We start from the raw sequence: 144,179 nt of genomic DNA on the forward strand, positions 1-144,179 counted from the left end.
GAAGGTCCATTGTAGCACTGTGGCCATGTTTTTACCATGAAGTAAGCCAAAAAGACATGCATTGCACCTGAGCAAGAAAACTCTTATATCACTCTGTAATATAAGGGTTTCAGTTTTCACTACATGGTTCCAAATATGTGTATATCTTGATTCCCATATACATATATTATTTTGATATATTCTTTAGTCATGTATTTTTATTTAATGATTCTATCTCCTTCCCAATTTTATGAAATATCTGCACTTCTAAATGTCAAAATTAAAACGACTAATTTTAAATTATTTTTCACATAGAAATGTACATTGTGAGAAAGTTCCAAAGGTTCAGTACATGCATATATGCTTGAGGGTCAGACCCCAGATCCCTATCATCCACATAAATGCCATGTAACATGGCAGCCCAATTGTAATACCAGTCAGTACTGAAGAGACTGAGGCAGGATATTCCCAGAGGAAGTTGGCTGGGTAGATCAGTTGAATCCATGAAATTTGGGTTTAGTGAGACAATGTGCTTTGATACATTTCCCTAGTTCTGGTTTCTATTGCTGTGAAAAAGCACAATGACAACAGAACCAGTTGGGAAGGATTTTTTTTTTTTTTGGCTTATAGTTCACTATTACTGTTCATCACTGAAGGAACAGGATGAGAACTCAAAACAGGGGAGGATTCTGGAAGCAGGAGTCGATGCAGACACAATGGAGGGGAACTGCTTACTGGATTACTTCCTCTGACTTAGTCAACCTACCTTTTCTTAGAGCCCAGGACCAGTAGCCCAGGGATGGGACCAGCCACCATGGACTGGGAACTCCCACATTGATCACTAAATGAGAAAACGCTTTTCAGCTAGACCTCAAGGAGACATTTCCTCAGCTAAGGCTTTGGTGACTCTTGCTGGGCAAATTGACACACAAAACCTCTCAGTAATTATTGAAAGACTTGATTGTGGAAGACAGTCGAAACAGCCACACACGTGTAAACATATATACACACATGTATGTATGCCACAACACATACATACACACACACACACACACACACACACACACACACACACACACACACACACACACGCACACAGAAAAGAAAAGTATAAGACAGCTGGGGATGTATCTTTGTGATAAAGTATTTAATATTCCCAAGCCCTGAGTTACACTATTAGCCCTGAAAAAATAAAATGGCCTCTACGAAGAGATTAAAATGGTAATTATCTATGGCTAGAATGGGGAATGGGTGTAACCACACCAGCGTCTCCAACAAGCTAGGTTTATCCACTCATCCAAATATGTCAGTTACAGAAAAGAGTTACAAAGAAAGACAAAAGGAGGGAATTTATTCAGTGTGTTCCTATTGATAAAATGGTCCAGGTAATAGACTCTACAGACTAATGCCCAGCTTCTGGGACTTTATTTTTAAAAAAAAAAACGTATTTATGTGCAAGGTGAAAGAAGCATGTATAATTAATCATTCCTGGGGTAGATGGGTTATAACTAATTCTTGTATCAGTTCTTCTGGAGTGGACTATTTTCTATTGGAAGAGCGGCGCAAAAGTTGATTTGTAGTGATGGGAAGATGGTGAGCTGGATATGGGAAGAACTGGAAATGGGTGGTAAACGAACATGATCAAAATAAATTGAATGAAATTCTCGAAGAACTTATAAAAATATTATTTAAAAATATTTTGGAATGCATGAAAAAGTTCCTAATTTTCTGACAACCTAAAGACTAAGAAAGATATCAAATAGCATTTAGTCCTATGGCAGCAGAGATTTCCTGTATTTGCTGACCAGAATCTGTGAAGTTGCCAATGCATTCAAAATGTATCCTCATTCATGGCTTTCTTACTTTTGTTATTATAAAAAGTTCATAAAATTACCTCTTCATTGGAAAACTGAATTGGAAGAAACCTAAATCTTTATTCTCAGGCTATGGTAACTTACAACTGGCTTCAGAATAAACTATCTCTTGCCATTTTAAAAAAAAAAAAAAAGAAATGTACATGTAACTAGCCAGACACGAATATTATATATGGTCATTTTTTACATTGATCTTTGGAGTTGACAGGCCTATCAATGTTATTGTACAGGAAAAATAGATACTTTCTATGTCAGCATCCAATATGTGTCCCTGGCTTTTATTCTAAGTGTGAGAATTTGAGTGTTTTCAACTTTTTTGTCTTTACAATTTGTGATGTACATGTGATAAGCATTTTTTGTTGTTGTTCTTTTACTTTCATTTATTTGCCATCCTTCAAATTTTCTAAACTGTGTTTACTATCCTTTGGATAATAAACTATATGACAATTGAATGCAGTATTTTCTGAGTCTTAGAATAATGGTGGAATTAGTGGATTGAGCAGAAGACCTTACACATATCATTATGAATTCATTGCCATGTGTGCAATTTTTTGTGTAATAACACTGTAACGTTTTGTTTTATTTTTCCTAAAAGTTACATGTAATGTCGATTTTGATACAATGATAAATAATCAGAAAACAGCTAGAAATTACATGGCTTCATTGAAGATGCATATGATTGTTCTGCATTGGGTCCACTATTATCCTAGTCATGTGTGATAACCTAGCGTATTATATTGCAAAAGTTCCTGTCAATGAAATATGTCTGTATTTTGCAAAAATTAGAGTGAAAACTTCAGACATGTTTTTCAGTAACCTACCAGTAATAGCCCACAAAGGGCTAAATGTTGATAAATTACAGCATTTACGCTGCTCACAAAATTGTCAAGTTGACCATGATATTTTGTAGTCCTGTTAGTTGTAGTTTTGACCTAAATAAAACAGGTTGATTAGAAGTAGAAATAATAACTACATTAATAATTTAGGGACATTTTATGATATCTAAATAGTGTAAAATATTGTGAAAAGGCTTTATTTTTAGAAAAACAATGAAGGTGCATATTTTCATCATATTGTGAGGTTTTATATACAGAACACTCTTCAGAGATTTATTTTTGAATGTATGTGTTGATTACAAATAAACAGATGAGACACTGATATGTGTATATTTTTATGCACAATGTAATCCATTCATATTTTCTTTATTGAACATCTGCTTTTTGTTTTGATAGCATAAGATGAATCTGCAACTGATCTGTTAGTTGCAATTAAACACAGTTCAGCTTAGTGCATGTTTTGGGTCATGGCCTTGATGGTTGACCCCTTGCACAATCGTTCTCTGAGCTCTAGATTCAAAACTAAGGTAACAGGGAGCCGTGGTTTTAGTGCAATCTCTGGGATATTGTTGGGTCTAGGCTGACAGTAAATATTACTAATCATGGCCAATGTACCCAATAGAAAAGGTTGGTTGTCTGGAGTCCTGAAACAGTCATTCCCTTGGTAGTCACTCTCACCCAGCCTAGAAGCAGGCTCTTAAATGAAAGTTCCTGGCCTCAGGAAGGAACACCAGTTGTATTCCAGCATACAGTTTCCCAATAACTACACAGAGACTGGTAATTAATTATAAATGCTCAGCCAGTATCCTATACATGTTAATGACTAACTCTTAAATTTTAAACAATCATTCCCATGAATCCTTTGCCACATGGATTAGTGTCTCTTCTCAGTAAAGGAAGTTCATCTCACTCTATGCATTCTCTTTATAATTCTGAGACTCCCCCAACTTCCCAGAAACATCTCAGTCTGGTTCTCCTTTCTAACTCTATCTTGCTTTGCAATAAGCCATTCGGTTTCTGTATTTAATTGCAGAGAGTGATATATATTCACACAGTGTAAAGCAATATTCCACACCTTGTTCTTGACATTTAATTTCTTTTTTACACCCCATTTTATTCCTTTTTCATATGCTGATGGGGACATAATTTCATCCTTGTTATCAGTTTGACCAGATTTCTGATTAAACTTTATTCATGAGAATAATTGGAAAATAATATTTTACTTGTAAGTTTAGCCTTAAATATTTCTATTTATTCTTTAAATATTTCACATCATTACAATGGATACAGCCTGAATGCTCATTCCCTCAACTGAAGAAAAAAAGGAAAATGGATGTTGAACTTGCACAGGCCATGCTTAATTTCATACCACATGATTATACCTGGTCAACAACTCCCTTAGTATATGGGATAAAGGGCAGATTTCCCCATGTGCTTCAGAAAGCATATCAATGCTGTAAATTTTCTATGCAAAATTGAGAGATTATAAAGAAAATTGCATCCTGTTTGATAAGTACTCTAAAGTGGATAGTTTCCTGTGAACTTGGATTTGTCACTGAATCAAATGCAAGTATTTTGAGCTGAGTAAGATGCTGGTCTGAGTTTTATTGAGGTAACAGTGGTTAAAATATATACATGAAATTACAGCATGCACTTAGAACCAAATATATAGCTATATCTATAAATGACATTTATATTTTGCAAATTTCATATTAAACACTTTTTTTAATAGTCCAATGATGTCCCCTTTGCTTAGTCATGTTACCCCACAAATGTGATGACATGAAGTAATTTGAGCAACACAATTTCAAAAAGTAAAACACTGTGACAGTAATTATTTCCATGAGATAAAGAAAACCTGGGAAAGGGAACTGTTCCAGCACTCAATATACAATCTGTCTATTGCTAGCAATTTCTCAAAAGTGAAATCACAGTTAAATAACATGAATTTATATGTAAGATTGTTTTTGCTTTATGTATGTTTTATCTAGTATCTTAACACTACACATAGATTAACACAGGTAATTTCATCATATATTTATTTTGTTTCACATATCTGTCCTGTAGTTCTATATTTTCAATCCAAAATTCTTATTTAGTCAGAAATGGGATATAAAGTTATTTCCTCTTTGTTGCTGTTATGGCACACAATGTGTATTAAATGTGGTGTGATAGAACATGGACTTGTCCATTTCCTGAGATTTCCAGGCAGTATTCAGAAAATAGAATTTAAAGCTTGAGGACCTCAGAAGACCATATCATGGCTTGGAATGAAGTAGAACACAGTGATCTATCGAGTGGTTAGCAGTGAGGTCTTTGAGTTTTATTTATTAAGCTATTTTTCTTTCATGATTATACTGTGTAAAACCAGGTAGACTTCAGTCACCAACATGAACATTTGAAAATTTGTATACTAAGAATGTTTTCTATCATTGTTCTAAAAAATAACTCTTAAATATTTCTTTATAATTCAGATACCATTTAACACCCTATCCTGAGTATATTTGGAAGAAGGCTTAAAATGACTATTTCTTTCTTCATCCTAAGCAGCCTTTTTTAGAACTCTCTAATAGTTATACAGGTGTGGTAGTATAAATCAGTCACATAAAAATACCACACATGGAAACTGTACACAAGGGGATCAGAAAGAGTTTGCAGAAATCTGCACTTGGCAGCACAGTATAACAATCAGAAATTTTGGAAAGAAATGGAGGCTTTCTAATACATAGATATCATTTAGACACCAGCAGCCAATTACCTTCCCAGCCCACTAATTAAACTCTGGATACTTTTGCCTACTGTTAATTAGAGCCATAGTCCAGGGTAAATTACATTTTATCCTGTCTTCTCATTTCAATTTCCCCTCCTTTTTTTAAAACACACAGGGATGAGTGAGTTTGAGAACAATGAGTCAGCAGCTCTGATGGACATCTCCAAGACCTGGCTGCAGACATTTGTTTGCTATTCCTAGGTTTGAGATCTCTCCTTATTGATTTGTAAAGCATTTCTAAATGCATGCACTCCTCTAGTAGGAGGCAATCAGATGAAATAAAAATGACCACACTCAAGGCTTTTATTGTCAGGCTCCTGCTAAAGTCCAGCTCTTAGATATTGTCTGTTTTAGGGCATGTAGCTCATGAGAATAAGGAGATTTCTTCTTTCTCTAGTAGTGTGCATATTGATGTTCAGGCCTATTTTATTTAGTCAGTCAACACAGGTTGAAAGTAGGGAAATTCAAAGGAGATAATAAGAATTAAGAAGGTAGTAAAAACAGTTGGTTGTATATTATGACTGTCTGTGTTGTCTCTGAGTAATATTCTGCATATTGCATTTTGCTTTTTGGTTTACAATGTGCACAGCGTGGTAGATGTCCCATCACCAAACTCATTGATTGGAAGTAGGAGCAAGATACTTATTTCCAGAATATCATATTAAAAGTGACACATATTATATTAACATGTACTTCCAGGACATGAAACATAGGTAATGACAATAAGAACCCTGCATTTTTACTGGCCAGCTTGCATAGCCTGCTAAACAAATGCCATGTATGTGAGAAACACTATGTGATTTGGCAATTGCTAATAAACATGTGCATACAACTAGAGTATTTGAGCAATTTGTATCTTGAATTCCTATTATCTGAGTATTTATGCATTATGTGTTTTGATATTAACACAGCATGAGGGTTATGGGCTTCTCTAAAGACAAGCTTTCTCTAGCTCAATCAAAGTATAATGTAGGTGTGGTTTTAGTGGGGTGACATTTCCACACAGGATAGTATACCTGATGGACAAATGTAAATTATTCATTTATTTTTCTTTCTTCTCTGGTTCCTATTATTTTCTTTATATTGTTCTGTTCTTTTTTTTTTGGTCATCTGATTTTTTTCATTTGTAATTAATTTTTTAAGTTTTCTTTTCTGTTCTGTTCTTTTATGCTGTTGGTTTTCTTCTTTTTCCCAGTTGATTCCCATTCTCCAATTTCCTGATCTTATCCTATACTTCTCTGTAATGTTCCAATGCATGTACCTTTCTACTTTTTTTTCTCCTGACTCATATACTTTCTTAAACAATTTATTCTTCCTAAGACAAAAATTCCTATTCAATAAAAGAGTACCTCTCAAACACACACTGGACACATTTTATTGATGGATGCAGATGATATTATATACCTTTTGAAAATAATTAAAATAATCAGATTTCTGTGTTCTTTTCTTGGTTGGTTTTGTATTATGGTGCTGTTTTTATACTGTCTCTACCACCTCAGACTCTGAATTTATATGTCTAAGAGTAAAGTTGAGATTGGGAAACAGTGGTTTTTTTTTAATCATCAACCCCCTCTGAAAATTTTATCCTTCTTTGATTTCCTCAGTGCAGTATGAAGCACTGGGTATGAATCTGATGAAAAAATGAAATATAAGAACACATTACACCAAAGACAATTCTGCTCTCTAGAAAGATCTTTCTTGCACATTGCTGTCTTTTTTCCCAACTTTTGCCTGAAGTAAGATCTCTCATGTCGATTAAGTGCATCACACATATGTGGATATACCAGTATGTCATGTGTTTATCTCAAATCATTCTAGTCTCAGGATATTTTCCATTAGAAAGGTTGGAGTTTTCCTTCCAAATCATAGTCTTAAGAACAATACTCCCACTTCCTTGATTTCTCTTTATTTTGGAAAGAATGAGAACAAAATATCTGAAGTTTGCTCACTATCTTATATTTTATGGTATGTATCTAATAAGATCAAAGAATTTTTCTTGCTACATTTTAAAAGAATACCATGATCTTTAGCCTTAATTTATATCAACTATAGTCCCTCCCAGAGAATCTTCTCTGATGAAGCAGAAAGATTTCTGCCATATGATGACATAAATGTATAGGATCATCATTAATAGATTCTTTCTGTCATAATGGAAGGTCTACAATATTCTTAAAATCATTAGGAAATATCGAATGTGTTACTATGTGCATATGTTTATTGAAGAACTAATAAGACATTACTGGCACCTGAGTGAGAAAACCCTTGTATGCCATCACAATATAAAGGGTTCAGTGTTCTCAATTTCTCTCCATTAAAATGTGATGCATTTTAATTAATTTCAAATACTTATGTAAGTTTATGTAGGAGTATATATTTTCTTTTCTAAGGCATACATACATATATATGCATTAGTGCACTTTCTTGACATATCTCAGAGTTTCATGCATGATAATTTTATTTTTTCTTGAATATTACTGTTTCCTCCTTCAATACAATAGCTATAACACTAAATATCAAAATTAAAAACAAAAACTTGTTTTACTTGTTTTATTGTGAATATGTAAATATAACATAGCCCATTTTTTTGTACAAATTGTGGTGATTATGTGGAACCAATTTAACATTGTCATTTAGAAATTGAAAAGTGTATAAAAGATATGGTTCAGTGGAAATAGATCCTTTCTACCTTAGCATCCAAAATATGTACTTGACTTTTCTCATAAGTGTCAGAATTGAGATTCCCATCTGATTTGATTTCCAATTTTATATTTCATTGAACTAACCTTCATTTTCTCTGTATTTGCTTTTATTTTCTTTTTGTTTCCTTCAAAATTTCTAAACTTTCTGTTTTCTGATTCCTTTTCCTTCTTAGAACATAGTGTCTTTACAACATGTGTGCTTTTCCTTTGATAATAAACTGTATATGATCATTGCCTGCAATTAATCTTAGAATAAGGTAGGTTGTGTGTATTGATTAGGTGGCCTTGAATGAAACAGTGTTAAGTGCTTGTCCATTTGACTAGTTATAGAATTGTGAAATAATGCTATTAACTTGTGTTATTTTTCTCTGACACAACAAAAGTTGCTTGCAGAACAAAGTTAGAAATTATATGAGTTCTCAGAAGTTGCTGATGATGGTTCTATTTTTGGTCCACTATCTTCCTAGCAATATGGGCTGATCTAGGCTATTCTCTCACAATGTTTGTCTTCTGATCAATGATATATGCTTGCATTTCCGAAAAAAGTAGTTATGAAAAATTTCAAATTTGTCTGTGAATTCAAACAGTACTACCCCACAAAGCTCTAACTGTTGGTAAGTTATAACATTAGACGAAGTCAGTAAAATCTCCAAATCCAGCTGGGTGTTTTTTAGAGTTCTTAGATACAATTTGGAAAGAATAAAGCTGAATTTTTATAGGTAGAAATATCAGCTATACTAATAATTTACAATTTGTCTTCAATGTCCTAATAGTTATTAGACTTGAAAAATGAACCTGTTTTTAAAGCAACCATTATAGCACATATTTTAACAAATTCTGAGGCACTATGTATTGCAGATTGCAAAACATTTCTCTTCTTGTATGTGTTTGTGGGTTATAAAAGAACAGATGAGACACTGGAATGTATATATTTTTAAACACACTGTCTCCTGCCTATTTTTGTTTTTCCTAACTGTATCTTGCTCATTTCTGCATCTGTTTCATTTTTCCCATTTTTATTTAAATTAGTAGCAATATTGTTTTACATGTTAATCCCATTTCCCTTGCCATCTCTTCCTCCTCTGTCTGCAAAAATAACCTACCTATACCATACCCTTAATGATCGCCAGGGAAGGTGAACCCTTTCATGGGTGTGTTCATATGCCATCATATTCTTTGACATAAGGCCTGAGCCCTCCCCTGTGTGTTGAAGCTGAGGGAGAGTCCCTCTATGTGGAATGGGCTCTGGAAGGGCATTCCTATCCTAGGGTTAAGTCCTGATCTAATAGAAGAGGCTCCATAGATTTCCCAAGCCTCCTAACTGAAAGCCATGCTCCTGGGATCTGGATCAGTTCAATTCTGCTTTCCCCTCTATCAGTCTGGGTTCCAAGAGCTCCCAATTGTTCAGGTCATCTGTTTCTGGGGGTTTCACCAGCCTGGTCTTGTCCACTTTGCTCATCACTCCTCTTTCTCTGCAACTGGATTCGAGTTAAGTTCAGAGATTAGCTGTTGGTACCTGCTTCTACTTCCATCAGCTGCTGGATGAAGACTATAGGATGGCATACTAGTTAGTGATCAATGTCATTAACAGGGTGGGCATTTAATGTAGCCTCTCCGATGTTTCTTAGATTGTTAGTTGGTGTCATACTGGAAGATCTCTGGACATTTCCCTAGTGCATAATTTCTCTTCAAACCTATAACAGATCACTCTATTGTAGTATGTCTTATCTCTCTGTCCTCTATTCATCCAGGACTCAACTTTCCTGCAAGCTCATAACCTCCTCACCCCTCCTCTTTTCCCCTTCTCATTCTCCTAGCTCCCTCTCCCCTCCCCCAAGCTCCCAATTTGCTCAGGAGATTTTGTCCTCCCCCTTCTCTGGCTGACCTTGTATATCTCTTTTAGAGTCCTATATGTTATCTAGCTTCTCTGTTAGTGTGGATTGAAAGTTGGTAATCCTTTGCTCTATGTGTAAAATACATATTTGAGTGAGTGAATACCATGTTTTTTTTTTCTTTTTTTGTGACCTCACTCAAAATGGTGTCTTCTACTTCCATGCATTTGCCTGCGAATTTCAAGATTCTGTTGTTCTTTCTGTTGAGTAGTACTACATTGTGAAATGTACCACATTTTCTCTATCCATTCTTCTGTTGAGGGACATCTAGGTGGCTTCAAGGTTCTGGATATTACAAATAATGCTGCTATGAACAGAGTTGAATAGATGTTCTTGTGAAATGAAGCAGATATTTGGGGTATATGCCTAAGAGTGGAATTGCTAGATTTTCTCATAGAGTAATTCCCATTTTCCTGGGGAATTGCCATACTGATTTCCAAAGTTTCTGCATGCGTTGCCACTCCCACCAACAACTGAGGAGTGTTCCACTTTCTCCACATCCTCTCCAGCAAAAAACTCTCACTGTTGTTTTTCATTTAGCCATTCTGACAAGAGTAACTTGGTATTACAGGGTTGTTTTGATTTGTGTTTCCCTGATGGCTAAGGATGTTGAACACATTCTTATGTGTCTTTCAGCTATTTTAGATTCCTCTATAAATAATTCTCTATTTAGTTCAGTAGCCCAATTTTAATTGGATTATTTGGTGTTTTAGAAACTAGCATCTTGACTTCTTTGTAAATTTAAAGATCTGTCCTAAGTCAGATGAGGGATTGGTTAATATCTTTTCCCATTCTGTGGGCTGCAGTTTTATCTTGTGTCCTTTGCCTTACAAAAGGTTCAAAGTTTCAGGAGGTCCCACTTATTAATTGTGTATCTCAGTGTCTGTCCTACTGGTAATGTTCAGGAAACAGTCTCCTGTACCAATTCATTCAAAAGTTATTCTCACTTTCTCTTCTAAGAGGTTCAGTGTAGCTGGTTTTATGTTGAGGTTTGATCCATTCGGACTTACATCTACAGCCATACCATTCTGAACATTCCCAGATCTCATCTGTTTCATTTTTTATTGCATGAAATATATTTTCCTATGTTCTCTATGTTGTAGTGAAATACAACTTAGCTTAGTACATGTGGTGGAGCATGGCAGTGGTAGTTCAAACCTTCCCCTTTGGTTCCCTGGGGGCTCTCTTTTTGGCTGAGGTATCAGGAAGCCATGATTATAGCAACAGAACCAGAAAATCATTGGAGCCATGCTGTGGCTGAATAGCTATTGATGGCCCCTTTTCTTAATCAAGCTGGTCCTACTATTTGGTGTCATGAAGATATCAGAGCAACACAATTTCAACGAGTAAAATCTAGTGACTATGATTAGTTCCATGAGATAAAGAATACTTGATAAAGAGAAATAATGCAGTGTCTATTATTTTCTCTCTTGAAATTACTCAAAAGAAAAATAACAGTTTAGAAAAACAAAGTTTATCAAACATTGTCTTTTGCTTTATGTATGATTTACCTGGTACCTTAAAATAATTCATTGGTTAACACAGGAAATTGCATCATATATATATTATATATATATATATATATATATATATATATAATTTCATAGTTGCATTCTGTAGTTCCATTGTTTTAATCCAAATTTCATACAGAGTTGATTACAGAATATACATGCATTTCCTCTTTTCTCCTCTAACTGTAATTTATGTGTTGGTGGGAGAGAAGAATAGCCTGACATCCATCCACATACAGTACTTAGAATATAAAATTTAGCCAGGCGTTGGTGGCGCACCCCTTTAATCCCAGCACTCAGGAGGCAGAAGCAGGAAGATCTCTGTGAGTTTGAGGCCAGCCTGATCTCCAGAGCCAGTGCTGCACAGAGAAACCCTGTCTTGAAAAACCAAACTATATATATATATATATATATATATATATATATATATATATATATTGGACTAACACAGAGGGCCACATCCTTTCTAGAGAGGAATAAGGATATAATGACATACAGAGAGTTTAGCAATATAGTGTTTGAGTTATCGTGATGATGCAAGTTTTCATTTATGGATGTGCAGTAGACAACCAAGTAGATGGCTCAGAGGTTGGTTTGGAAATTTGTAAATCAAGGCAATGTTCTAAGAGTACTTAATTTTCAAAACTAGGCATACTGGTATCATACAGTCTGTGACCATGAAAAAAAAAACATGGTACCATTGGCACAGGAATTTCCAACAGCATAACTAAATGAATAATTATTAAACAATATTTAGTACTCAAAATTCCCAGTATGAATATGTAAGCATATTTTCACTAAGGAATTTCCATCAACAAAAAAAATGTGCAAGATTTTGTACTATATCCAGGCCTCAAATGACCATAGGTGTAGGAACAGAAATATGAAGACAAAAAATTCTTGCAGTGGCATTTGATTTACTGAGGTAATGAGGAGGATATTTGTAATTTTTATTCACAATTGTTTACCAAGTGGGGAATACTCATTTTTCCAGTAGTTGGAAGCATGCTGAAGCACATAAAACTACATTTAATTAATTCTGTCGTTATCAAAGATATCAAAAGAGCATAAATTTCAGATGTAAAATTGATGTGGAATGTTGTTGAAGAATTCTATTACTGACTAATATGCGGATTCCTCAAAAGAACATGTTCATCTAATAATATTAATGAATTTTTATGAATATGAAATAAATGTAAGCAACAAAAACATGATGGAAACTTGTAAATCAATCTGAGATAAGTGACTAGGTTTTAGAGTAGATAAAAATTATTATTGAGAGATATTTATATTTATAATTCATTCAAAAACTAGTGAAGATTAATTTATTTCTCATTTTATGAAAGCAACTATAGAGACTATGATCCAGTTAGGTCAATTTAGTAGATGGTTTGAAAAAAGGATTTTTCTTAATCTGGAGAGATAGCATTATAATTCTTGGGAATAAAGATTTATTTCTAAATTTTGATTATGCAATAAATTGTATTGCATAATTGATATAGTATATATTATACATATAAGTCAAGTACCTAAAATCATATATAGAAAATTAGAAAAATAGGTCACTGAGAATATTCAGCCAGATGCACTAGGCAGCTCGGTGTCACTATCATTAAAATTCTGAATGGATTGGAGACTGGATTCTGAATTGTTTCAATCTTGTCACAAGGAGCTAGATATCTGTTCAGCCACCATCAGTCAATGTTGGGTACTGCTAAATCGAGGCAGAGGCATGGGTAAATGATATTTCATCCTGTCTTCCTAATTCTATTCCACTGTTTCTTTAACACAAACATGGGATGGGCAAGACAGATTTTCAGCAGCAAAGATGGAGATCTCAAAAAAATCGTTGCAATTTGTTTCAATGTCTGAGATCGCGATATCACTCATGATTTGTTCCTAGTGCATGTCCAAATGCATGTCCTCCTCCAATAAGAGGCATTCACATCTAATAAAAATGTCATAATTGCAGGATTTCCCAGTCAGGCTCCTGGCTAATGTCCAGCTAAGAGCTGGAATTTAGCCAAAGGGTGACTGTAAACAACCCCAGAGAAGTGAAACTGTTCTGGAGACCTGACTGAGACAGTGGCTACTAAAACATAGGATTGGGCAGGGGATCAATGGGCTTTTCCAAATCCTGCCATGAGTAATGGATCCTGTTTGCTGTAGCTGTAGCTGCAGCTTCAGCCTTAATATCTGTGATTACTGGCTTAGTCGTGGATTCTACAATTTGTGCAAGAATATTTACTTTAATAAATACTTGGCAAAAACTGGGCTCATATTGAACCAATGTGCCCTTGGAGAATACATTATAAATGGCTATGATTGGTAGAATTCTTACTCAGCCATCTTGTGCATTTCAGGTACCAGATTCCACATTTAAGTGCTTCTTTGGAATCTGACATGAGATGAAATCACACTAGAAATGAGCAGCAATTGGCAGCACAAAATCATAATCAGCCAACAGAAGGCAGAGATAAGCGTTTCATCTAGATAGCCTGGATATCAGCAGAAGCAGGTGGTTATATGTTCATGCCTACTTAACCAAGGATGTTTTTGGGTTTGGTTTATGGTATTTATGGCCAAAATTATTTTTATTTGCTGTAACCTGCTTTCTATTTCATGGTATCTGCAGCAGCACACATTATGTAGGAAGGAAGAAATGAATCAGGAGCTCCTCCTTCCTCCCCTGACTCAGTCCTCCTGTTTTCCTCCCCCCTTAATTTCCCCCTCTCCCTTTCCCACCTCCAACCTCTAGCCCCCCATGCTCCCAATTTGCTCTCCTTCCTCGAGGGACCATGCAATCTTCTCTTGGGGTCCTCTTTGTTTCCTAGCTCCTCTAGCAGTGTGGATTGTAGGCTGGTAATCCTTTGCTCTATGTCTAAAATCCATAAATGAGTGAGTACATACCATATTTGTCTTTTTGTGACTGGGTTACCTCACTCAGGATGGTTTCATCTAGTTCCATCCATTCTCCTGCAAATTTCAATATTCCATTGTTTTTTTCCCCCACTGAGTACTCCATTGTGTAAATGTACCACATTTTCTCTATCCATTCTTCAGTTGAGGGGCAGCTAGGTTGCTTTCAGGTCTGTCTATTAGATATAATGCTGTGATGAACATAGGTGAACATATGTCCTTATTGTATGAATGAGCATTCTTTGGGTATATGCCTAAGAGAGGAGTTGCTGGATCTTGAGGTAGACTGATTCCCATTATCCTGAGAAACCACCATACTGATTTCCAAAGTGGCTGTACAAGTTTGCACTCCCACCAGCAAAGGAGGAGTGTTGAATTTTGGATAATTCTTACTGTTTTTCCTAATATTATAGATGCTTTCCTTTTTTTCAACCTTTTTTATATGAATTAGGAACAGGATTGTTTTACAAGACAATCCCATCTCCCTTCTCCCACCCGACCTCCCCTACCCCCCCACCAAAACCTTATCTGTCACATATCTTTTCTGCTTCCCCTGGATGGGGAGGCCTTCCATAGGGTGTCATCAGAGTCTTTCGTATTTTTTGGGATAGGGCCTAGGCCCAACCCCGTGTGTCTTGGCTCACAGAGTATTCCTCTATATGGAATGTGTTCCCAAAGTCCACACCTATGCTAGGGATAAATACTGGGCTTCTACAGGAGGTTCCATAAATTCCTGAGGTTTCCTCACAGAACCCCATGTTCCTTGGGTTTGGATCAGTCCCATGCTGGTATTCCAGCTATCAGACTGGGGAGCAAGAGTTCCCAGATGTTCAGGTCAGCTGTTTCTGTGTGTTTCACCAGCCTGGTCTGGACCTCTGTGCTCTTCACTGGTCCTTCTCTGCATCTGGGTTCCAGTTCAGTTCGGTGATTAGTTATGGGTGTCTGCTTCTACTTCCACCAGCTGCTGGATGAAGGCATATAAATCAGTCACCAATCTCATAATCAGGGGAGGGCATTTAAGGTAGCCTCTCCTCCGTTGCTGAGATAGTTAGCTGGTGTCATCTTTGTAGATCTCCAGACATTTCCCTAGTGCCTGATTTCTCTGTAAACCAAAAATGTCTCCCTCTATTATGATATCTCCATTTTTGTTATCATATATTCTTCCCCTGACTCATACTTTCTGTTCCCTCATGTCCTCTCCATCCCTCTTCTTCTCCCCTTCTCATTCTCCTAGCTCCCACCCCCCTCTTCCTGTGCTCCTAATTTGCTCTACAGTTGCTATCTTTTGTCTGTTCTCTTTAGCATTATTTCAGTATATGTTGAACTTTCCTTTTTCTCTTAATGTCTGTTGGATCACATTCATCTCTTGTTAGACTCTGTAACTTCTTCATATCCACCTCTCATTTAACTGAATATCTTTAACTTTGACCAACATTCTTTGTAAAGACTTATAAAGCTGTTACTTCACTGAAGGTTTTTTGTCTGTTTGTTTAGTTGGCTGGTTGATTGTTTTATCAGAAAGCTTTACCAGGTCTTTTGTTTGTTTGTTTGTTCTTTTTTTGTTTTGTTGAGATAAAGTGTTACTTTACAGCTCAGGATGGCCTCAGACTCATTCAATTCTCCTGCCTTAAATTCCAGAGGCTGTGACTACAGGCATGAACCACATTCCACATGCTTCCTTTGGGATGGGGAATAAAAATCTTCTATTTTTCTCATTATTATAATTCTTTCTTTTATATCATTAATCACTTCAAATGTACTTCTCCACTGGTGATACTGTGTTGAGCACTTCAAAGTGCTTCTTTGTCCCTTCTTACTTCAGCTTCTTCTTCTTCTTCTTCTTCTTCTTCTTCTTCTTCTTCTTCTTCTTCTTCTTCTTCTTCTTCTTATTATTATTATTATTATTATTATTATTAATTCAAGTTAGGGAAGAGGCTTGTTTCACATGTAAGTCCCCTCTCCCTCTCCCTCCCCTCACCCCATTACTTCTCCCCCACCTCCAATCTACCCCCCACCCCAACCACCCACCTCTCCCTAGGCAGGGTACAGCCCCCAACAGGGGCTCCACCAAGTCATCCAAATCTTCCTGTGCTGGGCCTAGGCCCCTCCCCATGAGTCCAGAGACAGAGTGCATCCCTTCAACTGGGATGGGTTTACAAAGTCCCCCACACACACCAGGGCAAAATGCCAGTCCATCTCCTGAGGCTCCCAGGAGTGCAGGGGCCTCCCCATTGGCATCCATGATCAGGGGGCTGGATCAGTCCCGTACCGGCCTCCCAAAGAGCATCTGAGGTCGATATGCTTTCCCTTTTTCAGGCCAACTGTTTCTGTGGGTTTCTCCAACCTGGTACAGACCCCCTTCGTTCTTCATTCCTCCCTCTCTTCAACTAGGTTCCAGATTTCAGCTCAGTGTATTTCTGTGGATGTCTGTCTCTGCTTCCATCAGCCACTGGATGAGGACTCTGGTCTCTGATGGGTCGGCGGAAAGGGAGGGAAGCTCTGGCTAACTTTTAAGACACTAACATACAGATTAACCTTGAGTTACTTCACCGGTATCCCATCCCAGGTCAGCTTATAAATAGCACAAAAGAATTTTTATGATGACATAAGTATACAGGAATATCAAAAGTATGTTCATATCCTCATAATTCAACTTCCACATCTACATGGGAACATCTCTGAATACCAAAAATGTCCATGTATGGATGCCTTTATGCAAAACTAAACCAAATAGACCATTACTGGCACCTGATTGAGAAAATTATTTTCCTTCACAGTTTAAATGGTCAAATTTATTCTATATCTCTCCATATAAACTAATTGCCACATAACTGTTTGCATTTAAAAAAGTAATGAGGAGTATATTTCTACTTTTTTTCAGAATTGCTTGCAATGTGTAACCCTCCTGTTCAGGTAAATGGATGCATTTTAATGTACATACAACTATATTAAAAGAAATTCAGTGCTTATCAAGACAACAACCACAAAAAATAAGCAACATACATAAAAGTGATAATTGAAGTTCGAGAGAAATTCTATTATTGGGAAATGTGTGGATTCTTCAAAACAACATGGTCATTGATTATTTTTAATAAACATATTTGAAAATGACAAAAAATGAGGAAAAAGAGCATATGTAACTGATCAATATCGTAATAGACTTAACAATACAGAAATCTATTGATGAGCGTTAATGATAATTAAAATCTTCTTTCTAAAATAGCTAAATATTAATTCATTTCGTTTTTATGAAGGCAATGTAAGAGACTGTGTTCCAGTTAAATCAATTGGGCAGATGGATATAAAAAAAAAACTATGCTTCAAATTAAGCAGATTTTATTTATGTCTCATATGTAATTATGTACACATATGGGACATATAGCACTATAATTTACTGACATAAAATATAATTATAAATTATGAATATGCAAGATGTATATAATTTATATAAAATATACTACGTATATAATTCAAGTACAAAAAAACATATATATTAATTGAGATAAAGAAATCACAAAGAGGATGCATGCAGACACAGCAGGCAAACCAGTGTCTCAATCATGAAAAACGAAACAGGACAGTAGACTGTATGGCATATAGTTTCACTATCGGCAAAAGCAGGGAGGAATTTGCTCAGGCACCCTTAGGCAGTGCTCTCTCAGATCAAATAGTGGCAGAAGCATGGCTAAAATATATTTCATCCTGTCTTCCACATTCAATTCCCCTGATTCTTTCACACAAAATGGGGCGAGGGAGAGACAGATGAATCAGTAGCCCTGATGGATACCGCCAAGAACTGCAGTCATTTGTTTCCATGTCTGGGTTTGTGTTCTCTCTCCTGATTCGTCCCTAATGCATATTTACCTGCATGTACTCCTCCAATAGGATGCATTCACATCTTATAAAAATGACCATAATGGAGGATTTTTTCCAGCCAGGCTCCTGGCTAAAATCCTGCTCTGGCTGGATTTAGGCCAAGCTTGGTTGAAAACAACCCCATAGAATGTAGGCTGTCCCAGAGATCTCCAGGAGACAGGGGCAATTATAACCTAGGAGAGGGTAAGTGAATGGTGATATTTCCCACAATCCTGCCATGAGTAACTGGTGCTGTTTGAAGGGGAAGAAAATGTACCCCTGTCGCAGAAGCCGCGGCTTCAGTTTTAATATCTGTGATTACTGGCTCAGTCGTGGGACATGCATTATGAGCAAAGAAGATTTAATTTAGCTCAATAATTGGCAAACGAATGGTTTTGCTGATTAAACATGCACATGGAGGACACAATGTAAATGGTGACATTAGTGAGAATAATTACTCAGCCATCTGCGACTCTAGTGAATTTGAAACATGAAATTCCACATATAAGTGCATCTGTGGAATCTGACATGACATCAAAAATCACTTCAAGCCAGGGCAGTTGGCAGCACAGAATCATAATCAGCCATCAGAAAGCTGAAATGGAGAATTTCATCTAGATTTCCTGGTATAGGCCCATGATGAATATAAATATTCATCCCTACTTACCCCAGGATGCCTTTCTCTTTTGTTTGTTATTACATACATGAACAAGGATGAGTTTCATATTTTCTGGAATTCAATTTCTTTTCGTGGTTTCTCCGGCAACACATGTTTAGTTAGGAAGGAGAAATGAATCAGCACCTCAGATAGGAATCTCCAAGCTTTTCTGAGGACTTGCTTTCCATTGGTTGAAATGAGATCACTCTTCTTATTGGTTCCCTATACCCAGAAAAATTTGAATTCACACAGAACTTCACTGAGAGGCAAGGAGAGAATATATGTCAGAATTGCAGGTACTTTCCAGTCAGTCTCTGGCTTGTGTTCTGAAATTCAATTGCTCTTAGGCATAAAAATACCACTCTCTGTTTTCCCAGACAGAGGCAACTAACATTTCCCGATATATATGCAGGAGACACTACCCATGAAATTAGGACATTAAGGGATTGTTTTATTCCTTGTAGTACAGATTCGATTAACCTGATCTTGTCACCTGGAGAAGAAGTACTTTCCTGCTTATTGAATTTATTTTCTTTAAAATTGTAAAAACTGTTGTGGGACTTGAAATGCTGCTACAGTACATACAGTAAAAATACTTCACTTAATAATGTAGGATCTGACCTTCCCTAGGAGAGCCCTGCTGTTTCTGCTCCCATGGGATATCTATGTAGGATTGATGATTACATTAAATCTTTGAGTGCTTAAAAGTATAAGAAGTAACATCTGTAAAGTTGCATGTGAAGGACATAAACATATCTGTATACCTTGCATGAACAAAGATTGTGTTTGAAGTGAACTGCACACAAGCAGTATCCTCTAGCAGAGAAGCACACAAACAAATCTCCCAAGGTCAATGTCAAGCTCATTGTTCTCTTCTATAAGAGAGTCAGCCTCTCTTATAGGATTCATTCACCCAGGATTCATCTTGACATTATCTATAAAGCCTTGTCTTAACTCCCTGCACTCCATTATTCTCTACCAAAGAGCTATTTTGTCCTGGGATTGTCAAGTCCTGGGATGTATTCCTCTTAGTATATGTATAGCCAGATTGTACAAACCCAATCCTTGATCCCACAGATGTTTAGAACTGAAAGGAAAATGATCATGATAGCAGACACTAGGTGATTAAAACTTTTTATTGGAAATTCAAAGGGTCTTCTCATCCCTTTAATCTGCTTTATCCCTAAAATAGTAAAACCATTGTAAAACATATATTAATATGTTTTGTTACATAATTCTGAATATAAAACTGATTATAGAATTTCCTTTTATTTCCTCATTTTATGTGTTTTATACTGATGCAAATGTTAACACATTTCTAGAAAAGATACTTCTTACACCACCATGACAAGCAAGAATATAATACAGATAATTGCATAAGCAGAATAAGTAAAATTCACCTCAATGTGAGGAATTAAAATTGGTGTGCTGTACAGTTTCTTGGTTAAAAACAAACATGTTAAATTTATGGCACATTGATGGGATATCTTCTGAAAAGAAGACAGAGTCACCACATAAATCAAAGGATTGCTTGTAATTATGATATCCAAAAAGGATAAAGCATTTATTATAAAATATATTTGACATTGACATTTTCATTTTTTCACTTTTAGAATTTAAGGCCAAGTGTTGTTTACACTAATGATTATTCTCCATCAGAAACATGTAAAACATTCCCAGCACTATGATAGCTAATTAGGAAAGATAGAGCTTAGACCAGATGATTGCCTTGTCTAGATCAGGCAATCAAAATATTACGATATAAACATTGAGAACAGGGTTGCTCCAACATTCCTGTATATAAAACAGAAAATTTTTGTTCAACAAAAGAAATGTTTATGCAGAAATTTCTGTTTGCCCAATAGTGAGATGATTCAGTCACAAATAACAACACTGAGGCTTATGTTTATTATAAAAACTTTGGCCCCAGGCTCCAGCTTCATTTTGACTAACTCTGTCTTAGTTATTAAGCAATTTCTATTTATGTGTTAATCTCCATGATGTGTTGGATTCCAGGAGAATAGCTGGGCATCCTATGTTCCAAGGGATTGCACTCTGATTGTTCTGCAATACACTCTCTGTGTTTCTCTCTCAAAATTCTCCTAGTCTGTTGGCCCCATCTATATTTCCTGCCTGGATACATCCTGCAATCTCCTTGCCTGAGACTGCATTATTCATTAACAAAAAGAGAATCACATAATCACAGGAGAATATCCCCATCACATCCTCCTTTTGGTCTATACACAATTGAATATTTTAATTTTAACATAATAAGGAATTGTGTGTGTATGTATGTTTGTGTGTGCGTATGTGTTTATGTTTGAGTGTGTGTGTGTGTGTGTGTGTGTGTGTGTGTGTGTGTGTGTGTGTGTGTTTGTATCTATTGGTATTTCTGAGCCTAAATTTTTATGTGTAAATTATCTTTAAAAATAAATAAGGAAAATCATAGCCATAATTATCTATATTCAACTCCATCAACAACTCCAGAGGGATAATATATAAACTCTTGAATTGACAGCAACATCTTGATTCCCAGACCACAACTCAATTTACATCTGCAACTTGGGGAATCCCTCTTTAGCATATAATTCCAGAATATCTGTCATAATTTTGATGTAGCAGTGATTTGAGGGAACATCCTGTCCATTGGCCAGAACAACAATCAGTTTTTTTTTGTAACCTTCTTATCCAGATTGGACAACATGCTGTCAAGCAGTCCAGGCAAGAACAGTTTCTTGTCCAAATGGCTACATTTTCATTTTGAAATCAAAATTCAGAATGAGCCTCTTCGATGTCCATCTTCCTCTCTGATGTAACTGGTGTTGCCAAGAACAGTTGTGTCTCACTGGGATGAAAAAACCTAATAAACAATTCTTAGAGAGGAAAGAGAACTATTAACTACAATTCACATTGACTAAAGTCCACACAGTATACTTCAACGAGACTAACATAAATTCTATGTATTTTGCACTAAATGGAGATCAACAATTATAATGAAATCTCTCAGATTAGATCAAAGTCAGAACATTTAGATAAATATTATGTATTTTTTCCATTTTTAAATTTAAAATAGTTACCATTTATAATAAATGTTAATCCCAGTTCACACTCCCTCCTCTCCTCCTACTAAACTACTACATGTGCCATACCATTTCTGGGCCACTGTGACAGTGAGGCCTTTTATGGGGGAATCTTCAGAATCTGTCATATAATTTAGGAAAGGGCCTCAGCCCTCCCTTGTGTGTCTAGACTGAGAGAGTATCCCTCTATGCTGAAAGGGATACCAAATACTTTCCAATGCTAGGGAAAATGCTGATATGCAAAAAGTGGCTCCATAGATCATTGAAACCTCCAGACTGTAACCCATGTTCGTAGGGTACACATTTGTCCTATGTTGCTTTCCCAGCCATCAGTATGGTTACTGTGATCTCCCTATGTTTTAGGTCAGCTTTTTCTTTGGGTTTCACCAGCCTGGTCTTGACAACTTTGTTCACCACTCCTCCCCCTCTGCAATTGTATTCCAGAGTTCAGTTCAGTGTTCAGCTGTGGGTGTCTGCTCCTTTCATCAGATGCTGGCTAAAGGCCCTTATCTTAGAGTTGAAGTGATTCAGTAAGTTCAAGGAGAACCACTCAATAGAGGTATTAGTATCTAAGATTAGATGTTCCTGTTCTGTGAGAAGGCCTGTGACATTGTGGTATTAGTCCTTACACTTCTGACTGACTGAAAATTTCATGTACTAACAAAGCAGAGAGTACTATCCCAGGTTCACAGGTCTCTTGAGTGATAATAAAATTTAGCAAAGGATATTGACTTGTTATCTTTGTGTTTCACAGCTTTTAATTTGCTTTCTCGGTTTGCTTTGCCAATGCATTTTGATTTATAGAAACACTGTTCTCATGATTTTTTTTGTACTTTTCAACCCATTCCAAATGATTTCATCAGGCAGTGAATGAGCTTCATTGGCAATCAATTGGTAATTAATAATGACAGAAAGATATTATATACATCCTTTGAAAATAAAAAAAACACATCCAATTTCTATGTATTTTAGTAATTTGTTTTGTGTGCTTTGCATTGGGACTGGCCTTAATTTGTGTGTCATATCATAGACTCTGAGATTCCAGGTATGATAGAAGAAACAGGAAAACTTCTGTAGTGTTGAATCATCAAACTCTCCTGAATCTGCTGGAATTATTTTACAAAATTGTCAATACATATGTATGTGGATTCTGTAGGGTTTTTATGCAAACCTGAAACAGCAGAACATATTATGTTACAGCCTACTAGGCTCTTTAGAATGACATTGTCTACACATGATTTTGTTATTTCTAAACAACTCTGAAGGAACACATCTTATGAGGGTCTAGTGATGCACTGACAGTAGGTATATGACTACATCTTTAACACTCAGTATATTTCTGTATGACTCTGAGAGAATGAATCATATTTATTTTGTTTAACTCTCATCATTCTCGTCTCAGTATCATGTCCATTAATTCAGCATGTGGTATTATATTTTTACTTAATTTCTTTTTTTTTTTGGGGGGGGCAGTTTTCAGACAGGGTTTCTCTTTGCAGCTTCCGAGCCTATCCAGTCACTTGCTCCAGATAACAGGCTGGCCTAGAACTCACAGTCATCTGCATGCTTCTGCTTCTAAAGTGCTGGGATTAAAGGCATGTGCCTCCAATTCCCAGCTAGCATGTGGTATTCCTTCTAGCTCATGATCATACTCATAAACCTTGTATTGAATTCTCAACTGATTATTGACCACTATGACAAAAATACATCTGAAGATTGCTAACTACATTCTTTTGTTGAATATTTATCTCATAAAGTGAAGAATTTTGTTTCTGCTATCTTTATTCCATAAGTATCCATATCAAACTACAGTCATATCACCTATGGTCTATCCCAGTATTGACCTAAATTTCACTGGAAAGATTTTGTTCTTTGTTGAAATTAGTATTTTGTAATATCAGAAATATGCTTTTCTGTAATATTGAAATCTGTAAGCATATTTTCTAATTTCTCTTTGCAGTTCTCGTGTGACACTATTACATGCCGATGGCATAGAAGCAAAGTAATAATATATTACTAACACCCTGTAGAAAATTCTGATATTCTATCATAGTACAAATGGTTCTGTTTGCACACTATATATCCAAATACACTATAATGCATTTCAATAAGTTACAAACTATATTTTATTATATGTATGAATTTATGTTGAATTTGTTATTCATATATATATATACATATATATATATATATGTATATATATATATATATGTTAGTACATATATATATACATATATATATATATGTTAGTACATACATATTAATTACCTAGTGTAAAATTTCTCATGAGTTTTATATTTTAATTATTCATACTATGTTCTATTTCCCCATTCAATACAATATGTGCAACATAGTTATTTTAATCATTTTACTTCATTGTGCATATGCAAATGTACCCATAATTAACCCACAGTGTGTAAAGAATGTGGTGATTTGGTGTAGCCAATTGAACTTTCAAAAATTAAAGGCCTAGGTAAGATATGGTCCAGGAGAAATGGATACATTCCATCTTAGCAACCAATGATGTCCTAGGTTTTTTGCTAAGTGTGCAAATTTGAGTGAGTTTCCAATCTTTGTTGCAATGATAAATTGTGATGTCATTGTGTTTAACCTTTTCTGGTTGTGTCTTTCTATGCAGTACATTAGAAAGTCTATGGGCAGATATGGGTCTATTTCATGAAAACTCTTGTGTTGTTAAAACATCTCAAGTTATATAATTTTCTAATCTCTTTTGTGTTTTAAGAACACACATCTATCTGAATTTTATCTCTGAAAAAATTGAAATAATATCTGACATTACTGCAAATTTAATAGATTATTATTGGTGTCTAACTACTAAAATACATTTCCTTATATCCTACAGATTTTGAACCAGTAGCTTTCAAAGAGTAGCACTTATGTTAGGTTGCTAAATAAACTGCATAGGTACATTAAATTAAGCAGGGATAGAAACATATAAAAACTATATTGCAACTAAAAGAAACTTAAATTTATATTAATAAACAAAGTCCATACTATTGTAATACATTTGAGACTAGTAGTTTGTTATTAATTTAAATGGCAACTCAATAAGATAACTATATCAATCTATCCCTAGCCTGAGTGCTATTAAGTGGAGACACTGAGCAATGTATCCACACAAATTACCTTGAGACAAATGCTGAAATATTTCAGGTAGTGCAATAAGAATCAGTCCATGAAGGATTGTGTCATATGAACCATTAGGTATATATGGGCATCATCATAGAAGGTCCCCTTAGAGAACACAGAGATGCTACCTGGATGGCTGAGAGAATGATGTTCCATGTAAGCAATATATTACCTGGATCACTTGGGTTGATAGTACAGACTAAACAGAGATTTAAGAAAAAATAGATTGGTAATGGAGCTGAGACTGGCACAGAGATTTCAAGGTTTTGTTGAGTCTTTACTTGGGGCCATATAGTTATACAATTGGAAAACATTTGACAGATATAATTGACTAACTTTAATGCAAAGAATGTCTGCAAAGTTAAAATGCAATGTTGGTGATGCAATAGAAAGGACAAGAAAAGAAGAGGTTAAACTGTGTTACTAGAAAGAAAGGTGGCAATATTTGAGTGGGGCTTTAGTCCCTGTGGGACAAAATATTGAAAGAAAAGGAAATTTTGTGTTAATGATATTGTGATAATTTTTAAGGTCTATCACGATGTTCATAGAGGACATCAATAATGCAGCAGGATAGTTGAAGACAGCTGATGCATGGTAGGCCTCATTCATTGGCAAATATTCATTGCTATTTTTTTCACTATGCTGTCCATTAATAAGATGAATTACCTATTCCATTATATGAAACAACCAGGAAACCAAAAGCTGAAGCTTCCTAAAAGCAGCACCTGTATGGAAAAGGTAGATTTTCTCAAGGAGAGGCCTAAAATCATCCATAGTGTGGCATGGGTGTCTTTAAAGTAGTAAAATTAGTAGTGCATACATGTTTCTTCAAGATAGACATAATTATTGCATAGGTTTAGGCATTTTAAAGGACTCAGTGTTAGAAAACTGAAAATTTATAAAATAGAGTGAAATTAGGCTGAGGATAATAAGGCTGATGTCGAAACATGTTAAAGAGACATGGACAACAGGAAACAGTTGGGTTTTGCCCATACAACCCAGCCAATTCATTCTGCTTTTCATTTCTATAAACTACTTATATGTGTAAGAAACAAATGGTGCAAACACATCATGCTCCAGAATACCTGGCCTGTATTTTAATTATTTTATCATTAGTTGTTCATGGTCTGGCTCTTTCTCAATCAGGTAACAATGAACCTCACAGTACTTCACCCTGTTAAGCATCCCTGCAGCCTTAATGTTAATTATAGTATAATGGCTCTGTAATTTAACCAATTGTTTTCCCTAAATGTTACATAATGCTTTTTCTTTATAGATGGATAGCTTATTACTAAACTGGGGAGTGTGTTCTTATACCACTTCTGACACCAGAGATAGTTGCTTGTAAAGTGGAGTCAGAAATAGTTTGATAACTAGGAGTTTATTGAGGAAAAGGTAGTATATATTAAAGAGATCCCCTGAAACTATGCTTGCTAACTGACTTATTTAGTATTACTATTGCTGCTATTAAATGTCATGATGACAAGAAATTTAGAGAGGAATTGACTTTTGTGGTTTAAAACTCCTAAGCTCTGTAAATCATCAAAGAAAGTCAGGGCAGGAATTTGAACACAGCAGCAACCCTTGGCGGGAGTGGATTCAAAGCCATGGAGACAAGTTGCTTTCTATTTATCTGTTCATTATCTGCTCAGCCTGAATTCCTATAACATGCAGGAAAATAATCCCATTTGTTGGGCTCTCACACATCAAACATAACTTAAGAAAATGATATAAAACTCCTCTGCATACTCTTTCAATCTCTGAATGCTTATTTCTAATTGAGGTTTCCTCACATCAGATAACTTCACCTTGTGTGGAGTTTAAAGAAAAACATACAGCACACTATTATAATTTAGTGGTCTATAACATGTGCATGGGTAAAGTTTTCCTTTCTTGGTTTTCATCTTTTCCTCTCATGTTCTAATTAATTATAAAAATATTCAGTGTGTTTCAAGAGCCTGCATCCAAGAGAGATTCGGAGAGATATGCCACAATACTCCTTAAACTGCTGGAGATGGTGAATTATCAGACTTTTATGAAACATTCTCTGAATCTCTAGGGCACTTGAGAATTAATGTGTAATCAAATATGAGGACTTAAAAAACACGAACAGAGTCAATAAAATTATATATATTATGAATTATTTTCTAAAATAAATCATTAATATTTTATTTCATTATTTATAAGACTATGTGAAATAATCTATTTTAAAAGGGTATATTTAGAACAGAGAAGGAAAGCATCATTTTATTCTTAATTTCAATCAGCTGTTTGAGTAGCACTCTAATAGATGTAAATATATAATATAATGTTATGATTCAAGGACATAAAAATGCCACTCTTAGAAACTGACCAAAACAGATTTTAAAAAGTCAGCATCCAAATGCCCTAGGAAGCCCAGACTCACAATCAGGAAATACTTGACAGTGATGCAAGCTTTCTATGTGATAGCTAAAATATAGATAAAAGCAGATGAACATTTAATTATTAGACAGTTTTTTCTACTGATAAATGAAGCAGAGACAAGGGTACATTACACTTTATTATATGTTCCCATTGACATTACCCTCCTTCTTTCCCAATGCACAGCAGAGGGAGACATAGATGAATCTACATCTCTGATGATGGACTCCAATATAAATTCAGGATTTTCTTTTCATTGTTGGAATTGAAAGCAATGTTAGAGATTATGATATAGTTAGGTCTATATGGCAGAAGGTGTGAAAAAAGGATTTTTCTTAATCTGAGCATAGTTTCTATACAGACTGATATATATATATATATATATATATATATATATATATATATATATTGTGTGTGTGTGTGTGTGTGTGTGTGTGTGTGTGTGTGTGTGTGTATAAATTATGCACATGGAGAGATAGCATTATAATTCATGACAATAAATATTTATTCCTAAGTTTCGATTATGCAATAAAAGATATTGCACAATTGATATAATATACATTATATATATTATTTAAGTACATAAAACATATATAGAAAATTAGAAAATTTGATCACTGTGAATATGCAGCGCTACGCAATAGGCATCCTGGTGTTACTATCATTAAATACTGGAAAGACTGGATACTGTATTCTGGATTGTTGCAATCTTGTCAAAAGGAGCTAGATATCTGTTCAGCCACCATTACTCAATGATGGCTACTGCTAAATAGATGCAGAGGCATAGGTAAATGATATTTCATCCTGTCTTCCTAATTCTATTACACTGTTTCTTTAACACAAACATGGAGGGGGGGAGATAGATAATTAGCAGCTAAGATGGAGATCTTAAAAACTTGTTGCCATTTGTTTCAATGTTTGAGTTTGAGAGCTCACTTATGATTTTTTCCTAGTGCATCTCTAAATGTATGCCCTCCTCCAATAAGAGGCATTCACATCTAATAAAAATGTCATAACTGGAGGATATTCCCAGTCGGACTCCTGGCTAATGTGCAGCTAAGAGATGGATTCTAGCCAAAGCCTGAGTGTCAACAGTCTAGAGATGGGAAACTCTTCTGGAGACTTGACTGAGACAGTGGATATTAAACCCCAGAAAAGGGTAGGTAAACAGTGGGCTTTTCCAAAATCCTTCTGTGAGTAACTGCTCTTGTTTGCTGTTGCTGTAGCCACAGATTCAGCCATAATATCTGTGATTGCTGGCTTATTTTGGATCCTGCAGTTTGTGCAAGTAAATTTACTCTTAATCAGTACTTGGCAGAAACTGTACTCATATTGGTCCAATGGGCCATTGGAGAATACAGTATAAATTTCTATGACTGGTAGAATTCTTTGTTAGCCATCTGAGACTATGCATTTCAAGTACGAGATTCCACATATAAGTGCTTCTTTGGAATCTGACATGACATCAAGCACAATTCTAGCAAGAAGCAATTGGCAGCACAGAATCATAATCAGCCATCAGAAGGCAGAGATAAGAATTTATTTTCTCTTTTTTTTTGAGACAGGGTAAATTATGTAGCTTTGCCACCTATCCTGGCACTCTCTGTGGGGACCAGGCTGGCCTCAAACTCACACAGATCTGCCTGCTTCTGCATCCAGAGTGCTGGAATTAAAGGCGTGCACCACTATAGACCTGCAAGATAAAGATATTTTCTAGATAGCCTTGAAATAATCACAAGCAAGTAAATATATGATCATGCCTACTTATAGGAGATGTTTTTCTGTTTTTTATTGTATTTATGACCTAAAATATTATTTTATTTGTACTCACCTGCTTTCTATTTCGTGGCATCTACAGCAGCACACATTGTTTAAGAAGGTAGAAATGAGTCAGGAGCTCCGATGGAGATCTCCAAGCTTTCCTGAGGATTTGCTTTCCATTGGTGGAAATGAGATTACCCTCCCTATTGGTGCAGTCCCCAAGCAAAATTTGAATGCACACAGACCTTCAGAGATAGGCAGGAGAGCTAATATCTTGTCAGAATTGTTGGTTATTACAAGGCAGGCTCTAGCTATATTCCAAAACTCAATTGCTCCTTGGCAATACAAAAAGCCACTGTCTATATTCCCAGACAAAGGCAACTATCTGTTCCATGTGTATGCACAATAGGCAACACATACAAATTAGTAAATTCAAGGATGATTAGATTCCTTATTCTATATCTGTGATTAACTTGATCCGGTTACCTCTACAGTAAGGAGATTCCTCCTTATTGAACTACTCATTTTCTTGAAAACTGAGAAATCTGTTTGTTGCACTTAAAATTCGGCAGTACCTGCATTAAAAATACTTCACTTGAAGATTAGGTATCTGACATAGACTAGGGAAGTTCTGCTGCTTCTTCTACCCTAGGTGTGCCAATGTGGGACTTGTTATTACATTGTAGTTTTATTCATGAATTCTTTTTGTGACTGAAATTAAAAGCAGTAATATCTGCAGAAGTGCATGTGAATGATATAGATAGATCTGAACCACTTGCACAAACAATGGTTGTCTTGAATAGAACAGCATACAGGCAGAATCACCTAGCAGGAAAGGGTACACACAAACCTCCACAACATATTGTCACTCTAACTGTTCTCTGACAGGCTATACATAGCCTTTGTCAGGATTCAAATTAACAGTGTCTGCAAAACTTTGTCATAAATCCCTGCTCTCCACTACCATCTGCAATACAACAGTCTTTGTTATGGTAGGGTCAAGTCATTGGATATAGTCTGTATGGTACACTTGTGACCAGGAATACCAATTCCAGATTCTTCAGCCCTCATATCAATAGTTTTAAAAGAAAAGTGTTCAAGATAGCAGACAGTAGGTGATTCACATTTGAAATTTAAAGGGACTTCTCATCACTTTAATCTGTTCCATCACTCAAATATTTAAACCAATGTAAAGCACATATTAATACTTTCATTGTATAATGGTAAATATAAAACTGAATATAGTATTTAACTTTATTTCATCATGTATATTTTTATATTTTATCCTGAGTTAAAACATTAATATATTTCTGTAACAGGTAGTACTCAAACCACCATGATTTGGTAGATTATAATACAGACAATTCTATAAGTAGAATAAGGGAAAATCACCTCAAATTGAGGAATGAATTTAAGTCTGCACTACAGTTTTTGTGTTAAAAGCAAATATGTTAACGTCTTCATCCATTAATGTGATATCATCTGAAATGTGCTCTCAGTCAATATGTAATCCCAAATGTTAGCTTGTGTTGTGTGATATCCTAACAAATAGTAAAGAATTTGCAATTAAATATATTCTACTTGACATTTTCAATATTTTCAGTTTTATAATCCATTGCCAAATAGGGTTTACACTTATGATTTTTCTCCATTAGATATTTTTATTATTTCAAATTAGGAACAAGCTGCTTTCCTAACTTGTCAATCCCTTCCCCTCTCCTTCCATTCCAGCCCTACCCCACCCCCTGCCTGCCATTACATCTTACTTCTGCTCCTCAGAGACAGAAGGGCCTTCCCTGGGGGCTCTCCAAATTCCACTACATCATCCTGGGCCTGGCCTAGGCCATGCCCCAGGTGTACAGGATAAGAGAGCATCCTGTATTATGAAACCTATTTAAAAAGCAGAGCTTACTTGCATCTCGACATTTGTCTTGTCTAAAATATGAAACCAAAGTATGTGAAACTAAAATTTGTGTTAGCATCTGGTTAAGAATTTTTCACTTTGTGTGTGTCTGGTGTGGTAGAAATCACAGATTACTTGTTTATCCCAAATACATGGTCTATACTGATTGACCTAATTACTTTACAATAATAAAATTAGATTTGTATAGAGGTAGATTAGATTTGTCATGGAAACTGTATGGAGTGTCTGGAATAGGGATGTGAAACAATGTATACATATAGGAATATTTCTGAATTGAAATACTTCTATCTTTCATCACTGTTTTACAAAATGTAAGATGGATCTTGATACAAATGAAGTACTTCTGAGAGTTAGTGTAAATATTAAGTAGTAATTTATGTTTATATACAATAAATCCTGGACGTATAACTTGTTACTTCATACAATGCGTATAGAAGTCATGATATATGTGTTATTCTAATTTTCATATTATTTTCTAGTACAGTTTACTACTAAATTGAATTTACCTGTTTTTGAGATACCTGCAAGCATACATGTAACAAAATTTGTTCTTTCTATCTTGTTAGTCTCCCGGTTAAGTCTTCTGATTGTTAATTTAAAGCCACTTTCAGAAGAGTTGTACAATTTGGCTGCATTCAATTGTATCTGACGAAAATTTGTTCAAATTATTAACAAAATAATTTGTTATAACTTACGGAAACATCCTTACTAAGTATAAATAGTATTATAATATACTATTGTCCATTTTGCTTGAGACTTGTCTATTTCCTGATTATTCCAGATCAGGTACTTATTTTCCCCAGTAAAACTCTGATGTGTTGTCTATGATTATAGTTTTCCACACACAGAGAGGAACACCCAGAGACACACTTCCTTATATTACAGTGTCCTTGAGAGCAAACAGCCTATTCATTTTTGAGAATATATCCTCTCATTATTATTACTGGTGTCATAACTTTTTCTAAGATTTATTTTTAGAGTTTAATACACTAAAACAAATTGTAGTAGGCAAAATATATGAGGTACAAAATGTTAATATCGGATCATATTTTCTCTGTTATTGTACAAGGAGGCACACGTGTTTAAATATATTAAACATTCCTTTTAAAATATTGGCCATAACAATATTAAATTATGTCGATACAATAGGAGTAGGTAGGAGTATAGATTTTACAGACAACAAACCCCAATAATAATTTTAATGAGTTTCATTTATTTATGTATATTCATCTGAAACTATTTCTTATACATAAGAGTTTAGATACACAAAATTAATAATGAAAGAGTATACATAATAATTTAACCACAAGAACTGTACCATCATTTCAGCGCTAAGAGTGGTTACAAAGAATCTATTTCCCATTGTCTGTTGTAGTGGAGAATAGTTGCCACACCAATTTGAGGGCTGACAACTGTGAGGCTGTCCATGCCCACATTGGGGGGCTTACACAAATGATGCTGAAAAATATAGTTGGACATTTTAAGAGTGATGTAGCAAGGCTGTAAATATGAGTGACACATGTTTGGGGCTCTCTCTCACCCACCTTGCAGTACATGACTGGCTCTGTCTTGTGAGCACATTCAAAATGAACAATGTGTTTTTCAAACTAATTTTGACAACATTAAGATCTGCTTTAATTGTATTCCACGTGTGTGTGTGTGTGTGTGTGTGTGTGTGTGTGTGTGTGTGTGTGTGTGTGTGAGTGTTTCTAATATAAAACACACCAAGTGGTTTCAGGATGCCAAACACCTGAATAGAAATTTGCATATTGCTGTTAGTCACTGACTCTTGTGGTCAGCACAGTTTTTTTTTTCTTTTTTGATGTTTTTTTATTTAAATTCTGTAATTACTACTTATATGTAAATGTCCATCCCCCAATACCTGGCCCTCCCTTCCTCCCATGTTCCACACCAGGCTCCACAAACCATTCCCCAATACTCCCTAGGGAAAGGGAGGCAATTACCAGGGACCTTCAGACTCTGTCATGTTATTTGCTGAAGGGCATAGGCCTTCCTTGCTTTAACTGGTGTGTAGTAGTACCTCTCTACAAGGAATGGACTCCCAGAGTCCCTTTGTGCTCTAGGGTTGAAGACTGCCTCCACTGCTGGAGTTCCCATAGACGGTCTTGGCCTCCTAGCTGACACCCATATTTAGAGGGATTGATTCCTACAGTGAAATTTTGCAGCACCATCTGGGCTCCTTTGCTCATTGCTCCTCCCTCTTCAAAACTGGATTCCAGGAGTATGGTTCAGTGCTTACGTGTGGGTGCATGTATCTGCTTTGAAAAGCTACTGGATGGAGCTCTAGGATTTGTATCCAAGGTAGAAGTCTATCTCATTATAGGGGAAGGTCATCAATGGCATCTGCTCTACCACTGCTTGCATTCTAAGTAGAGTCATCCCTGTGAATCCCCTAAAATTTTCCTTATTCCAGACCTTTCTCCATAGCTGTACTGTCTTCCTATATCAAAACATCTCCTTGATTGCCCTCCTCTACTACTCCATTGTCTCAGAGCTCTTTTTGCCTCTGCCCTCCCCTTATTCCCTTCCCACCTCCAAAGTACACATTGGTGATCATGTGAACTTGAGAATAGGGATTCTGAGCCATCTCTGCATACAAAACAGAGAAAATCACTTGTCACTCCACAAACAGAATGGTGTATGCAGAAGTTTCTCTCTAGCACAAACCAAGACCATTCACTCACAAGAAAACACACAGAAGCTTATGTTAAGTATAAACATTTTGGCGTAAGTCTCATGCCTCTTTGTGCCAAGCGGTCTCATAGATGATAACCCATTTTATTAATGTGTGTAGTTCCATGTGGTCTTTGCTTACAATTGAATACCTGAGCCTCCTGACTACCTAGTAGTAGCATGGTGTTTGTATTGAGGTTCACTCTCTGTGTTTCTCTTCCAAATTTCTCCTAGTCTGCTGGACCAAATAGCATTTTCTGCCTGTCCACATACTGCCTGTTCATTGCTTTAAACAGCGTTGCACATTAACCAATAAAAGAAACACTTATTCACTGCATATTGAAGGACATCCCCATTACCCTCTATTATCTGTCTAATTAAAATTGAAAGTTTTTTATTTTCTTTTTTCTCCATGTTTTTATTTAAATGAGATACATAATTGTTTAACATGTCAACACCAGATCCCTCTCCATCACCTCCTGCCTGCCCCTCACAAAAAACAACCTAAAATAGGGGTCTCCAGGGTCTCTCATACACTCAGGGATAGGGCATAAGCCCACCCTCTTGTGTCTAGGCTAAGGGAGTATCCCTCTATGTGAAAAGGGCTCTGAAAGTCCATTCCTGTGCTAGGGAAAAATACTGAACTTCTACAAGTGGCCCTATAGATTTCCCAAGGCCCCTACCCTGATACCCACATTCATGGCGCCTGTATGAGTTCCATGCTGCTTTCTCAGTGATGAATCTGGGGGCCAAGAGATCTCCATGGTTCAGGACAGCTGTTTCTGTGGGTTTCACCAGTCTGGTTTTCACCCCATTGCTCATCACACTTCCCTTTCTGCAACTATATTCCAGAAGTTCAGTTGAGTGTTTAGCTGTTATTGTCTGCTTCTGCTTCCATCAGCTACTGGATGAAGGCTCTGGGATGGAATATGAATTAGTCATCAATCTCATTATCAGGGAAGGGCATTTAACATAGCCTCTCTACTTTTGCATAGATTGTTAGTTGGTTTCATCCTTGTAGATCTCTGAACATTTCCTCTGCACCAGCTTTCTCTTTAAACCTGCAATGACTCCCTCTATGATGGTATCTCTTATCTCTTATCTTGCTCTCAACTCTTGTTCTGCCAAATCAACCTTCATTCTTCCTCAGTAGTTAGAATTTAATAACAACACAAATTGTTGAATCTCTACAAACTCATGGAAATTGAACAACATGTAATTGTACCATTCTTGGGTCAAGGAAGTAATACAGAAGGAAATTAAAGATTTCCTAGAATTCAATGAAAATGAAGACACACCATTTCCCAGAAAATTTCATAGCAATAATTGTCCACATGAGTTAATTGGGGAATAGTCACAACATAAAATTAAAAGCACAACTGTAAGCTCTACAACAAAAAGAAGCAAACACATCCTGGAGCAGTGGACTCCAGTAAATTATCAAATTGAGTGTGGAAATTAATAAAGTAGCAAAAAAGAAGACAATACAGACACTCAATGTAACCTTTTGATTCTTCATTACCTGTCTTTTTTTATAGAAACTGCCTTCACAAGAGATATCCTTTTCCTTTGGATATTAAAATGCATATGATCATAGTAGGCAATGTTTTCTGAGTCTAAAAATATTTACGCATTGTATGGATTGATCTGGTCCCCTTTGAAGAAAGATTTCCATTTCTTGGCCTTTCAACATTTGTGGAATAGTGTAATAATGCTTCTATACTGCACAATATGCAAAGGATGATAATTTTGGTAAACAATTCATGACAGATATAAGGGATGTATTAATAATATACTCCCTTAAAAGACACACTCTAAAAAAAAAAAGTTTTGCTTTACACAATTCCCACATAGCCACCCGGGAATTTGTGAAGTTCAAGTGTCAGATTCCACAAATAAGTTCATTTGTTAATTTGACACTGTATATCAGAGAAAGTATCAGCAAGCTGCCAATGTCAGCACAGAATCATATTAAACAATTAGAAGGCAGGAAGGCTTCCATGTAGATATCTGGGATGTATGCAAAATAATCCAATGAAAGATCCCTAATTGCCAGGGATTTTTTTTATCTTTTAATTACTTTATTCAGTAGCAAGGATAAATTACAATTTCCTTTTATTCCTTTCATGTCATTGTTTCTCAGTCAGCACATATTTAGTTGAGAGTGAGAATTTTGTCAGCAGCTATGAATGAGATCTCCAAGATTACCTAAAGTTTTGCTTTCCATTGGAGGACTGAGATCACTATCCTAATTTATTCAGATTAAGAGTAGAGTTTGAATGCACACAGAACTTCAGAGAGAGTTTACAAGTTGTCAGAATTGCAGTTTCTTACCAGACATATTCTGCCTACCATTCAGTTCTCATTAACTCCTAAGTATGAGAAAAACCCAACTGTGCATTACTCCAGACACTGGAAACTGTTGTGTGATTCCTTGAATTACAGCTTGAGGCACCTGATGCTGTTCCTGTGCAGCAAGGAGATTCCTATTTCTTGAACTATTGATTGCCTGTAAGCATGTGACATCCCTGTCTCAGACTGGTGCTGCAGTATTTGGTAGAAAAAAATTTTCTTGAGATAGAATTATATAACTAAAATCTATAAGAGCCTTGCTCTTTCCTCCCCCTTGGGGGTCCCATTGTAGGAATGACCATGAGATCATAGTTATGTTCATGATACATCTGATTGTGTGAAATTATAGGCAGTGACACTTATAGACACTATCCTGTCACCTAAAGTTTCAATTGGTAATACAATGTAGCACAGGAAATTCTCTTATTATCACCTTGTTCATATTAAGTTCTCATATGTTCAACTTTGCATTCTGCATTTGTATTGTCACTGGATTTTGGCATATAAAATATGTTTCATGATTTGATCTTACATGTCAGAAAATTACAATGTTTAGGATCATGTAGGGCATGTGTTTTGTCAGAAATCAGTGGTTTATTGATGATGGCTGAGAGACATTAAACACCATACTTCTTTGTTCTTACTTCGGGAGTTTATGTATGCTTCAAACTGTGAAACATGAGGTTTTCCTCCTATCTCAGACTCTGAGTAATTATGTCTGAAAGGAAAGTTGAGGCTGGAAATGATTGGTTCTTTGGAATCATTAATCACCTCTTAAAGTGATGTAATCCTTTGGTCATTTTTCTCAATACAAGTATGTCATATTCCATATATTTATGATGAAGACATGAAACATCAGAATATAATACACCATGGACATGCAGGTTTTCTAGAAAAACCTTAGTACACATTTCTGTTTTATTTTTCCACTTGTTCCTGAAATACAAACATTTGTGTGGATCAATGTGTCACTAGTATTCAGTTTATTTCTGTATACTTCTGACAGAATGAAATAATTTCCTTTGTATATCAGTCATCCTTTTGGTGTCTGGTTCCTGGCTATTAAAGCAGCATGTGGATTTCCTTCCAAATCATGATCTTGAAAGAAAACATCATAATTATGGATTTTCTCAGTTTTTGACACAGAGACAAAGTTATATTTAAAAATCACTTAATATATTTATTTTTAGGGCATGTAGCTCATGGGAGTGAGAGATTATTTTCTGGCAAAATTTTAAGACACTAACATACAGATTAACCTTGATTTACATCACCTGTATTCCATCTCAGGGCAGCTTACAAATAGCACAAAAGAAGTTTTTATGATATATATATATATATATATATATATGCATATATATATATGAATATCAAAGGTATGTTCTTATACACATAATTCAAGTTCCACATCTACATGAGAATATGTATGTATACCAAAATTGTCCATGTATGGATGCCTTTAGGTAAGAACTAAACCAAATAGACCAATTCTGGCACATGATTGAAAAAAACTATTTTCCTTCACAAATTAAATGGCTAAATTTATTCCATAACTCTCCATATAAATTAAATGCAATACAAGTGGGAACAAATCTAAGAAATCCAAAAAATAATTAGAGTGGCTTTTCATCTAATAAAGTAATAATGAGGAGTATATTTGGACTTTTTTCAGAATTGCTTGCAGTGTGGAACCTTCATGTTCCAGTAAATGGATGCATTTTAATGTACATACATCTATATTAAAAATTTCAGTACTTATCAAAGACAACAAAAACAAAAATAAGCAACACATGTAAAAGTTAAAATTAAAGTTAGAGAGAAATTTTATTAATGGCAAATGTTTGGATTCTTCAAAGGACATGGTCATCAATTAATAGTAATGAACATATTTGAAAATGACAAAAAACATTTTGAAAATGTGCATATGTAACTGATCAATATCCTATTAAAGTTTACAATACAGAAATTTATTCTTGTGTGTTAATGATATTTAAAATCTTCTTTCTAAAATAGGCAAACATTAATTTATTTCTTTTTTGTGAAGGCAATGTAAGAGACTTGTTCCAATTAAATCAATGGGGCTGATGGATTGAAAAACAATTTTGCTTCAAATAAAGCAGATTTTATTTATTCTCATATGTAATTATGTACACATATGGGACATATAGCAATACAATTTAATGGCATAAAATATATTTATAAATTATGATCATGCAAGATTGTGTATGATATAATTTATATAAAATATATTACACATATAATTCAGTACAAATATATATTATATATATATATATATATATATACAGAGAGAGAGAGAGAGAGAGAGAGAGAGAGAGAGAGAGAGGATGCATCACAAAGAGGATGCATGCAGACACACCAGGCAAACCAGTGTCTCAATCATGAAAAACCTGACAGGAACGTAGACTATATGGCATATAGTTTCACTATCGGCAAAAGCAGGGAGGAATTTGCTCAGGGACCATTAGGCAGTGCTGTCTACTATGAGACAGCGTCAGAAGCTTGGCTAAATTATATTTCATCCTGTCTTCCCCCTTCAATTCCCCTGATTCTTTCGCACAAAATGGGGGAGGGAGAGACAGATGAATCAGAAGCTCTGATGCATAGCGCCAATAACTGCAGTCATTTGTTTCCATGTCTGGGTTTGTGTTCTCTCTCCTGATTCGTCCCTAATGTATGTCTACCTGCGTGTACTCCTCCAATAGGATGAATTCTCATCTTATAAAAATGACACAAGTGGAGGATTTTTCCAGCCAGGCTCCTGGCTAAAATCCAGCTTTGGCTGGATTTAGGCCAAGCTTGGTTGAAAACAACCCCAGAGAATGTAGTCTGTCCCAGAGATCTCCAGGAGACAGGGGAAATTAAAACCTAGGATAGGGTAGGTGATTGGTGATATTTCCCCCCATGAGTAACTGGTGCTTTTTGCTGGGAAGAAAATGTACCCCTGTCGCTGAAGCCACGGCTACAGTTTTAATATCTGTGATTACTGGCTCAGTCGTGGAACATGCATTATGTGCAAGGAAGCTTTACTTTAGCTCAATAATTGGCGAACACATGCTTTTGCTGATTAAACATGCCCATGGAGGACACAATGTAAATGGCTACATTAGTGAGAATAATTACATAGCCATCTGAGACTCTGTGAATTTGAAATGTGAGATTCCACATATAAGAGCATCTGTGGAATCTAACATGGCAACAAAAATCACTTCAAGCAGCTGCAGTTGGCAGCACAGAATGATAATCAGCCATCAGAAGACTAAGATGGAGGATTTCATTTAGATTTCCTTGATATAGGCCCACACTCAATATAAATATTCATCCCTACTTACCCCAGAATGCCTTTCTCTTTTGTTTGTTATTGCATACATGAACAAGGATGAGTTTCATATTTTCTGTAATCCAATTTCTTTTCGTGGTTTCTCCGGCAACACATGCTTAGATAGGAAGGAGAAATGAGTCAGCACCTCTGAAGGGGATCTCCAAGCTTTTCTGAGGACTTGCTTTCCATTGGTTGAAATGAGATCACTCTTCCTATTGGTTCTCGATACCCAGCAAAATTTGAATGCACACAGACCTTCACTGAGTGGCATGGCGAGAATATATGTCAGAATTGCAGATACATTACAGTCAGTCTCTGGCTTGTGTTCTGAAATTAAATTGCTCTTAGGTATAAAAATCCCACTCTCTGTTTTCCCCAACAAAGGCAACAAACAGTTCCTGATATATATGCAGGAGACACTACCCATAAAATTAGGACATTTAGGGATTGTTTTATTCCTTGTAGTACAGATTTTATTAACCTAATTATGTCACCTGGAGAAGAAGTAGTTTCCTGCTTATGGAATTTATTTTTCTTAATAATTGTGAAAACTGTTTGAGGGACTTGAAATGCTGCAGTACATACAGTAAAAATACTTCACTTAAAGATGCATGATCTGACATAGACTAGGAGAGCCCTGCTCTTTCCTCTAACATGGGATATCTATGTAGGAATGATAATTACATTGTAGTTTTATTCCTGAAATCTTTGAGTGATTAAAAGTACAAGAAGTAACATCTGTAAAGGTACATGTGAAGGATATAAACATATCTGTACACCTTGCATGAACAAAGATTTTGTTTGAAGTGAACTGTACACAACCCGATCTGTCTAGCACAGAAGCATACACACAAATCTCCCACAGTCACAGTCAAGCTCACTGTTCTCTTATAGGTAAGAGTAAGCCTCTGTACAGGATTCATCTTGACAATATCTACAAAAACTTGACTTAACTCTCTTCATTCCATTATTCTCTACAAAAGAGCAATTTTGTCCTGAGATTGTCAATTCATGGGATATATTCCTCAAAATAAATGTATAGCCAGATTGCACAAAACTGATCCTTGATCCCACAGATGTTTAGAACTGAAGGGAAAATGATCAAGATAGCAGACACTAGGTGATTAAAACTTATTATTGGAAATTTAAAGGGTCTTCTCATCCCTTTAATCTGCTATATCCCTAAAATACTGAAACCAGTGTAAAACATATATTAATATTTTGTTCCATAATTCTGAATGTAAAACTGATTATAGATTTTGCTTTTATTTCCTCATATTTATGTGTTTTATACTGATGTAAATTGTAAGCCCATTTCTAGAAAATATACTTCTTACACCACCATGACAAGGAAGAATATAATACAGATAATTGCATAGGCAGAATAAGGAAAATTCACCTCAATGTGAGAAATTAAAATTGGTGAGCTGTACAGTTTCTTGGTTAAAAACAAACATGTTAAAATTATGGCACATTAATGGGATATCTTCTGAAAAGAGGACAGAGTCACCACATAAAATCTAGGATGGCTTGTAATGTGTGGTATCCTAAGAAGAATAAAGCATTTATTATAAAATATATTTGACATTGACATTTTCAATTTTTCACTTTTAGAATTTATAACCCAGTGTTATTTACACTAATGATTGCTCTCCATCAGAAACATGTAAAATATTTCCAGCAATATGATAGCTAATTAAGAAAGACTTAGCTTACTTGCAACCAGATGATTGCCTTGTCTATATCATGCAGTCAAAATATTGTGATGTGAACATTGAGAACAGGGTTGCTCAAACATTCCTGTATATAAAACAGAAAAAGCAGTTATTGTTTAACAAAAAGAAATGTTTATGCAGAAATTTCTGTTTGCCCAATAGTGAGATAACTCAGTCTCAAATAAAAACACAGAGGCTTATGTTTATTATAAATTGTTGGGTTTTACAATTTTTCCAGCAGCTGGGAATCTGTGGGAGTGTAAGGCCTCCAATAATGATCGTCAAAGACTGTCATATCATTTTGAGCAGTGCCTAGACTATACCCAATTTGTGTAGGCTGACAGATTATCCCTCTATGTGTAATGGACTCCCAAAATCCACTAGTGAACTAAGGATAAACACTACCCACTACCATAGTCCCCATTGATTGCCCACACTCAAAACTGGCATCCACATTCAATGTCCTTATTGCAACAGTCTTTATTACAATGGCTCTTTGATTTAGTGAGGTAAACATGGAGGATAATTGGGACTATTTTTTAGTCATGTTTGTCATATGGGAATAATCATATTCCAATAGACATTTCTATATTCCTGGACATAAAAGTGACTTAAATGAACTCAGTTCTTATTAAACACAGAATAGGTATATAAGTTTCACAATTAAAAGCCATATAGGAAATTGGAGTGCATTTAATTATGGGTAATACTATGGAATCTTAATTATAAAATATTATATAATAACAGTAATATATTTTTTGAAAATAAATGATATCTTAGAAAGAAAAGCATGAAGGACATTTGCAAACACAATCAAGAAATCACATATAAGGCTTTACTACAGAGAGATAATTTGTTGAGGATTTAAATATATTTAACATGATGGTTTTCTAAAATAACGTATGCTTAATTTATTTATTTTGTAGACTATGTGAGATAGTATATTCCATTTGGGCCTATTTGGAAGAGCACTTGGAAAAACTTTTCCTAATTTAATCCAAGAAATTTTTAGAGGGTTCAGTAATAGGTAGAATTATAACATGCATAATAATTCAACTGTGTAATGTATAATTATATATTTAAATCATAAAATCATATATAATTATAAAATTTATGTATAATATGATAAAACATATAGAAACAAATTAAAATTATATTTCAACAACATTAAAAATAGGACATAGCATTAAACACAAAAAGATAACAAAGTGTCAGCTTCCTGATACAGAGTCACAATCAGAATAATACAGGAGAAATAAAATGTTTCTTCTTGTAAACTAGAATCTTGGAAAGAATGCTGAAACATGCACAGCTCACAAATTACCCTTACCAACTGTTTTCTACTGTCAATCAAGATATATCAGAAGGTATTTTATTAATTCCCATGTTGCACTTCCATTTTCTTGCTTCTTTAAAAACACACAGGGAGGATAGGGAGTCCTGTGAGTCAGTAGCACAGATGGAGCTCTCCATTCAACTACAGTCATTTGGTTTCCATTCCTGGGTATGAGACCTCTCACATCATTGGTTCCTAATGCATGACTAAGAAAAACAGATATATCAGGAACAATACCTCACAGCCTCCTGGGAAGCTGTGAGTTCAAGTGTTACATTCCACAAGTAAATGCATTTGCAGTGTCAAGCATAAAATATTAGAGAATCAATTTGCAAGCAGAAAATGGCATCCCAGCATCAAATTCCGCCCTAGAAGAAAGAAAGTGAAGTTTTCAGGTAGATAGCAAGGATATAGGCTAATGTACCTGGATAAAGATCACTCCCTAGTTACCTTGCACATTTTTTGATTTGTATACAGGACATTATATAATTTACATTTTTTCCCTTCATTTAGGTAAAATTTTCTTCTTTCTGCAGCATCACATGTGTAGTTGTGTGGGGAAAATGAATCAGTAGCTCTGAATGAGTTCTCAAAGATTACCCCAGGATTTTCTTTCTATTGGTGGAATTGATATTACTCTATGTATTGGTTCTTTTTCCATTGGTGGTATGGTGCTTTTTCCAATCAAAGGGTGAATACATAACACAATTTAAATCAAATGGAAGTGGAGATAATGCAATCATCAGTAGAAAATGATCTTACTAACAAGACTCTGGCTTATTCCAAAATTCAAATTCTCTGTCATATAACATAAACACAATTTCACAATGACCAAGACAGATCTGACAGTTCCAGATATACAGGAGACAGAACCCACAGAAAAGAGCAAAGTCAGAGATTGTTTGATTCCCATTATTACAGATCTGTCTCACCACATCCTGAAATCCATGTATCAATTGCCTTTTTCTGGAAGCGCTGCTTCTCTTTAAAGATGTGACATCATTTACTTTTGTATCACATGTGAAAAATCTATTCATTTTCATCATTTTATTTAAATTGGAAACAGGTTGTTTTACATGTTAAACCCAGTCCCTCACCTTCTCCACCTCCCCTGATGCCATTAACACCACGCCTACCCCACACCCTTTCTGGTACCCAGGGAGTATAACACCTTGCATGGGAGATCTTCACAATCTGTCCTATCCTTTGGGATAGGGCCTAGGCCCTCCCTTGTGTGTCTAGACTGAGAGAGTGTCCCTCTATGCTGAAAGGGATACCAAATCCTTTCCTATGCTAGGGAGAAGTGCTGATCTACTAAAATTGGCTCCATAGATTGCTGAAGCCTCCAGACTGCCACCCATGTTTGTAGGGTCCAAATCTGTCCTCTGTAGCTTTCCCCACTATCATTATGGTTACCATGATCTCCCTCTTTTTCAGGTCAGCTTTTTCTTTGGGTTTCACCAGTCTGGTCTTAACACCTTTGTCCATCACTCATCCCTCTCTGCAATTGGGTTCCAGAGTTCATTTCAGTTTTTAGCTGCGGGTGTCTGCTTCTTTCATCAGATGCTGTGTAACGTGTAACTGCCCTTTTCTGAGAGTTGAAGTGATTCAGTAAGTTCAAGGAGAACCATTCAATGGAGGTATTAGTATCTAAAATTAGAGGTTCCTGTATTGTGTTGAAGGCTTATGGCATTGTAGTATTTGTCCTTACACTTCTGACTGACTGAAAATTTCATGTATGAACAACAGCAGAGAGTACTATCCCAGGCTCACAGGTCTCTTGAGTGATAATAAAGATTAGCAAAGGATATTGGCTTGTTATCTGTGTGTTTCACAAGTTCTACTTTGATTTCCTGGTTTGTTTGCCAGTGCATTTTGTTTCATAGAAACACTTTTTTCATGATTTTTTTCATACTTGCCAACCCATTCCCAATGATGATATCAGGAAGTGCATGAGCTATGTTGGTTATCAATTGGTAATTAATAATGACAGAGAGATATGATACAAATCCTTTGAAAATAAAAAAACACATCCAATTTCTATGTACTTTAGTATTTTGTTTTGTGTACTTTGCATTGGGACTGGTCTTAATTTGTGTTTCATACCCTAGACTCTGAGATTCTAGCTGTGATAGCAGAAACAGGAAAACATCTGTATTGTGGAATCATCAAATTGTCCTGAATCTGCTGGAATTATTTTGCAAAATTGTCGATACATATGTATGTGGATTCTGTAGGGTTTTTATGCAAATCTGAAACAGCAGATCATACTATGTTACAGCCTACTAGGCTCTGTAGAATGACATTCTCTATACATAATATTGTTATTTCTAAACAACTCTGAAGGAACACATCTTATGAGGGTCTAGTGATACACTGACAGTAGGTATATGACTACATCCTTAAGACTCAGTATATTTCTATATGACTCTGAGAGAATAAAACATTTATATTGTGTATCATTCTAGTCAGTATCATGTCCATTAATTCAGCATGCGGTATTACATTTTTTCTTTATTTCTTTTTTGGGGGGGTGTTCAGACAAGGATTTTTCTGTGCAGCTTCTGAACCTATCCAGGCACTTGCCTTGGATATCAGGCTGGTCTAGAACTCACAGACATCTGCATGCCTCTGTCTCCCAAGTGCTAGGATTTAAGGCATGTGCCTCCAATACCCAGCTAGCATATGGTATTACTTCTAGCTCATAATCTTACTCATAAATCTTATATTTAATTCTCTACTGATCATTGAGCACTATGACAAAAATACATCTGAATATTGCTAACTACATTCTCCTTTTGTATGTTTATCTCATAAAGTAAAGAATTTGTTTCTAACTTTATTCCATAAATATCCACATCAAACTATTGTCATATCAACTGTGGGCTATCCCAGTGTTTGTCCTAAATATCTCTGGATGGATTTTGTTCTTTGTTGAAAATAGTATTTAGTAATATCAAAAATATTCTTTTCTGTCATATTGAAATTTTAAAGCATATTTTCTAATTTCTCTCTGGAATTCTAGTGTGACAACTTTTGTATGTCTATGGCATAGAAGCAAAGGAATTAATATATTACTCACACCCTGAAGAAAATTCTGATATTCTATCATATACAAATGGTTCTGTTTTCACACTATATCTCCAAATACACTATAATACATTTCAATAAGTTACAAATTTATATTATTATATGTATGAATTTATGTTGATTTTGTTATTCATATATATATATATATGTTAGTACATACATATTTAATTACCTAGTTTAAAATTTCTCATGAGTTTTGTATTTTTATTTTTTATACTATGTTCTGTTTCCCCATTCAATATAATATGTGCAATATAGTTATTTTAATCATTTTACTTCATTGTGCATATACAAATGCACCCATAATTCACCCACACTATGTTAAGAATTTGGTGATTAGGTGTAGCCATTTTTAAGATTGAACTTTCAGAAATTAAAGGCCTATGTAAGATATTGTTCTGGAGAATTGGGTACATTCCATCTTAGCACCCAATGATGCCCTAGGTTTTTGTGCTAAGTGTGAGAATTTGAGTGAGTTTCCCATCTTTGTTGCAATGATAAATTTTGATGTCATTGTGTTTAACTTTTTCTTGTTGTGTCTTTCTATGTAGTATATTAGTATGTCTAGGGGCAGATATGGGCCTCTTTCATGAAAACGCTTGTGTTGTTAAAACAACTTGTTATATAATTTTCCAATCTCTCTTGTGTTTTAAGAACCCATATCTATCTTAATTTTATCTCTGAAAATTTGAAATAATACCTGACATTAATGCAAATTTAATGGATTGTTATAGGTGTCTAACTACTTAACTACAGTTCCTCATATCCTACAGATTTTGAACCAGTAGCTTTCAAAGAGTAGCACTTATGTTAGATTGTTGAATAAATTACATAGGCACAATAACTTAAGCAGGGATAGAAACCTTTGTAAACTATATTGCAACTAAAAGAAACTTAAATTTATATCAATAAACAAAAGTCCATACTATTGTAATACATTTGAGACTAGTAGTTTGTTATTAATTTAAATGTCTAATCAATAACTATATTCCTATCCCTAGCCTGACTTCTATTAACCAGAGAATCTGAGCAATGTGTCCAAACAAATTACCTTGAGACAAATGCTGAAATATTTCAGGTAGTTCAATAAGAATCAGTCCATGAAGGATTGTTTCATATGAGCCAAAATAGATAATTGGGCATCATCAGAGAAGGTCACCTTAGAGAACACAGAGATGTTACCTGGATGGCTAAGAGAATGATGTTCCAGGTAAGCAATATATTACCTGAATCACTTGGTTTGATATTATATGTTAAGTAGAGATTTAAGAAAGAAGTGGATTGTAAATGGAGCTGAGACTGACACAGAGATTTCAAGATTTTGTTGAGACTTTACTTGGAGCCATATAGTTAAACAATTGGGAACCTTTTTTTTTCAATTTTTTTTTTTTGAATTAGACACAGGATTATTTTACATGACAATCCCAGTTCACTTCTCCCACTAGTACTCCCCTACCCCCCCAACTCAGACCTTATCTGTCATATATCTTTTCTGCTCCACCTGGATGGGGAGGCCTTCCATATCCTTTGGGAGAGTGCCAAGGCCCACCCCTCTGTGTCTTGCCTCAGGGGGTATTCCTCTATATAGAATGTGCTCCCAACATCCACACCTATGCTAGGGATAAATACTGGGCTTCTACAGTAAGTCCCATAGATTTCTGAGGTTTCCTCAGAGAAACCCATGTTCCTGGGTTCTGGATCAGTCCCATGGTGGTATTCAAGCTATCAGAGTGGGAAACAAGTGTTCCCAGATGTTCAGGTCAGCTGTTTATGTGGATTTCACCAGCCTAGTCCTGATCTCTGTGCTCTTCACTGGTCCTTCTCTGCATCTGGGTTCCAGTTCAGTTCCTTTATTAGTTATGGGTGTCTGCTTCTACTTCCACCAGCTGCTGGATGAAGGCTATAGGATGGCATATATGTCAGTGATCAATCTCATAATCAGGGGAGGGCATTTAAGGTAGCCTCTCCTCTGTTGCTGAGATAGTTAGCTGCTGTCATCTTTGTAGATCTCCAGACAATTCCATATTGCCTGATTTCTCTGTACATCAAAAATGTCTCCCTCTATTCGCAAATATTCATTGCTATTTGTTCACTATGCTGTCCATTTATAAGATGAATTACCTATCCCATTATATGAAACCACCAGGAGACCAAAACTTAAAGTTTCTTATAAGTAGCACCTGTATGGAAAAAGGTAGATTTTCTCAACGAGAGGCCTAAAATCATCCATTGTGCTGGGTGTGTTTATTTAATGTAGGAAAAATAGTAGTGCCTACATGTTTCTTCCAGATAAACAGATTTATTACATAGGTGTAGGCATTTTCAAGGACTCAGTGTTAGAAAAATGAAACTGTATAAAATAGACTTAATTGACGCTGAGGATAATAAGCCTGATGTGGAAACATGTTGAAGAGCCAATGACAACAGGAACCAGACCTCTAAATTCAGTCATTGGTGGCAGAAAAAAAAAGGTACATTAAACTGATATATGTCATGGAATGGTCATACTCAGGGAAAGTAAAATGTGGGTTTTGCACATACATCCTAGTCAATACAATCTGATTTTATTTCTATAAAATATTTATAAGTGCAAATAAGAGACAAATGGTGCAAATACATCAGAAGTAGCCATGCTCCAGAATAACTGGCCTGTATTCAACTAATTTCTAATTAGTTGTTCATGGTCTGTCCCTTTCTCAATCAGGTGACAATGAACCTCACAATACTTCACCACATTAAACATTCTGCAGCCCTAATGTTAATTAAGAGATAATGGCTCTATAATTTGACACATTGCTTTTATAAGTGTTACATAATGCTTTTTGTCTATAGATAGATAGCTTATTACTAAATTGGAGGTGTGGGTTCATATATCATTTCTGAGACCAGAGATAGTTGATTACAAATTGGAGTCAGCAATAGGTTGATAACAAGTAGTTTATTGGGGAAAATGTAGTATATATTAATGTGATCCCCTGACACTATGCTTTCTATCTGACTTATTTAGTATTACTATTGCTGTTATTAAATGTCATGATGATTAGCAATTTGGAGAGGAATTGACTATTGAGGTTTATAACTCTTAAGCACTGAAACTCATCAAAGAAAGTCAGCATAGGAATTTGAACACAACAGGAACCCTTGGAAGGAGTGGATTCAAAGCCATGGAGAAGAGTTGCTTACTATTGATCTGCTCATTACCTGCACAGACTGAATTCCTATAACATGCAGGAAAATAATCCCATTTTTAGGGGTCTAACACATCAAACATGACTAAAGAAAATGATATAAAATCTCCTCTACATCCTCTTTCAATCTCTGAATTATAATTTCTTAATTGAGGTTTCCTCGCATCAGATAACTTCACCTTGTGCGGAGTTGAAAGAAAAGCAATCAGGACACTATTTTAATTTAGTGGTTTATAAGATGTACATGGGTAAATTTTTCCATTCTTAGTTTTCATCTTTTTCCTCTCATGTTCTACTTACTTATAAAAATATTCAATGTGTTTCAACAGCCTGCATCCACAGAGAGATACTGACAGAAATGCCACAATGCTCCTTAATCTGCTGGAGATAGAGAACTGTCAGATATTTATGAAACAATCTCTAAGTCTCTTGAGAAATAAGGTGCAATAAAATATGAGGGCTTAATAAACACAAGCAGAGTTAATGAAAAATATATATTATGAATTATTTTCTAAAATAAATCATTAATATTTTATTTCATTTTTAAAAGACTATGTGAAATAATCTATTTTTATTGGGTATAATTATAACAGATATTGAAAACATCAATCCATTCTTAATTTTAATCAGCTGTTTCAATAGCACTCTAATAGATTTAAATATATTATATTATATTATGATTCAAGGACATAAAAATGACACTCTTAGAAAATAACAAAAGCAGATCAAAAAAAGTCAGCAGCCAGATTCCAAAGGTAGCCTAGAGTCACAATCAAAAAATACCTGAGAGTGATGCAGGCTTTCTAAGTGATAGATAATACATAGATAATAGCAGCCGGGCTACTGATAAATGAAGCACAGACAAGGGTACATTACACTTTATTCTATGTTACCATTAACATTACCCTGCTTCTTTCCCATTGCACAGAGGAGGGAGAGAGATATGAATCTACATCTCTGATGAAGATCTCCATTATAACTTCAGGATTTGTTTTTCACTGTAGGAATTGAGGTCACACTCCTTATTGGTTCATATTCTAAGAACAATTTGACTGAACACACTCCTTCAGGGAGAGAGAACACAATTGTCAACAACACAGTTTCATACCAGACAGACTCTTGCTACATTCCTAGTCTCAGTTGGTTCTGCATGTAATAAAATCCCAAGTGTATATTGGCCCAGTGAAACAGACTTTCTTCCTGACACATACAGGACACAGAACTCATTGAAATTGTAGAATTCAGGGATTCTTTGATTCCCTGGATTACAGCTCTGAGTCATCTTATCCTTTCACCTTTGCAGCAAATGTCATCATATTTCTGACACTACTGCTTCTCTTTAAATTTGTGACATTAATGTATCAGACTTGATTGCTGCAGATTCTGTATGAAAAATAATTCTGTCTATAGTATATTACAGAGACTAGGGGAGTCCTGCACTTCCCTCTCCTCTGGAAGATCTATTGGGGGGAATGACTATAACATTTTTAGTTTTATTCCTGAAACCTTTGAATGACAGATTTTTGAGAAGTAAGATTTCATACACTACACTAGCTGGTGCCCAAGGCTCCCCACAGACAATAAAATGTGGTATAGGAAATTAAATTGTTATCATCCTGTTCCCAATATTTTCTAACAGGTTCAAGAGTAAATTCATGATTTTCATTGTCACTGCATTTTGGCATCCAGAAAGAGTTTTACTTGATTTTTTCTTACTTGTCAGATTATTCCTAACTATGACATCAGGCATGCCATTAACTTTGTTGTAAATCAATTTTTATTGATGATGGTAGAGAGATATTAATTACTTGCTTTGAAAATATTTAACACACCAGACTTCTTAGTAATTGGGTATGTTGTTTTGTATGCCTTGAACTGGTTCTAATCTTACTTGTGTCTCCTACATCAGATTTGAAATCCTATGTCTAATAGTAATTTTGAGATTGGAAAACATTGGTAATTTGGAATAATCAATCCTCTCAATATGTTGGAATCTTTCTGCCATTTTAACAATGACAATGTAGGTGATTTTAGATAGTGTTTTGATGAAGCCATGAAAGAGAAGTACATATCACATTCACACCACTTAGGGGTTATAAACTTAATAGTGATATCTTGAATATCATTGTCTTATTTACCAACTACTTCCTATAGAAACATATCTCATGAGGATGAGTTGATGCACAGATATGTAGGAATATCATTATGTCATTAGAACTCAGTTTATTTTTGTATGATTTTTCTAAAATGAAATAACTTTCTTTTGTATACCTGTCATCATTCAAGTTATCATGTTCCTGTCCATTAAAGTAGCTTGGGGTTTCCCTTCAAATTCCTGCTCTTAATCATTTTCCTCATAATTACTTAATTTGTCCTGTGACTTTTTGTCCACAATGACAGAAATATATCTGAAGATTGCTCACTGTTGTTGCTTGCTGTCTAAGTAGCTCATAAAAATGAGGATTTATTCCTGCTAATTTTAATCTAAAAATGGAGATTAATCTTCAGTCAATCCCAGTGAAGCATCTAAATGGCAACAGAAAGATTTCTCTTCTATGATAACATAAGTTTTTAAAACTTCAAAAATGGGTGATTTGTGTCATATTTGGATTATGTAATCATATTTTTGGTATTGTAAGTGAATGTCCATTGTAGCACTCTATAAATGCTTTTCACATGAAATAAGCCAAAAGATATGCATTTTACCTGAGCAAGAAAACTCTTATCTCACTCTTCAATATAAGGGTTTCTGTTTTCACTATATGTCTCCAAATATATTTGGATGCATTTGAAGTATTTACAAATATTTATGTTTATGGATTTGTATATTTTGAGTCACTTATCAGTATATAATTTTGATCTTATTCATTAGTCATATATTTTGATTTAATGTTTCTTTATCCTCAATAATTTTATGAAATATATGTACTTCTAAATGTCAAAATTAAAATTACAAATTTTAAATTATTTTTCACATAGAAAAGTACATGGGGAGATAGCTCCAAGGGAGGAGTCCATGCTGGATATTCTTGAGGGTCAGACATGGGATCCCTATCATCCACATAAATGTCATGTAAACATGGCAGGTCAAGTATAATACCAGTCAGTACTCAAGAGACTGAGGCAGGAGATTCCCAGAGGAAGTTGGCTTGTTAGGTCAGTAGAAACTATGAAATTTGGGTTTAGTGAGAAATTGTGATATAATGCCTTAGTTTGGGATACTATTGTTGTGAAAAAAAAAAACACAATGACAACAGAACTAGCTGGGAAGGAAAGGGTTTATTTGGCTAACACTTCAGCACTACTGTTCATCACTGAAGGAACTCAGGACAGGAAATCAAAATAGGGGAAGATTCTGGAAGCAGGAGTTGATGCAGAGGCCATGGAGGGGAACTGCTTACTAGATTACTTCCTCTGGCTTATTAAACCTACCTTTTCTTAGAGCCCAGGACCAGTACCAAAGGGATGGATCCACCCCTATGTACTGGGCCCGCCCATATTGATCACTAAATAATTTGGGATATATGAACAAATCCCTAATATTCCAAAAACCAAAAGGCTAAGAATGCTATCAAATCGCATTTGAGTCTTATGGCAGCTCAGATTTCTTATATTTGCAGAGATCAGTGTCTGAGATGTTGCCAATATATTCAAAATGTGTCCTTATTCATGGATTCATTAGTTTTGTTATTAGAAAAAGTTCATAAAATTGCTACTTCTTCTTAACACTTAAGTGGAAAAAAAAACTAAATCTGTATTCTCAGAATATGGTCACTTTTTATTGGCTTCTGAATAAACTATCTCTTGCCACAGAAAAATAAATGTACATGTAACTAACCAAACATCACGATTAAACATAGTCATTCTTTACATTGATCTTTGTAATTGAAAGGCCTATCAATATTATTGTACAGGAGATATGGATACTTTCTATTTCAGCATCCAGTATGTGTCCCTGACTTTTCTGCTAAGTGTGAGAATTTGAGAGATTTCAACTTATTTGGCTTTACAACTTGTGATGTACATGTGTTAAGCTTTTTTGTTTGTTCTTTTGCTCTCATTTTTTGATGTCCTTCAAATTTTCTAAACTGTGTTTACTATCCTTTGGATAATAAACTATATGACAATTGCATGCAATATTTTCTGAGTCTAAGAATAATGGTGAAATTAGTGGATTCAAAAGATGGGATTGTATAAGTCATTGTGAATACATTGCCCTGTGAGCAATTGTGTATTTGAGTAATAAAGCTGAAGAGTTTTGTTTTATTTTTCATGAAAGTTACATGTAATATTGTATTTGATACAAGGATAAATAGTCAGGAAACAGCTAGAAATTATATGGCTTCACTGAAGATGCAGATGATTGTTCTTCTTTGGGTCCACTATTTTCCAAGTCGTGTGTGATAACATAGCCTATTACATTGGAAAAGTTTGACTTCCTGTCAATGATATATGTCTGTATTACTGAAAAAAAATACAGTGAAAACTTCAGACATGTTTTTCAGTATGCTATAAGTAATAGCTCACAAAGGGCTAATTTTTGATAAATTGTAGCATTTGAATCAGCTCCTAAAGTTGTCAAGTTCACCATGATGTTTTGTAGTCCTGTTAGTTGCAGGTTTGACATATCTATTTTATAGTTGCATATTGTACTTCCATTGTTTTTATCAAATATCATACTTTGCCGGTTACAGAATATACATGCATTTCCTCTTTTCTCCTCTAACTGTATTGTATGTGTAGGTAGGACAGAAGAATAGCCTGATGTTCACATACATTACTTAGAATATAAAACTTAAATTGGATGAACACCGATGGCCACATTATATCTAGAGAGGAATAAGGATACAATGACATACAGTTTACCAATGTATTATTTGAGTTATCTTGATGATCCAATTTTTCTCTTATGGATGTGTTGTAGACAGCCAGGTAGTTGTCTCAGACAGCAAGAGGTTTGTTTGGAAATTAGAAAATCAAGGCAGTGATCAGAGTACTTTTTTTTTCAAAACTAGGCATCCAGGTATCATACAGTTCCTGACCATGAAAATATGTGTTACCATTGGCACAGGAATTTCCAACAATATAAATAAATGCATACTTATTAAACAATATTTACGCTCAAAAGTCTCAGTATGTATATATAAGCATTTTTTCACTCAGAAATTTCCAACAATAGAAAAAATGTGCAAGATTTTGTACTATAGCCAGGCCTCAAATGCCCATTGTGGTAGGAACAGAAATATGAAACCAGACAATTCTTACAGTGGCATTTCCTTTACTGAAGTAATGAGGAGGATATTTGTAATTTTTATTCATAATTGTTTGCCACATGGAACTACTGATTTTCCAGTAGTTTGAAGCATACTGAAGCACATAAAACTACTTTTAATTAATTGAGTTGTAATCAAATATATCAAAAGAGCATAAGCTTCATATAAGAAAGTGATGTGGGAAGTTGGAGAGGAATTCAATTACTGGCTAATATGTGGATTCTTCAAAAGTAGAGGTTCATTTAATATTATTAATGAATATTTTATGAATATAAGTTGAATATAAGAAACAAAAACATTAAGGAAATTTGCAAATCTAACTGAGATAAATGATTGGGCTTTACCAAAGACAAAAAGATTCTTGAGAGTTATTTATATTTATAATACTTTCTGAAATTAGCGAAGATTAATTTAATTTTTATGAAGGCAATGATAGAAATTATGATCTAGTTAGGTCAATATGGCAGAAGGTTTGAAAAAAGGATTTTTCTTAATCTGACATGACATCAAATATCACTTCAAGCCAGAGCAGTTGGCAGCACAGAATCATAATCAGCCATCAGAAGACTGAGATGGAGGATTTCTTCTAGATTTCCTAGATATAGGCCCACGATGAATATAACTATTCATCCTTACTTTCCCCAGGATGCATTTCTCTTTTGTTTGTTATTGCATACATGAACAAGGATGAGATTCATATATTCTGTAATCCAAATTCTATTTCGTGGTTTTTTCCGGCAACACATGCTTAGTTAGGATGGAGAAATGAGTCAGCACCTCTGAAGGGGATCTCCAAGCTTCTGAGGACTTGCTTTCCATTGGTTGAAATGAGATCACTCTTCCTATTGGTTCCTGATACCCAGAAAAATTTGAATGCACACAGACCTTTACTGAGAGGCAAGGAGAGAATATATATCAGAATTGCAGGTACTTACCAGTCAGTCTCTAGCTTTTGTTCTGAAATTCAAATGATCTTAGGCATAAAAATCCCACTCTCTGTTTTCCCAGACAAAGGCAACAGTTCCTGATATATATGCAGGAGACACTACCCATACAATTTGGACATTAAGGCATTGTTTTATTCCTTGTAGTACAGATTTGATTAACCTAATCTTGACACCTGGAGAACAAAGATTCTCCTGCTTATTGAATTTTATTCTTTAAAATTGTGAAAACTATTTGTGGGACTTGAAATGCTGTAGTACTTACAGTAAAATACTTCACATAAAGATATAGGATCTGACATGGACTAGGGGAACCCTTCTGTTTCCTTATCCATGGGATATCTATGTAGGAATGATGATTACATTGTTGTTTTATTCGTGAAATCTTTGAGTGATTGAAAATACAAGTAGTAACATCTGTAAAGGCAAATGTGAAGGACATAAACATATCTGCACTCCATTCATGAACAATGATTGTGTCTCAGGTGAACAGCATACAAGCAGAATCATCTAACAGAGAAGCATATGCACAAATCTCCCACAATCACTGACAAGCTCACTGTTCTCTTATAGGCTAGATTCAGCCTCTGTGCAGGATTCATCTTTACAATATCTACAAAACATTGGCTAACACTCTGCACTCCATTACTCTCTAGCAAAGACCAAAGGATGGCTTGTAATGTTTGATATCCTAAGAAGAATAAAGCATTTATTATAATATGTATTTAATATTGACATTTTCATTTTTTCAATTTTAGAATTTTTGGCCCAGTGTTATTTACACTAATGATTGTTCTCCATCAGAAAGATGTAAAATATTTCCAGCATTATGATAGCTAATTAGGAAAGACAGAGCTTACTTGCAACCAGACGATTGCCTTGTCTATATCATGCAATTAAAATATTACGATGTGAACACTGAGAACATGGTCGCTCAAACGTTCCTGTATATAAAACAGAAAAAGCAGTTATTGTTCAACAAAAATAAATGTTTATGCAGAAATTTATGTTTACCCAATAGTGAGATGGTTCAGTGTCAAATGAAAACACAGAGGCTTATGCTTATTATAAATTGTTTTGGCCCCAGGCTCCAGCTTCATTTTGACTAACTCAGTCTCAGTTATTAAACGATTTCTACTGGTGTGTTAATCCCCATGTGGTCTTGCCTTACAGGCGAATACCTGGGCATCCTTTTTACAAGGGGTTACACTCTGATTATTCTGAAACTTGCTCTCTGTTTTTCTCTCCCAAAATTCTTCTAGTCTGTTGGCCCCATCTATATTTCCTGCCTGGATACTTCCTGCAATCTTCTTGCCTGAGACTGCATTCATTAACCAAAGGGAATCATCTATCGATATTTCTGAGCCAAAATTTTTATATGTAAACTAACTTTAAAAATAAATAAGGAAAATCATAGACATAATTATCTATATTCAACTCCATCAACAACTCCAGTAGGATAATATATAAACTCTTGAATTGATAGCAACATCTTGATTCCCAGACCACAACTCAATTTACCTCTGCAATATTGGGGAATCCCTTTTTAGCATATAGGTCCAGAATATCTGTCAGAATTTTGATGAATTAAGGATTTGAGGGAACATCCTGTCCATTGGCCAGAAAAACAATGAATTTTATTATAACCTTCTTATCCAGATTGGACAGAATGCTGTCAAGCAGTCCAGGCAAGAACAGTTTCTTGTCCAAATGGCTACTTCTTCCATTTTGAAATCAAAATCTAGAATGAGCCTCTTTGATGTCCATCTTCCTCTCTGATGTAACTGATGTTGCCAAGAGCAGTTGTGTCTCATTGGGATGAAAAACCTAATAAACAATTCTTGGAGAGGAAACAGAACTATTAACTACAATTCACATTAACTAATGTTTACACAGTATGCTTCACCTAGACTAATGTAAATTCTCTGTGTTTTGGACTAAATGGTGATCAACAATTATAATTAATTCTCTCAGTTTAGATCAAAGTCAAAACATTTAGATAAAAATTATGTATTTTTCCATTTTTAATTTAAAATAGAAACAAGATTGTTTTAAATGATAATCCCAGTTCCCACTCCCTCCCCTCATCTCATACCCAAACTAACCCACCTATACCATACAATTTCTGGGCCCCTGTGACAGTGAGGCCAACTATGGGGGAATCTTCAGAATCTGTCATATAATTTGGGATAGGGCCTCATCTCTCCCAAATGTGTCTAGGCTCAGGGAGTATTCCTCTATTTCAAAAGGACTCCCAAAGTCCATTACTATGCTAGGGATATGTACTGATCTACTATAATAAGCCCCATAGTTTTCCAAGGCCTCCTCACTGACACCCACATTCATGTGATCTGGATTAGTTCCATTCTGGCTTTCTAGTGATCAGTCTGAGGGACAAGAGCTCCACCTTGTTAAAGTCAGCTGTTTCTATGGGTTTTACCAATGTGGTCTTGACTCCTATGGTCATCCCTCCACCTTCTCTGCAAACTGGATTACAATTGAGTTCAGTGTTTAGCTGTTGTTATCTTCTTCTACTTCCATCAACTGCTACATGAAGGCTCTGGGATGTTATATAAGTTAGAAGTCAATCTTGTTGTCTGGAAGGGCAGTAAAGGTAGCCTCTCTATTAACTGCTTTAATGGTCAGTTGGTATCATACCTGTAGATCTCTGGATATTTCCCTAGTGTCTGATTTTTCAATAAACATATAATGGCTCTCTCTTTGTTGGTTTCTCTTATTCTCTTCCCCTTTATTCCTCTCCCACCATAACTTTCCTGATTATTTATATCCTCCTCACCCTTCCTATTCTACCCTTCTCATTCTCCTAGCTCATGAGATCTTGTCCACTACAGAAGTTAGGCTACAAGAAGGACTCTATGGTCCTTCTTACATGGTCCCCTGTAGAAGGGGAAAAATTAGTCATTTTAATGCTAAATGCAGCTACATAATTTTATATTTATACTTTTTCTGGTAAAGACATGGCTATAAACTCTAACATGAAAACTTAAAAAAATAAACATTTGTTTTTATGGAAATATCCACTAATAAATACTTGTTTGTATTTTTTAAGACAACAAAAAGTAAATATTCACTAAAGTTCCCTGCTCTATTATAAATATGCCAATCAGAACTACTTTCCAGCAGCAAATATGGGAAAAACAAGACTGAAAGAAAGGATACATTTTGCTGGCTGTCCTTCACATGGAGCAATGGAACAACAAGGAGGACACATAGCACTATTGAACTTAAGATATAAGGTTTGTAGATGACAATCCTAGGATACTTGGTGAATCAATGTAAAAAAATAAAAACTTATTACTCTACAATGTTTTAAGAACTCTGGCTATCCAGGACAACATATGGTTTTGGTATGCTGCTTGAATGATTTGTTTGTTAACATTCCAACAAGCGAACATTTTGATTTTTATTTAATCTCAGTATTCCCTGTATCTTCTAGAACTAGTCTCCAGTACTCTGCTGCACTATTGAGGATTTCCTTTTTTTAATTTTATCACCCCAATTTTCTCATCCTTGAGGTCAAGTTTCAATGTACCTTTCTTTTCAATATTGGCAAGAGACATTTAATGTCAAGATTTTTAGACCTTGAGGCAACTTTGGCATATTTCTAAGTAAAATACTGAACTGCCCTCAGGTTTTACAAGTTTTTCCAGCAGCTGGGAATCTGTGGGAGTGTAAGGCCTCCCATGATGATCGTCAAAGACTGTCATATCATTTTGAGCAGTGCCTAGACTATACCCAATTTGTGTAGGCTGACAGATTATCCCTCTATGTGTAATGGACTCCCAAAATCCACTAGTGAACTAAGGATAAACACTACCCACTACCATAGTCCCCATTGATTGCCCACACTCAAAACTGGCATCCACATTCAATGTCCTTATTGCAACAGTCTTTATTACAATGGCTCTTTGATTTAATGAGGTAAACATGGAGGATAATTGGGACTATTTTTTAGTCATGTTTGTCATATGGGAATAATCATATTCCAATAGACAGTTCTATATTCCTGGACATAAAAGTGACTTAAATGAACTCAGTTCTTATTAAACACAGAATAAGTATATAAGTTTCACAATTAAAAGTCATATAGGAAATTGGAGTGGATTTAATTATGGGTAATTCTATGGATTCTTCAATATAAAATATTATCTAATAATAGCAATATATTTTGTGAAAATAAATAATACCTTAGAAAGAAAAGCATGAAGGACATTTTCAAACATAACCAAGAAATCACATATAAGGCTTTACTACAGAGAGATAATTTGTTGAGAATTTAAATATATTTAACATGACGGTTTTCTAAAATAACGTATGCTTAATTTATTTAATTTGTAGACTATGTTAGATAATATATTCCACTTGGGCCTATTTGGAAGAGCGCTTGGAAAAACTTTTCCTTCTTCAAACCATCAAGTTTTATAGGGTTCAGTAATAGGTAGAATTATAACATGTATTATAATTCAACTATGCAATGCATAATTATATATTTAAATCATATAATGATACATAATTATAAAATTTATGTATAATTTGATAAAACATGTAGAAACAAATTAAAATTATATTTCAACAACATGAAATAAAGGACATAGCATTGTACACAATAGATCACAAAGTGGTCAGCTTCCTGAGACAGAGAGCAGACCCGAGTCACAATCAGAATAATACAGGAGAAATAAAATATTTCTTCTTGTAAGGTAGAATCTAGGAAAGAATGTTGGAAACATGCACAGCTCACAACATACCATTAATGAGTGTTTTCTACTGACAATCAAGATATATCAGAGGGTATTTTACTTAATTTCCATGTGGCACTTCCCATTACTTTTCTTCTTTAAAAACGCACAGGGAGTAGAGGGAGTCATGTGAGTCAGTAGCACAGATGGAGCTCTCCAATCAACTACAGTCATTTGATTTCCATTCCTGGGTATGAGAACTCTCACATCATTGGTTCCTAATGCATCACTAAGAAAAAACAGATGTATCAGGGACAAATACCACACAGTTCAATTGTCACATTCCACAAATAAGTGCATTTGCAGTGTCAAACATAAATACCAGACAATCAAATTGCAAGCTGAAAAATGCATCCCAGAGTCAAAATCAGCCCTGGAAGAAAGAAAGTGAAGTTTTCAGGTAGATAGCCATTATATAGGCTAATGTACCCGGATACAGCATCACTCGATAGTTACCATGGCACTTTTTTTGATTTGTATACAGGACATTATACAACTTATATTTTTTCCTTCATCAATTTTCATTTTCCTTGTTTCTACTGTATCATATGTATAGTTGGGTGGGGAAATTAATCAGTAGCTCTGAAAGAGATCTCCAAGTTACCTCAGGATTTGCATACCATTGGTGGTATTGATATCATTCTAAGTATTGGTTCATTTTCATATCAAAGGGTGAATACATAAAACAATTTAAATCAAATGGAAGTAGAGCTAATAAAATCATCAGTAGAAAATTATCTTACTAACAGGACTTGGGCTTATTCCAAATCTCAAATTCTCTATCATATAACAAAAACACAATTTCATAATTACCAAGATAGATCTTACAGTTCCAGATATACAGGAGAAAGAACCCATAGAAAAGAGCAAAGTCAGGGATTGTTTGATTCCCATTATTACAGATCTGTCTCACCACATCCTGAAATCCATGTATCAATTGCCTTTTTCTGAAACCCCTGCTTCTCTTTAAAGATGTGACATCATTTACATTTGTATCACATTTGAAAAATCTATTCTTTTTTCATCATTTTTATTTAAATGGGGAAGAAGATTGTTTTACATGTCAAAACCAGTCGCTCTCCTTCTACTCCTCCCCTGATGCCATTAACACCACACCTACCCCACACCCTCTGGTCCCCAGAGTGTATGACACCTTGCATGGGAGATCTTCACAATCTGTCATATCCTTTGAGATAGGGCCTAGGCCCTCCCTTTTGTGTCTAGACTGAGAGAATATCTCTCTATGCTGAAAGGATTAACAAATTCTTTCCTATGATAGGGAGAAGTACTGATCTACTAAAAGTGGCCCCATAGATTGCTGACACCTCCAGACTTCCAACCATTTTTGTAGGGTCCACATCTGTCCTATGCTGCTTTCCCAGCTATCAGTATGGTTGCTGTGATATACCTCTTTTTCAGGTCAGCTTTTTCTGTGTGTTTCACCAGCCTGGTCTTGACAATTTGTTCATTACTCCTCCCTCTCTGCAATTAGTTTCCATACTTCAGTTCAGTGTTTAGCTGTGGGTGTCTGCTTCTTTCATCAGATACTGGGTAAAAGACCTTATCTTAGAGTTGATGTGATATAGTAAGTTCAACGAGAATCATTCAGTGTAGGTGTTAGTATCGACGTTTAGAGGTTCCTGTTTTGTGAGAAGCCCTATGTCATTGTAGTATTAGTCCTTACACTTCTGACTGACTGAAAATTTCATGTACTAACAAAGCTGACAGTACTATCCCAGGCTCACCGGTCTCTTGAGTGATAATAAGTTTAGCAAAAGATATTGACTTGTTATCTTTGTATTTCACAGGTTCTACTTTGTTTTCTTGGTTTGCTTTGCCAGTGCATTTTGATTTATAGAGACACTTTTTTCATGATTATTTTCATACTTTTCAACCCATTCCCAATGATGATATCAAGCAGTGCATGAGCTTCCTTGTTGTATAAGTAGCTCATGAAAATTAGGATTTATTCCTGCTAATTTTAAATGACACATGGAGATTAAATTTCAATCAATCCCAGTGAAGCATCTAAATGGCAACAGAAAGATTTCTGTTCTATCATAAGTGTTTAAAACTTTAAAAATGGGTAATTGGTGTTATATTGGGTTGTGTAATCTTATTTTTGATGTTGTCAGTGAAGGTCCATTGTAGCAGTATATCCATGCTTTTCACATGAAGGAAGCCAAAATGATGTGCATTGCACCTGAGCAAGAAAACATTTATATCAGTCTGCAATATAAGGGTTTCTGTTTTCATTATATGTGTCCAAATATATTTGGATGATTTTGAATTATTTACAAATATTTATGTTTATGGATGTGTATATCTTGAGTCACTTATAAGTATATAATTTTGATTTTATTCATTATTCATGTATTTTTATTTAATGCTAATTTATCCTTCTTAATTTTATGAAATATCTGTACTAGTAAATGTCAAAATTAAAATAACAAATTGTAAATTATTTTTCACATAGAAATGTACATGGTGAGAATGTTCCAAGAGTAGAGTACATGCTTATATTCTTGAGGGTCAGACCCCAGATCCCTATCATCCACATAAGTGTCATTTAAACATGGCAGCCCAATTATAATACCAGTCAGTACTCAAGAGACTGAGGAGGCAGGAGATTCCCAAAGGAAGCTGGCTGGGTAGTTCAGTGAATCCATGAAATTTGGGTTTAGTGAGAAATTGTGATGTGATATATTGCCCTAGTTCAGGTTTCTATTGCTGTAAAAAAAAAAAAAAAAACACAATGACAACAGAACTAGTTGGGAAGGAAAGGGTTTATTTGGCTAACACATCAGCATTACTGTTCATCATTGAAGGAAATCAGAGCAGGAACTCAAAATACGGGAAGAATCTGGAAGAAGGTGTTGATGCAGAGGCCATGGAGGGGAGCTGCTTCCTGGATTATTTCCTCTGTCTTAGTAATCTTACCTTTTCTTAGAGACCAGGACCAGTAGCCCAGGCATGGAACCAGCCACCAAGGACAGGGCACCCCCATAATGTCACTAAATGAGAAAATGCTTTACAGCTGGATCTCAAGGAGACATTTCTTCAGCTGAGTCTCCTTCCTCTGATGATTCATGCTGTAGCAAATTGACACAAAAACCACTCATTACATGTATAAAGACTTGATTTTGCAAAACAGTCACAACAGTCACATACATGTAAACCTATATACACACATGTATGCATGCCAAAACACACACATGCACACACACACACACACACATACATTCACAACTCACACATGCACGCACTCGCACACACACACACACACACACACACACACACACACACACACACACACACACCATAAAGAAAAAAAAAGTATAAATTGATCTCTGGATGTACCTCTGTGATAACATATTTAAAATTCCCAGGCCTTGAGTTATACTTATAGACCTGAAAATAGAAAACGGCCTCTATAAAGAAATTAAAATTGTAAATATCTATGGCTAGAATAGGGAATGGGTGTAACAACATCAGCATCTCCAACTAGCTAGGGTTATCCACTCATCCAAATATGTCAGTTAAAGAAAAGAGTTACGAAGAAAGACAAAAGGAGGGAATGTATTCAGTGTGTTCCCATTGATAAAACGGTCCAGGTAACAGACTTTACAGATTAATGCCCAGTTTCTGGGACTTTATCTTTAAAACAAAACAAAACAAAACAAAACATATTGTTGGGCAGGGTGAAAGAAGCATGTATAATTAAGCATTCCTGTGGTAGATGGGCTATAACTAATTCTTGCATCAGTTCTTCTTCTGGAGTGGACTATTTTCTTTTGGAAGAGCGGCTCAAAAGTTGATGAGTAGTGATTTTGAGATGGTGAACTGGATATGGGAGGAACTAGAAATGGGTGGTATATGAACACGATCAAATACATTGTATGAAATTATCTAAGAAATAATTAATAAAAATATTATTTAAAATGAATTGGGACATATGAACAAATCTCTAATTTTCCAACAACCAAAAGGCTAAGAATGCTATCAAATAGAAATTGAGTCCTATGGCAGCTGAGATTCCCTACATTTGCTGTGACCAGAGTCTGTGATGTTGCCAATGTATTTAAAATGTTTCTTTATTCATGAATTTCTTAGATTTGTTATTAGTAAAAGTTCATAAAGTTGCTACTTCGTTGGAAAACTTAATTGGAAAAAAACTAAATCTGTATTCTCAGGTTTTGGTCACTTGTAAATGGCTTTGGAATAAACCATCTCTTGCCACATTGAGAAAAAATAAATGTACATGTAACTAACCAAACATCACGATTAAATATAGTCATTTTTTACATTGATCTTTAGAATTGAAAGGCCTAACAATGTTATTGTACAGGAGAAATGGATACTTTCTATGTCAGCATCCAATATGTGCCCCTGTCTTTTCTGCTAATTGTGAGAATTTGAGAGGTTTCAACTCATTTTGCTTTACAACTTGTGATGTACATGTCCTAAGCTTTTTTGTTTGTTCTTTTGCTTTCATTTTTTGATGTCCTTCAAATTTTCTAAACTGTGTTTACTATCATGGGATAAAAATCAATTGGATGCAATATTTTCAGTCTAAGAATAATGGTGAAATTAGTGGATTGAGCAGATGGCCTGGTACATATCATTGTAAATTCATTGCCATGTGAGCAATTGTGTATTTGTGCAATAAAGCTGTTGAGTTTTGTTTTATTTTTCATGAAATTTACACATAATATTTTATTTGATACAAAGATAAATATTCAGAACACAGCTAGAAATTATATGGCTTCACTGAAGATGCAGATGATTGCTCTTCTTTGGGTCCACTATTTTCCTAGTTGTGTGTGATAACATAGCCTATTACATTGGAAAAGTTTGACTTCCTGTCAATGACATATGTCTGCATTACTGAAAAAAATTACAGTGAAAACATCAGACATGTTTTTTAGTACGCTATAAGTAATAGCTCACAAAGGGCCAAATGTTGATAAATTACAGCATTTGAAGCTGCCCCTAAAATTGTCAAGTAGACCATGATGTTTTCCAGTCCTGTTATTTCATAGTTGTGTATTGTAGTTCCATTGATTAATCCAAACTTCATACTGTGCCAGTTACAGAATATACAGGCATTTCCTCTTTTCTCCTCTAGCTGTATTGTATGTGTTGGCAGGACAGAAGAATAGCCTGACATTCACATACAGTACTTAGAATATAAAACTTCAATTGGATGAACACAGAGGGACACATCGTATCTAGAGAGGAATAACGATACAATGCCTTACAGAGAGTTTAGCAATGTATTAGTTGAGTTATCTTGATGATCCAATTTTTCTCTTATGGATGTGTTGTGGACAGCCAGGCAGATGTGTCAGACAGCAAGAGGTTTCCTTGGAAATTTGAAAATCAACACAATGTTCTCAGAGGACTTATTTTCCAAAACCAGGAAAAATGGTATCATACAGTTCCCAACCATGAAAATATGTGGTACCACTGGCACAACAAGAGAACTAAATGCCTTATTATTAAACAATATTTAGCACTCAAAAATCCCAGTACGGCTATGTAAGTATTTTTTTTCACTTAGGAATTTCCAATAACAGAAAAAATATGCGAGATTTTGTACTATAACCAGCCCTCAAATGCCCATAGGTGTAGGAACAGAAATATGAAGCCAAACAATTCTTACCGTTGCATTTGATTATATGAAGTAATAAGGAGGATATTTGTAATTTTTATTCACAATTGTTTACCACGTGGGACTACTCACTTTTCAGGAGTTGGAAGCATACTGAAGCACAAAAAACTACATTTAATTAATTCAGTCGTTATCAAAGATACCAAAAGTACATAAGCTTCAGATGTGAAAATGATGTGGAAAGTTGGAGAGGAATTCTATTATTGACTAATATGTGGATTATTCAAAAGAGCATGTTCATCTTATAATATTAACGAGTATTTTATGATTATAAATTGAATGTAAGAAACAAAAACATGAAGGAAATTTGCAAATCTAACTGAGATAAATTATTAGGTTTTATAATAGACAAAAATCATTCTTCAGAGTTATTTTTATTTATAATTCTTTCTGAAATTAGTTAATATTAATTTAATTTTTTATAAAGACAATTATAGAGATGGTGATCTTGTTAGGTAAATTTGGCAGAAGGTTTGAAAAAGGATTTTTCTTAATCTGAGCATAGTTTCTTTACCACACTGATATATATATATATATATATATGTATATACATATATATATATATATATATATATATGTGTGTGTGTGTGTGTGTGTGTGTGTGTGTGTGTGTAAATTAGACACATGGAGAGATAGCATTATAATTCATGGCAATAAATATTTATTCAGAAATTTTGATTATGCAATAAAAGGTATTGCACAATTAATATTGATTTAATATACATTATACATATTATTTAGTACCTAAAATCATTTATAGAAAATTAGGAAAATAGATCACTGTGAATATGCATCCTGATGCATCTCAGTGTTACTACAATTAAAATCCTGAAAAGACTGGATATTGTCTTCTGGATTGTTACAATTTTGTCAAAAGGAGCAAAATATCTGTTCAGCCACCATTAGTCAATGTTGGCTACTGCTAAATAGAGGCAGAGGCACAGGTAAATGATATTTCATCCTGTCTTCCTAATTCTATTCCACTGTTTCTTTAACACAAACATGGAGGGGGAGAGATAGATAATTAGCAGCTAAGATGGAGATCTTAAAAACTTGTTGCCATTTGTTTCAATGTTTGAGTTTGAGAGCTCACTTATGATTTTTTCCTAGTGAATCTCTAAATGTATGCCCTCCTCCAATAAGAGGCATTCACATCTAATAAAAATGTCATAACTGGAGGATATTCCCAGTCAGACTCCTGGCTAATGTGCAGCTAAGAGATGGATTCTAGCCAAAGCCTGACTGTCAACAATCTAGAGAAGGGATACTGTTATGGAGACTTGACTGAGATTGTGGAGATCAAACCCTAGAATAGGGAAGGTAAACAGTGGGCTTTTCCAAAATCCTTCTGTGAGTAACTGGTCCTGTTTGCTGTTGCTGCAAGCACAGATTCAGCCATAATATCTGTGATTGCTGGCTTATTTTGGATCCTGCAGTTTGTGCAAGTAAATTTACTCTTAATCAGTACTTGGCAGAAACTGGGCTCATATTGATCCAATAGGCCCTTGGAGAATACAGTATAAATGTCTATGAATGGTAGAAATCTTAGTTAGCCATCTGAAACTGTGCATTTCAAGTACCAGATTCCACGAATAAGTGCTTCTGTAAATCTGACATTACATCAAGCACAATACTAGCAAGAAGCAATTGGCAGCACAGAATCATAATCAGCCATCAGAAGGCAGAGATAAGGAATTGTTTTTGAGACAGGGTAAATTGTGTAATTTTGCCACCTATTATTGGACTTGCTGTGGAAACCAGGCTGGCCTCAAACTCACACAGAACCGGCTGTGTCTGCACACAGAGTGCTGAAATTAAAGTCTTGCAACACCAAAGACCCACAAGATAAAGATGTTATCTCGATAGCCTGGATATCAGCACAAGCAGGTAACTATATGATCATGCCTACTTACACCATATGTTTTTCATTTTTTGTTTATGTTATTTATGGCCTAAAATATTATTATATTTGCAGTCACCTGCTTTCTATATTGTGGTGTATACAGCAGCACACATTGTGTAGGGAGGGAGAAATGAGGCAGGAGCTCTGATCTAGAACTCCAAGCTTTCCTGAGGATTTGCTTTCCATTGGTGGGAATGAGATCACCCTCCCTATTGGTGCAGTTCACTAGCAAAATTTCAATTCACACAGAACTTCAGAGAGAGGCAAGGAGAGCTAATATGTTGTCAGAATTGTTGGTTATTATCAGGTAGTCTCTAGCTATCTTCCAAAACTCAATTGCTCCTTGTCATAACAGAAACCCACTGTCTATTTTCCCAGACAAAGGCAACTATCTGTTCCATGTGCACGCACAATAGGCAACACATACAAATTAGTAAATTCAAGGATGATTAGATTCCTTATTCTATATCTGTGATTAACTTGATCCAGTTACCTCTACAGTAAGGAGATTCCCCCTTATTGAACTACTCAATTTCTTGAAAACTGAGAAATCTGTTTGTTGCACTTAAAATTCGGCAGTACCTGCATTAAAAAATACTTCACTTGAAGATTAGGTATCTGACATAGACTAGGGAAGTTCTGCTGTTTCCTCTACCCTAGGAGTGCCAATGTGGGACTGGCTATTACATTGTAGTTTTATTCATGAATTCTTTGAGTGACTGAAATTACAAGCAGTAATATCTGCAAAAGTGCATGTGAATGATATAGATAGATCTGAACACTTGCACAAGCAATGGTTGTGCTGAATAGAACAGCACACAGGCAGACTCATCTAGCAGGAAAGGGTACACACAAACCTACACAACACATTGTCAGTCTCACTGTTCTCTGACAGGCTATATATAGCCTTTGTCAGGTTTCAGATTAACAGTGTCTGCAAAACTTTGTCATAAATCCCTGCTCTCCACTACCACCTGCAATACAACAGTCTTTGTTATGGTAGGGTCAAGTCATTGGATATAGTCTGTATGGTACACTTGTGACCAGGAATACCCAGACCCGATTATTCAGCCCTCATATCTATACTTTTGAAAGGAAACTGATCAGAATAGTAGACATTAGGTGATTCACATTTGAAATTTATTATAACTTGTTTCTTCATGAAATGAGTATAGAAGTCATCATACATGTGTTATTCTAATTTTCATAATGCATCATAGTACTTTTTATTACTAAATAGAAATTACCTGTTCCTGAGATACCTGCAAGCATACATGTAGCAAAATTTGTTCTGTCTTGTTAGTTTCCCAGTTAACTCTTTTAATTGTTAATTGAAAGCCAGTTTCAGAAGAGTTGTACAATTTGGATGCATTCAATTGTATCTGACTAAAATTTGTTCAAATTGTTAAAAAAATAATTTGTTATGATTCAAGGAAATATCCTCACTAAGTCCAAATAGAATTACAATATACTTATTGTCCATTTTGATTGAGTCTTAAATTTTGCGGATTGTTCCAGTTCAGGTACTTAATTTCACCAGTAAATCTCTGATGTTTTGCCTATGATTATAGCTTTCCACACACACAGAGTGACACCCAGACACACACTTCCTTATATTACTGTGTCCTTGAGAACAAACAGTTTATGCATTTTTGAGAATATATGCTCACATTATTATTACTGGTGTAATAACATTTTCTAAGATTTTTTAGGGTCTAATATAACAAAACAAATTGTAGTAGGCAAAATATATGAGGGTACATAATGTTAATATAGGATCATATTTTCTCTTTTCATTGTACAAGAGGCACATGTATTTAAATAGAATAACCTTTTGTTTTAAAATATTGGCAATAGCAATATTAAATTATGTTGATACAATAAGAGTGTGGTAGCAGTATAGATTTTATAGACAACAAACCCCAATAATGATTTTAATGAGTTTCATTTATTTATGTATATTCATCTGAAGCAATTTCTAATAGATAAGCATTTAGATACAGAAAATTAATGATGACATAGTATACATCATAATTTAACCACAAGAACAGTAGCATTATTTTAGCACTAAGAGTGGTTACAAAGAATCTGTTTCCCATTGTCTGTTGTAGTGGGGAATGCTTGTCACACCAATTTGAAGGCTGACACATGTGAGGCTGTCCATGCCCACCAACATCAGGAGGCTTGCACAGGTGATGCTGACCACATATGCTTGGACATTTTCAGAATGATGTAGCAAGGCTAATAATACGAGTGTCACACATTTGCGGGTCTCTCTTTTCTCTTACCAACCTGGTAGTACATGACGCTCTATCTCTTGAGTACATTCCTAATGAACAATCTGTTTTTCAAACTAGTTTTGACACCTTAACGTCTGCTTTAATTGTATTCGAGTGTGTGTGTGTGTGTGTGTGTGTGTGTGTGTGTGTGTGTGTGTGTGTGTGTGTGTTTCTAATATAAAACACACCAAGTGGGCTCAGGATGCCAAACACCTCAATAGAAGTTTGCATATTGCTGTTATTCATGACTCCTGTGGTCAACACAGTTTCTTTTTCTTTTTTGATGACTTTATTTAAATTCTTTAATTACTACTCATATGTAAATGTCTATCCCCCATTCCCTGGCCCTCCCTTCCTCCCATGTTCCCTACCAGGCCCCACAACCCATTCTGAAATACTCCTAAGGGAAAGGGAGGCACTTTACCAGGGACCTTCAGACTCTTTCATGTTATTTGCTGAAGGGCATAGGCCTTCCTTGCTTCATCTGGTGTGTAGTAGTACCTCTGTAGAAGGAATGAGCTCCCAGAGTTCCTTTGTGCTCTAGGGTTGAAGACTGCCTCTACTGCTGGAGTTCCCATAGAGTATCTTGGCTTCCCAGCTGACACCCACATTTAGAGGGCTTGATTCCTACAGTCCTGTTCCCTGTTTTATGACAAGTGTCCCCATGCTATCTCTGGGTCTGGTCAACTGTTTCTGCTGTTTTTTGCAATACCATCTGGGATCCTTTACTCATCCCTCCTACCTCTCCAAAACTGGATTCCAGGGGGAGGTTTAAGTGCTTAACTGTGGGTACCTATTTTTGCTTAGAACAGATACTGAATGAAGCTCTAGGAATTGTAACCAAGGCAGACGTCAACTTCATTTTAGAGAAGGGAATCAATGACATCTCCTCCACCACTTCTTGGATTCTAAGATAGGTTCATCCCTGTGAATCCCCTAATATTTCCCCTTATGCTGGACCTTTCTCCATAGCTGTACTTCCTCTCTATATCCAGACATCACTGTTCTTACCCACCTCTACTCCTCCATTGTTTCAGACTTTTGTTTGCCTCTGCCCCCCCCTTATTCCCTTCCCACATCCAAAGTACACATTGATGATCATGTGAACTTGAGAACAGGGATTCTGAGCCATCTCTGCATACAAAACATAAAATCACTTGTCACTCCACAAACAGAATGGTGTATGCAGAAGTTTCTCATGCCTCTTTGTGCCAAGTGGTCTCATAGATAATAACCCATTTCCATTAATGTGTGTAGTTCCATGTGGTCTTTGCTTACAATTGAGTACCTGAGCCTCCTGACTTCCTAGTAGTAGCATGGTGTTTGTCATGAGATTCACTCTCTGTGTTTCTCTCCCAAAATCCTCCTAGTCTGCTAGCCCAAATGACATTTTCTGCCTGTCGACATACTGCCTGTTCATTGCTTTAAACAGTATTTCACATTAACCAATGAGAGAAACACTTATTCACTGCATATTGAAGGACATCCCCATCACCCTCTATTATCAGTCTAATTAAAAATGAAAGTTTTTTATTTCCTTTTTCTCCACATTTGTATTTAAATGAGATACATGATTGTTTAACATATCAACACCAGTTCCCTCTCCATCCCCCCCTGCCTGCCCCTCACAGTAAACAACCAACCATAGGGAGTCTCCAGGGTCTCTCATAGACCCTCAGATAGGCCATAGGCCCTCACCCTTGTGAAAATTCTGAGGGAGTATCCCTCTATGTGAAAAGGGCTCTGAAAGTTCATTCCTGTGCTAGGGAAAAGTACTGAACTACTACAAGTGACCCTATAGATTTCCTGAGTCCCCTAACCTGACACCCAGATTCATGGTGCCTGTATGAGTTCCATGCTGGTTTCCCAGTGATGAATATGTGGGCCTAGAGATCTCCATGGTTCAGATCAACTGTGTCTGTGTGTTTCAGCAGTCTGGTCTTCACCCCTTTGCTCATGACTCTTCCCTTTCTGCAACTGTATTCCTGAAGTTCAGTTCAGTGTTTAGCTGTTGTTGTCTGCTTCTGTTTCCATCAGCTACTGGATGAAGGCTCTGGCAAGGAATATAAATTAGTAATCAATCTCATTATCAGGGAAGGGCATTTAACATAGCCTCTCTACTATTGCTTAGATGGTTAGTTGGTTTCATCCTTGTAGATCACTGGACCTTTCCCCTGCACCAGATTTCTCTTTAAACCTGTAACAACTCCCTCTATAATGGTATCTCTTATCTTCCTCTCAATTCTTAGTCTGCCAAAACAACCTTCATTCTCCTCATATCATCCTGTCATATCCTATTCTCCCATTCAATTTGTCCTAACTCTCTCTCCCCTTCACCCATGTTCCTAATTTTCTCAGGATATCTTGTCCCTTTCCCCTCCTCTGACAGAGCATATATGGCTCTCCAAGGGTACTGCTTGATTTCTAGCTTCTCTGGTGGTGTGGATTTTATGCTGGAAGTACTTTGCACTATGTCCAAATTATATATGTGTGAGTACAGACCATGTTTTTCTTTCAGTGACTGGGTTACCTCCAGCAAAAGGTTTCCTCTAGTTCCATTCATTTGCCTGGGAACATCTAGGTCCCACATAAAAGGTACACTATATCCTAAAAGAAACATTAATAAAACTCAAATAACACATAAGACTTCACATTCATATAGCAGCAGACTTCAACACCCAGTTGTACCACTAGCCAAGACCACCAGACAGAAATTTTAAAAAGAAACAATTAAAATGACAGAAGTTATGACCCAATTGTGTTTAACAGACATCAATAGAACATTCCATCCAAACACAAAAGAGTATACCTTCTTCTCAAGGCCACATGGAACCTACTCTAAAATTTGACACATAATCAACAACATACAAACCTCAACATGTACAAAAACAATTGGAATAACCCCTTGTATCTTATCAGACAACCATTTTTGGTAGTTAGAATTCAACAACACAAATTTTTGAAATCCCACAAACTCATGGAAATTGAACAACATGCAATTGTACCATTCTTGGGTCAAGGAAGTAATAAAGAAGGAAATTAAAGATTTCCTATAATTCAATGAAAATGAAGACAAACCATTCCTCAAAATATGGTACACTTTGAAACGAGTATTAAGAGGAAATTTCATAGCAATATTTTCCCAAAGGAGTAAATTGGGAAATAGTTACAATATACAATTATAAGCACAACTGCAAGCTCTACAATAAAAAGAAGTAAACACATCCTGGAGGGTTGTATGCCAGTAATTTTTCAAATTGAGTGTTGAAATTAATTAATTAAAAAGAAAATAATACAAACAATCAATTTAACTTTTTGATTCTTCATTCCCTGTCTTTTTTTTTTTTTTACAAAAGCTATCTTCACAAGAGATATCCTTTTCCTTTGGATATTAAAATGCATATGATCATAGGAGGCAATGCTTTCTGAGTATAAAAATAATTGCGCATTATATGAATGGATCTGGTTTCCTTCTGAGAAACATTTCCATTACTTTGTCTTTCAAAATTTGTGGAATTTTGTAATAATGCTTCTATCCTGCACAACATGCAAGCGATGATAACTTTGGTAAACAAAACCTGACAGATATAAGGGATGTATTAATGATATGCTCCCTTAAAAGACACACTCTATAAAAAAAGTTTTGCTTTACACAATTCCCACATAGCCACCGGGGGAATTTGTGAAGTTCAAGTGTCAGATTCCACAAATAAGTTCATTTGTTAATTAGACACAGTGTATCAGAGAATGTATCAGCAAGCTGCCAATGGCAGCACAGAATCATGTTAAACAATTAGAAGGCAGGAAGGGTGGCTAACGTGTAGCTATCTTGGATGTATGAAAACGAATCCAATAAATGATCACACCCTAATTGCCAGGGATTTTTTGTTTTTTAAATTACTTTATAAAGTACTTAGGATAAATTACATTTTCCTTTTATTCTTTCTTTTCATTGTTTCTCAGGCAGCACATATTTAGTTGAGAGTGAGAATTTTATCAGCAGCAATGAAGGAGATCTCCAAGATTACCTCAAATTTTGCTTTCCATTTGTGCACTGAGATCAATCTCCTAATTCAGATTAAGATTAGAGTTTGAATGCACACAGAAACTCAGAGAGAGCATACTTGTTGGCAGAATTGCAGCTTCTTTCCAGACATACTCTGCTTACCATACAATTCTCATTAACTGCTATGTATGAGAAAAACTCAACTGTGTATTACTCCATTCTCTGGAAAGTCTTGTGTGATTCCTTGAATTACAGCTTGAGGCAACTGATGCTGTTCCTGGGCAGCAAGGAGATTCCTATTTCTTGAACTATTGATTCTCTTTAAGCATGTGACATCCCTGTCTCAGACTGGTGCTGCAGTATTTGGTAGAAAAATTTCTCTTAAGATAGGAGTCTATAAAGTCTATAAGAGCCTTTCTCTTTCCTCTCCCTTGTGAGTCCCATTGTAGGAATGACCATGAGATTGTAGTTATGTTCATGATATATCTGATTGTCTGATATTATAGGCATGCACATTTTTAGACACTATCCTGTCACCTAAAGTTTTAATTAATATCATAATGTAGCACAGGAAATTCTATTATTATCACCTTGTTCATAATAAGTTATCATAGGTTCAACTTTGCATTCTGCATTTATTTTGTCACTGGGTTTTGGCATATAAAATATGTTTCATGACTTCATCTTACATGTCAGGAAATTACAATCTTTAGAATCATGTAGGGCATGTGTTTTATCAGAAACCAGTGGATTATTGATGACGGCTGAGAGACATTAAACATCATACTTCTTAGTTCTTACTTCGGGAGTTTATGTATGCTTCAAACTGTGAAACATGAGGTCTTCATCCTATCTCAGACACTGAGTTATTATGTCTGATAAGAAAGTTGTGGCTGGAAATGATTGGTTCTTTGGAATCATTAATCACTTCTAAAAGTGTTGTAATCCTTTGGCCATTTTCTCAACACAATATGTCACATTCTATATATTAATGATAAAGACATGAAACATCAGAATATAGTAAACCATGGACACTCAGGTACTCTAGAAAAACCTTAGTTCACATTTCTGTTTTATTTTTCCACTTGTTCCTGAAATACAAACATTTGTGTGGATCAATGTGTCACTAGTATTCATTTTATTTTTGTATACCTCTGACAGAATGAAATAATTTCCTTTGTATATCAGTCATCCTTTTGGTGTCTGGTTCCTGGCTATTAAAGCAGCATGTGGAGACAAAAATATATTTAAAAATCACTTAGTGTTTTTTAGGGCCTGTAGCTAATGGGAGTGAGAGGTTCTATTCTGACAAACATTTAAGACACTAAGATACAGATTAACCTTGAGTTGCATCACCTGTATTCCATCATAGGGAAGCTTATAAATAGAACAAAAGAAGATTTTATGATGATATATATACAGGAATATAAAAAGTATATTCTTATATTCATAATCCAAGTACCACATCTACATGAGAATATCTCTGAATACCAAAATTGTCCATGTATGGATGCCTTTAGGTAAGAACTAAACCAAATAGACCATTACTGGCACATGATTGAGAAAACTATTTTCCTTCACAAATTAAGTGTTTCAATTTATTCCCTATCTCTCCATATAAACTAAATGCCATACAAGTGGGAACAAAACAAAGAAATCCAAAAAATAATCAGAGTGGCTCTTCATCTCATAAAGTAATGAGGAGTATATTTGTACATTTTTTCATAATTGCTTGCAGTGTGGAACCCTCATGTTCCAGGAAACAGATGCATTTTAATGTACATACAACTATATTTAAAAAAAAAATTGTTCTTATCAAAGACAACAACAACAAAAATAAGCAACACATGTAAATGTGAAAATTAAAGTTAGAGAGTAATTCTATTATTGGGAAATGTTTGGATTCTTCAAAGGACATGGTCATCAATTAATAATAAAGCACATATTTGAAAAAGACAAAAAAACATGAGGGAAATGTGCATATGTAACTGATGAATAACCTATTACACTTTAAAGTATAGAAATTTATTCTTGAGCATTAATGATATTTAAAATCTTCTTTCTAAAATAGGTAAACATTAATTTATTTCTTTTTGGGGAAGGCAATGTCAGAGACTGTGTTCCAGTTAAATCAATTGGAATGATGGATGGAAAACCATTTTGCTACAAATTATTCAGATTTTATTTATGTTTCATATGTAATTTGTAAACATATGGGACATATAGCAATATAATTTACTGACATAAAATATATTTATAAATAAGGATTATGCAAGATTGTATATGATAAAATTTATATAAATATACTACACATATTATTCTACTACAAAAAACATATATGGAAAATTAGAAAAAGAAATCACAAAGAGGGTGCAGGCAGACACACCAGGCTAGACAGTGTCTCAATCATTAAAAACCTGACAGGAAAGTAGACTGTATGGCATATAGTTTCACTATCGGCAAAAGCAGGGAGGAATTTAGTTAGCCACCAAGCACCATTAGGCAGTGCTTTCTACTATGAAACAGCGACAGAAGCATGGCTAAATTATATTTCATCTTATCTTCCCCGTTCAATTCCCCAGATTCTTTCGCACAAAAGGAGGGAGGGAGAGAGAGATGAATCAGTAGCTCTGATGCATAGCGCTAATAACTGCAGTCATTTGTTTCCATGTCTGGGTTTGTGTTCTCTCTCCTGATTCGTCCCTAATGCATGTCTACCTGCATGTACTCATCCAATAGGATGAATTCACATCTTATAAAAATGACACAAGTGGAGGATTTTTCCAGCCAGGCTCCTGGCTAAAATCCAGCTCTGGCTGGATTTAGGCCAAGCTTGGTTGAAAACAACCCCAGAGAATGTAGTCTGTCCTAGAGATCTCCAGGAGACAGGGGCAATTAAAACCTAGGATACGGTAGGCAACTGGTAATATTTCCCACAATCCTGCCATGAGTAACTGGTGATGTTTGCTGGGAAGAAAATGTACCCCTGTCGCGGAAGACACGGCTTCATTTTTAATATCTGTGATTACTGGCTCAGTCGTGGAACATGCATTATGTGCAAGGAAGATTTACTTTAGCTCAGTAATTGGCGAACACATGCTTTTGCTGATTAAACATGCCTATGGAGGATACAATGTAAATGGCTACATTAGTGAGAATAATTACTTAGCCATCTGAGACTCTGTGAATTTGAAATGTCAGATTCCACATATAAGTGTATCTGTGGAATCTGACATGACATTGAAAATCATTTCAAGTCAGCTGCAGTTGGCAGCACAGAATGATAATCGCCATCAGAAGACTGAGATGGAGGATTTCATCTAGATTTCCTTGATATATGCCCACGCTCAATATAAATATTCATCCCTACTTACCCCAGGATACCTTTCTCTTTTGTTTGTTATTGCATACATGAACAAGGATGAGTTTCATATTTTCTGTAATCCAATTTCTTTTCGTGGTTTCTCCGGCAACACATGCTTAGATAGGAAGGAGAAATGAGTCAGCACCTCTGAAGGGGATCTCCAAGCTTTTCTGAGGACTTGCTTTCTATTGGTGGAAATGAGATCACTCTTCTTATTGGTTCCTGATACCCAGCAAAATTTGAATGCACACAGACCTTCACTATGATGCAAGGAGATAATATATGTCAGAATTGAAGGCACTTACCAGTTAGACTCTGGCTTGTGTTCTGAAATTCATTTGCTCTTAGGCAAAAAAAATCCCACTCTCTGTTTTCCCAGACAAAGGCAGCTAACAGTTCCTGATATATATGCAGGAGAAACTACCCATACAAATTAGGACATTAAGGGATTGTTTTATTCCTTGTAGAACAGATCTGATTAACCTGAGCTTGTCACCTAGAGAACAAGGAGTTTCCTGCTTATTAAATTCATTTTCTTTAAAATTGTGAAAACTATTTGTGGGACTTGAAATGCTGCAGTACATACTGTAAAAATACTTCACTTAAAGATGTAGTTTCTGACATAGACTAGGTGAGCCCTGCTGTTTCCTCTAACATGACATATCTATGTAGGAATGATGATTACATTGTAGTTTTATTCATGAAATCTTTGAGTGATTGAAAGTACAATTAGTAACATCTGTAAGGTGCATGTGAATGATATAACCATGTCTGTACTCCTTGTATGAACAAAGAGTGTGTTTAAGTGAACTGCATATAAGCAAAATCCTATAGCAGAGAAGCATACACACTAATCTCCCTAGGTCACTGTCAAGCTCACTGTTCTCTTATATTCTATAATCAGCCTCTGTCAAGGATTCATCTTGACAATATCTACAAAAACTTAGCTTAACTCTCTGTACTCCATTACTCTCTACCAAAGAGCAATTTTGTGCTAGGAGTGTCAAGTCACAGGACATATTCCTCAAAGTATATATATCCCACAGATGTTTAGAACTGAAAGGAAAATGACCAAGATAGCAGACGCTAGGTGATTTAAACTTTTTATTGGAAATTTAAAGGGTCTTCTCCTCCATTTAATCTGCTATATCACTCAAATAGTGAAACCAGTGTAAAACATACATTAATATGTTTTGTTACATAATTCTGAATATAAAAGTGGCTATAGAATTTGCCTTTATTTCCTCATTTTATGTGTTTTATACTGATGTAAATAGTTAACAGATTTCTTGAAAAGTTACTTCTTTTACCACCATGACAAGCAAGAATATAATACAGATAATTGCATAAGCAGAATAAGGAAAATGCACCTCAATATGAGGATTTAAAATTGGTGAGCTCTACAGTTTCTTGGTTAAAAACAAACATGTTAAAATTATGGCACATTAATGGGATATCTTCTGAAAAGAGGACACAGTAACCACAGAAGACCAAAGGATGGTTTGTAATTTGTGACACTCTAAGAAGAATAAAGCATAAATTACAAAATGTATTTGCCAATGACATTTTTCTTTTTTCACATTAGAATTTATGGCCTAGTGTTATTTACACTAATGATTGTTCTCCCTCAGAAACATGTAAAATATTTCCAGCTTTATGATAGCTAATTAGGAAAGACAGAGCTTACTTGCACCAGATGATTGCCTTGTCTATATCATGCAATCAAAATATTACAATGTGAACATTGAGAACAGGGTCACTCAAACATTCCTGTATCTAAAACAGAAAAAGCAGTTATTGTTCAACAAAAAGAAATGTTTTTGCAGAAATTTCTATATGCCCAATAGTGAGATGATTCAGTCTCAAATAAAATCACAGAGGCTTATGTTTACTATAACAGCAAAGAAGTAAACATTCATTAAAGCTACTTGTTGTATTATAAATAAAGAACTACTTTCCAGCAGGAATTATCAAAAGAGCAAGATAGAAAGAGAGAATACATGTTGCTGGTTCTCCTTCACAAGGAGCAATGGAACAACAAGTAGGACACATAGCACTAATGAACTTATGAGATAAGTTTTCTAGATGGCAGTACTAGGATAATTGGTGAATCAATTAAAAAATAGATCTCCTTATTACTCTACAATACTTTAAGAGCTCTGGCTAGCCATGACAACGTATGATTTTGGTTTGCTGTTTGAAGGATTGGTTTGTTAATATTCCAACAAACAAACTTTTTTGGAGTATTATTTAAACCCATTTTTCTCTGTATCTTTTAGAAGTAGTCTCCAGTACTTGCTGCACTATTGGGGATTTCCTTTATTTTTAATTTTATCACCCCAAATTTCTCATGTTTGAAGTCAAGTTTCAATGTACCTTTCTTTTCAATATTGGCAAGAAACTTTTACATGTCAAGATTTTAGACCGAGATTCAACTTTGACACATTTCTAAGTAAAATACTGAACTGATCCAAGGTTTTACACATGTTTTTCCAGCAGCTCGGAATGTGTGGAAGGGTAAGGCATTTCATGATGATCTTCAAAGATTGTCATATCTTTTAGAGCATCGACCAGGACCAGACCATACCCAATTTGTGTAGGCTGACAGAGTATCCCTCTATGTGTAATGGACTCCCAAAATCCACTAGTGAACTAAGGATAAATACTACCCACTACCAGAGTCCCCATTGATTCCCCAGTACTCCAAACTGACATCCTCTTTCAATGTCCTTATTACAACAGTCTTTATTACAATGACTCTTTGATTTAATGAGGTAAACATGGGGGATAATTTGGTCTACTTTTTAGTCATGTTTGTCACATGGGAATAATCATGTTCCAGGAGACAGTTCTATATTTATGCACATAAAAGTGACTTAAATGAACTCAGTTCTTATTAAACACAGAATAAGAATATAAGCTTCATTATTAAAAGTGATATAGGATATCAGAGTGGATTTAATTATGGGTAATTCTATGGATTCTTCAATATAAAATATATAATAACAGTAATATATTTTGTGAAATGAATAATATCTTAGAAAGGAAAGCATGAAGGACATTTGCAAACATAACCAAGAAATCACATGTAAGGCTTTACTACAGACAGATTGTGGATGTTCTTGGCCACTTAGTCCGAGTATTGGGCAAAAGCCTGGAGATTTGGATGAACCATAAGACTCCTGGTCCTTTTCTGAGAGAATGTCTCTCACCTTTATTGTGGAGCAGCCTTATATACAAATTTATATACAAATACAAAAACCTCAGGTGAAAGGGTTCACAACAGGATATTGATCCCAGTGGTATGAGGTTAGGAAAACAGGAGGTACCTGTGGTTATGCTGGACAACAACTTGTAGGGACCCCATGGGGGCTGGGTTCCTACATCTCCCCCTTCTTCATATATAACAAAACAGTTATCAAGTAAGAACTATAAGATTTTAACCATTCTACCTAAGTGTGTTACTATAACTATCTATCTTCAACTCCATAGAAGATCATAGAAGTATAATATATAATCTCTATAACTGACAGAGCACCTTGCTTCCTAGACAGTCATGCAAATTTTCTTGGTAACCTTGGGTCATCCATCTTTAGCCTACAGGTCACAATGTGTCTGGAAGACTTCTCATCAAAGCAGAAAATTCAAAACTGTCCACCTGCATTGGCAGTTTGTCTGTCATCTATTTTCTGTGTCCTATAGAATGTCTGGCAGACTCTTTCAAGAAGCAAGGACTTTTAAACTGTCCTGCATTGGCACGTTGTACTCCTCCATGGAGAAGGAACCCTTTAGGCCTTTTCCTTTGGGTCCTGCATGTCCAGTTTATAAAGCAACAGTTAAACAGTTCAGGCAAGAGTAGCTTCTTGCCTAAATGGCTGGTCTTGCCATGTCAAAGTCAAACTATAACCAGTTTCTTGGATGCCCATCTTCCTCTCAGATATAATTGGTGTGCCATGAGCAGTTGTGTCTCACTGCCAAAAAGAGACCCTAAACCATTTAAATGCCATATTTTCTGTAGGTCTTTGAAAGGTTTGGAAATATCTATATATCTAGAAAACCTAACTAATATCAACAAATGAAGATCCATTCCAATACAAAGTATCATTTCTATACCATATTCCTTTTTTTTCCTCTTAAAAGTGATTAACTGTATCTACTACTCTTTTTAACCAACCAAATTTAAATGAAAACAAATATTCAGATCACCTGGGCCACAGTTTCAGGGGGTCCTGCCTCATGAAACCATACCAGTTTGGAAGGAATCCACAGCTCTTCACCTTCTATGGAAAATAAAGCAGAAATTTCCCTCCCAAGTACCCTGTACTTTAACAACTGTTGCTTCTTCCCCAGAAATTAAATGATTCAAAGACAACACAATAGCATTCTTTTGTTAACAATCACACATTTAAGATCACACTTCATACACACATGTGTGGCCACACCATACATACAGAACATACATACATCTTTTGAACAAAAGCCACAAAGGAGAGGAAGTGTGGGCGTGGGATGGCCATCCTTACCATAGCTTGGCATCTTTGGAGGGTTTTTGAGGACTGCCACATCTCTGTCCATTCCTGTATGGTCTTTCGTAGGGCCTGGGTCTTTTCTTTATCCACTTGGACATATCCTTTCTCATCCGATGCGACAAATGATGTGGATGGCTTGTGATGGGGTCTCTGGGAGATGTCCTGAAAGTCCAGGGCTATGTAATTCACATTGCCAGTAATATTTATTGGAGCGTGACTGTTAGTGCCACTGGATACAGGGGATGAAGACATTGGGTTCTGCATAGGGACATAGTTCTCCTCACTGTGACAGTGTTGTACAGTGTTGATAACAGTGTTGTACAGTGTCTATTGCCCTGGGCAAGTTTTTGTGTGGCTGTTTCACTCTCCTGTCTGGTGCTCTGAGAGAATCAGGCATTCCTTGCATTTTATGCATTGGTGCAAGTGTAGTCTGACTGAAGCTGCAGATCTGGCAGATGCTCTGGACCCACCTATTGATGTCAGCCTCTGTCTCAGCCACCAGGTAGAAGGTGTCCTCATTGGTAATGATATCAAACATAAACTTCTTTTGGAGCTTTTGTTTGTTGAAGGTCAGTGTTCTTCCAAGCATAGCACCCCAACTTTTTCTCAGGAGGCAATTTCTCCAGCCAACCTGTGCATACAACATCATTGCTGGCTGACTAGAGCCTGCAGCAGGCTCGAGTGGACAAAAGCACAGGTTGCTGGGTCAGCTGGCTGCTGGTGGGTAGCTCATGTAGGAGGGATTCATCAGTGGCAGATTTTCTGCATTTCTTTAATAATTTTCTTAGCATTATTGCTTAGTTCAAAGTTAAAATTAAATCTTACTTGTGCCTTGTCTCTCTAAACTTTATCTGTGTGATTGACTCTGATCTCTATTCCAATCCAAATCTCTTAGGAGTTGAGGCACCCCTTTTCCAGTGTCTTTGCAGTCCAACTCTCTTAGGAGTTGAGGCACCCTTTTTCCAGTGCCTTTACAATCCAACTCTCTCAGGAGTTGAGGGACCTATTTTCCAGTGCCTTTACAATCCAACTCTCTTAGGAGTTGAAGTACCTATTTTCTAGTACCTTTTGCCAATCCAACTCTCTCAGGAGTTGAGGTACCTATTTTCTAGTACCTTTTGCAATCCACCCTCACAACTCCTTACTTGCTTTCCAGCCTTCTGAGCATGGTCTCTCAGGGTCCCTTTTTTCCCCTATCTTAGTGAAATCTCCATTTGTGGCGGTTCTTGGCCACTAAGTCAGAGTATTGGGCGAAAGCCTGGAGATTTGGATGAACCACAAAACTCCTGGTCCTTTTCTGAGAGAATGTCTCTCACCTTTATTGTGGAGCAGCCTTATATACAAACTTACAAAAACCCAGGTCAAAGGGTTCACAACAGGATGTTGATCTCAGTGGGGTGAGGTCAGGCAAACAGGATGTACCTGTGGTTATGCTGGAAAACAACTCTTAGAGACCCCATAGGGGCTGGGTAACAACAACAGATAATTTGTTGAGAATTTGAATATATTTAACATGATGGTTTTCTAAAATAACTTGGAACTATTTGGAAGAGAACTTGGAAAAACTTTTCCTTCTTAATCCAGCAACTTTCATAGGATTCAGTAATAGGTAGAATTATAACATGTATTATAATTCAACTACATCATGTACAATTATATATTTAAATCATATATTGATATATAATATATAATTATACAATTTATGTACAATATGATAAAACATATAGAAACAAATTAAAATTATATTTCAATAACTTGAAATAATGACATAGCATTGTACACAAAGAGATCACAATGTGATACAGAGAGCAGAACAGAGTTAAAATCAGAATAATACAGGAGAAATAAAATGTTTCTTCTTGTAAGCTAGAATCTAGGAAAGAATGCTGAAACATGCACAGCTCACAACTTACCATTAACTAGTGTTTTCTACTGTCAATCAAGATATATCAGAGGGTATTTCACTTAATTCCCATGTTGAACTTTCCATTTCATTGCTTCTTTTAAAACACACAGGGAGGATAGGGAGTCCTGTGAGTCAGTAGCACAGATGGAGCTCTCCAATCAACTGCAGTCATTTGGTTTCAATTCCTGGGTATGAGACCTCTCACATCATTGGTTCCTAATGCATCACTAAGAAAAACAGATGTATCATGGACAAATACAACACAGCCTCCTAGGAATCTGTGAAGTTCAAGTGTCACATTCCACAAATAAGTGAATTTGCAGTGCCAAACAAAAAAATATCACAGAATTGATTTGCAAGCTGAAAAATGCATCCCAGCATCAAAATCAGCGCTAGGAGACAGAAAGTGAAGTTTTCAAGTAGACAGCAAGGATATAGGCTAATGTACCTGGATACAAGATCACTCCCTAGTTACCATGGCGCTTTTTTTGATTTGTATACTGGACATTATGTATCTTACATTCTTCCTTTCATCCATGATCATTTTCCTTGTTACTGTTGTATCATATGTGTAGTTGTGTGGAGGAAATGAATCACTAGCTCTGAAAGAGATCTCCAAGTTACATCAGGATTTGCTTTCCATCAGTGGTATTAATATCAATCTATGTACTAGTTCATTTACCAATCAAAGGGTGAATACATAACACAATTTAAATCAAATTAAAGTAGAGCTAATGCAATTCTCAGTAGAAAATGATCTTAGTAACAGGACTTGGGCTTATTCCAAATCTCAAATTCTCTGTCATATAACAAAAACACAATTTCACAATGACCAAGACAGATCTGACAGTTCCAGATATACAGGAGACAGAACCCATAGAAAAGAGCAAAGTCAGGGATTGTTTGATTCCCATTATTAGATATCTGTCTCACCACATCATGAAACCCATGTATCAAATGCCTTTTTCTGAAACCACTGCTTCTCTTTAAAGATGTGACATGGTTTATTTTTGTATCACATGTGAAAAGTATATAATTTTTTCATCATTTTATTTAAATTGGAAACAGGTTGTTTTATATGTCAAACCCAGTGCCTCTTCTTCTCCTCCTCCCTTGATTTGGAGGACTCTGCAGAGCGCCCATTGAGGGCCCTACCCTGCCTGGGGAGTGGTGGGTGGATGGGGTAGGGAGTAGGTTGCAGGTCATGGAGGAGGAATGGGGGTGAGGGGAGGGATAGGGAGAAGGGACTTACATGTGAAACAAGCTTGTTCCCTAACTTGAACTAATAATAAAATAAAATAAATTGGTAACAGGTTGTTTTAGATGTCAAACACCTTCCATCCCCTTTTCCTCCTCCCTCGATGGCATTAACACCACACCTATCTCACACCCTTTATGTTCCCCAGGGAGTATGACACCTTGCATGGGAGATCTTCACAATCTGTCTTATCCTTTGGGATAGGGCCTAGGCTCTCCCCGTGTGTCTAGACTGAGAGAGTGTCCCTCTATGCTGAATGGAATACCAAATTTCTTTCCTATGCTAGGGAGAAGTGCTGAACTAATGAACCCATAGATTGCAGAAGCCTTCAGACTGCCACCAACCTTCATGTGGTCCACAAGTGACCTATTCTGCTTTCCCAGGTATTAGTATGGTTACCCGGAACTCCCTCTTGTTCAGGTCAGCTTTTTCTGTGGGTTTCACCAGCTGTGTCTTGACACCTTTTTTCATCACTCCTCCCTCTCTGCAATTGGGTTCCAGAGTTCACTTCAGTGTTTAGCTCTTGGAGTCTACTTCTTTCATAAGATGCTGGGTAAAGGCCCTTATCTGAGAATTAAAGTGATGCAGTAAGTTCAAGAATAATTCAGTGGAGGTATTTGTATCTAAGATTAGAGATTCCTGTTTTGTGAGAAGGCCTATGCCATTGTGGTATTAGTCCTTACACTTCTGACTGACTAAAAATTTCATGTATGAACAATAGCAGAGAGTACTATCCCAGTCTCACAGGTGTCTTGAGTGATAATAAAGTTTAGCAAAGGATATTGACTTGTTTTCTTTGTGTTTCACAGCTTTTAATTTGCTTTCTTGGTTTGCTTTGCCAGTACATTTTGATTTATAGAAACACTTTTTTCATTTTTTTTTTTCATACTTGTCAACCCATTCCCACTGAGGCAGTGTATGAGCTTCATTGGCAATCAATTGGTAATAAATAATGGAAGAAAGATATTATACACATCCTTTGGAAATAAAAAAATAATACATCCAATTTCTATTTACTTTAGTATTTTGGTTTTTGTGCTTTGCATTGAAGCTGGTCTTAATTTGTGTTTCATACACTAGAGTCTGAGATTCCATGTATGAGAGCAGAAACAGGAAAACATCTGTATTGTGGAATCATCAAACTCTCCTGAATCTGCTGGAATTATTTTGCAAAATTTGTCAATACATATGTATGTGGATTTTGTAGGGGTTTTATGCAGACATGAAACAGCAGAACATATTATGTTATAGCCTACTAGGCTCTGTAGAATGACATTCACTACACATAATTTTATTATTTCTAAACAACTCTGAAGGAACACATCTTATGAGGGTCTAGTGATACACTGACAGTAAGTAAATGACTACATCCTTAAGACTCAGTATATTTCTGTATGACTCCGAGAGAATGAAACATTTATTTTGTGTAACTCTCCTCATTCTAGTCTCAGTATCATGTCCATTAATTCAACATGTGGTATTATATTTTTTCTTTAATTCTTTTTTTTGGGGGGGCATTCAGACAGGGTTTCTCTGTGCAGCTTCTGAACCTATCCAGGCAATTTCTTCGGATATCAGGCTGGCCTAGTACTCACAGACATCTGCTTGCCTTTGACTCCCAAGTGCTGGAATTAAAGGTGTGTGCCTCCAATGCCCAGCTAGCATGGGTATTCCTTCTAGCTCATGATCATACTCATAATCTTTATATTGAATTCTCTACTGATTATTGACCACTATGACAAAAATACATCTTAAGATTGCTAACTACATTCTCTTGTTGAATACTTATCTCATAAAGTGAAGAATTTTGTTTCTGCCTACTTTTTCCCATAAATATCCATATCAAACTATAGTCATATCACCTGTGGGCTATCCTGGTGATTGTCCAAAATTTCACTGGATGGATTTTGTTCTTTGTTGAAATTAGTATTTAGTAATATCAAATATGCTTTTCTGTAATACTGAAATTTGTAAGCATATTTTCTAATTTGTCTCTGGAGTTCTAGTGTGACATTATCGCATGCCTATGGCATAGAAGCAAAGGAAGTAATATATTACTCAAACCCTGTAGAAAACCATAGTACGAATGGTTCTGTTTTTACACTATGTCTCCAAATATTCTCTAATGCATTTCAATTAGTTACAAACTTTATATCATGATATGTATGAATTTATGTTGATTTTGCTATTCATATATATATATATATATATATATATATATATATACATGTTAGTACATACATATTTAATTACCTATTTTAAAATTTCTCATGGGTTTTGTATTTTTATTTTTCATACTATGTTCTGTTTCCCCATTCAATACAATATGTGCAATATAATTATTTTAATCATTTTACTTCATTGTGCATATACAAATGCACTATAATTCACCCACACTGTGTAAAGAACATGGTGATTAGGTGTAGCCATTTTTAACATTGAATTTTCAGAAATTAAAGGCCTATGTAAGATATGGTTCAGGAGAAATGGATCCATTCCATCTTAGCATCCAATGATGTCCTAGGTTTTTGTGCTAAGTGTGGAAAGTTGAGTGAGTTTCCCTTCTTTGTTACAATGATAAATTGTGATTTCATTGTGTTTAACCTTTTCTGGTTGTGTCTTTCTATGTAGTATATTAGAAAGTCTAGGGGAAAATATGGGTCTCTTTCATGAAATCTCTTGTGTTGTTAAAACATCTCAAATCATATAATTTTTCAATTTCCCTTGTGTTTTAAAAACACATTCCTATCTTAATTTTATCTCTGAAAAAATTGAAATAATACCTGACATTAATGCAAATTTAACAGCTTGCTATATGTGTCTAACTACTAAACTATAGTTCCTCATATCCTACAAAGTTTGAACCAGTAGCTTTCAAAGAGTATCACTTATGCTAGATTGTTAAATGAACTACATAGGTACATTAATTTAAGAGGGATAACAACCTATATGAACTATATTGCAACTAAAAGAACCTTAAATTCATATCAAGAAACAAAAGTCTATACTATTGTAATACATTTGAGACTAGTAGTTTTTACTAATTTAAAAATCAACTCAATAGATAACTATATCCCTATCCCTAGCCTGAGTGCTATGAAGCTGAGAAACTGAGCAATGTATCCACACAAATTACCTTGAGACAAATGCTGAAATATTTCAGGTAATGCAATAAGAATCAGTCCATGAAAGATTGTGTCATATGTATGTATGTGGGCATCATCAGAGAAGGTCCCCTTAGAGAACACAGAGATGCTACCTGGATGGCTGAGAGAATGATGTTCCAGGTAAGCAACATATTACCTGGATCACTTGGGTTGATAGTATAGACTAAGCAGAGACTTAAGAAAGAAATGGAATGTGAATGGAGCTGAGACTGGTACAGAGATTCCAAGGTTTTGTTGAGACTTTACTTGGGGTCATATAGTTAAACAATTGGAAAACTTTTGAGAGATATATTTGACTAATTTTAATGCAAAGAATGTCTACAAAGTTAAAATGCAACGTTGGTGATATAATAGAAAAGATAGGAAAAGAAGAGGTTAAACTGTGTAACTAGAAAGAAAAGTGGCAATATTTGAGGGGGCTTTAGTCCCTGTGGAACAACATATTGAAAGAAAGGAAAATTTTGTGTTAATGATATTTTGACAATTTTTAAGGTCTGTCACGATGCTCATAGAGGACGTCAATAATGCTGTAGGATAGATGAAGGCAGCTGATTCATTGTAGGCATCATTCATTGTCAAATATTCATTGCTATTTGTTCACTATGCTGTCCATTTATAAGATAAATTGCCTATTCCATTATATGAAACAAACAGGAGACCAAAAGCTAAAGTTTCGTATAAGCAGCACTTGTATGGAAAAAGGTAGATTTTCTCAAGGAGAGGCCTAAAATCATCCATAGTGTGGCATGGGTGTCTTTAATGTAGTAAAAGTAGTAATACGTACATGTGTCTTCCAGATAGACAGATTTATTGCATAGGTGTAGGTATTTTAAAAGACTCGTGTTAGAAAAATGAAACTGTATAAAATAGACTTAATTTACGCTGAGGATAATAAGCCTGATGTGGAAACATGTTAAAGATACAAGGACAACAGGAACCAGACCTTTAAATTCTGTCATTGGTGGAGGAAAAAATAGTTGCATTAAATTGATATAGGTCATGGAAGTGGTCTTACTCAGGGAAAATAAAATGTTGGATTTTGCACATACAACCCAGTCAATACATTCTGATTTCATTTCTATAAACTACTTACATGTGGAAGTAACAAATGGTGAAAATACATCAGAACCAGCCATGCTCTAGAATACGTGGCCTGTATTTTAATTAATTTATCATTAGTTGTTCATGGTCTGACCCTTTCTCAATCAGGTAACAATCCCTGCAGCCTTAATGTTAATTATAGTATAATGGCTCTGTAATTTAACCCATTGGTTTCCCTAAATGTTACATAATGCTGTTCTTTATAGATGGATAGCTTATTACTAAACCGGAGGCATATGTTGATATACCATTTCTGACACCAGAGATAATTGATTACAAAGTGGAGTCAGAAATAGGTTGACAACTAGTAGTTTATTGAGGAAAATGTAGTATATATTAAAGTGATCCCCTGAAACTATGCTTTCTATCTGACTTATTTAGTATTACTATTGCTGCTATTAAATGTCATGATGACAAGCAATTTGGAGAGGAATTGACTTTTGTGGTTTAAAACTCCTAAGCTCTGTAAATCATCAAAGAAAGTCAGGGTAGGAATTTGAACACAGCAGCAACCATTGGCAGGAGTGGATTCAAAGCCATGGAGAAGTGTTGCTTACTATTGATCTATTCATTACCTGTTTAGCCTGAATTCCTATAACATGCAGGAAAATAATCCCATTTGTTGGGCTCTCACACATCAATCATGACTTAAGAAAATGATATAAATGCATCCTCTTTCAATCTCTGAATGCTAATTTCTTAATTGAGGTTTCCCCACATCAGATAACTTCACCTTGTGTGGAGTTGAAAGAAAAGCATTCAGCACACTATATTAATTTAGTGGTCTTTAAGGTGTGCATGGGTAAAGTTTCCTTTCTTAGTTTTCATCTTTTTCCTCTCATGTTCTAATTAATTATGAAAATATTCAGTTTGTTACAACAGCCTGCATCAACAGAGAGATTCTGAGAGAAATGCCACAATGCTCCTTAATCTGATGGAGATGGAAAATTGTCAGACATTTATGAAACATTCTCTGAATCTCTAGGGCTCTAGAGAATTAATGTGCAATCAAATATGAGGACTTAAAAAAACACAAACAGAGTCAATGAAATGATATATATTATGAATTATTTTCTAAAATAAATCATTAATATTTTATTTCATTATTTATGAGCCTATGTGAAATAATCAATTTTAATTGGGTATATTCAGAACAGAGATTGGAAGGGTCATTTCATTCTTAATTTCAATCAGCTGTGTGAATAGCACTCTAATAGATGTAAATATATTATATAATATTATGATTCAAGGACATAAAAATGCCACTCTTAGAAAATGACAAAAACAGATCAAAAGAGTAAACAGCCAGATGACCTAGACAGCCCAGAGTCACAATCAGGAAATTCCTGAAAGTGATGCAGCTTTCTAAGTGATAGCTAATATAGAGATAAAAGCAGCTGGGCATTTAATTATTAGACAGTTTTTTCTACTGAAAAATGAAGAAGAGAGAAGGGTACATTACACATTATACTGTTTTCCCATTAACATTACCCTGCTTCTTTCTCAATGCACAGAGGAGAGAGAGATAGATGAATCTACATCTCTGATGAAAATCGCCAATATAACATCAAGGTTTGCTTTTCATTGTTGGAATTGAGGCCACACTCTTTATTGTTTCATATTTCAAGCACAATTTGACTGAACACACCCCTTCAGGGAGAGAGAACACAATTGTCAATAGCACAGTTTCATACCAGACCAGACAGACTCTGGATACCTTCCAAGTCTCAGTTGGTTCTGCATGTAATAAAATCCCAAGTTTATATTGGCCCAGTGAAACAGACTCTCTTCCTCACATATACAGGTCACAGAATTCATGGAAATTGTAGAATTCAGGGATTCTTTGATTCCCTGGATTACAGCTCTGAGTCTTCCTTATCCTGTCACCCTTGTAGTAAATATCATCATGTTACTGACACTACTGCTTCTCTTTAAATTTGTGGCATTAATGTTTCAGAATCAATTGCTGCAGATTCTGTAAGAAAAATAATTCTGTCTGTAGTATATGACACAGCCTAGGGGAGTTCTGCACTTTCCTCTCCTCTGGAAGATCTATTGAGGGGAATGACTATAATATTTTAGTTTTATTCATGAAACCTTTGAGTGACTGAGATTTTCAAGAAGTAAGATTTCATACACTACACTAGCTGGTGCCCAAGGCTCTCCATGGACAATAAAATGTGGAACAGGAAATTAAATTGTTATTATCCTGTTCCCATTAGGTGCCAAAATGTTCAAGATTAAATTCATGATTTTCGTTGTCACTGCATTTTGGCATCCAGAATTAGTTTGACTTGATTTGTTCTTACTTGTCAGAATATTCCTAACTATGACATCAGACATTCCATTAGCATTGTTGTAAATCAGTTGTTTATTGATGATAGTAGAGAGATATTAAACACTTGCTTTTAAAATAATTAACACACCAGATTTCTTAGTTCTTTGAAATGTTGCTTTGCATGTTTGAACTGGTGCTGATCTTACTTGTGTCTCCTACATGAGACTTGAATTCCTATGTGTAATAGTAATTATGAGATTGGAAAACATTGGTAATTTGAAATAATTAATCTCCTCTCAATATGTTGAAAACTTTCTGCCATTTTACTAATGCCAATGTAGGTGATTTTAGATTGGGTTTTGATGAAGCCATGAAACAGAAGGACATATAACAATCAAGCCACTTAGGATGTATAAAATTACTAGTGAAATATTGAATATCATTGTCTTATTTACCAACTAGTGCCTAAAGGGACATATCTCATTACGGTGAAGTGATGCATAGATTTGTAGGAATATCATTGTATCATTAGAACTCAATTTATTTCTGTATGATTTTTGTAGATTGAATAAATTTCTTTTGTATATCTGTCATCATTGAAGTATCAAATTCCTGGTCTTTAAAGTAGCTTGGGTTTTCCCTTCAAATGGTCTTAATCATTTTCCTCATAATTACTTAATTTCTCCTGTGAATTTTGGCCACAATGACAAAAATATATCTGAAGATTGCCCACTGTTGTCCCTTGCTGGCTAAGTAGCTCATGCAAATGAGGATTTATTCCTGATAAATTAATCCACAAATGGAGATTAATCTTCAGGAAATCCCAGTGAAGCATCTAAATGGCAGCAGAAAGATTTCTGTTCTATTATAAGTTTTAAAACTTCAAAAATGGGTCATTTGTGTCATATTGGGTTGTGTATTCTTATTTTTGGTATTGTCAGTGAAGGTCCATTGTAGCACTGTATCCATGCTTTTCACATGAAGTTAGCCAAAAAGATATGCAATGTTCCTGAGTTTTCTATCACTCTGCAAAATAAGGTTTTCAGTTTTCACTATATGTGTCCAAATATACTTGGATTCATTTGAATTATTTACAAATATTTATGTTAATGTATGTGTATATCTTGAGTCACTTACATGTACATATTTTTTTTCATTTTTTAATTTTTTTATTAGTTCAAGATAGGGAACAAGCTTGTTTCACATGAAAGTCCCTTCTCCCTCTCCCTCCCCTTACCCCATCCCTCCTCCCCCATCCCCAACCTTAGCCCCACCCCATCTCCCCACCAATCCCCAGGCAGTGTAGGGCCCTCAATGGCCCTCTGTCTATTTTCCCATTCAAATGCAACTAACTGTTCTGTATCTATTCACAATAGGGAACACATATGAATTAGTAAATTCAAGGATTATTTGATTCCTTGTACAACTGTGATTAACCTGATCTTGTCACCTCTACAGTAAGGAGATTCCTCCTTATTGAGCTACTCAATTTCTTGAAAACTGAGAAATTTGTTTCAATTCAAGGTCAGCGGTACATGCATTAAAACTACTTCACTTGAGGATTATGTATCTGACATAGACTAGAGGAGTCCTGCTGTTTCCTCTACCCTAGGAGTTCCATTGTGAGACTGGCTATTACATTGTAGTTTTATTCATGAATTCTTTGAGTGACTGAAATTACAAGCAGTAATATCTGCAAAAATGCATGTGAAAGATACAGACCGATCTGAACCACTTGCACAAACAATGGTTGTCTTGAATAGAACAGCACACAGGCACAATCATTTAGCAGGAAAGGGTACATACAAACCTACACAACACATTGTCACTCTCACTGTGCTCTGACAGGCTATACATAGCCTTTGTCAGGATTCAGATTAACAGTGTCTGCAAAACTTTGTCATAAATCCCTGCCCTTCACTACCATCTGCAATACAACAGTCTTTGTTATGGTAGGGTCAAGTCATTGGATATAGTCTGTATGGTACACTTGTGACCAGGAATACCCAGACCAGATTCTTCAACCCTCATATCTATAGTTTTGAAAGGAAAGTGATCAGAATAGCAGACATTAGGTGATTCACATTTGAAATTTAAAAGGTCTTCTCATCACTTTAATCTGTTCCATCATTCAAATATTGAAACCAATGCAAAATACATATTAATACTTCCATTATATAAGGGTAAATATAAAGCTGAGTATAGTATTTAACTTTATTTCATCATATATATATATATATATATATATATATATATATATATATATTATCCTGAGATAAAACATTAATATATTTAACAAGTATTACTCAACACACCATGAGTTGGTAGATTATAATACAGAAAATTCTATAAGCAGAATAAGGAAAAATCATTTCAAATTGAGGAAGGAAAATAAGTCTGCACTACAGTTTCTGTGTTAAAAGCAAATATGTTAACGTCTTCATCCATTAATATGATATCATCTGAAATCTGCTCTCAGTCAATATGTAATCCCAAATGTTAGCTTGTTTTATTTGATATCCTAAAACATAGTCAATAATTTGCAATTAATTATATTCAACTTGGCATTTGCAATATTTCCAGGTTTATAATCCATTAGCAAATACGGTTTTTCCTTATGATTTTTCTACATTAGGTATTTTTATTAGTTCAAATTAGGAACAAGCTGCTTTCTTAACTTGTCAATCCCTTCCCCTCTCCTTCCCCTCTAGCCTTACCCCCCACCTGCCTGCCATTACATCTTACTTCTGCTACCCAGAGACAGGAGAGCCCTCCCTGGGAGTTCTCCAAATTCCACCACATCATTCTGAGCCTGGCCTAAGCCATGCCCCAGGTGTACAGGATAAGAGAGCATCCAGTATAATGAATGCTATTAAAAAAGACAGAGCTTACCTACAACTGGAAGATTGTCTTCTCTAAAACATGAAATCAAAGTATTTGTAACTAAAATTTGTGTCAGCATCTGGTTAAGAATTATTCACTTTGTTTGTGTCTGATGTGGTAGAAATCACCAATTACTTGGCTTTTCATGCCCCAAAACATGGGTACATAGGTCTATACTGATTGACCTTATTACTTTACAATAACAAAATTAGATGTGTTAAGAGGTAGATTAGATGTGTCTTAGAAACTGTAGGGAGTGTCCAGACACTCCCTACAGAAAGGGATATGAAACAATGTATACATATAGAAATATTTCTGAAGTGAAATACCTATATCTCTCATCACTGTGTTGTTTTAGAAAATGAAAGATGTATCTTGATACAAATGAGGTACTTCTTAGACAAAGTGTAAATATTAAGTAGTAATGTATGTTTATATAAAATGAAATCATGGACGTATAACTTATTACTTCATGCAATGATTACAGAAGTCATGATTCATGTGTTATTCTAATTTTCCATAATATTTCATAGTATTTTTATTACTCAATTGAAATTACACTTTTTCAAGTTACCTGCAAGCATACATGTAACAAAAATTTTTGTTGCTATTGTGTTAGTCTCCCGATTAACTCTTCTGAATAATAATTTTCAGTCCCTTACACAGGACTTATATAATTTGGCAGCATCAATCACATGTGGCTTAATTTTTTTCAAATTGTCAATTAAATAATTTGTTATGACACATTAAACATCTTTACAAAGTTCATATAGTATTACAATATTCTTATTGACTACTTTGATTGAGTCTTAACTTTTTGCTGAGTGTTCCAATTCTGGTACTTGTTTTCACCAGTAAATCTCTAATGTTATGCATATGATTATTGCTATCCACACACACAGAGTGACACCCAGACACACAATTCCTTATATTACTGTGTCATTGAGAACAAACATCATACCCATTTTGAGAATATATGCTCACATTATTATTACTATTTTTTAAATTTTTTTCTATAATGTTTTTGGATTCTAATATAACAAAGCCAAATGTAGTAGGCAAAATATATGAGGGTATATAATGTTAATATAGGATCATATGTTCTCTTTTCCTACTACAAGGAGGCACATGTATTTATTTAGATTAAACATTCCTTTTAGAATATTGGCCATAGCAATATTAAATTATCTTATACAATAGGAATAGGAGTATATATTTTACAGACTACAATCTCCAATAATGATTTTAATTTCAGAGTTGCATTATATTTATGTATATTCTGAAGCTGTTTTTAATAAATAAGAGTTTAGCTACATAAAAATTAATGATGACAGAGTATACATAATAATTAAACCACAATTACCATTCCATCATTTCAGCGCTAAGAGTGGTCTGTTGTAGGGGGGAATGCTACCCATGCCAGTTTGAGAGCTGGCACAAGTGATGATGACCACATATATTTGGACATTTTCAGAGTGATGTAGCAAGGCTGTAAATAAGAGTGTCACATGCATGTGGTTCTCTCTTTTCCCTCACCTACCTGGTAGTACATAACTGGTTTTGTCTCATGAGTATTTTCCTAATAACCCACATGTTTTTCAAACTAGTTCTGACTCCATTAACATCTAATTTAATCGCATTCTGCATTAGTGTGTGTGTGTGTGTGTGTGTGTGTGTGTGTGTGTGTGTGTGTGTGTGTGTGTGTGCTTAATAAAAAACACCAACTGGGATAAGGATGACAAACACTTGAATAAAAGTTTGCATATAACTGTTAGACAGTGACTCCTGTGGTCAATACAGTTTCTTTTTTGATGTTTTTAATTCAAATTCTTTAGTTACTACTCATATTTAAATGTCCACCCCCCATTCCCTTGCCCTTCCATCCTCTCATGTTCCGCCCTAGCCCTCCAACCCATCCCCCAGCTCCTCCTGAGGGATAGTAAGGCCCTATTACAGGGACCTTCAGACTCTGTCATATCATTTAGTGGAGGGCCTATGCCCTTTTTTCTGTGTCTGCCTTGTAATAGTATCCCTTCAGAGGGAATGTGCAACCAATGTCAATTTGTGCTCTAGGGTTAAAGACTAGCTCCACTGTAAGAGGTCCCATATGATGTCTTGGTCTCATAGCAACCACATTTAGAATGGTTGGTTCCATCCAATGCTATTTCCCCTGATTTATGACTAGGCTCTCCATGCTCTCACTAGGTCAGCTCAACTGTTTCAGCTGGTTTCTGCAGCACCATCTTGGCTCCATTGCTCATCCCTCCTCCCTCTTCGCAACTGGATTCCAGAAGTATGGTTAAGTGCTTAGCTGTGGGTACCAGTTTCTCTTTGAATAGCTACTGGAAGAAGGCTCTAGGAATTATAGCCAAGGTAGAAATCAATCTCATTATAAGAGAAGGGCATCAATGACATCTTTCCTACCACTGCTAGGATTCTTATTTGGGGTCATTCCTGTGGCTCCCCTATCATTTACCCTAAACCTGACCTCTCTCCATACCTGCACAGTCTCCCTCTCTCAAGGCATCTCCTTTGTTGCCCTCCTCTACTCCTCCCCTGTCTCAGTCCTTTTGCTCTCCTCTGTCCTCCCGTTATTCCATTCCCACCTCCAAGGTACACATTGTTGATCATGTGAACTGTGAGAACAGGGACTCTCAAACATCTCTGCATTTAAAACAGCAAAACTTACTTATTGTTCAACTATCAGAAATGTGTATGCAGAGGTTTCTGTTTAGCACAATCCAAGACCATTCAGTCACAAGAAAACACAGAGAAGCTTATGTTGATTGTAAAAAGATTGGCCAAATGCTCACACTTTTTTTGCCAAGATTTTTCTTATGATATCCCATTTCCATTAATGTGTGTAGCTACATGTGGTCTTTGATTACAAGTGAATACCTCAGCTTCCTGACTTCTCAGTAGTTGCAAGGTGTATTTCATGAGACTCATTATCTGTGTTTCTCTCCCAAACTACATTTTCTACCTGTCTACATCCTACCTCTTCATTGCTTTAAACAGCATTACACATTAACCAATAAGAGAAACACTTATTCACTGCATATAGAAGAACATAACAATCATCCCCTATCATCTGTCTTATTAAAAATGAATTTTTTATTTCCTTTTCACTACATGCTTTATTTAGATAAGGGACAAAATTGTTTAACATGTCAATCCCAGTTCCCGCTCCCTCCCCTACTAGCCTGCCTTGCACTAACACCCTATATATTCCATACACTTTCAGCTCCCCAGGGAGGTTGTGCCCTTCCATAGGGGGTCTCCAGGGTCTGTCATAGACTCTGGGATAGGGAATAGGCCCTCCCCCATGTGTCTAGGCTGACGTAATTTCCCTCTATGTGAAATAGCAGCTGAATGTCCATTCCTATGCTAGGGAAAAGTACTGAACTACTAAAAGAGGCCCTATATATTTCTGAGGCCTCTACCCTGACACCCAAATTCATGGAGCCAGTATAAATTCCATGCTGGTTTCCCAGTTATCAGTCTTCTGGCCAAGAACTCACCCTTGTTCAGGACATCTGTTTCTGTGGGTTTCACCAGTTTGATCTTCACTCTTTGCTCATCACTCCTTCTCTGCAACTGCATTCCAGAAGTTCAGTTAAGTGGTTAGCTGTTGTTTTCTGCTTCTACCTCCATCAGCTACTGTATGAAGGCTCTGGGATGGCATAAAAATTAGTCATCAATCTCATTATCAGGGAAGGGCATTTAATGTAAACTCTCCACTATTGCTTAGATTGTTATTTGGTGTCATCCTTGTAGATCTCTGGACATTTCACAGTAACAGATTTCTGTTTACACCTGTAATGGCTTCCACTATTATGATATCTTATCTTGATCTTGTCCCCCATCTCAGTCTTTCTTGACCCTCATGTCCTCCTCTCCTATCCTCTTCTCCCATCCAATTTCTCCTGACTCCCTCTCCCCTCATGCCATGTTCCTAAATTTCTCAGGATATCTTGGCACTTTCCCATTCTCTGAGGGAGCATATATGCCTCTTCAAGAGTCAGGATTGATTCCTAGCTTCTCTGGTGATATTGATTGTTGGCTGGAAATACTTTGTTCTATGCATAGAATACGTATATGTGTGAGTATCGACCATGTTTGCCTTTCAGTGACTGGGTTGCCTCTATCAAAATGTTTTTTTTTTTTTTTTTTAGTTCCAATCATTTGCCTGTGAACATCTATGCCCCAAATACAAAGCACACAATTTCCTAAAGGAAACATTACTAAAACTCAAATAAAACATGACTTCACACACTTATATTGCAAGACTTCAACACCCCATTCTCAACTCTAGAGAGGACCACCACACAGAAATTTTACAAAGAAAGAAAGTAAATGACACATGTTATGACCCAATTGTGTTTAACAGACATCTATATAACATTCCATCCAGTCAAAATATATAATTAAAAGCACAACTGAAAGGTCTAGAACAAAAATAAACAAACTCACCCTGGAGTAGTGGAAGCCAGTAAATTATCAAATTGAGTGTTGAAATTAAGAAAGTAGTAACAATTAAAAAAGTAGTAACAAAGAAAACAATACAGAATCAATGTAACCTTTTGATTCTTAATTTCCTTCCTTTTAATAGACACTACCTTCACACAGATATCCTTTCCTTTGGTTACTAAAATGCATATGCTCATTGGAGACAATGTTTTCTGTGTCTAAAAATAATTGTGCATTGAATGGATTGATCAGGTGTCCTTGGAGGAAACATTGGCGGTTCTTGTCCTTTCAACATTTGTGTAATTGTGAATAATCCTTCTATCTTGCACAATATGCAAGGGATGTTTATTTGGTAAACAATGCCTGATAGCAAGGAATGTATTAATGATATGCTCCCTTGAAAGACACACTCTCTAAGAAAAAGTTTTGCTTTACACAAATCCCACATAGTCGCCTGGGAATTTGTGAATTTCAAGTAAGAGATTCAACAAATATTTGCATTTGGTAATTTGACACAGCATATCAGAGCATGTATCAGCAAGCTGTAATGGCAGCACAGACTTAAATTCAACCATCACAAGGCCAGATGGGACGCTTCCATGTAGATATCTTCAATGTAGGCAAAAGATTATAAAATCACCCCCTAATTGCCAGGAATATTTTTATCTTTTAATTACTTTATTCAGTAACTAGTATAAATTACACTTTTCCTGTTATTCATTTCATGTTACTGTTTCTCAGGAGGCACATATTTAGTTTAGAGGGAGAAATGAATCAGTAGCTCTGAAGGATATCTCCAAGATTGCCTCTAGTTTTTCTTTTTCATTTGTGGATTGAGATCACTCTCCTAATTTATTCAGATGAAAAGCAGAATTTGAATGCACCCAGACCAATAGAGAGAGCTTACAAGTTGTGAGAATTGCAGTTTCTTACCAGACAGATTCTGGCTACCACAAAGTTCTCATTAACTCCATGAGATTGTAGTTATGTACATTAAATAGCAGATTGACTGAAATTATAGCAGTAACATTTATAGACACTACCCTGTCACCTAAATTTTCAATTGATAACACAATATAACACTGGAAATTCTTTTTATCACCTTGTTCATATCAAGTTCTCAGAGGTTCAACTTTGCATTCAGCATTCATATTGTCACTGCATTTTGGCATATAAAAATATTTTCATGATTTGATCTTACATGTCAGCAAATTACAATCTTTAGGATCAGTTATGGCATGTGTATCGTCAGAAACTAATGGTTTATTGATGATGGCTGAGAGACATTAAACACCATACTTCTTTGTTCTTACTTTGGTAGTTTATGAATGCTTTAAACCATGACATCATGAGGTGTTCCTCCTATGGCAGACTCTGAGTTATTATGTCTGATAGTAAAGTTGAGGCTGGAAATGATTGGTTCTTTGGAATCATTAATCACCTGAAAGTGTTGGAATCTTTTGGCCATTTTCTCAATACAAGTATGTGACATTCCATATATTTATGATGAAGGCATTAAACATCAGAACATAGGACACCATGAATATAGGTTCTCTAGAAAAACCTTACTTACATACTTCTCTTTTATTTTCCCACTTGTGCCTGATGTACAAACATTGTGTACATCAATATTTGACTCATATTCAGTTTATTTCAGTATGCCCTGACAGAATGAAATAATTTCCCTTTTTTATATTGGTCATCATTTTGGTGTCTGATGCCTGGCAATTAAAGCAGCTTGTGGTTTTTCTACCAACTAATGGTCTTGAAAGAAAAACTCATAATTATAGTTTTTCTCAGTTTTTGGACACAGAGACAAAATATACCTAAAAATCACTTAGTATGTTTTTTTCTATTAAGGCATGTAGCACGTGGGAGTGAGGGATTTCATTTTTACTTACTTTTAAGCCACTAACATACACATTAACCTTGAGTTAAATAAACTGTATCCCATCAAAGTGCAGCTTGTAAAGAGCACAAATGAAATTTTTCATGATGACATAATCATAGAGGAATATCAAACGTACATTCTTATCCTCATAATTCAAGTTCCACATCTACATAGGAATATCTCTGAATACCAAATGTGTCCATGTATGGATGCCTTTAGCCAAGAACTAAAACAAATAGATCATTACAGGATCCTGACTGAGAAAACTATTGCACTTCAAGGTTAAGTGGTTAAATTTTTCCATATCTCTCCATATAAAATAAACGCCATATCACTGGGAATAGAACTAAGAAATGCAATCAGTAATTAGAGTGACTTTTCACCTAATAAAGTAATGAGGAGCATAGTTGTACTGGTTTTTCAGAATTGCTTTACATTTGGAACACTCATGTTCCAGCAAATGTATGTATTTTAATGCACATAAAACCACATTAAAAATTAAGTATTATCAAAGATAACAAAAAATAAGAAACAAAATTAAAAGTGATTATTGAAGTTAAAGAGAAATTCTATTGTTGGGAAATATGTGGATTCTTCAAAAGAACATTGTCATCGATTAATATTAATAAATATATTTGAAAATGATAAAAAACGAGGCAATAACCTATTAGGATTTGTATTACAGAAATTTATTTGAGAATTAAAGACAATTAAAATCTTCTTTCTAAAATAAGAAATCATTAATTTATTTCTTTTTGTGAAGACAATGTAAGAGACTGTGATTCAGGTAAATCAATTTGGCAGATAGATTGAAAAAACAATTTTGCTTCAAATGAAGCAGATTTTATTTATGACTCATATGTAATTATGTATACATATGGGACAGATGGCATTATAATTTACTGACATAAAATATATTTGTAAATTGCATGAATGAATATGACATAATTTGCATAAAATACACTACACATATAATTCAACTATAAAAACATAGAAAATTAGGAACAGAAATCACAAAGAGGATGCATGCAGAAACACTCGGCAAAAATATGTCTCAATCATGAAAAACCTGACAGGTCAGTAGACAGTCTGGCATATAGTTTCAATATCGGCAAAAGCAGGGAGAAATTTGCTCAGCCACCAGGCAGCATTAGGCAGTGCTGTCTACTACGAAATAGCGGCAGAGGAATAGTTCAATTATATTTCATCCTGTCTTCCCACTACAATTACCCTGATTCTTTCCCACAAAAAGGGGGGAGGGAGAGACTGATGAATCAGTAGCTCTGATGGATAGCACCAAGAACTGCAGTCATTTGTTTCCATGCCTGGGTTTGTGTTCTCTCTCCTGATTCGTCCCTAATGCACGTCTACCTGCATGTACTCCTCCAATAGGAGGCATTCACATCTTATAAAAATGACACAAGTGGAGGATTTTTCCAGCCAGGCTCCTGGCTAAAATCCAGCTCTGGCTGGATTTAGGCCAAGCTTGGTTGAAAACAACCCCAGAGAATGCAATCTGTCCCAGAGAACTCCAGGAGACCGGGGCAATTAAAACCTAGGATAGGGTAGGTGATTGGTGATATTTCCCACAATCCATGATTAACTGGTGCTGTTTGCTGGGAAGAAAATATACCCCTGTCGCGGAAGCCATGGCTTCAGTTTTAATATCTGTGATTACTGGCTCACTCGTGGAACATGCATTATGTGCAAGGAAGCTTTACTTTAGCTCAATAATTGGCGAACACATGCTTTTGCTGATTAAACATGCCCATGGAGGACACAATGTAAATGGCTACATTAGTGAGAATAATTACTTAGCCATCTGATACTCTGTGAATTTGAAATGCCAGTTTCCACAAATAAGTGCATCTGTCGATTCTGACATGACATCAAAAATCACTTCAATCCAGCTGCAGTTCACAGCTCCGAATCATAATCAACTGTCAGAAGCCTGAGATTGAGGATTTCATATAAATTTCCTGGATATAGACCCAAGCTGCTGGATAAATATCCATCCCTACTTACCCCAGGATGCGTTTCTATTTTGTTTGTTATTGTATGCATGACCTAGGATGAGTTTCATATTTTCTGTTATCCAAATTCTATTTTGTGGTTTCTCTGGCAGCACACGTTTACTTGTGAGGGAGAAATGAATCAGCACCTCGGAAGCAGATCTGCAAGCTTTTCTAAGGACTTTCTTTCCATTGGTGGAAATGAGATCACTCTCTTTATTGGTTCCCTATACCCAGCAAAATTTAAATGCACACAGACCTTCACTGACAGGGAAGGAGAAATTAAATGTCAGAATTACAGGTTCTTACCAGTCAGTCTTTGGCTGTGTTATGAAATTCAATTGCTCTTAGGCATAAAACAACAACAATAACAAAAAAAAAAAAAAACAAAAAACAAAAACACTGTGTCTGTTTCCCCAGACTAATGCAACTAACACTTCCTGATATATGCAGGAGACACTACCCATACATATTAGGACATAAAGGGATTGTTTTATACCTTTAGTACAGATTTAATTAACCTGATCTTGTCACTAGTAGAACAATGAGATTCCTGCTTATTCAATTTATTTTCTTTAAAATTGTGAAAACTATTTGTGGGACATGAAATGCTGCAGTACCTAGAGTAATAATATATCACTTGAAGATTTAGAATCTGACATACCCTAAGGGAGTCTTGCTGTTTCCTCTACCATGGCATATCTATTTCGGAATGGAGAATACATTACAGTTTTATTTATGAAATCTTTTGAGTAATTGAAAGTACAAGTAGTAACATCTGTAAAGGTGCATGTGAAGGATATAAACATATCTGTACTCCATGCATGAACAATGATTTTGATTGAAGTGAACTGCATACAAGCAGAATCATCTAGCAGATAAGGATAAACACAAATCTCCTATAGTCACTGTAAAGCTTACTGTTCTCTTATAGTCTAGAGTTAGCTTCTGTGCAGAATTCATCTTGACAATATCTACAAAACATTGGCTTAACGCTATGTTCTCCATTAATGTCTACCAAAGAGCGAAATTGTCCTGCGAGTGTCAAGTCATGGGGTATATTCCTCACAGGATGTGCATAATAGGATTGCTCAAACCCAATTCTTGATCCCACGGTTGTTTAGAACAGAAAGGAAAATGATCAAGATACCAGACACTAGGTGGTTTAAACTTTTCATTTAGAATTTAAAAGGTCTTCTCATCCCTTTAATCTGCTACATCACTCAAATAGTGAAACCAGTGTAAAACATATATTAATAATTTTTATTACATACTTCTGAAAATAAAACTGACTTTAGAATTTGCCTTCATTTCCTCATTTTTATGTGTTTTATACAGATGTAAAATGTTAACATATTTCTAGACAAGTTACTTCTTACACAACCATGACAAGATAGAATATAATAGAGATAATTGCATGAACAGAATAAGGAAAAAAGACCTCGATGTGAGGAATTAAAATTAGTGAGATGTACAGTTTCTTGGTTAAAAACAAACATGTTAACATCATGGTGCATTAATATGATATCATCTGAAAAGGGACACAGTCACCATATAAGACCAAAGGATGGGCTTTTTATGTGTGATATCCTAAGAAGAAAAAGAATTTATTATAAAATGTATTTGACATTTTCATTTGTTCACTTTTAGAGTTTATGGCCCAGTGCTATTTACACTAATGATTGTTCTCCATCAGAATCATGTAAAATATTTCCAGCATTATGAAAGCTAATCAGAAAGGACAGAGTTTATCTGCAACCAGATGTTTACTTGTCTATATCATGAAATCAAAATATGAAGATGTTAGATGTGAGAACAGGGTCCTCAAACACTCCTTTACATAAAACAAAGGAAATCAGTTATTGATCAACAAAAAGCAATGTTTATGCAGAAATTTCTGTCTGCCCAATAGTGAGGTGGTTCAGTCACAAATAACACCACAGAGGCTTATGTTTATTATAAATTGTTTGGCCCCAGGCTCCTCCTTCATATTGGCTAACTCTGTCTTAGTTATTAAACCATTTCTATTGATGTGTGAATCTCCACGTGGTCTTGGCTTATAGGAGAATACCTGGGCATCCAATCTTCCAATGAGTTCCACTGTGTTATTCTGAGACTCACTATCTGTGTTACTCCCCCAGATTTCTCCTGGTTGCTTGACCCCACCTATATTTCCTGCCTTGATACATCCTACAAGTTCATTGCTTGAAACTGCATCATTCATTAACCAAAAGAGAAACAATATTCACATGAGGACATCCTGTTCATCTCCCCTTTTCATGCTATATGAATATGAATGTTTTATTTTTAACATAATAAGGTATTGTGTGTGTGTCTGTGTGTTTGTCTCTGTCTTTGTTTGTGTATAATTATTCAGCATGAATAATAGTTAACAAGATTTAGTCCATTATCATTTGGCAAAATTTAAAGAAAATGTTCTATCATCTATCCTAATTTCTGAGTCTAAAATTTTATATGTAAATTATCTTTTATCATAACTAATGAAAATCATAGCCATAGTTATCTATTTTCAACTCCATCAATGATTGCAGAAGGATAACATATAATCTCTTGGATTTAAAGCAACATCTTGATTCCTAGATCACAACTCATTTTACCTCTGCAATATTGGGGAATCCCTCGTTAGCCTATAGGTCAAGAATCTGTCAGACTTTTTAATGAAGCAGGGATTTGAAGGACCATCCTGTCCATTGGTAAGAACAACAATCAATTTTCTTTGTAACCTTCCTACCCAGATTGGACAACATGCTATCAAGTAGTTCAAGCAAGAACAGTATCTTGTTCAAATGGCTATTTATTCCATTTTGAAATCAAAATCCAGAATGAGCCTCTTTGTTGCCCATCTTCCTCTCAGATTTAATTGGTGTTGCCAATAGGAGATGTGTCTCATTGGGATGAAAAAAACTAATAAACCATTCTAAGAGAGGAAACAACTGTTAAAGACAATTCACATTGACTAATGTGTACACGGTACCCTTCAACAAGAGTATCGTAAATTCTCTGTATTTTGGATGAAAGTCTGTATTTTTAGATGAAAGTCAAAACATTTAGATGAAAATTATGTATTTTCTCCACTTTTTAATTTAAAATAGAAACAAGAGGGAGGCAGAGACAGGCAGATCTCTATGAGTTCAAGGCCTACAGAGTGAGTGCCGGGATAGGCTGCGAAGCTACACACAGAAACCCTGTCTCAAAAAAAAAAAAAAAGAAAAAAAAAAGAAAAAAAAAAGGTTAATTCCACTTCCCACTCACACCCATACTCCCCTGGCCCCAACTAACATACTACCTAACCCATACAATTTCAGGGACCCAGGGACAGTGTGGTCTTCCATGGGGGTCTTCAAAATCTGTCATATATTGGGGATAGGGCCTCAAAGCTACTCACCACTCACTAGGCTCTCAATTAGCTCAGGAGATCTCGTCCACTACAGAAGTTAGGCAACAAGGAGGACTCTAAGAGAGACTTACATGGTCCCCTATAGAAGTGAAAATTTTAGTCATTTTAGTGCTAAATGCAGCTACATAATTTTACATTTATACTTTTCCTGGTAAAGTCATAGCTATAAGCACTAATATAAAAACTTAACAAATAAACCTTTGTTTTTAATGGAAATATCCACTAAATACTTGTTTTGTAGTTTTTAAGGCAACAAAAAGGTAAACATTCACTAAAGCTACCTGCTCTATTATAAATATGCCAATAACAACTACTTTCAGGCAGGAATTATGGGAAGAGCAAGATTTAAAGAAATAATACATGTTGCTGGCTCTCCTTCACAAGGAGCAATGGAACATCAAGGAGGACACATAGTACTAATGAACGTAAGAGATAAGGTTTTTAGATGGCAGTAGGAGAATACTTGTTGAATCAGTTTTAAAAAATAAAAAAATCCTTATTGTTCTACAATGCTTTAAGAGCTCTGAGCATCCAAGCCAGCATATGGTTTCGGTTTGCTGCTTGAAGGATTACTTTGTTAACATTCCAACAAACTTTTTTGAGTATTATTTAAACCCAGTATTCCTGTATCTTTTAAAAGTAGTCTGCAGTACTCTGCTGCACTAATCAGGATTTCCTTTATTTTTACTTTTATCACGCCAAATTTCTCATATTTGAAGTCAAGTTTCAATGTGCCTTTTTTTTTTCAATATTTCAAGAAACATTTACACATCAAGATTTTTAGACAAAGAGACAACTTTGTCACATTTCTAAGTAAAATACTGAACTGGGCCCAGGCTTTACACATTTTTTTTCCAGCAGCTGGGAATCTGTGGGAGGGTAAGGCATTCCATGATGATATTCAAAGACTGTCATATCATTTTGAGCAGCGCCTAGACAATACCCAATTTGTGTAGGTTGAGAGAGTATCCGTCTATGTGTAATGGACTCCCAAAATCCACTAGTGAACTAAGGATAAATACTACCCACTACCAGAGTCCCCATTGATTGCCCAGAACTCCAAACTGACATCCACTTTCAATGTCCTTATTTCATCAGTTCTCATTACACTAACTCTTTGATTTAATGAGGTAAACATGGAGGATAATTTGGTCTATTTTTTAGTCATTGTTGTCATATGGGAATAATCATATTCCAGTAGAAACTTCTAAATTCATGGACAGAAAAGTGACTTAAATGAACTCATTTCTTATTAAACACAGAATAAGAATATAAGCTTCATAATTAAAAGTGATATTGGGAATTGGAGTGGATATCATTATGGGTAATTCTATGGATTCTTCAATATAAAATTTTATATAATAACAGTAATATATTTTGTTAATATGGCTAATATCTTAGAAAGAAAAGCATGAGTGACATTTGCAAACATAATCAAGAAAATGCATATATGGCTTTACTACAGACAGAAAATTTGTTGCGAATTTAAGTATATTTAACATGATGGTTTCGAAAATAACTTATGTATAATTTATTATGGAAACAATGTGAGATAGTATATTCCAGCTGGGCCTATTTTGAACAGAGCTTGGAAAACTTTCTCTTATTTAATCCAAGCAAGTTTTATACCATTCGGTAATAGGTAGGCTTCTAACTAGTTTTATAATTAAACTACAAAAAATATAATTATATATTTAAATCATATAATGATGTATAATTTTACAATTTATATATAATAAGATAAAACATGTAGAAACAAATTATAATTATATTTCAACAACATAAAATAAGTGACATAGAATTGTACCCCAAGCAGTCAGAAATTGTCAGCCTCCTGATGCACAGAGCAGCCCAGAGTCACAATCAGAATAATAGGGAAGAAATAAAATGTTTTTTTTTGTATGTTATAATCTAGGAATGAACTTCTAGAAACATGCACAGTCCACAGCTTACCATTAAGGAGGGTTTTCTACTGTCAATCAAAATATATCAGAGGGTATTTTACTTATTTCCCATGTTCCACTTTCCATTACCTTGCTTCTTTTAAAACACACAGCGAGGATAGGAATTCATGTGAGTCAGTAGCATAGATGGATGTCTCCAATTAACTGGACTGGTTTCCATTCCTGGGTTTGAGCTCTCTCTCATCATTGGTTCCTAATGCATCACCATTTGAATGTATGGCCTTTTCCAAGGGGAGGCAATCAAACCTAATGAAAGTGTCTGCACTGAACAGTTTTTCCAGTAAGTCTCCTGGCAAAATTCCACCTCTAATCTGCATTTAGCCAATGCATGAATATAAATACTATCAGAGAACAAAATCTCTCACTGAGAGCTCCAGCAGACAGAGGCAAAAATGCCTAAGATTGGCAGGGATTTAGCTGGATTCCCCAAAAGCCTGGCATAGGCACCTGCTCCTCTTTGCTGTGTAAGGAATGCATTTCTGTCTCTGAAGCTACTCATTCAGCCTCAATATCAGTGATACTTAGGTTACTCATTTGTCCTGAATTATGTGCAAATAATATTTACTTTGGTGAGTAATACCTGACAGAAGAAGTCATGTATTAACCATATGCACCATTTGAGTACCCCCTAAGAAAACAGTTACATCAGGATAGATACCACACAGCCACCTGGGAATCTCTGAAGTTCAAGTGTCACATTCCACAAGTAAGTGCATTTGCAGTGTCAAACATAAAATATCAGAGAATCTATTGCTAGCTGAAAATGTCATCCCAGAAACAAAATCAGCCCTAGAAGGCAGAAAGTGAGGCAGATATTAAGGATATAGGCTAATGTATGTGCATACAAGATCACTCGCTAGTTACCATGTCACATTTTTTGATTTGTATACAAGACATCATATAATTTACATTTTTCCCTTCTTCCAGGTCCAATTTCCACTTTCTGCTACATCACATGTGGGGGGAATGAATCAGTAGCTCTGAAAGAGATCTCCAAGATTACCTCAGGATTTGCTTTCCATTGATGGTATTGATATCACTATGGACATTCCTGAGCCAATAGTACCATATTTTTTTCTTGGTCAGGAACTGTATGATTCCAGTGTTCCTGGTTTTGAAAAATAAGTACTCTGAGAACATAGTCTTAAATTACAGCTTTCCAAATGAACCTCTTCCTGACTGAGACATCTAATTGGCTGTCCACAACACATCCATAAGAGAAAAATTGCATCATCAAGATAACTCAAGGCCTTTGGTGCTAAATTCTCTGTATGTCATTATATCCTTATTCCTCTCTAGATATGATGTGGCCCTCGGTGTTAGTCCAATTTAAATTTTATATTCTATTTACTGTATGTGATGTCAGGCTATTCTTATATCCCTCCTGTACATACATTACAGATAGAGGAGAAAAGAGGAAATGCCTATATATTCATAACCGACACTTAATAAACTTTGTTTTACTAAACTGTTATTTTTCTTTTGAGTAATTGCAAGCAGTTGAGAAAAAACAATGGGCACTGTATCATTTCTCTTTATCAAGTATTCTTTATCTCATTGAACTAATCAGAGTCACTGGATTTTACTCTTTGAAATTAAGTTTCTCTGATATCTTCATGACACCAAATAGTAGGATCATCTTTATTAAAAAAAAGCGGGCATGAGGGTACTTTTCAAGAAAAAGTATTTGGTATGATATTGCAGGACACAAATTCTCAATTTTTGATGCAGCTATATTCTGAGTTCTAACTGTAAGTTGGAATTTCAAGTATGTACTTTCAACATTGTTGCTTCAGAAATAGCACAGCATCTTATTCTGCAAATAAACTTTGTAGTTGACACATTAATGCCTTGTATGTCACAGGTACCTGCTTTCCTTCTATATCTAAATAAGATATAGTTATGTGTATAATTTATTCATCATACAATGAATATTAACCATGTTCATTTTCTTCTAATTGCACATGATATATTCTTTATCATTTATTTTAAAACATCTGAGGATCATGGAAAAGCCTGTCATATGAAAGTAAACATCATCTCAGCAGATTCACCATGTAGGTTGTTTTAGGTGTTATTTAGGATATAGGTTTGTGAAATGAAGATAATCTGTATTTAACATGTGAAATATTTAAGAACCAAAAGAGATTTTAGAATTATCACACACAAAAATATTAATTCCAAATATTTTCATTAAGAGATTTAAATCATAAAAATTTTAAAAGTGATAAGAATGATAGAAATTTGTGTATTCATCATATATATATATATATATATATATATAGTATTAAATAAGCAGTATATATAAAAAGTAAATAACAGGGTGTGGAATATTCATTTACACTCTGTTCATATATTTCACTGTGATTGGTTCAGTAAAGAACCCAACAAACTTAGACTCAGGCACGTTTACATAAGTGGGAGGGTAAAACGAACTGGTTGCTTGGAAAAAAATGGAGGATTCTCAGATCATGAGGAGAGGCACAGGGGAAATGAACTTGCTTTACTGAGAAAAGGTAAAAAGCATACAATCCACACCATCAGAGAAATTAGGAAACTGGAAGACCCTAAGAGAGACATACATGGTCCCCTTGAGAAGGGGAAAGGGATGTGATTTCCTGAACAAAATCGGTGCATGGTTCAAGGGAAGAGAAAGATAGGTGAAAGAGAGACAAGAGGAGAGGTGAAGAGGAAATAAAAGATCAGGAAGGTTGAGTCAGGGGAAGATCAGAGTGAATAAATACCATAATAGAGGGATCCATTGTAGGTTTGAAGAGAAATCATGCACTAGGGAAATGGCCAGGTAGCTACAAGAATGACAACAGATAACAATGTAAGCAATAGTGGAAAGACTACCTTAAATGCCATCCCCTGGTAATGAGATTGATGATTAAATATATGCCATCCTATAGCCTTCAACCAGCAACTGAAGGAAGTAGAAGCAGAAAACAACAGCTGAACAATGAACTGAACTTTATTCCAGTTGCTTGAGAGAGAGGAATAATGAGCAAAGTCAAGAATACAGGGCTGCTGAAGCCCACAGAAACAGGTGACCTGAACAAGAGGGAGCACATGGTACTCAGACTGATAGCTGGGAAACAAGAATAGGACTGATGCAAACCATCTGAATATGGGTGTCAGTGAGGAGGCCACAGCAATCTATGGGGCCACTTTTATTAGATCAGCATTTCTCCCTAGCATAGGAAAGAATTTTGGGATCACTTTCCACACAGAGGGATACTCTCTCAGTCTGGACACACAGGGGAGGGCATAGGCCCTATCCCAAATGATATGACAGACTATGAAGACTGCCCATGCAAGGTGTCATACTCCCTGGGGAGCAAAAAGGGTATGGAATAGGTTGGATGTTAATGGCAGCAGGGGAGGAGAAGGAGAGGGACTGGATTTATTAAGTTTGAAACTTAAATAAAAATGGTGAAAAAAAGAATAGATTTTTCACATGTGATACAAAAATAAATGATATCACATCTTTAAAGAGAAGCATAGTTCATAAGATGCAAATTGATACATGGGTTTCAGGATGAGGTGAGACAGATCTGTAATACTGTTAATCAAATAATCCATGACTTTGCTCTTTTCTATGGGTTCTGTCTCTTGTATATGTAGGGAACTGTCAGATCTGTCTTGGTTATTGTGAAATTGTGTTTTTGCTATGAGACAGAGAAATTGAGATTAGGAATAAGCATGTGTCCTTTTAGTAAGATCATTTTCTATTGACGATTGCAATAGCTCTACTTCCATTTGATTTAAGGTATGATATGTATTCAAACATTTATAGTAAAAGAATCATATTAAATTAAACAATATTTAACTCTCAAAATTCCCAGTGTAAATATGTAAGCATAATTTCACTCAGGAATTTCCAACAACAGAAAAATATGCAAGATTTTGTACTGTATCCAGCCATATATCCAGCTGGATTTTGTACTATATCCAGCCCATAGGCGTAGGAACAGAAATATGAAGACAAACAATTCTTACAGTGGCATTTTATTTACTGAAATAATGAGGAAGATATTTGTTATTTTTATTCAGAATTGTTTGCCAAGTGGGACTAATCATTTTCCAGTAGTTAGAAGCATATAAAACTACATTTAATTAATTCAGTCTTTATGAAAGTTATCAAAAGAACATAAGCTTAAGATGTAAAAGTGATGTAGAAAGTAGAAGCTGTATTCTGCCATAGACTAATGGATGGATTCTTCAAAAGAACAGGTTCATCTAATTCTATTAAAGAATATTTTATGAATATGAATAGAATGTAAGCAACAAAAACATAAGGGAAACTTGAAGTCTAAACTGATAAATAATTAGATTTTACAATAGACAAAAATAATTCTTGAGTGTTATTTATACTTATAATTCTTTCTAAGATTAGTGAAGATTAATTTATTTCTTTTTTATGATGGCAATGTTAGAGACTATGATCAAGTTGGTAAATTTGGCAGAAAGTTTGAAAAATGATTTATCTTAATCAGGGCAGAGATTCTTTACCACTGTGATATATATATAATATATAATATATATATATATATATATATATATATATATATGTGTGTGTGTGTGTGTGTGTGTGTGTGTGCAAATTTAGACACATGGAGAGATAGCATTATAATTCATGACAATAAAGCTTTATTTCTAAATATTGATTATGCAATAAAATATTTTCCATAATTGATATTATATATATATATATATATTATACATATAATTCAAGTACATAAAACATATAGAGAAATTTAGAAAAATAGATCACTGTGAAGATGCAGCCAGACAAAATAGGCAATCCGGTGTCACTTTCATTAAAATCACGAAATGACTAGAGACTTGTAGATTGTTACAAACTTGTCAACAACAGCTAGAAATCTGTTGAGCCACAGTTAGTCAGTGTTGGCTACTTCTAAATAGAGGCAGAGGCACAGGTAAATGATATTTTATCCAGTCTTCTGAATTCTATTCCACTGTTTCTTTATCACAAACATGGAGAGGGAGAGATAGATAATCAGCAGCTTAGATGGAGATCTCAATAAAAACTGATGCTATTTATTTCAGTGTCTGAGTTTGCAATCTCAATCCTGATTTTTCCTGGTGCATCTCTAAATGCATGCCCTCCTCCAATAAGAGGCATTCACATCTAATAAAAATGTCATAACTGGAGGATATTTCCTGTCAGGCTCCTGGCTATAGTCCAGCTAATAGCTGGAATTTAGTCAAAGGGTGACTGTAAACAACCTCAGAGAAGGGAAAGCATTCTACAGACCTCAATGAGACAGTGGCTATTAAAACCTAGGATTGGGTAGGTGATCAGTGGGCTTTTCCAAAATCCTGCCATGAAGCAATGTGCTCCTTTTTGCTGTCACTGTAGACACAGCTTCCTCCTTAATATCTGTCATTATTGATTTAGTCATGGATACTGCAATTTGAGCAAGAATATTTACTTTTAATCAAAACTTGGTAGAAACTGGGCTCTTATTGATCCAATATGCCCTTGGAGAATACAGTATAAATGTCTATGATTGGTAGAATTCTTGCTTAGCCATCTGAGACTGTGCATTTCAAGTACCAGATACCACAAATAAGTGCTTCTGTAGAATCTGATGGCATCAAAACACACTACAAATGATCAGCAATTGGCAGCACAGAATCATAATCAGCCAACAGAAGGCAGAGATAAACATTTCCTCTAGATAGCCTGGATATCGCACAACCAGGTAGATGTATGTTCATTCCTACTTACCCGAAGATGTTTTTCTCTTTTGTTTATTGTATTTATGGCCTAAAATTATTTTATTTGCTGTCACCTGCTTTCCATTTCGTGGTATCTGCAGTAGCACACATTATGTAGGACGGGAGAAATGAATCAGGAGCTCTGAAGGAGATCTCCAAACTTCCCTGATGATTTGCTTTCCATTGGTGGAAATAAGGTCACACTCCTCATTGGTGCAGGTCCCAAGCAAAATTTGAATACACACAGACCTTCAGAGAGAGTCAAGGAGAGCTTATATGTTGTCAGAATTACAGATTATTGCCAGGCAGGCTCTGGCTATATTCCAAAACTCAATTGTTCCTCCACATAGCAAAAACCCACTTCTATTTCCCTGACAAATACAACTATCTGTTCCATATGTATGCACGATAGGGAACACATACGGATTAGTAAATTCAAGGATTATTTGATTCCTAGTTGTACAGCTGTGATTAACCTGACTGTGTCACCTCTACAGTAAAGAGATTCCTCCTTATTGAACTACTTATATTCTTGAAAACTGCCAAATCTGTTGCACTTGAAGTTCAGCAGTCCATGCATTAAATACACTTCACTTGGGGATTCGGTATTTGACATAGACTAGGGGAGTCCTGCCGCTTTCTCTCCCATAGGAGATCCATTGTGGGCATGGCTTTTACATTGTAGTTTTATTCATGAAATCTTTGAGTGACTGAAATAACAAGCAGTGATATCTGCAAAAGTGCATGGGAAGGATATAGACAGATCTGAACCCCCTGCAAGAACAATGGTTGTGTTAAAATGAAATGCACACAGGCAGAATCATCTAGCAGGAAAGGGTACACACAAATCTCCACAGCACATTGTCACTCTCACTGTTCTCTGAGAGTCTATATATAATCTTTGTCAGGATCCATATTAACAGTGTCTGAAAAACTTTGTCATAACTCCCTGCACTCCACTACCATGTACATGAAAACAATTGGATATAGCCTGTACAGTACATGGGTAAGAAGTAAACCCAGACCAGATTATTCAGCCCTCATATCTATAGTTTTAAAAGGAAAGTCATCAGGATAACAGACAGTAGGTGATTAACATTTGAAATTTAAAGGGACTTCTCATCACTTTAATCTGTTACAATCACTCAAATACTGAAACCAATCTAAAACACATGTTAATATATTTGTTTACATAATGGTCAATATAAAAATTTGTAAAGTATTTACCTATATTTCCATATATATATATATATATATATATATATATATATATATATATGGTATCCTGAGATAAAACATTAATATATTTCTAGAACAGGTAGTACTCATGCCACCATGAGGTGGTAGATTATAATACAGAAAATTCCATAAGCAGTATAAGGAAAAATCACCTCAAATTGAGGAACAAAAATAAGTGAGCAGTAAAATTTTTGGATTAAAAGCAAATAATTTAAAGTCATCATGCATTAATGTGATATCATCTGAAAAATGCTCTTAGTCACTATGTAATCTGAAATTTTAACTTCTTGTGTTTGATCTCCTAACAAATAGCAAAGAATTTGCAATTAAATATATATGAAGTGGCATTTTCAATATTTTCAGTTTTATAATCCATTGTCAAGTATGGTTTACACTAATGATTTCGCTACATCAGATACATTTTTTGTTACTTCAAATTAGGAACAAGCTTGCTTCACTTGTCAAACCCTTCTCCCTCTCCTTCCCCTCCTGCCCTTCCACCCAAAATCCTGTCCCTGCATGCCACTTCTGCTTCCCTAGACTGGTGGCCCTAACTACATTTCCTGCCTGTCTACACACTACCTGTTCAGCATTACACATTAGCCAATAAGAGAAACACTTATTCACAGCATAGACAAGGACATCTACATAACCTCCTATTATCTGTCTAATTAAAAGTGAAAGCTTTTTTTCCGTTTTTTCTCCATGTTTTTATTTAGATGAGAAACAAGATTGTTTAGCATGTCAATCCCAGTTCCTTCTCCCTCCCCTACTAGCCTGCCCCCACTAACATCCTCCCTATCCCAAACCTTTTCTGCTACCAACGGAGGTTGTGACCTTACACTGGGGTTCTCCATGGTCTATCATAGACTCTGGGATAGGGAATAGCAACCACCCTATGCGTCCAGGCTGATGGAGTATTCTTCAATGTGAAATGGGCTCTGAAAGTCCATTCCTATGCAAGGGAAAAGTACTGAACTACTACAAGAGGTGCTATAGATTTCTGAAGCCTCTACCCTGACACCCACATTCATGGGGCATGTATAAGTTCCATGCAGGTTTCCCAGTGATCAGTCTGGGGGCCAAGAGCTCTCACTTGTTCAGGTCAGCTGTGTCTTTGGGTTTCACCAGTCTGGTCTTGACCCCTTTGCTCATCACTCTTCCCTCTTGGCAACGACATTCCAAAAGTTCAGTTCAGTGTTTAGCTGTTGCTGTCTGCTTCTGCTTCCATAAGCTACTGGAATGAAGGCTCTAGGGTGGCATAAAAATTAGTCATCGTTCAGATTATCAGGGAAGGGAATTTAACATAAAATCGCCACTATTGCTTAGATTGTTAGGTGGTGTCATCCTTGTAAATCTCTGGACATTTAACTAGTACCAGATTTCTCTTTAAACCTGTTATGGCTCCCTGTATTAAGGAATCTCTTATCATGCTCTCATCTCTTGTTCCCCCAAATCAACCTTTCTTCTCCCTCATGTCATCATCTCCAATCCTCTTCTGCCATTCAATGTCTCCTGACACAGTCTCCCCTCAACCCATGTTCCTAATTTGTTAGGACATCTTGTTCCTTTCCCTTTCTCTGAGGGAGCATTTATGTCTCTCCAAGGGTCCTGATTGATCCCTAACATCTCTGGTGATGTGGATTGTAGGGTGGAAATCCCTTACTCTATGTCTAAAATACGTGTATGTGTGAGTACAGACCAAGTTTGTCTTTCAGTGACTGGGTTACCACCATCAAAATAGTTTCTTCTAGTTCCATTCATTTGCCTGCGAACATCTATGCCCCAAATACAAAGGCACACAATTTCCTACAAGAAACATTAATAAAACTCAAATAACACATAAGACTCCATACACTTAAAATTATAGACTTCAACATCCCACTCTCACTACTAGAAAGGACCATCAGACAGAAACTTTACAAAGAAACAAATGAAATGACAGAATTATGACCAATTGTGTTTAACAGGCTTTTATAGAACATTCCAACCAAACACAAAAGAATATACTTTCTTCTGAATGCCACGTGGTGGATCCTATTCTAAAATTTGACACATAGTCAGCAACACAGCATAGCTCAACAGGTACAAACATAATTTGAATAACCACCTGTATCTCATCAGACCACCATTCTTTGTAGTTAGAATTCAACAACAACATGAATTGTTGAAACCCTACAAATTCATGGAAATTGAACAACATGCAAATGTACTACTCTTGGGTAAAGGAATTAATAAAGAAGGAAATTAAAGATGTCCCAGATTTCAATGAAAAGGAAGACACACCATACCCTAATTTATGGTATACTTTGAAAGGAGAACTAAGAGGAAAGTTCATAGCACTAATTGTTCATATGAGGAAACTGGGGAATAGTCACAATATATAATTAAAAGCACAACTGAAAGGTCTAGAACAAAAAGAAGCAAACTAACCCTGGAGGAGAGGAAGCCAGTAAATTATCAAATTGGTTGTTGAAATTAATAAAGTAGCAAAGAAGAAAATGATACAGAGAATCAATCTAACCTTTTGATTCTTAATTCCATTTCTTTTTATAGACACTTCCTTCACAACAGATATGCTTTTACTTTGGATATTAAAATGTATATGCTCATAGGAGGCAATGTTTTCTGAGTCTAAAAATAATTATGCATTGTATGGATGGATCTGGTTCCCTTTGAAGAAACATTGCCATTTCTTGGCCTTTCAACATTTGTAGAATTGTGTAATAATGCTTCTAACCTGTACAATATGCAAGGATGAAAACTTTGGTAAACAATTTCTGACAGATATAAGGGATGTATTAATGATATGCTCCCTTGAAAGACACACTCTCTTAGAAAAAGTTTTGCTTTACATAATTCCCACATAGCCACCTGGGAATTTGTGAATTTCAAGTGGCAGATTCCACAAATAAGTGCATTTGGTAATTTGACACAGTATATCAGAGAATGTATCAGCAAGCTGCCAATGGCAGCACAGAATCAAATGCAACCATCAGAAGGCAGGAAGGGTGGCTTCCCTGTAGATATCTTCGGTGTATGCAAAAGAATATGAGATAAGATTTCCCCCTAATTGCCAGGAATTTTTTATCTTTTAATTACTTTATTCAGTAGCTAGTATAAATTACATTTTTCCTATTATTCCTTTCATGTCATTGTTTCTCAGGCAGCACATATTAGTTGGGAGGGAGAAATGAATCAGTAGTTCTAAAGGAGATCTCCAAGGTTACCTCAAGTTTTGCTTTCCATTAGAGGATTGAGATCACTCTCCTAATTTGTTCAAATTGAAATCACAGTTTGAATGCACACAGACTATCAGAGGAAGATTACAAGTTGCCAAATTGCAGTTTCTTACCAAACAGATTCTGGCTACCTTCCAGTTCTCATTAACTCCTATGTAAAAAAAAAAAAAAAAAAAAAAAAAAAAAAAAAAAAAAAAAACTGTGATTACACCAGACACTGGAAACTCTTTCGTGATTCCTTGTATTACAGCTTGAGGCACCTGATCCTGTTCCTGTGCAGCAAGAAGATTCAAACTTCTTGAATTATTGATTCTCTTTAAAAATGTGACATCCCTGTCTCAGACTGGTTCTGCAGTATTTGAAATAGGAGTATATGAACAAAGTCTATAAGAGCCTTGCTCTTTCCACTGTGGGAATTGACTGAGTTCCATTGTGGGAATGACCATGAGATTGTAGGTATGTTCATGAAACACTAGACTGACTTAAATTATAGGTAGTAACATTTATAGACACTACCCTGTCACCTGGAAGTTTCAATTGATAACACAATACAACACTGGAAATTCTCTTTTTATCACCTTGTTCATATTAAGTTCTCACAGGTTCAACTTTGTATTCAACATTCATATTGTCACTGCAGTTTAGCATATAAAATATTTTTCATAATTTCATCTTACATGTCAGAAAACTACAATCTTTAGGATCAGGTAGGGCATGTACTTTGTCTGGAATCAATGGTTTATTGATGATGGCTGATAGATATTAAACACCAAACTTCTTTTTCTTACTTTGGTAGTTTATGAATGCTTTAAACAAAACAACAAGAGGTGTTCCTCCTATCTCAGACTCTGAGTTATTTTTTCTGATAGTGAAGTTGAGGCTGGAAATGATTGGTTTTATTTCCCCACTTGTGCCTGAAGTACTAACATTTGTGTAAGTCAATATGTCACTAGTATTCAGGTTTTTCTGTATGCCTCAGACAAAATGAAATAATATCCTTTTATAAATTAGTCATCATTTTGGTGTCTGGTTCCTGGCTATTAAAGCAGCATGTGGTTATCCTTCCAATTCATGGACTTCAGAGAAAACCTCATAATTATAATTTTTTTCTCAGAGTTTCTACACAGAGGCAAAGATATATCTAAAAATCACTTAGTATTTTTTCTATTAGGACATGTAGCTCTTGGAAATGAGGGGTTTTATTCTTGCTAACTTTTAAGCCACTAACATACAGATTAATCTTGAGTTACATCACCTGTATTCCAACCCAGGGCATGTTATAAATAGGACAAATGATTTGTTTATGATGAAATAAGTATACAGGGATAACAAAAGTACGTTCTTATCAACATAACTCAAATTCCACCCCTACATGGGAATATCTCTGAATAACAAATATGTCCATGTATGGATGCCTTTAGCCAAGCACTAAAACAAATAGACCTTTACATGCAACTGATTGAGAAACTATTATCCTTCACAGTTTTAGTGGTTAAATTTTTTCCATATCTCTCAATATTAACTAAACACCATGCTACGGGGAACAGAACTAAGAAATACAAACTATAATCTAATAAAGTAATGAGGAACATAGTTGTAATTTTTTTCAGAATTGCTTGCCATGTGGAACCCTCCTATTCCAGTAGATGGATGCATGTTAATGCACATACAACTATGTTAAAAAATAAGTACTTATCAAACATAACAAAAAATAAGCAACAGACATAAAAGTGATAATTGAAGTTAGAGAGAAATTCTATTATTTGGAAATGTGTGGATTCTTCAAAACGACATGTTCTTCGATTAATATTAATAAACATAGTTGAAAGTGATTAAAAAAACTAAGGGAACGTGCATATGTAACTGATCAATAACCTACTAGGATTTATAGTACACAAATACATTCTTGAGAGTTAATGAAAATTAAAACATTCTTTCTAAAATAAGTATACATTAATTTATTTCTTTTTTCGTGAAGGCAATGTAAGAGATTGGTTCCAGTTAAATCAATTTGGCAGATGGATTGAAGAAACATTTTATTTTATTTATGACTCATATGTAATTATGTATACATATGGGAGAGATAGCACTATAATTTATTGACATAAAATATATTTATAAATCATGATTATGTAAGAATGTATATGACATAATTCATATAAAATATACTACACATATAATTCAAGTACAAAAACATACACAGAAAATTAGAAAAACAAATGACAAAGAGGATGCAAGCAGACACTAGGCAAACCAGTGTCTCAATCATGAAAAATCTGACAGGACCATAGTCTGTATGGCATATACTTTCACTATTGGCACATGCAGGGAGAAATATGCTTAGCCACCAGGCACCATTAGGCAGTGCTATCTAACATGAAATAGCGGCAGAAGCATGGTTAAACTATATTTCATCCTGTCTTCCCCATTTAATTCCCCTGATTGTTTCACACAAAATGGGGGAGGGAGAGACAGATGAATCAGTAGCTCTGATAGATACCGCCAAGAACTGCAGTCATTTGTTTCCATGTCTGGGTTTGTGTTCTCTCTCCTGATTCGTCCCTAATGCATATCTACCTGCATGTACTCCTCCAATAGGATGCATTCACATCTTATAAAAATGACATTACAGGAGGATTTTTCCAGCCAGGCTCCTGGCTAAAATCCAGCTCTGGCTGGATTTAGGCCAAGCTTGGTTGAAAACAACCCCAGACAATCTCCTGAGATCTCCAGGAGACAGGAGCAATTAAAACCTAGGATAGGGTAGGTAACTGGTGATATTTCCCAAAATCCTGCCATGAGTAACTGATGCTGTTTGCTGGGAAGACAATGTACCCCTGTCGCTGAAGACACGGCTTCTGTTTTCATATCTGTGATTACTGGCTCAGTCGTGGAACATGCATTATGTGCAAGGAAGATTTACTTTAGCTCAATAATTGGCGAACACATGCTTTTGCTGATTAAACCTGCCCATGGAGGCTACATTATTGAAAATAATTACTTAGCCATCTGAGACTCTGTGATTTTGAAATGTGAGGTTCCACATATAAGTGCATCTGTAGAATCTGACATGACATCAAAAATCACTTCAAGTCAGCTGCAGTTGGCAGCACAGAATCATAATCAGCCGTCAGAAGGCTGAGAAGGAGGATTTCATCTAGATTTCCTTGATATAGTCCCACGATGAATATAAATATTCATCCCCACTTACCCCAGGATGCTTTTCTCTTTTGTTTGTTATTGTATACATGAATAAGGATGAGTTTCATATTTTCTGTAATCCAATTTCTACTTCATGGTTTCTCCAGCAAAACATGTTTAGTTAGGCAGGAGAAATGAATCAGCGCCTTTGAAGCGGATCTCCAAGCTTTTCTGAGAACTTGCACTCCATTGGTGGAAATGAGATCACTCTCCTTATTGGTTCCCAGTACCCAGCAAAATTGAATGCACACAGACCTTCACTGAGAGGCAAGGAGCGAATATATGTCAGAATTGCAGGTACTTACCAGTCAGTCTCTGGCTTGTGTTCTGAAATTCAGTTGCTCAAAGGCATAAAAATCCCACTTTCTATTTTCCCAGACATAGGCAACTAACAGTTGCTGATATACGGAGGAGACACTACCCATACAAATTAGGTCAGTAAGGGATTGTTTTATTACTTGTAGTTCAGATTTGATTAACCTGTAGAACAAGGAGATTTCTCCTTATTGAATTTATTTCCTTTATATTTTGGGACTTGAAATGCTGCAGTCCCTACAGTAAAGGTAAGGCTTTCTTCCTGTAAGCTAGAATATAGGAAAGAACTGCTGTAAACATGCACAGCCTACAGGCTACCATTAACAAGTGTTCCAGTGGATATTTCTCTATTCATTCATATACAACTTCCTTAAATGCATTTATTTGTCATTAAAGGCAGTAATGTTATATATAAATTTCAAATGCAACAATGATATTGCTTACTGGAGAGGTAGTCTAGTATAGGAACTATATTAAATTTAAGAAAGAAATTATTAACATATTAATGTTAAGTGGATATATGAAAACCACAAATAGAATTATATATATATATATATATATATATATATATATATATATCTAAAATAAATGCATCATATTTCACTATATGTAAGATAGTGTGAGATAATCTATTTTAATTAGCCATATTTAGTAGAAAGATTGAAAGGTTCATTTCATTATAATTTTATACAGTTTTGTGAATAACACTCTAATAGATATAAATATATCATATAATGTTATGATTCAAGGACATAAAAATGCCACACTTAGAAACTGACATAAACATATCAAAATGTCTTCAATCATATGCACCAGGCAGCCCAGAATCACAATCAGGAAATTCCTGAAAGTGATGGAGGCTTTCTATGTGATAGATAAAATCTACATAAAAACAGCTAGACTTTTAATTATTAGCAAGTGTTCTCTTTTGTTAAATAAAGCAGAGAAATGGGTACATCACACTTTATCCTGTGTTGCCTTTTCCATTACTCAATCTTTTACAATACACAGAGAGGAGGGAGAGATAGATGAACTAACAGCTCTGACAGAGATCTCCAGTATAAATTCTGGATTTTCTTTCCACTGGTGGAAATAAGATCACATTACTTATTGATTCATATTCCAAGTGCAATGTGAATTAACACACTCCTTCAGGGAGCGAGAACTTGATTGACAACAGCATAGGTTCTTACCAGACAGTCTCTGGCTATATTCCAGGTCTCAGGTGCTCCTGAGAGTAACAAAAACCCAAGTGTATATTGGTCCAGAGAAATCGCCTGTTCCTTTCATATACAGGAGGCAGAACTCATGGAAAGTATTGAATTCAGGATTCTTTGATTCCCTGGATTACAGCTCTGAGTCATGTGATTCTGTCACTTTTGCAGCAAATACCATCATGTTTCTGACACAATTGCTTTACAGTTTTGACTTTAATGTTTCATACTTGAGTCCTGCAGAATATGCAAGAAAAAATTCTGTTGAGTCTCTAGTATATGATAGATACTAGGAGTGTCCTGAACTTTCATCTCCTCTGGGATATCCATTGTGGAGATGACTATAACATTGTAGATTTATTCATAAAACCTTAGAGTGATTGAGGATAACAAGAAGTAACATTTGCAGAGACTACACTAACTGGTGCCCAAGGCTCTCTATGAACAATCAATATGGAAGAGGAAATTAGCATGTTATCATCCTGTTCCGATTAGGTTCTAACAGGTTCAAACTGTGAATTATCAACTTTCATTGTCACCGCATTTTGGCATCCAGTAAGAGTTTTAGGTGATTTTTTTCTTACTTGTGAGAATACTCCTATTATGAAATCAGACATGGCATGAACTTTGTTGTTAATAAAATCTTATCGATGATGATAGAGAGATATTAATAATAGCTTTGAAAATAAATTAACACACCATATTTCTTTGTTCATAGGTGTGTTATTTTCTTTGCTTTCTACTGGCACTGATCTTACTTGTGTGTCCTACCTCAGACATAGAATCCTATGTTTTATAGAAAATTTGAGTTTGAAAAACATTGGTACTTTGGAATAATCAACTGCCTCTCAATATGTTAGAATCTTTCTGCCATTCTACTACTGCTATTGTAGGTGATTTTAGGTAGGATTTTGATGAAGACATGAAACAGAAGGACATATCACACTTAAGAGAGTTAGGGTCACAGACTCTGATGACACCCTATGGAAGGCGTCACCTTCCATAAGAAAGCCACATATATGTGATAGATAAGGTTTCAGTTGGGGGGTGGTAGGGGAGGTCAGGAGGGATTAGGGAACTGGGATTGTCAGGTAAAACAATCCTGTTTCTAATTCAAATTTTAAAAGTTAAAAAAAGAGAGTTAGGGTCTATGAAATTATTAATGACTTCTTGCACACCATTGTGTTATTTAACACTAATGCCTAAAGTAACATATTTCATGGCGTGAAGTGATGCACCAATATGTGGGAATATCATTGTGTCATTAGAACTCAATGTATTTCTTTATGATTTTGGTAGAATGAAATAAATTTCTTTTGTATATTTGTCATCATTCAAGTGTCAACTTCCTGACCATTAAATAGCTTGGGATTTCCCTACCAACTCATGGTCAAAATCACTATCCTCATGATTACTTAAATCTTCCCTGACTTTTTGGCCACACTGCCAAAATATAGCTGAAGATTGCTCACTATTGTCCATTGTTGGCTAAGTAGCTCAGAAAAATGAGAGTTTTTTCCTGATAATTTTAATCTACTAAAATGCAGGTTACACTTCTGTCTTATCTGCTCTGTTAGTATCAATTAAACACAGCTCAGCTTAGTGCATCTGTTTGGGCATGGCATTGGTGGTTGACCCCTTGCTGCTTTGTTCTTTGAGGTCTAACTTCATGGCTGAGGTATAAAGGTGCCATGGCTTCAGTGGAATCTCTGCAATTTTGTTAGGTCCAGGCTGACAGTAAATATTACTGATCACGGCCCATGTACCCCATTGAAAGACTTGATTGTCTGGACTCCTAAAACAGTCATTCCCTTCATAGTAACTCTCACTCAACCAAGAAGAAGGCTCTTAAACGAGACTTCCCAATGTTTGCCAGTAGCATTGAACTTAGCCTAGGAAAGACCATTAATGTGAAGTTGCTCTGGGCTCCATTTGGGGGTATTAGAATCTTTTTTAAAAAGTATTTTTGTTGTTGTTGTTTTTATGTGGAAATCCCATGCCCAGGAAGGACACCAATTGCAATTAACATTTTGTGTCATACCACACAATTTCCCGATAACTACACAGAGAGTGGTTATTAATTACAAATTCTCAGCCAGTATCTCAGGCATGTTAATTACTAACTCTTACATTTTAAATTATCCCATGTTTCCAATTTATACTCTGCCACAAGGATTTGTGTCTTTTCTCAGTAAAGCAAATTCATATCATTCTATGTACTCTCCTTGTAATTCTGAGAGCCCCTCTCCTTCCAAGAAACATCTCAGTCTGGTTCTCCTATCTAAATGTATCTTGCTTTGCAATAAGCCATTCGGTTTCTATATTTAATCACACACAGTGATATATATTCACACAGTGTAAAGCAATATTCTACACCTTGTTCATGACATTTATATATACCCCATTTAATTACATTTTCATATGCTGATGGAGACATAAATTTTCACCCTTGTTATAATTTTGACAAGATTTCAGATTAAACTCTATTCAAAAAATAATTGGGAAATAATGTTTACTTGTAAGTTTAGCAGAAAATATCTGTATTTATTCATAAAATACTTCACATCATAACAGTGGATTCAGCCTGAATGCTCATTGCACTCAACAGAAGAACAAACACATGAACAAAGTTTGTTTAAACCTTAATAGGCCATGCTTAATTTCATACCTGTGCTGCAACTCCCTTAATATATGGGACTAAAGGCAGATACCCCATTTGCATTAGATAGCATATCAATGTGGTAAATTTTCTATGCAAAATCAAGAGACTATTTAGAGAATTGCATTCTATTTGATAAGTACTATAAGGTGGATAGATCCCTGTGTGACCTAGAAGTTGTCATTGAGCCAAATGCAAATTTTTTGAGCTGAGTAAGATGCTGATTTAAGTTTTATTGAGATAACAGTGTTTAAAATATATACATGAAATTACAACATGCATTTACATCAAAATATATAGCTGTTTCTACAAATGGAAATTATATTTTGCAAATTTCATATTAAACACTTTTTCTTAAAATGTTCAGTGAGGGGCCTGGTCTCCAGTGCTAGTGCCAGGATAGGCTCCAAAGCTACACATAAAACCCTTGTCTCCAAATACCAGAAAAAAGTTCAATGAAGGCCTCTTTGCTTAGTCTCATGCCCCACACATTTGATGACATGAAATAATCATTGACATACATTTCATAAAGTAAACTCTGTGATTTTAATTATTTCCATGAGATAAAGAAAATCAGGTAAAGGGAAATATCCCAGCATTAATTTGTCTCTGTCTATTATTAACAATTTATCAAAAGTGAAATCATAGTTAAACAACATGCAGTTATATGTAAGTATTTTTGGTTTATGTATGTTTTTCTGGTAACTTAACAGTACACACAGATTAACACATGCAAATTCATCACATATATGTTTTGATTCACTTATCTGTACTGTTCTATAATTTTAATCCCAAATACATCATCAGTCAGAAATGGAACAAAAAGGTATTTCTTCTTTGTTGCTGTTATATCAGTGAATGTCTATGTAATGTGGTGGAATAGAACAAGGACTTGTCTTTGCAGAAATTTACATGAAGTATTCAGAGAATAGAATTTAAACCTGGATGAACACAGAAGAGCATATCATAATAAGGAAGCAAATAGGAAATAGTGACCTAACGAGTGGTTAGCAGTGTGGTCTTTGAATTTTCTTCATTAGGCACTTTTTCTATCATGATTATACTGTGTTTTACCAGGTAAACATCTCAGTCAGCAACATGAACATTTGTAAATTTATAAACTAAGAATTTTTCTTGCATTATACTAAAACAAAAAAATCTTAATTATTTCTCAATAAATCAGATACCATTTGACACCCTGTCCTAACTGAGCATAGTTTGAAGAGGTCTTCAAATAAACATTTCTTTCTTCAACCCAAGAAACGTTTACTAGAACCCTCTAATAGGTATAAATATGTAGTATTATAAATCAACCACATAAAAATTTCACACAGAAAAATCTACACAAGCAGATCAGAAACAGCAACAAGTTGCACTTGGCAACATAGTATCACAATCAAAACTGTTTGTAAAGAAGTGGAGGCTTTCTAATACATAGCTAGCATTTAGACACCAACAGCCAGTTACCTACCGAACCCACCAGCAAAGGCAGGACAGTTTTGTCTATTGTTAATCAGAGCGAGAGTCCAGGGTAAAATACATTTTATCCTGTCTTCTCGTTTCAATTTCCCTGATTCTTTTCTAACAAACAGGGAGGAATTAGTTTGAGAAAAATGAACTAGCATCTCCAAACACTGAAGTAATTTGTTTGTCATTCCTAGGTTTGAGATCTCCCTTCTTATTTGTTCCTAATGCATCTCTAAATGCATGTCCTCCTCCAATAGAAGGCAATCAATAAAAATAAAATGTGCAAACCAAGGATGCTATCTGTCAAGCTCCTGGCTAAAGTCCAGCTCTTAGCTATTGCCTGTTTTAGGGTATGTAGGTCAGGCGAATAAGGAGTATTCTTCTCCTCTAGTAGGGTGCAGATCAACATTCAGGCCTATCATATGTAGTCACTCCTTGGGTATCTTCTAAGTATGTACCAGATGGATTTCTGCTTTATAGAAACAAGAGTAAACAGGAAATCCAGATGTAGTTTCTCAACATTATATTTGGAGCCATAATAATTGTTTGGAAATGATTAGTGAAATCCCATTGGGGTACTCTATGATTGACTTTTATCAACAATGCAAACCAAATAAATCATATTGGCCCTTGATTGTTCTTTGACATCCCTTCATAGTATAAGATCTATTATTTTCATATGTACAAATATGTGTATGTATTAATTTATTCATCTATATAGGTAGGCATGTTTCTTTGCATTATTTATAAATATACATGTATCCATGTGATTGCATGTTTGTCATAGTTGAGAATTTCATGCATGACTACTGTACTTTTGTTATTCCACACATCTTTCCACTTCCTTCTGCAATACCACATTTCTCATAGTAAATGTCAAAATAAATACCACTTTTTATTAAAATTCTTTCTTCATGTACAAATATATACATAATTTACTTGTTTACAAAATGTTATGATTATGTGTAATAATTATTAGCATTGCATTCTGAAATTGGAAGCTCTATTATAGTTAATGTCCAGTAGAATTTTGTTCATTCTGTCTCAGCAACTCTGATTTGTCTGCAGTTTTTCTGCTATATATGTGAAGTTCTGAGGGTTTCCCTTCAGATTTCATATGACAATTTCTAGTTGCATGTGTGATAACCATTTTTGATTGTTTTGATTTTTGTTTATTTGTTGGTATTAAATTTTCAGTATTTTGGGTTTTTAAATTCCCTATCTCATTTACAAGAAACTATGTTTTTCATAGCAGATACACTATCCTTTGAATAATAAGATATGCTGCCTTTGAGTGCCATATTTTCTGCAACCCAAAATACAAATGAGTTGTTTGAAGTGACCTGTTGGAATCTGACAAAGCATTGTAAGACCTTAGCAGGGTGAACACTTGTGGGTTGTGTAATTGTTCTGTGAAATGATGTTTTTAAAAAGTAACAGTATCAGCTAATGTTGTCTGTTCATGTAAGGGTAAATATCTAGACCATATAAGAAATTATATTGCTTCAGAGTACTTGCAAATGAAGGGTCTGTTTCTGGGTCCACCATCTCCCTAGCCATGTATATTTTGCTAGGTTACTATATTGGGCATAATTTGTCTTCCTATCAATGACATAATTCTCTATAATTCAACAAAGAAAAATTGAAATATTCATACAAGTCTTTGGTTAACAAGCCACTAATAGTCTAAGGAGAGCTAAGATTTTTGAATTATAATAGTTGAAGGAGTTTGTAAACTTTTCAAGTTTAACATATATACATATATATGTTAATATTATATAAGTTTATACATATATACATACATAAGTATATATACACACACACACACACACATATGTGTGTGTGTGTGTGTGTGTGTGTGTGTGTGTGTGTGTGTGTGTGTGTACTCTCAGGCCTTACTAGAGCAAGACATTGTACAAATGACCTTCTTTATAAGATTAAGGAAGATAAAACATATTTTTTGTGATTAACAGATTTTATATGTGGGAGAGTCCTTTCCTTGTTCTTGTACCATATATGTGGGGATTACAAAAGTACAGTTGAAACAATTGATTGACATAAAATTTTTATTCCAGGAGTCAGAAAAGAAATGTTAAAAGTGGGGGAATGAAAAGAACATAATCAAAATTAGGAAAGTAGTAGAATATTTCATTATATATTATGAACATCTGTGTTGTTTCTGAGTAATATCCTGCATTTTACATTTTGCTTTTTTGTTTACAATATCCATACCCTGGTAAGACGTCCCATCACCAACCTCATTGATTGGAAGTAGGAGCAAGATATCTATTTGTAGAATATTCATATTAAAATTGAGGCATAATATATTTTTATGCACTTCCAGGACATAGGACATATGTGATAACAATAAGAACCCTGCATTTTCCTGGCCAGGTTGCATAGCCTGTGTGACAAATCCCATGCCTGTGACAAACACTATGTCATTTGGCAATTGCTAATATATGTGTGCATATGTGTCATGAGTATTACAGCATGCTTTTATCTTGAATTTTCATCATTTGATTATTTACGCTTTAAGTATTTTGACATTAACAGAGCATGAGGGTTATGGGTTTCTCTCTAGACAACCTTGCTGTAGTTCAGACAAAGTATAATGTAGGTGTGGTGTTAGTTGGGTGACATTTCCACACATGATACTTTTCCTGATGGCCAAAGCTAAATTCTAATTTAGTTTTTCTCTCATCTTGTGGTTCCTATTATGTTCTTTATTCTGCTCTGTTATTTTATCCTGTTGTTTTTCTTCTTTTCCCAGTTGATCCGCATTCTCCATTTTCATGATCTTACCCTATCCTTTGCTTTAATATTTCCCTGACATCATTCTTTTTCCTATTTCTTTCTCCTGACTATTATTTTTTCTTAAGCATTTTATACTGTCTAAGACAAAGATTCTTATGCAAGAAAAGAGTACCTCTCAAACAAATACTAGTCATTTTCCAAAAAGAATTTTAATTCTTGACCAAAGAAGAAATCAAATTAAAATGATATATAAGTCATATGTAATAAGACATTACTGGCACCTGAGTAAGAAAACTGTTATCCCTTCACAGTTAGGGGTTCTGTTTTACCTTCTCTCTCCAAATATACTATGAAGCATTTCAATTCCTTACAGATATTTATATCAATTTATATATGCATATATGCTGAGTTTATTTATGCATATAAACATTAATATGTATGTGTATGCTTTGACAACTTTTTCAGAATTTCTTGGATAAGTATTATATTTTTATTATTTCAATCCTCTGCTTCCTCCTTCAATATGATAGCTGCAATGCCAAATGTCAAAATAAAAGTAACTACTGATTTTTAATGATCTTATTGTTCATAAACAAATACATCCATATCTAACCCAAACTCATTACAGTTTGTAGTGATTATGTGTGACTGATATAACACGGACACTTTGGAATTCAAAGGCACATAGAAGTTATCTCATATGTGTCCTTGACTTTTCTTCCAAGTGGGATATTGGGATATTGGGACAATTGGGATAGTTTCACATATGATTTGGCATTATGATTTGTGATGTCATTGTTGCTCCTTTTTGGTTGCTCCTTTTCTTTAATTGTCTTTGTAATGCCCTTCTAATTTTCTAATCATTTGCTTTTTAATTCTCTATCCTTTTATTAAGCTTGAAGCACCTTTCCTTTTAATATTTTGAAGTAAATGGCTGTGAAATTTAAACTAGAAATGTTATACCCAACCTTTAGAGTTATAACTTCTTCCCCCCCTTTTTAAATTTCAGTTAGAATCAAGCTTCTTTTATACATCAATCCCAGTACCCTCTACTTCTCCTCCTCCCCTGCCTCACACCGACACCCTATTCCATCCCATTTGTGCTCCAATGGAGGTTTAAGCCTCTCTTGTGTGAACTTCAATGTCTATCATATCATTTGGAACAGGAAGTAGACTATCCCCCTGTGACTAGGCTTAGAGAGTATCCTTCTATGTGGAGTTGGCCCCTAAATAAATTTTGTATTAGGGATGAATACTGATCCAAACCCAGAGGCATCTAGATTAACTAGATCTACAAAGTGACATCCTCATTCAGGTGGTCTTCTTAGAAGGCACAGTCTTCTCAATAGTTATCCATATATTTGGATAATAAATTGTACATGTCCATTTCATGCAATGTTTTCTGATTCTAAGAATAATTGTGGGTTGTTTGCATTGATCTGCTGTCCTGGGGAAAATATTGTCAGTTCTTGTATTTTGACCATTTGTGGAATTGTTCAATAATGCTTCTATATATGTACAAGGAATATACAAGGAAGCTTTACTTTGGAAAATAATAACTGACAGAAATAAGGGATATATTGATGATATGCTCCCTTCAAAGGCCAACCCACTAAGAAAAATGGTTATATCATAGACAATTTTCATGTACCCACTTGGGAATTTGTGAAGTTCAAGTTTTAGATTCCACATATAAGTGCATTTGTTAATCTGCCACAGTATATCAAAGACTGTATCAGGAAGCTGCAAATGGCAATCCAGAATCAAAATCAATGATCAGAAGGCAGGAAGGGAGACTTCCATGTACATATCCAGTGCATAGGCAACAGTAACTGGGTATAAGATTAGCCCCTGATTGCCAGTGGAAATTTTTTCTCTTTCAATTATTTCATTTACTACCTAGAATAAACTGAATTTTCCCATGTTATATAATTTAATTTAATTGTTTTGGCTGCATCACACCATTAGTTTAGAGTGAGAACTGAATCAGCATCTCCAAAGCAGATCCCCAGCATTAGCTCAGGACTAGCTTTCCATTGGTGGAATTGAGATCACTCCACTCATTGGTTCCTATTCCAAGCACAGTTTGAATGTACAGACTCCTTCAGTCAAAGGCAAGGAGAGCTAATTGTCAGCAGAGAATTCTTTTACCATTTTTCCTCAGTCTATATTGCAAATTTAAATGGCTCTTCCCTATAACAGAAATTGACCAAGAAAGGGCAGACTGTTCCTGTCATATACAGGATACATATCCTTGAACATGAGTGAATTCTGGGATTCTTTTATTTCCAGTATTACATCAGAGTCCTTTGATGCTGTCTCCTGTGCAGAATGGAGAATACTATAATGGATATACTGATTTTTTTAAATAGGTGACACCCCTGTGTCAGAATGAAGGGCTACAGTATCAGCAGGAAAAATATTTTAATTGACACTTTAGTATCTAATAGTGATTAGGAGAGTTCTGATATTTTTGCTCCCTTGGTAGATTCATAGGGGAAATTGTAATGGTAAGTGATTGTGCCTGTTCCCTGAGTTCTCCTGCAAAGTTTTTGCACCCAAACAACACACAGAGATTAATATTAGTTACAATCTCCTGGCCAATAACTAGGATTTCTTATTTGCTAGTTCTGCCTTAAGTAACAACCATAACCATTAATCTATACATTTTATAAAGACATCTTATTGAGGACACCAGCAGCATGTGTCTTCGCTTCTCCAGATCACATAGGGAGTCTCCTCTTTACTACATTTCCCAGAATCCTCCTTGACTCTTAGCCCTACCTATCCTGCCTTTCTGTTGGCATTATTTATCAACCAACAAGACAAACATAAACACAGAAGGACTTCCCCTGTTAGGAAATAGTCATGGCATTGTATTTTTATTCATAAAAAGATTGGATTACTGAAATTACTAGCAATAACATGTTCAGACTGCTGGTCACCCAAGTCTCTTGGGTGATAACAAAACATGACACAAAGAATTTAATTGTAGTTATCTTTTTACCATTATGTTCTCATATTTTAACTTTACATTCTGGGTTTGGGTTGTCACTGCATTATGGCATGCAGAAACTGTTTCCATGATTTGTTCTTACACGTCATCTCATTACTATCTATAACATCAGGCATGGCATGAGCTTTATTGGAAATCCAAATTTTATTGATGGAGGCAGAAGATATATACTTTTTTGAAAATAATTAACATATCAGATTTCTCTTTTCTTTTGTCGGTTGTTTTTGTATGCTGGTGCTGTTTTTATACTGCATTCTCCACCTGAGGCTCTGAATTCATATGTTTAACAGTAAAGATGAGATAGGAAAACAATGAGATTTTTGGAATCATCAACTGCGCCAGAAATTATTATCTTTATTTGATTATATCAATGAAAGTTTTCAGCATTCGTTATGAATTTGATGAAGAAATGAATTATTACACCAGAACTTATTACACCAAAGACACTTATGCTCTCTAGAAAGATCTTGCTTGCACATTACTGTCTGATTTCCCAACTTTTGCCTGAAGTAACATCTCCCATGTGGCTTAAGTACATCACAGATATTCTGTGATCATTGATAGTCCAGAATGTGAGGTGGAGGAAAATACTCCTTTCTTTCAATAGTGGTAGCAGTTCTTTTAGCATCAAGAAGACACAACAGTGGAGGATGCCATTTTCTCTTTAGAAGACCCACTAAATGGTATTACCCTTCAGTGACTCCTAGAGAAACATAATTTACAAGTAACCTTTCAAAAATTCTTCTACTGATGAAACTAAATGTTTCCAAAGCTAAATAATTATACTTTCTCGACAAAGAATATTGTATTTATATACAAGATGAACTAATTTCAACCCAATTAACATGTTAACACTATCACCGAGACTCAGGAAAAACACAATTCCTAGGTTTCTGTTATATATCCCAAGGAACATGGTGGTCCAATTTTACTGTGTTAATAAATTATCACATGTTGTACTTTTGCCATTTTCATTTCTAGTCATTAAAAGACATGCCTGTTTGCAATATATATATATATATATATATATATATATATATATATATATATATATATGAATCATGGGAAATAATGGATCCTTTCTATCTTAGCATCCAAGATATATCCTTGATGTTTCTGTTAAGTGTCAGAATTGAGTTTCCCATCTGATTTCGATTTGGAAGTTTTTATTTCAATGGAATACCCTTCATTTACTCTGTTTTTGCTTTTTATTTTCCTTTCAATTTTCTTTTTTTTAATTTATTTATTAGTTCTAGTTAGGGAACAAGCTTGCTACACATGTAATTCCCTTCTCCCTCTCCCTCCTCTCAACCTCATCCTCCTCCCCACCCCCAGCCTATCCCCCACCCCATCCACCCACCACTCCCCAGGCAGGGTAGGGCCCTCAACAGGGGCTCTGCAAAGTCCACAAAATCTTCCTGTGCTGGTCCTGGTCCCTTCCCCATGTGTCCAGGTCCAGAGTTTAACCCTTCACATGGGATGGGCTCTCAAAATCCCTTCTTGCACTGGGAAAAATACTAATCCACCACCAGAGGCTCCCTGGAGTGCAGAGACCTCCTTACTGATATCCATGTTCAGGGGTCTGGATCAGTCTTGTACTGGCCTCCCAGACAGCATCTGGGGTCAATTTGCTCTCCCTTGTTCAGGCCAATTGTTCCTGTTGGTGTCTCCAACCTGGTACTAACCCCTTTGCTCTTCATTCCTCCCTCTCTTCAACTAAATTCTCGATTTCAGCTCAGTGTATATCTGTGGATGTCTGTCTCTGCTTCCATCAGCCACTTGATGAGGGCTCTAGGATGGCATAAAGAGAAGTCATCAATCTCATTTTAGGGGAAGGGAGTTTAGGTTATCCTCTCCACCATTGCCTGGATTGTCAGATCGTGTTATCCTTGTAGGTCAATGGAGATCTCCCTGGTTCCAGATCTCTTCTCGGACTTATAATGGCTCCCTCTGATATGGTATCACTCATCCTGCTCTCTCTCCTCTATTCTTTCCCCAACTCAATATTTCTGCCCCTCCATTTCCTCTCCTCTACTTCTCTTCTCTTGCTCTTATTGTAGCAGCTCCCTCCCTGCTACCCTCATGCTCCCAATTAGTTCAGGAGGTCCCATTTATTAATTGCAGACCTCAATACCTGTGCTACTGGCATAATGTTCAGGAAGCAGTCTCCTTGTTTACTACCTTCTCTGTTGGTGTGGATTGTAGGCTTTTTACCTTTCCTCAGTAAAGCAAATTCCTCTCCCCTGTACTTCTCCTTATAATCAGAGAATCCTCCATTTTCCCAGTAACCAGTGAATAAACCCCCCTAAATCTAAAATATTTTTTCTCTATTGAACGAAACACAGTGACACATATTAATGAAATATAAATAAATATTCTGCACCTTCTTATTTACTTATTCATGCACACTGCCTATTTAATACATTTTATTTATATGATGATTGATATATAATTTTCTATTGTTCCATATTTTTAAGAATTTTATGATTTAAATCTCTTAATGAAATTATTGGCAAATAATATTTTTGTGTATGATAATTCTAGAATATCTATATTTTTCTTAAATATAACACCGGTAATTCGAGATTACCTTCAATTCTGAAGCCTGTATCCTAAAAAACAGCAACAACAACCTGGAAGTTGAACCTGCAGAGTTGATGTTTAATTTCACACCACATGCTTCTCCATGATCTGTAGCTGCCTTAATATATAGGATAAAAATATGTCACATGCAATTTTAAGAATGTAAATATGGTAAATATGCAATGTACAAAGAATAAATTATGTGGATGACTATATATTATGTGGTACTTAATAATAGGTAGGCAGGTACAATGTTTCAAATACAAAGTTTGTGTGCAGAATAAGATGCTGTGCTAAGTCATACTGAACAAAGTAGACATCTCAGTCAGCAACAGGTTCATTTGGAAATTTGGAAATCTAGGTTGTATTCTCAGAGTATTCATTTTTCAGAACCAGGCATACTGGTATCATATAGTTCCTGAACAAGAGAAATGTGTAGTACCATTTGCTCAGGAATTTCCAACAGCAGAACTAAATGCATAATTATTAAACAATATTTAGCTCTCAAAACTCCCACTATGCTTAGGATGAGTAATAATTAAGGAATACATTATCAGAGTTGCTCATTGACTTTTAATCAGGTTTAGGTGGAGGACAGTTTGGACCAGGTTTTTTCTGGGTTGGTTGCCATAGAATACAGCTCATTTTCTGTTACATGTTTCCATATCGATGGATACAAAGCTGCCATAAATGTACACAGTTCTCATTAAGGACAGATAAAGAATATATGGTTCAGAATTAAAAGTGATATTAGCAATTGAAGATTTCTATTATGTGTATTTCTGTGGATTTTTCAAAAATATACATATCAAATATTAATAGATATATTATGAATATGAACAGCATCATAGAAACAAATACATGATGGACATTTGCAAACATAACTGAGCAATAGCATATAATGTTTTAAAATAGAAAAATTGTTGAGGATTTGAATACATTTAAAATTATTCTTTTCTGAAATAAATGATTCTTAAATTATGTCTTTATTATGAGGTCATTGTGGGATAGGATATTCCAGATGGGCCTACTTGGAAGAGAGCTTGAAGAATTGTTAACGGAAGTGCATAATATTATAAATACACATTATAATCATTTAAGAATACATTATACAATTCATGTACATGGGAATATATACAGTAATATATTTTAGTTATATTTCAACTATGTGAAAATACCGTACATTGAAATGTACAGTAAAATCATAAATACTAAGCCTCCTGATACACAGAGCTACCCAAATTCACAATCAGAATAATACACACAGGAATGATAGCTTTCTTCTTGTAAGATAGACTCCAGGAAAGAGCTACTGGAAACTCACACAATAAACACTACCTTTAGAGAGTGTTGTGAACTTTCAAATTGAGGCATATCTAAGGGAAATTTAGACTGTATTCAGAGTTTCCATTACTCTGCTTCTTTTAAAATACATGTGGCGGAGGGACAGATAGCTGAGTCAGTAGCACAGATGGAGGACTCTAAATTAACTGAAGTCATTAACATTGCATTTCTGCGTTTGAATTTTTCTCATTGTTTGTACCTATTGAATCACTATTTGAGTGCCTGACCTCCTCCAATAGGAGGCAATCAGACCTAATAAAATGTGTGCAATTAATGGTGTTACCAGTCAGAGTCAGCTATGTGAGAATTGCATATTCAAGTCCAATGCGAAAATTTATCTCAAATCAGCTAGATTTAAAAAAAAAAAATCTCTGTCAAAACAATATCTGATTGATATGTAAGTACATTTGCACTCAGGAATTTAAATCAACAGAAAAATATGCAAGATATTCTACTACATCTAGCCCTCAAAATGCCCATAGGCATAGGAGCAGAAATAGGAAGCCAAACAATTCTTTCAGTGGCATTTGATTTACTGAAGTAATGAGGAAGATATTTGTAATTTTTATTCATAATTGTTTGACAAGTGGGACTCAGACATGTGTGTACATCAATATGTTATTAGTGGTTAGTTTATTTCTGTGTGCATCTGGCAGAATGAAATAATTTCCTTTTATATATTCATCATCATTTTGGTGTATGGTTCCTGGCTATTAAAGCAGCTTGTGGTTTTCCTTCCAACTCATGGTCTTGAATGAAAACTTTATAATTATTGATTTTTCTCAGTTTTTGGCTACAGAGACAAAGATATATCTAAAAATCAGAATTTTTTTTCTATTAGGACATGTATCTCATGAGAGTGAGGGATTTTCTTCCTGCTGTTTTAAAGCCATTAACATACTGATTAACCTGGAGATATATTACATGTATTCCATCCAAGGCCTTATAAATACCAGCAAATGGTTCCTATGATGACATAAGTATACAGGGATATCAAAAGTATATTCTTATCCTCATAATTCAAGTTCCACTAATACATGGGAATATCTCTGAATACCAATTGTGTCCCTATATGGATGACTTTAGCCAGGAACTAAATGAAATAAACCATTACTGGCACCTGAGTGAGAAAGCTGTTATCCTTTCGCAGCATAAGTGGTTAAGTTTTATCCATATCTCTGTATATAACCCGAAAGCCATACAACTAGGAACAGAACTAACAAAGACAAGCAATATTCAGAGTTGTTTTCATCTAATAAACTAATGAGAAGGATAGATGTAGGTTTTTTTTTTTTTCCAAATTGTCATGTGGGACTACTCATGTTCCAGTAGATGGGTGAATATTGATGCACATACAACTGCATTAAATAAATTCAGTTGTAATCAAAGATAACAAAAAAATAAGCTTCATATGCAAAAGTGATATTTGAAGTTGGAGTGTATTCTATTATTGGGAAATGTGTGCATTCTTCAAAAAAACATATTCAGGGTTTCTTGTCCCCCTCGACTTCTTTGAGAGACTATGCATTCTTTTCTTGGGGTATTCCTTGTTTCTTAGCTCCTAGAGCAGTGTGGATTGTAAACCGGTAATTTTTTGCTCTATAGGTAAAATAACATATATGAGTGAGTAATACCATGATTAACTATTTGTGATTGGGTTATGTCACTCAGAATGGTGTCATCTACTTCAATCAATTCACCTGCGAATTTTAAGATTCCATTGTTCCTTTTTCTGCTGAGTAGTACACCATTATGTAAATTACCACATTATCTCTATCCATTCCTCACTTGAGGGGCAGCTAGCTTGCTTCCAGACTGGCTATTACAAATAGTGCTGCTATGAGCATAGTTAAACATGTGTCCTTATTGTATGAATATGCATTCTTTGGGAATAGTGGGAGCATGGGGGGTGGAGAGGAAGGAGGTGCAAAGAGGAGAAGATGAGGGGATAGGAGAACAACAGGACTGAGACAAGGGAGGAATATAAGATGGCAAAAAGGAGATGCCTTGATAGAGGGAGACTGTACAGGTATGGAGAGAGTTATAGCACAGAAGAAATGTTAGGAGATCCACAGGGATGACCCAAAGTAAGAATGAAACCAGTTGTGGAGAAGATGTCATTGATACCCTCCCGCTATAATGAGAGTGATGTCTACCTAGGTTACCATTCTTAGAACCTTCATCCAGTAGCTGTTCGAAGCAGAAACAGGCACCCACTTCTAAGCACTGAACCATAATCCTGGAATCAGTTGTAGAGAAGAAGCAGAGATGAGCAGTGTTGCCAAGACAGTGCTGCAGTAACCTGCAGAAACAGTTGAACTGACCTAATGATGGCTGGGAGACCCTACTCATAAAACTGGGGAAATAGCATTGGACTGAACCAAGCCCTCTGAATGTGGGTGCCAGCTAGGAGGCCAAGACAGTCTATGGGACCTCTAACAGAGGAGCCAGTCTTTAACCCTAGAGGACAAAGGGACTTTGGAAACCCATTCCCTATGGAGGGATACTATTGCAGCCCAGCATGAAGGGCCTAGGCACTTCCACAAGTGATAGGATCAACTTTAAATGTCCCTGTTTAAGGGCCTCATGATCCCTGGGGAAGAGTTAGGAGATGGTTTGGGGGAGGTTGGTGGGGAACATGAAAGGTTGGAAGGATGAGAGAATGGGAGGGGACAGATATGTAAATATGAGTAGTAACTGAGGAATTTAAATAAAATGTCACAGAAAATAAAAAGAATATATTCTTTGAATAATATTAATTAATATTTTTTGAAAATGAAGTGAATATGATAAACAAATTAATGAGGGAACTTGCAATTTTAACTGAGCAATAACCTATTAGGCTTACAGCACTCAAATATATTCTTGAGGGTTAATGATGATAAAAATCTTCTTTTAAAAATAAGTAAATATTAATGTATTTCTTTTTTATGAAGGCAATGTGAGAGACTATGTTTCAGTGAAAGCTATTTGGCAAAAGGATTGAAAAGAACATTTTTCTTCAAATCAAGCAGATTTTATTTAGCACTCACATGTATACATGAATTACAGGGAAAGATAGAATTATAATTTACTGCCACAAAATATATTTATAAATTATGATTTGGAAGAATGTATATGACATAATTTATGTGAAATATACTATGCATATACTCAAGTATAAATATATATATAGAGAGAGAGAAAATTAGAAAAAAAAAAGAAATCACAAAGAGGATGCATCCAGACACACTAGGAAAAACAGTGTCTCAATCATGAAAATCCTGACAGGACTGCAGATTATCTGGCATATAGTTTCAATACCAGCAAAAGCAGGGAGAAATTTGCTCAGCCACCAGGCACTATTAGGCAGTGCTGTCTGCTACTAAACAACAGCAGCAGAGGAATGGTTAAACTATATTTCATCGCCTCTTCCCAATTAAATTCCCCTGCTTCTTTCACACAAACAGTGAGGAGGGAGAGACAGATGAATCAGCAGTACTGATAGAGTTGCAAGAACTGTCGTCATTTGTTTCCATGTGTGGGTTTGAGATCTCTCTCCTGATTCGTCCCTAATGCATGTCTACCTAAATGTACTCCTCCAATAGGAGGCATTCACACCTAATAAAAATGACCGTACTGGAGGATGTTTTCCAGCCAGGCTCCTGGCTAAAATCCAGCTCTAGCTGGATTTAGGCCAAGCTTGGTTGAAAACAACCCAAGAGAAGGAAGACAGTCCCAGAAACCTCCAGGAAACAGGGACAATTAAAACCTATGAGAGGGTAGGTGATTGATGACATTTCCAACAACCCTGCCATCCGTAACTGCTGCTGTTTGTGGGGAAGAAACTGTGCCCTTTCTCTGAAGCCACAGTTTCTACAGCCTTAATAACTGTGATTGCTCACTCAGTCTTGAATCATGCATTAAGTGCATGGATGATTTACCTTTAATTCATTTAATGGCAAACGCATGCTTGTGATGATTAAACATGCTATTTGAGGACAAAATATAAATGGCTACATTAGGGAGAATAATTACTAAGCAATCTGAGATTCTGTGAATTTGAAATGCGAGATTCCACAAGTAAGTGCATTTGTGGAAACTGACATGACATAAAAATCACTTCAAAACAGCTGCAGCTGGAAGCACAGAATCATAATCAGCCATCAGAAAGTATTGATGGAGGAATTCATCTAGATTTCCTGGATATAGGCCCAAGCACCTAGATGAATATTCACCCCTACTTACCCCGGGACGCTTTTCTCTTTTGTTTGTTACTGTATACATGACCTAGGACGAGTTTCATTTTGTCTGTCATCCAATTTCTTTTTCATGGTTTCTGCGGCAGTGCACGTTTAGATGTGAGGGAGAAATGAATCAGCAGCTCTGAAGGAGATCCCCAAGCTTTCCTGAGGATTTGCTTTCCATTGGCGGAAATGAGAACACACTCCTTATTGGTTCCAGACTCCCAGCAAAATGTGAATGCTCACAGACCTTCACTGAGAGGGAAGGAGAAACTAAATGTCAAAATTGCAGATTCTTACCAGTCAGTCTCTGGCTGTGTTCTGAAATTCAGTTGCTCCTGGGCATAAAAAAAAAAAAAAAAAAAAAAAAAAAAAAAAACTGTCTTTTTTCTCCCAGACAATGCCAACTAGCAGTTCCTGATATATGCTAGAGACAATAACATACAAATTAGGACATTAGGGGATTGTAGTACAGATGTGATTAACCTGATCTTGTCACCTGTACAACAAGGAGATTCCTGGTTATTGACAACATTATCTTTAAAACTGTGAAAACTGTTTGATGGACTTGAAGTGCTGCAGTACCTACAGTAAAAATATTTCACATGTGGATTTTGTGTCTGACATAGCCTAGGGGAGTCCTGATGTTTCCTCTCCCCTGGGACATCTATTGTGGGAATGGTGATTACATTGTAGTTTTATTTATGAAATCTTTGAGTTATTATAATTACAAGAAGTAACATCTCTATAAGTGCATGTGATGGAAATAAACAATCTGTATTCCTTGAATGAGCAAAGACTGTGTTGCTAGTGAACTGCATACAAGTAGAATCTTCTGGCACAGAAGGGAACACACAAATCGCCCATTGGCACGATCAATGTCACTCTTCCCTAATAGGCTATTTTTAGGCTCTGTTCAGGATTCATATTGACACTATCTACAATATTTTGGCTTAACTACCTATACTCCATTACTGTCCACAAAATAGCAATCTATGTTTTGGGAGTGTCAAATCATGGGTTATATTTTAATATATTTATAGAACAGGTACTTCTTACAACATCATGACAAGGTGGAGTATAACACAGAAAAGTGCATAAGCAGAATAAGGAAAAAGCACCTTAATGTGAGGAATTAAATTCATTGAGCTGTATAGTTTCTGGGTTAACAAAAATCATGTTAAAATCATGGAGTATTAATGTTATGTCATCTCAAAAGTGTACACAGTCACCACATAAGACCAAATGATGGCTTGTTATGTGTGATATCCTAACAAGTGTAAAGCATTTATTATAAAATGTATTTGAAATTAACATTTTCAGTTTTTCAGTTTTAGAATCCATGGACCCATGCTATTTACACCAATGACAATTCTCCATCAGAAATTTGTAAAATATTTCCACCATTATGAAAGCTAATTAGAAAAGATGGAGCTTTCTTGCAACGGCATGATTGCCTTGTCTGTATAATAGAATCAAAATCTGACTATGTGAACTGTCAGAACAGGGTATCTCAACTATTCTTGTATAGAAAAAAAGAAAATCAGTCATTGTTCAACAAAATCAATGAGTATGTAGAAATTTCTGTCAACCAAATAGTGAGATGTTTGAATCAAAAATAAACAAACAGATGCTTATGTTTATTATAATTTGCTTGTCCCCAGGCCTCAGGTTCTTATTGTCTAACTCTGTCTTAGCTATTAACCCATTTCTATTAATGTGTGTATCTCCATGTGGTCTTGGATACAGGAGAATACCTTGTGTTTGTACTATAATTCACTATCTGGGTTTCTCTCCCAGAATTCTCCAAGTGTGTTGGCCCCACCTATATTTCCTTCCAAGATACATACTGCAAGTTCATTGCCTGACAAAGCATATTTAATTAACCAATAAGAGAAACACATAATCATAGGACATCCCCATCAACTCCAATTTTCTGTGTTTCTGAAAGTGAATATTTTAACTTTAACATAATAAGGAATATATTTGGGGGTGTGTGTCTGTGCACACATGTGTGTGTGTGAGTGTGTGTGTGTGTGTGTGTGTGTGTGTGTGTGTGTGTGTGTGTGTGAATAATTATTCAGCAAACACTATATTTAAAAGATTTAGTCCATTACCATTTGGCACAACTTAAAGAAAATAGTCTATCATTTATTCTAGCTTTCTGAGTCTAAAGTTTTATATGTAAATTATCTTTTATCATAACTAAGGAAAATCATAACCATTATTATCAGTCTTCAATTAGAGCAAAGACTGCAGAAGCATAATATATAAACTCTCAAATTGAAAGCAACACTATGATTCCTAGAAAGAAACCCAATTTTCTTCTGCAATATTGGGACATCCCTCTTTAGCCTATATTTCCAGAATATCTTTCAGACTCCTTCTTAATGAACCAGGACATTGAAGGACCATCCTGTCAATTGTCAAGTACACCAATCACTTTTCTTTGTAACCTCCTTATCCAGATTGCACAGCATGCTTTCAAGCAGTCCAGATAAGAAGATTTTCTTGTCCAATTGGTTATTTCTTCCATTTTGAAACCAAAATCCAGAATGAGATTCTTTGATGTCCATCTCCCTTTCTAATGTAATTGTTGTGGTCTGGAGCAGTTGTGTCTAATTGTAGTGAAAAAACCTCATAAAATTTTCTAAGAGAGAAAGCATAACTATGCCCAACAAGTAACATTCACTAAAGTCTACACAGTAAACTTCACCTAGACTAACATAAAATCTCAGTATTTTAGACTAAATGGAGAGCAATATTTATATGTCAATGTCTAATTTTAGATGCAATTCAAATTATTTAGGTAGAAATTTGTATTTTAAAGCTACATGCAGCTAAAATAATTTTGTATTCAAACATTTACTGATAAAGTCATATCTACAAGCACTAACATGGAAACTTAAAGAATTAACATTTGTTTTTTATGTAAATAGCCACTACTAAATACTTGATTTGTATTTTTTAAATGGAACAAAAAGGTAAACATTCACTAAAGCAACCTGCTGTATTATAAACCCATGCCAATAAGAACTACATTCAAGTAGGAATTATGGGAAGAG

At 35.4% G+C, this 144,179-nt stretch overlaps 3 long non-coding RNA genes across 3 annotated transcripts; all 3 read right to left on the reverse strand.

Moving 5' to 3' along the window:
* Positions 1-32,962: 32,962 nt before the first annotated feature.
* LOC107980239 lies at positions 32,963-39,874 on the reverse strand. Its single transcript, XR_003483470.2, has 2 exons — positions 39,708-39,874; positions 32,963-34,922 (listed from the first exon to the last, which is right to left on the reverse strand). It is a non-coding gene; the product is annotated as an uncharacterized LOC107980239 (long non-coding RNA).
* Positions 39,875-69,509: 29,635 nt separating this feature from the next.
* On the reverse strand, positions 69,510-77,408 carry LOC103160837. Its single transcript, XR_003483471.2, has 2 exons — positions 77,240-77,408; positions 69,510-71,912 (listed from the first exon to the last, which is right to left on the reverse strand). It is a non-coding gene; the product is annotated as an uncharacterized LOC103160837 (long non-coding RNA).
* A 6,727-nt stretch (positions 77,409-84,135) lies between these two features.
* On the reverse strand, positions 84,136-102,862 carry LOC118238580. The gene is made up of 3 exons (XR_004769188.1): positions 102,738-102,862; positions 97,873-98,024; positions 84,136-85,489 (listed from the first exon to the last, which is right to left on the reverse strand). It is a non-coding gene; the product is annotated as an uncharacterized LOC118238580 (long non-coding RNA).
* Between the last annotated feature and the right edge of the window lie 41,317 nt (positions 102,863-144,179).

Source organism: Cricetulus griseus, chromosome 3 (genome assembly GCF_003668045.3).
Source record: "Cricetulus griseus strain 17A/GY chromosome 3, alternate assembly CriGri-PICRH-1.0, whole genome shotgun sequence".
In the NCBI taxonomy this organism is placed as follows: domain Eukaryota; kingdom Metazoa; phylum Chordata; class Mammalia; order Rodentia; family Cricetidae; genus Cricetulus; species Cricetulus griseus.